Below are 129,981 nucleotides of genomic sequence, written 5' to 3'. Positions count from 1 at the left end.
GGTAAATTATATTAAGTCCATATTATGGAGCCAGTAAAAACTCGGGTTGGTTTTTTTTTTCTTTTTGAGGAATAAGCAAGTCTGAGGCCGTTGAGTATATCCTCCCGTCAGTATTCTCCTTGCTCTAAACTTTTCTGAGAATTTGAATACAGTTTTCCCATTTAGTCGTCTTTATCAAAAATGATCCAATTATCCTAATTTTTACCATTAAACTCTTGGCTGTGATTTTATAAATTTTATAAATTTTGCTGCTCTGTGTTGGAAAACATATGAAAAGACCCAAAATTGAATATCCTGATTCCACTAGGAAGTGTTTATTGTATGTCTACTGTGTGCCTAGAACTATGCCAGATATGGTGGGAAAACACATTTGCTTGCAGCCAATTGAAAAAACTGCTGTATATGTTTTAAAACCTAACTATGGTCTGTTTATTTGCATTTTTAAAATATTTTCAAGGTCAAAGGGTATGGGCCTTTTAGAATTAAAAATAAATCTCTTACAGAGCCAAGTCAGCTGGAACTCTAAGTAAGTAAACTATTCTGTGGAGGCTAAGCTTTTAATCTGGCATGAAAGGAGTTAAAGTGAAGGACTTCTAAGTGCCACAGAAGCCATCCAGTGAAAAATATTACCAGGAGTCACCCAAAGAGGACATACACATGGTTTACCTTTATATCTAACTTTCTTCCCACATAAATGAAACTATACGAAGATGCAAACCATTTCTCTTGATCTCAGTTGATGTACACATGGTAGGGACTCAGTGTTGGCAAAATGAGCAATATGATTGTATTTGAAAAAGTGAGACTTAATTATAATTATTAAAATTACAATTTTATCAAATATTTGCATATGGACAAGGATTCAGAGGAAATGTCTAAAAAAGTTTGATTCATTTATTGGTTTTCTGAATTTTTGTGACATTTTAAATGTTTTCATTATTGTTGCTACAATATAGAGTATAATTTTTTTTAAATTAAATACCATTCAGATATATCAGAGAAGCACAGTAGGACAAAGCTCTGTCTACAACTGGGATTCAAACATGTTTTGACATATCTAGCAAATTGGTGAGTTTAGGCAGCCAAGAGGTTATTTACATAAGGGTTTTAGGAGAAAGATTGTCAAGAAGTGTGGGTACCACTGACAAGGAAGTTTCGCTAGGCTACTTTTACTCCATTTGCACTGCTACAGTGCACTAGGCCAGTGTCCCAATTGGTCAATGCCCATGTCATCCTATATCTTGGATGTCACTCTTGGATTAAGGGGACAATGTCTTACCTATCAAGAAGATTCATTCTCTGGGATCCCTGAGTGGCTCAGCGATATAGCGCCTGCCTTTGGCCCAGGGCATCCCATGTCAGGCTCCCTGCATGGAGCCTGCTTCTCCCTCTGCCTGTGTCTCTACTTTTCTCTCTCTCTCTCTCTCTCTCTGTCTCTCATGAATAAATAAATAAAATATTTTAAAAAAACAAATGAGATTCATTCTCTAGTGAAGCTTCATGGACTCTTCTTAGAAAGCACCATAAGCAGAAATAGGAGTGCATTGAAATCTTTATTATGTCACAAAATATAATCAATAGGTGAATGATTAGGACTTGTTTCCACTTCTGCAGGAAATTTGACATAATTTTGCAGTCTTGGAGTCTCCAGAAGACACAGAAGCATTTTAATTTGTTGAGGGCCACAATGGAGATCATGAAAATATCCAGTAGAAAGTGGTGGTGACCTGGTTTTATGGGGCTGACTCAACAATTAGTACTAGAAGTTCTCAGAGATAACAGAAATTTCAGCAACAGACATCCATGTGGCCACAGATAAGTCTTATTCTTGAACCCATGTAAAACACTGTCTTGGGGCTCTTAGAAATTATGAGCAGAGGTTTCTGTAAGGAGCTTGAGGTCCTGCATCAGCAGGCAACAGCAGGGGCCAAGGAAATACGAATTATAAAACCATTAGTAATAAGTTAATAATTATGGGTTTTAGTTCATAAAGAATATGAGATGTGAGAAGTGAATCTGCTATTCCTTCACTCAGTGGTCCTCATTCCTACATGCTTATTGTATGAACATTTCAGGGAACTGAGGGTACTGATAGTTCTTAAAAATATAGGGCATATTATTTGTATAACTTGACCCATAAATGGAAATTAAATACAATTCTTCATCTGGTGTTCAAGAAAAGAAACAGTGAGATGTTCCAATCCTAGGAGAAAAATAGCTGGGCTGAATTTATTGATATTTAAGGTCTTTTAAAGGGTAACTTTGGATATATGTGATTTGCACCTAAAATACTGTTCTTAGAATCTAAACCTTGTCAAAGTGGCAACTCCAGGGTTTCACTTTTCATACAGTGCTTAATAGGTTATAAAGAACATTATAGTCTTCCTCGGTGCTGCCTGCGGAGGTGGCAGCCATCTATTGCTGGGCATCATGGCTGCCCTCAGACCCCTGGTGAAGCCCAAGATCATTAAAAAGAGAACCAAGAAGTTCATCAGGTACCAGTCAGACCGATATGTCAAAATTAAACGCAACTGGCGGAAACTCAGAGGCATTGACCATAGGTTACGCAGAAGATTCAAGGGCCAGATTCTTGATGCCTAACATTGGTTATGGGAGCAACAAGAAAACAAAGCACATGCTGCCCAGTGGCTTCCAGAAGTTCCTAGTTCACAACATCAAGGAGCTTGAAGTGCAGCTGATGTGCAACAAATCTTACTGTGCAGAGATTGCTCACAATGTATCCTCCCAAGAACTGCAAAGCCATTGTGGAAAGAGCAACCCAGCTGGCCATCAGAGTCACCAATCCCAATGCCAGGCTGCATAACAAAGAAAATGAATAGACAACTTATGTGCATGTCATATTTGTGTTAATAAAACCATAAAACTACAAAAAAATTAAGAACAGTATAGAATACTATAATGAATATGTAACAAAAAAAATATGTAACAAAAAAAAAGTGGATAACTAATTCTACTCCCACTTCACAGAGTGAAAAATGGAGGCAAAGAGAACTATAATTAGTTTTTCTGGCCCAACTTTACCACATTGATCAATGATTGTTCATTGAGCATAGATATATGACATCCATTATGCTCTCAGAATAACATTTTTTTAAAAAAAGATATGAAGATATGCTCTGAACAGGCAAGAGAAGTCTCTTATGAAATGAGGGTAGTTTATAAGGTGACATCGTACTTTAAAAAAAAAATCATGGTTCTCTTTCTCATCAGTCTATTTTATTTTTTTTAAGATTTTATTTATTTACTCATGAGACATACAGAGAGAGGCAGAGACATAGGCAGAGGGAGAAGCAGTGGGATTCGATCTGAGGATTCAATCTGAGGATCCCAGGATCACAAACTGAGTCAAAGGCAGAAGCTCAAACACTGAGCCACCCAGGCACCCCTGCTCATCAGCCTATTTCTTTATGTGTTGTAGTGACTGGTTTAATAATTGCATAAAAATCAATAGATGCCTTGGAAACCAATACACTCAGAGTATAGAACAATTTTAGGGCATCTGATATATGAAATGGAGATTTTTAAAAGGAAAGATGTACATACAGAGTCCACCAGATTTGAAATATGGTTACAACTAGAATTTAATTAGTGAACAAACACTGAGCATCTATTATGTGCAAAGTATTGTTCTTAATGAAACTGAATCGAAAAACAATATAAGACATGATCACCACCCTTTATAATTTTTAATCTGTCTAGAAAGGCTTAAGATATAGACTCGGTATATTGAAGGTCCTCAACAGATATTTGTTTAATGAATGATTGCATGGATGACTATGAGATTACTATTGGTCCAAGGTAGCATATGATACATACCAAGAAAATAAGGGAATGTGTATGTGAGTGTATTAAAAAAAAAACCTGCAGAATGATATATCTTTAAGAAGTTATTAGAGTCCTCTATATGTAGAGTCATGAAGGTGAGGTCAGGTTGCAAAGCAATTTTGAAAAGATAAAATAATTAAGCAAAGGAAATCAGGGATTAAAGGTAGATAAGAGTATACTAAGAAGATAAGGGCATACTGTTATCTTAGAGGCAAAACTGTCCTGACTCTCATAGTATCTTGAAGGAGCAACCTGAGCATGATGATCACTCAGGAAGCTAAAAGCTGGCACAGGACAAGTATTCCTCTATCTAAGTTAAGATTCATGTTACTTGCTAATACAATGGAAAATTGAGTACTAGTTTGTAATTTCCCTGATGAAGAAAGTACAGATTGAGATAATTCACACTGAGATTTTGTACATTTGCAGAGACAGTGGTAATCAATAGGATTATGGCAAAGATACACTAAAATTTATCTCCAAAGTGAATGGGTCAAAACTTGCAAATTTTTGACTGAAATCTCATAAAGCAATATAATAGATTTTTTTTTTATTCCTCTGGAAAGTGGCCCAGAACCCAGTGTATTTGGGGACAAAACTTCAGTGCTCTTGCCAGGTGGACATTTAGAGGACCAGTCCCTTGCCTTGAACTTTACTGTTGAGGCTATTACCTATTGGCATCCAGATGACAACTCATGAAAGAGACCTCATCGTGCTCCCTAAAGAAACAACTTGTTCCCTGCCAAAATTAGGATTACCTTGCTTTAGGAAGAGGATGCATACTATTCTGGCAGCCAAATGATGAGTTGCCAAAAATATCATTCCATCATGAACGGAAAAGTAGACTCATATAACCCAGAAGAGAGAGGGTATTATAGATGGCCTTCCGGACAGTTGATGAGGGACCTGCTGAAGGCTGTGCCAAAGGCAACAGTAGTAACTAGGCATTACACTAACTTAATGACCTGGCAAATTAGAAACCACATTGATAAAGATAAGTCCTTGGGTGAGGTTTTTAAGCCCTACGTGTTAAGGCCTAAGGATAGGCATAGCAAAGATGAGTACCTGTGACACCATTTATTCCATTTCTATACCCATGGCCAACATGGATAATAGATAACTCCGTCTCAGGGTCCTTCTCAACTAACACAGCACTTTAAGTAGGCCCACTTATCAATGGGAATTGTCAGGTCATTTAAAACCTATTTCCTTGCTGATGGATTGCGCCAATGTGACAGATGCCTACTCCATCTTCAGATGAGAAGATAATAGTCCTGAAAAGCACTTGGCTGTGGAAGGAGCTCTCATCTCCCAAGAAGTTGGGGAGCATAACTGAGTCAATGTACACTCAAGGAGGATGTCTAGGAAGTCAGGGATCCCGTCTACCATTCAGCTGACCCCAGGAGGTGGACTTCCATGCATCACTGCTCATGGCCTACTGCCCAAGAGTACCTCTGAGTAGCCAGCAGGTGAGGGAACCTTTCCATAATGAAATCCTAATACAGCCAGGTTGCCTAAAAGAGTCTGGTTAGTTGCTATTTGGGCCTTGGCTTAGGACTGTTTCTGTTGTTAGAAAATACTTGGGTTTTGTGGGGATGAAATGAGATAGCACCTGTGAAAACTGTTTGGAAATTTTAAAGGCCTTGAACTCATGCAGGGGTATAGGTGAGGATGATTACTGAAGATAAGCCCTGCATTTTTCCTCAGGCTTACAATTTTTTACTTAATTGGCTCTTTTCAATAAAACCAGAAAGGAATCTTTTCCTTTGTGGGAGGCAAAAATAATGAGATATTTATCTTGACTTAGCTATTATTATGTAATTATGTATGTGTGACATCCCTAAATCCACTCCAGTGCACCCTCACACTAGTCAGAATTATCTTTTTTTTTTTTTTTTGGTCAGAATGATCTAACTTTCATCACTTCACCTAGCTTCTCAGGAACCAAAATTGATTCCCCTGCCTGTTGTAGAAAATTCAAGCTCTTAAGTCATGCATTCAAAGTCCTCTTTCAACTACCCATCCCTGCCACTCACCCACCAGTTGCCACCACCTTTCCAATCTCACCTCTTCATGCTTCACATTGTAGAAGCAGGTACCATTGGAGCTGGCAGTCATCAAAAAGATGATGCTCATCTAATCCTCGAATTTCTTGGTTGGGAAAACTTCAGTCCAGAGAGGTGAGGTGATATTTCCAAGGCCACACATAGCTCTCCCACTATGGCCAAGATAACATGTTTTCCATTCCCCACACAACTTGTTCCTTTGGTCCTAAGCACCAGGACAGGATGAGTAGAACTGGTACCCAGGGAACAGTGCGGTATGGGATAAATGATGCATGAAGCAATAATGAGAATTTAAAACTTAGTTCTCTTGCGACATACTGTGTTTGCAGCAAATGACCTTTATGTCGAATTTGCCACCCTCCTAATAGGGAATTCATTAAAGTTGGGAATTAATCTGTAAATTTTTGTTTTGCTGACTTTGGAAGGGATATTTGTGACAATTCTCTTCTACCTAAATAGAATAAATGATTCAGGGCTAGAAATGATTAATATCATTTTTAGGCATGTCAGGATTTCCCTGGGGAATGGCCCTTGGGTTATTATTGTTTGCCAAGATTTTCATCTGAATTGAAGCTAACAAGGTCATTCCAAGGGTAACTGTACTGGGGAACATTAGTACAATGACCCTGTTACAACTTGCCCAACTAGAATCTAGGAAACCACACCTTCTTTAGAAGGTTTATATGGTAGAAAATGGGAGGTAGTTAGTGATTTAAAACCTTACTGATTATCACAAATGGCAGGAAGAAGAAAAAAGTGAAGGAAAAGCCTTGATTATAAGAATATTGTTAAAGAAAATGAAAGGAAGTTTTGTAAAAGTTCAAATACATCATGCAATTCAAAATGAGACTGATCAGCTTTCTACATCTGCTTCGATTAGTAGATAAGAATACTTAAAATTTGTGTAGTAAGTCTCTGAATATAAATTACTCCTTATAAACTGTTTGAGGGTATTTTTTATAAGTTTTCTTTAGTATTTAAATAATCACCATGAACTTATAAATATCATTTTTATATATACACACACTATAGTACTTTTTCAGATTATTAAAAATTTCAACAAATGGAACCTGAATTAATGAAGTTGTTTTTTTTTTTAGAGATTTTATTTACTTATTCATGAGAGACACACAGAGAGAGGCAGAGACATAGGCAGAGAGAGAAGCAGGCTCTCCATAGGAAGCCCAATGTGGGACTTGATCCTAGGTCCCCAGGATCATGCCCCAAGCTGAAGGCAGATGCTCAACCACTGAGCCACCCAGATGTCCTAATGAAGTTTTAATATGCCTACAAGTAAGTATATTAGTCTAAATATCCATGTTAAGCTTTAGTACCTTTCAGACCTTAGCACTTAAAAACATATCCCTATTGCACTAGGACTTGCCTATAACAAAATTCAAAGGAGCAAGCTTTGTCCTCTACTCCATAAAATTGGAAATAGTTGTTTGTTTTAATGCAAATATTCACTTTACACCCCCGGCTTCCTAAATCCTTAAGTAATTGACTCTTCAGGAAGATGTTTCAGTTCATCCATGGTTTCCCTTTTTCCTGGCTCATGGCACAGTGCACCCAGAGTTCATTAACATCATTAATTCAGGCTCCATTTATTTGAAATTGTTAATAATCTGAATGAGTACTATAGTCTCCATGTGTAAAAATGATGAGAGATTTTCTATTTTTTTAATTCCATGGTGATGATTTAAATACTAAAGAAAACATAAAAAACAGCCTCCAGGAGGGTGTGCTTGATCTATATTTAGGAAAGACTTTATTTTATTTTATTTTTTTTTTAATTTATGATAGTCACAGAGAGAGAGAGAGAGAGGCAGAGACACAGGCTGAGGAAGAAGCAGGCTCCATGCACCGGAAGCCTGATGTGGGATTCGATCCCGGGTCTCCAGGATCGCGCCCTGGGCCAAAGGCAGGCGCCAAACCGTTGCGCTACCCAGGGATCCCTAGGAAAGACTTTAGAGGTCATGTCATCCAATCTGAGTGGGGAAAAGCAACTGCAGTTTGCATAAGCAAAAACTCCATGAATGTTAAACTGAACTTGTTGACTATTGAAATCATAACGAACTGAATAAGTCTATACAAATATAATAATGCATTTTTAATATAAAGATCAATGTTAGGCATTCAATCTGTTTGCTATGTAATTCTTTTAAGCCCAAGACTCAGGAAAAGGAAAAGAGGAAGCCTCCCCTTCCTCTCAGGTGGCCGTCAGTTTCTTCTGTTTTCTCTAACCTCTGCAGTGAATATACCACTCTTACTTGAGATCAAAGTAACTCTGCCTCCTTTCAGTTCTTTGTTAACATTTACACAAATTCTCAAAGAGCAAGGGGGTGAGAGAACTATCCCTTCCTGCTTTTTGCTTCTTCCTCTAAAAAGATTAAAAATCCTTTTGCTTGTCTTGACCTTTTGGGTGTGACATGATACATTCTTGGGTTTGTCTTGCTGCACATGCTAGATGTAGAACCATGTAGTGTTCTCTCACTTCTCCTAGGCTAAATGCACATCAGACTGGCCTCAGATCCTCTCTCTTTATCATGTCTCCAGCCTTTCACAGATGGAGCCCCACATAAGCTTCACCTGCAGGCCCTAGCCTGTCTGAGCCCCTGAGTCAGTTCTCCCTAGGGCTAGAGGAGTATCCGCAGTCTCAGCCCCATCAGTCTGAAATTACGTTTGCTGCCTATAGAGTGCCGGCAGTGGAGAACTGGGGCCTGCGAGGCTGTGGAGTAACGGCATCTCCAATCTGTGCTGGCCTCAGCCGTGTAACCAGGAGGCAGCAGGGCGCAGTGGAAAGAGCAATAGCTAAGGAGCCACACAGACCCGGAAGGTTGTTAGTCTCCCCATTCTGATGTCAGCTGTATTACCTTGGACAAGTCACTGAACTTTTCCAGACTCCTGCTTCTTTACCTGCAATGCAAAGGAAGGTTGTCTCTACTGCCTGTCACCTACAGGAGTTCTTGCTGGTAGCCATATTCAGTCTTGCTATTACACTATTTTCCAATTCAGTACAAATAGAGACTTCTTTCTTATTATACCTCAAATTAATTTTGCCTGATAGGATGGTGGAAACTTTACCAGATATAAAATCAATCATCTGCCTTCTTTTGTAATTTCTATTTTTTCATACCCTTAAACAATACATTTAAACCAAAATTCTATTAGAGGGGAAGAATGTCTAATCATAATCATAATAATTGCTAATTTATAGTGAGGGTTAACTCTACGATAGGTACTGACCTCAGTGCTTGACATGGATTGTTGTACTTAATTCTTGCAGCACTCTTTGAAGAAAGGGTTTTCAGTTAAAACCAATAGGTTATTCTTTTCCCTACTTCAAGCAGTGGTCATGTCTAATTCACTCCTGATAATGAGTGCATTTATTGCCTGGTGCCATATTCATTTACTTGTTGAATATCTTCTGGGTGCAAAGGAAGATTAGGAGATTTGCATCTTGAAGCATTATAAAAGATGAAAGGTATGGTCCCTGCCCTCAAGAAAACCAAAAGCTAGTAGGGAAGCAGATTGAGAAATAGTGAACTTCAAAATAAGTAAAATAAAGTAAATGCTTTAACAGTGCTACCAGCTAAATGCCACTGGGCCCAGAAAGGGAACAACATATTTCAATGCTTTCCAGAAAGCTTGATTTCAAGGTTTATCTCTAAGTGAAGCCTTGATGAATAAGGAGGATTTTGAGAGGCAGAGAAGTGAGAGAAAGACATTGCAGGCATAGGAATCACATGGGTAAATACTCACACTGAGTCACTATTGACTCAAAACCTCAGTGCAGGGCTTGTTCCTGGAATAGCAAGGAGTTTGAGGTTTTTAAACCTTAAAGAATTTGCAAGGAAGTCCTAATTTGGTAGATGATAGTAGAAAGGAAGAATCATAAAATCTTAGGGTTAAAGAGTACCTTAAGGTCATCTAATCCAATAGCCCATCCTATACCTAAATCTCTTCTAAAACCTTCCTGCCACATGGTCATCAAAGCTAGGCTCACATATTCCTAGCAACAGATACCATATTATCTTCTAGGGTAGCTGATCTCATCATTTTCTGAAATTATTTATTTATTCAATTACTGTCTCTATCAGACTAGACCTCAAGTTCCATGAGGGCAGGGACTATTTTGTTTGCCATGTATCCTCTGTGCCTAGCACAGAGTAGGCATACGATATTCATTGAAATTAATGCATTTCATCTCAGGATAACTCCATTTATAAAATTCTTTTTAAAAAAGATTTTATTTATTTATTCATGAGAGACACGGTAAGAGAGACATAGGCAAAGGGAGAAGCAGGCTCCCTGTAGGGAGCCTGATGTGGGATTTGATACCAGGACCCCAGGATCACAACCTGAGCTGAAGGCAGATGCTCAACCACTGAGCCACTCAGTTGTGCCATTTATAAAATTCCTAAGTGATTTCCACAAAATAGTCTTTTACATACATGAAGACATCTATAAAATCCCTTGTGTATTTTCTCCAAGTTACATATCTCCAGTTGGTCACCTTCCATGCTGTTCTCCAGTTGGTCCATGCTTCCATGCTGTTTAACAGAAGGCAGCATTCCAACTTCGTAGCATCCTTCAACTAGGCAGGTCTGATCATCTCTCTTGTTCTAGGTCTTTTTTTTTTTAAAGACTTTATTTATTCATGAGAGACACAGGCGGAGGGAGAAGCAGGCTCCATGCAGGGAGCCCGACATGGGACTCGATCCCAGGACCCCAGGATCAATGCCCTGGGCTGAAGGCAGCACTAAACCGCTGAGCCACCCGGGCTGCCCATCTTGTTCTAGGTCTTACACTGTGACCCAAGATGGCATTTTTTGAAGCCTACTTCACATTAGTGCCTCCTGTGTCTCTAATTGTTAGATAACCACCCTCCTTCCCACTCTCTATACCCCCTGCTATGTTCTACTTACTACTTGTAACATCTCTTCTGTCTCGACTTGTACAGAGTTTGAAAATCAAGCCCATGCCTCACATTTAGGGGGCTATTAAAATGACCCAGGACAAAAGATACAAGGTACTGAACTAGCACAGTGTGGCCGGAAAGGAAGAAACAGAGAAATACACTCAAGGCATGATCAATAGAACTTGCAATTCACTGATTTAATGACTGATAGCTTACTTTCTTAGTGGATGCCTCTCTTCCCAGACTGCTTATGAGTTAGGAGTCAATTCCCAGCTTCTCCCAAGCAAGCATACAACATAGTCTTTTTAGTCTATGTATTTTTCCTAGTTACAATTTAAGCACATACTGGAAAAAGTCAAAGGTAGCAAGATTTCTAGCCTGGATGATTGAGAGAATGGTAGTCCTATTAACAGAGTTAGGAAATCCAGGGATAGAGTTTAAGGTGATGATGAAGCATTTGTTTTGGGACATGTTAAATTTGTAAGCTTGAAAATATCTAGAAGCAGTTAGACAACTTTTTTTAGTACTATGGATTTGGAGCACAAAGCTGAAATATGGACTTGTGAGTCATCAATGGAGATACTCGCAGATTTCCCAGACAATGAGAATGTTGAAGATCATCTGGACTGAAAAAAGACATGACTAAGAACAAAACCTTTACTATTGGCCTCCTATAATGGTAGGAGGAAGAATCTCCCAGAAAGAGAGAGGTGTGCTCCAAGGGTATGAGGAAAACTTGATGAATTTAATGTTGGGTCAACCAAAGCTGGACATGATTGCAGAAGGAAGATAAAATCAGTCACATCAAACACAGCAGAAAGCTCCTGGAGAACAAAAATTCTTAAGATGTTACTGAGTTTGTCAGTGAAGAGGTAGTCTGATAACGTTGAGGAGAATAAGTCCAGTGAAGTTGGAGCCCGGCTGCAAGTTGTTAAGAAATAAATTGAGTAAATTGTAACAATGAAGTCAAAGCAGTAAATGTAGACTGCTATTTTGAGAATCTGTGATACAGTACATGTAAAATAAAAGAAACAAATCCTTATGAGATTCATATGATCCACATATTCTAAAATATAATATGAAGTTAACTACCGTTTTACTGTAATTTCCAACTGCCTCAGAATTAGGCACTTTATGGGCCTTTTGACTGTACCAGGTATTCAGATCTCACAATATTAAAAAAATGGAAATAGAGGTATATATAGACTAAATTGAATTTAAATGGGGTTACATGTATTTTCTTGTTTTTCACCCCCACCCTGGATCCCTCTTAGGTGTTCAATTCTTAGATGTCCAATAATTTTCTTTAAGTTCAGTTTTCACCTAATGCTGCCCAGGCTGGATGGCAGGTCAAACTCTTTAGACTTTAATGCAACATAGATTCTGTTGGAAATACTACTATGTCTAATGAATTTCTGGATCCCTTCTATATTGTCTTCTAATGCCACGGGATACTAACCTCCAGGAAGTTCACTCCAGCCCTGGTCTCCACCACACATAGATTCATAGGATGTCAACTCTGGAAGTGGCTTTATAATTCTCCTTGTTCATCTTCCTTTATTTCATAAGTGAATGAACTGAGCTCACAAGTGGGAAAATGACTTGTTCAAGTAAGCATTGGCACAGAGTGACTGCACTGTGGTCTTTAGAGTTAGGACTGAATCCTGGATTCATAACTACCTAATTTTATGACATTAGTCTAGGCTTCCTGCACCCCAGTTTTCTCATCTGAAAATGGTGCCAATGACCACTTGCTTCATAAAGTTGCTGTGTGACTGAATAACATGTGAAGCATCTAGTCAGTACCTGGCACATGGTAGAAATGCATAAAATGTTGATTCCCTCCCCTTTGTGCAAGTTTCCATTGAAACAAAACCCAAGTAAGTTCAGGTCTTCTAAATTCCAGGCCAGCACCCTTTTCATACATAGGGATCTACAAATTGGGGTACCTCAGGAGGTATGCATAGATTTTCCAAGGGATGTACAGGGGCATGGACAGTTTCAAGAGAGCTGATTTCCAGATCCTCAAGTTCTGTACGAACTATTCCCTAAATTTGGTCTGACTATGCATCTGCAGTTGAGAGTTTCATTTTCCTCCTCATATTTCACAATGATTTTTCTACTTTGTAAAAGACAGACATGTCAAACCTAAGTTGCACATCACCATGAAGTGGTGTATCTCCAAAACAACAAAGGGACTTTGGGCAAGTCCTTTGCTCAGGATACCATACACTGCATCTCAGTTCCAGGGGATCCCTGGGTGGTGCAGTGGTTTAGCGCCTGCCTTTGGCCCAGAGCACGATCCTGGAGACCCGAGATCAAGTCCCACGTCAGGCTCCCGGTGCATGGAGCCTGCTTCTCCCTCTGCCTATGTCTCTGCCTCTCTCTCTCTCTCTCTGTGTGACTATCATAAATAAATAAAAAAAAATTAGAGGTACAGTTCCAATAAATTTTTACTTTTTGGATTTAGTAAGATTATTAAAATTTGTGATAATGTAGTCTGCTCAATTGTGCAATTCCAATAATTTCTCAGTGTAAAAGAAACTTTTCAACACTTAGAACTTTATGGTCACAAGATTTTTTTTAACTTTTAGTTCACACACATATATATTTTTGTTAAGGAACGATAGAGTGACTGATAAAAGACTTCTGAATATAGAAATATGTCACATCAGATAATAATCTGTGGAGGAAGTAGGATAAAAATACAAGTTCCAGGAGAGAAAAATCATATAAAATATTCAGCAGTCACAAAAGAGCTTGTTGTAAACTTTTAAATTGGATGAGGTGGGTAGTATTTATTATACACTGCAAATTATGGCTTTTACTTCTATTTTTATGAAAATATTTAAATGTCAACTTAAAAATGGATTAGAAAGAAGATATTTTTTCAAAATTCTTTTAGTGAGTACTACCTAGATTACCCTGGAGAGGTCCATAGCCCCATAGCCATTTCAGAGTTTTACCCTTATTCTAATCTGTGACTGAGGGAGATCTTTCCCTTTTTGATTTTTGAAAAGATACACACACAAAAGCAACAAATCTCCAGGGCTCTAGGTCTTCTTCCTTTGACCCTACATTCTCTCCTTGCCATTTAGGGATGTCTTTTGCTCCCAACCCTGTGAGTTTACACCTTACCCTTGTCAGCCCCAATGCTTCTTCTCTCGCCAAACTCCATACACACACTTGCCCATTTTCTTCTGAAGTTGTTCCAGCCATTAGGAAATTTTCAGATCCTTCTTTCATTTGTTGTTCCAACACGAATTCTGAACTTTCAGTATGCATCAGAATCACCTAGAGGGCTTGTTAAAACACAGATTACTGGGTCCCACTGCTAGAGTTTCAGATCCAGTATTTTCGGAATAAGGCCATAAAATTTGCATTTTTAACATGTTACCAGGTGTTGCTGATGCTGCTGGTTTGGAGATCTCACTTTAAGAAACCACTGCTCTGTGCTAATGTCTGGTCAGTTCCCCAGAGATCATGTGGTCTAAATGGCAGGTATCATCATGTCTAAAGCTAAGAGTGACACCAAAAGAGATTACACTAGACAAAAGCGTATGAAGCTTCTCAAGCTGATTTCTCAATCTAAATTATTTTTAATATTGTATTTATTTATTTATTTATTTATTTATTTATTTATTTATTTATGTATTTATGAGAGACAAACAGAGAGAGCAGAGACACAGGGAGAGGGAGATGCAGGCTCCTCGCAGGGAGCCTGATGTGGGATGCGATCCCAGAACTCTGGGATCACACCCTGAGCCAAAGGCAGATGCTCAACAGCTGAGCCACCCAGGAGGAGTCCCATACAATCTAAAATTTATTCAGAATTGGATTGATTTAGAGCAGAATTCAGAGCAAATGCCACAAAGAGGAAATATTGACAAAGTTTCATAGCAGCTACTAAAAAAAGGAAAAAATAGAGGAACTTACATTCATGGTGGGTGTTCTATATACCAGGCATTTTTCTAGGCAGATTCTCAAATGTTATCTCTTTTAATCCTCATACCATTTTTGTGATCTGAGTTTTGTTTTTTATTATTAAATATATACTATTTATATACTCTATGTTATACATAAATAACACTTATTATTTATTCTCTTTACCCATAAGAAAACTGAAGAACTGAAAGAGTAAATCCACCGGAAATTGTCCTTTAAACTATTCACTAATTTCAGGTGACCATATAGAAGAATGAAAAAATCATCAGTTTGTCAATCTGCTACTATAAGCAAATAAATACCTCAAGAAAATTATATGAAATCACTTAAAGAATCAATACAAGGAACAAGCAGATTTTATTAAAGGATAAACAGTGGCTCCTACCCTGGTCATTCATCAGTCAACAGAGAACAGAAGAGACTCTAGCATCTCTTCCCACCCACTACCCTTTATTGATTTAAAAAAGAGGCATTGGATTCCATCAACCATAACTCAGTTCTTTCAACACTATTGGAAAAAAGAAACCACCAATAATAGTGTATTATTTTAAAACTCAACATACATAAATCACAAAAGAGCATTAGGTAATAGAATATTCTAGTATCCTAGAGAATGGGTTAATAAAGACTAATAATAGAGTATGTTTCCCATTGCATGGAGAATTTGCATAGTGGTGTGTGTGTGTGTGTGTATGTTTGTGTAGTGTGTTCTCATATCATTATTATTCTCAATTTCCAGAATCCAATACAAAATTACCAGACAAGCAAAAAGGCAGGGTATCTTAACCCCTAAATAAGTAAATAAAGCCCCTTTTATTTATCAAAACATAAATACATCAAAATCAACCCAGAACTGATATAGACTTTATAATTATTGGATAGAGATATTAAAATGGCATTCCATAGGTTCAAAAATTTAGGTAGTGACATGGAAGTTATATATTTAAAATGATCAAGTCAAACTTTTATTTTTTTATTATTTTAAAAAGATGTTATTTATTTATTTGAGAGAGAGAGAGCACAAGTTGGGGGAGAAGGGCAGAGAGAGAGAGGAAGAAGCAACTCTTTGCTGAGCAGGGAGCCCCACATGGGAGGTCCTCAGGATCCCAGGATCATAACCTGAGTCCAAGGCAGACACTTAACCAACTGAACCACCCAGGTTCCCCTAAATCAAATCACTTTTAAAGATCAAAAGTATAATGTGTGAGATGAAAAATACAATGGGTGTGATTAACAGCTGATTAGATATTGCCAAAAAAAAGATTAGTGAATTTGAAGACATAGCAATAGCAGCCACCCAAAAGTAAACAAAGAGAGAAAAGAGAACTAAAAAAATTATGATGGAGCATCAGTGAGCTGTGGGTCAATTTAACAGTAATTGGAACTTCCTGAAGGAGAAGTGGGATGAACAGAAAGATATTTTAAGAAATAATGGCCGAAATTGCTCTAAATTTGACCAAATTTATCCAAAAGGCTTGGAAAATCCTAAGCACAAGACACATAAAGACACATAATAAATTGTTCAAAACCAATGATTAAGAGAAAAACTTAAAATACATCAGACATGTTATAGAGAAACAAAGGTAAGGATTCTAAATTTCTCGTTGGAAACAATACAAGTGGAAGGGAGTGTAACAACATCTTTAAGGTACTGAAAGGGAAAAAATAACTATTAACCTAGACTTCTGTATTGGCAAAATATCTTTCAAAAACAAAGGTGGACTTATACTGCTGGTGGGAATGCAAACTGGTATAGCCACTCTGGAAAACAGTAGGGAGGGTCCTCAAAAAGTTAAAAATAGAGCTACCCTACAATCCAGCAATTGCACTATTTACCCAAAAGATAGAAAAGTAACGATTCGAAGGGATGTATGCACCCTGATATTTACAGCAGCATTATCAACAACAGCTAAATTATGGAAAGAGCCCAAATGTCCATTGACTGATGAACGGATAAAGATGTGGTATATATGTACAATGGAATATTACTCAGCCATCAGAAAGAATGAAATCTTGTTATTTGCAATGACATGGATGGGGCTAGAAAGTATTATGCTAAACGAAGTAAGTCAGTCAGAGAAAGACAAACACCACATGATTTCACTCAGATGTGGAATTTAAGAAACAAACCAAATGAACATATGGGGGAAAAAGAGAGAGAGGCAAACCAGGAAACAGACTCTTAACTATAAAGAACAAACTGAGGGTGCTAGAGGCTAGGTGGGAGGTGAGGGAGGATGGGTTAAATGGGTGATGGGTTAAGGAGAGCACTTATTGTGATGAGCACTAGATGTTGTATGTAAGTGGTGAATCACTAAATTCTACATCTGAAACTAATAGTATACTATATATTAACTAACTAGAATTTAAATAAAAACTTGGCCACAAAAACGAAGGTGGAATAAAGAAGTTTTCAGACATAGGAAAGCAGGAGTTGAAGAATTCATCATTGGCACACCCTCACTATAAGAAATAAGATTTCTGTTTCCACCTTTCTAATTCAGAAACCTTTTATTTCTATTTCTTGTTTTATTGCACTGAGTAGAAGCTCCAGTAGAATATTGAATACAGAACATTCTTGTCTTGTTCCTGATCTTGGTAGATAATCCTTTCATCAGACTCTCTTTAGCCATCCATTTTGAATGTACTGTTTCCTATAAAGATTACACTAATTTCTTCCCTAGGTAGAAGGCAAATAAGAATCTGAGGATGAAATTGCAGAAGACAGAACATGACTTGTCTGTCATTAAAGAACTAAACAAAAACAAAAACAAAAAGATACTTTCTAATGAAAACCATTAAGAAATGGAAATGGTTGAAATGGAGAAAGTACCTTTCTACAAGTTCCAAAGGACCACATGCTATGAGAGAGTGGTGGTGATTCTCAACCTACATGGGAAAAGAAACTAGTTGCCTCTGCCATTTCTGGTGTTTCCTTATGGTTGTGATGATCTTGTGATAATCTGAGGTCATGTGATGTCTCAAAAGAAGGGAAATTATAAACAAACTATGCGTTTCAATGCTTATGTACATTAAGTACAGTGTTACATATAAATAATCCAATATACCGCTATTTTATTTGAGCTTTTCTATAGTTTATTAAAGCCAAAACATTTTTGTAGCTTTGTCCCTCAACTTATTAACTAGATTCATCTTTCTTTTAAAATATTTTATTTTTTATAGAACAGTTTAGGTTTATAGTAAAATTGAGAGGAAGATCTAGAAAATATCCATATACTTCCTCCCCTGCACATACATAGCCCTCTGGATTACCAACACCCCACCAGAGGGGGACATTTGTTATAACTGATGAACCTACACTGACACATCATACTCATCCAAAGTCTATAGTTTACACTAGGGTGTACTCTTGATGTTGTACAATCTATGCATTTAGATATAACTACTAAATTTTACAAAAATACTTTCATATTGTGTTTAAAATGTCCTCTTGAAATCTTTTTCAGGAGGCTTTAGCAGCCAATTTATTGTAAATTCTCAATGCTTCACTGCTCAATAAAGAAGTTCCATTGCACACAAGTGTTGTACCTGCTAGGATTCATGAAGCTTGCTAGAAGAAAATCTGGTTGCCAAAACAAATCTCTAAGAATTCAGAACAAATTCTGATAAGAAAAGATGGTGCTGAGTGTTCTGATGGTATTGGGCTCTGGAGTGTGTTTATTTATTTCCTCTGGTGGGTGTCTCTCTGACCTGTTTAGGTCAGTGGGAAAAGAACAAAGGCCTTTCCTCTTCCTGATTACACCACCAGGAAGCCCCAGGTAGCTGAAATGAGAATGCTTCAAGATACAGGAATAGATACATTCCCATAGAGAAAATAGGACAAACAACCAATTAAGCACTGACACCGGAGGAAAGACCAACATAACAGCCCTGGAAACCAACACACTGAAGTGAATGAGGCCTTCAAGGTTTGTAGTGAATGTCAAACTTTAATCTGGATTGACATCCCAGATAACTTGGTAATAATGGGTGAAATTTAGGTATACTGGGATTCCATTTGTACATAATTGTTTGTATTTTATTACTTAAGAATTAATACATGCAGGGGTGTATAGTTAAAGGTAAATCTACCCTTTTACCTAATCACTATAACCTTAAACAAGTCTGGTACCCAGAGGCAACTACCATCAGCAGTTTCTGATGTCTCCATTCAGAGATTATCTATGAATATACAGGATGGGGGAGAGGGGAGGGCATAACTGCAATACAGTGGACATACTGTTTTGTACCTCACATTTATCTTTTAACAATGTATCTCTGAGAAATGTCCTATTTGTACATAGAGTTCTGCTCCATTTTTTTTGAAACAGTAGCATAGTTTTCCATTGTGTGGAAATACAATTATTTATTGACCAGTCTGAAAATGATGGATATTTAGATCATTTCTAGCCTGTTGCTAGCATTTTTCTGCTTTTTAAAAAAAGTATGCGTTTTAATGATGCCTTTTAATGAATGTGTTCAATAAAATGGATCAGCTAGGAAATAATACTTCATATCTATCAAAATAGCTAAAAATAGAAGATTAAAATACTTTATTAAAGGGGCTATGGAAAAACAGGCACATTGATTGGTTCTAAGAATATATACATATTTGTTGAAGTAGCATTGCAGTTATTCTCAAACATTGCCATTTACCAGAATTTCTTTAGAGTTTTCTCTTAAAGCACAGATGCTAAGGGTTTCTTTCCAGAAATCCTGATTTAGAAAGACTGAGTTAAGTTCTCTATATCTAGAAGCAGGGTTGAAAGAATCACTCTACCATCCTAACCCTAGGCTCAGATGTGCACATATTGGCAGCTACCAACACTCTAAAATTAGTTCTTAGAAAAAAAAATGGCCTTTATAGACCTTGCCTCATGAGTTCAGCTTTATTAAGGGATGATATACCTCACTTTCCTATTATTACACATTAAAAGCATTTTTTATGGAAAAAAAAACACAGAGTTGATTGTATTAACACAGCTATTTACATAAATCTCAATTGTTAGTATCTTTGCTGAAATATAATGCATAATTTAATGCCAATGTATACATTAGCTTGGTTCTTTTTCCACTTAGCTTTATTTCGGATGCACATTTACATATACAAATAGATCACAAAGTTATTAGTTAATAGTTCTGTGCTTACATTGTTTTATCTTATATTTTATAAAATCAGTCTTTGTGTCAGATCATTTGGGTTGTGCCTAGTTTTTCCCTAATGTGTAAGTGGTAGATATAAATATCATTCGCAAACTTTTTTGGTTTTAAATTATTTCCTCATTCATTACTAAAAGAAGCAGTTGTGCATAAAAGGTATAAATGGTTTCAATACTTTTGCCTGCAGAGACTGCTGTACAGAAAGATTCTAAGTTGCTGTGAATGGGCCAGTATGCCTGCTTTCCCATAAGCCCCTCCAACAAGGGTTCTTATTCCTTCATTTTAATCCAATAAATATTGTTTTGTTTCATACCTAAAGAATTTATTAAACATACTTATCAAAATGGTTTATTTATTATAACATATTTTATTCAAATTAATTAATTAATTAATTTATTTATTTATTTCTTATGGTTTAAGTTGATTCTGGCACCAGACTGCCTGGGTTCAAATTCTTGCTCTGACATATGGCTTTCTTTGTGCCACAGTCCTCTATGTTTAGAATGGCAACAATGATGGCACCTACCTCAAATCCATTTTGTGAAGATTAGGTAAGCTAACTGGTTGGAACTGTTCTGGTATTTGGTAAGCACCACTTAACAGCAGACCATTATGAGTGTCCATGAACTCCAGGAACAGCGCTAGACTTCCAAGATACACCTGTAAAAACCCAAACACAGCAACAGTTTTTATGCTCACAAACCTCACAGACTTTTGGGGACACACACAATTCCAATATGTATGACAGGTATGTGACAAGGGAACACGGAAAATTCTTCTAACTTGAATATTTGATTTTTGCATTAGAGAAGCTATGCAAATATTCTGAAATGTTGGTTGAGGTTATATCCTTTCTGATGTGAGCTGTTTAGTCACTGCCATAGTCTATTGCTCATGAAGCCTAAGTATTTATTATGGATGTGTTTTCAATATTTTTCAATTTATAAAAGCAATGCCTATCTTGCTCTAGACACACTAGTATGCTCCATCCTCAGAGAAGCTGATTTGCTGTCCTCCCAGGATCCACATGATTTGTTCCCTCTCCTTTTTCAAGTTTGCTCAAATGCCACCTTCTGTGGCAGATCTTCCCTATTACCCTGCTTAAAATTGCAAACTTCATCTCCCAGGACTCTATTCTCCTTCCCTGATTTTTTTTATCCTTTGTGTATTTCACATCTGTACTAGAAAACTTATTTAATTTTCAGTCTCCACTATTAGAACAGAAGACTCACAGAGTTAGTAGTTTTGTCTATTTTATTCTTCACTAGATCCCCAATATTTGAAATAGTGTCCAGCAGTTAGTAGGTGCTCAATAAATATTTTTTGAATAGACAAATTGTCATTTACACAAATGACATTAGTATTATAATATATGTATCATTCTGAAACTTATGTTCTTTTGAATAGTACATCTTAGGTATCTTTTCATGTTAGTACCTATAAATCTTCCTCATTCTTTTTAATGACTATCTAATTGTCAGAGTATTTGGCTTTTCATTAATAGACATTTGAATCATTTCCATTTGTTGCTATCACAGACATCGCTGTAATAAATAACATATCATTATACAACTGTGGTTTTCTTGTAGGAGTTGAATATTGAGCTTTTTTCCATTACATTTATTGTAAATATTTTTCTATTTCTTACATTTTTATGTTCCCCATGTGGTAAAAACTTCAAACTGAAAATGAAAATAAATCTCCCACCCCATTCTCCTTGTTTTTCACATATCTCGGAGATAGTGCATGTAACAAGTTATGTAATTAAAGCAAAAGTTTCATGAAATATGTTTCTCCCTTCTATATTCAGTATACTTTGATACTTTCTATTCTGTTCTATTCATTTCATTAGAAAAATGCTTATAGAGACCCTTTAAATTGATTTTAAATCACTAGTTCATTGAGAACCACAGTATGAAAAGCTCTGCTCTCTTCTCCCCTACCCTGCATTGAACTAGTCTATGGAAGCCGTCACCTATTTAAGCTTCCCTGCTTGGCAAGTTGGTACCTTATCAGAACTGGAGACCTCCCTTGAGCCCTAGCCCAATTAAGTAAAGTCTAGCTTACTTTTCCCAAGAGTTGAGACCCAGCCACCGTACCTGCCAAAAATGAACAGATGGTCTCAAACTAAGCCACTGCTACAGATGGCAACTACCTGACTTTGAATGTCACTGTCTGCTGCCATGCCTTGTCCACCAGATTGATATGAGCTACACTCATACCCCATCTGCCATGATAAACAGGGATATCATTTTAAGACTGTTGGCTCACTTTCATGTTGATACTTAAGGGAGTTCACTCTGTAGGATGGGAACTGTTTCCAGGTATTGCTAATATTTAGTCAGGAAGGGACAGAATTATAACTTTCAAAGTTCTGCTTATTCAAATCCCTGCCCAACCTGAGTTTGGAGGTACAGGGGGGAAATGGAAAAGTGCTGCTAGGATCCAAATAGAGTTGGTTGGGGCTCTTAGTGAAATGGACTAGATTCAGGACAGAACACTCAGCAAGCAGGATGAGGTCAACTACAGCTGGGTAAACACTGCATGTTGGAGTATGCAGTAGTGTAGTGGACGCTTGGGTTGCTGATGCCCACCTGAGACTCACAACAAATTACAAGACTGTGTTTAGGCCCCACCAGGTGGTGAGGCTAGTCTCTTGTCTTGGTCAAGATTAGCTCAAGGACAAGGTGACTCTAAATTTGTAGATTAGGGACATCCATACTTACAGCTGAGAGAGCGAGGGCATGCAGGGATTTGTAAGAAATAAGCAAGAAGAAAGACTCCTCAACTCCTACATTAAATCCAGCTGAGAACACAACTGCTTTCCTTGGCATTTGACTCAGGATGGGGGAGGAGATCATGTTGGGCAAATAATTTAAATGCAAATTGATATGACCTGGACTTGAGCAGACCAGATCAGACAAGCAGATTTTTCTCCATTATGAAAAGGAGGTCCGCAAAAAAAAAAAAAAAAAGGAAAAGGAGGAAACACTTTTATTTGACAGAGAGAGAGCACAAGTAGGGGGAGTGGCAGGCAGAGGGAGAGGGAGAAGTAGGCTCCTTGCTGAGCAGGGGGCCGGATGCAGGGCTGATCTTAGGACCCTGGGATCCTGACCTGAACGGAAAGGTAGACGCTTAACCGACTGAGCCACCCAGGCTCCCCAGAGGAAACACTTTTAAAAAGAAAAATGTTCTATTCCTGGAAAGGGTTTCCTTAAGGTTGGGTTTATTCACTCACTCCCCCAAACATTCATTTGTGTATTAGGTAGGATCTGTTTACTCACAGATGCCTGTCTTCACTCACTCCTGCACCATCAGCTATGCGCATCCCCAGATTTTCTCTGACTCTTTGGCTGTCACAGGCGGAGGTGGGCAGGTTTAAGGTACTCGTACAATGAAATATGCAACTTCTTAGGCAAAACTGTTTGACTTTAGTGTCAGTGGGGCCCTGATGACTAATGAAAAGTGTTTAAGAAGTCAGTTCTACATGAGAAGTTTGTTGATCATGCTCTTCTCTTTGGGCAAGTGACATTCTCTATGGCAGCATAACACAGATATAATGACAGGCTCTTGAAAAAGTAGATTTTAGGAAATGAAAATATTCAGTATCTAAACCCAAATGCCAGCAAAGGTGACTGTCCTTCTAGATTTAAGAAACATCTGGCCCTGTGCCCCACTCCCTGCCTACGTTCTGTGGAAGCAGCTCTGCCTTCTGGCACCCTGGGTTACAGGGACAGGAAGCCTATATTGTCAGGGTCCCCTGGCTCCAGTCTGATTTCTATTTGTCTTATTTTAATCTCATCTTGGGAAGCTCTTCCTTCCCTGTGTTCTGTCCCACCCAAAGTGGAGCTCAGTTCTCTCTCTCGTGCTATCTTTCTTCTTTCCCCCACATCCCCAAATCTCACATGAGACATTGGAGTATGCAGTAGAATCCATTGAAGATTTGGGATGAAATGGAAGCTTCTACAGACACTACATATTGCATATCCTATTCCCTTCTCTCCCTTTGGCTCCTAAACCCAAGCTCAAAGACCCTCAGCCTGGGGGTTAGGGGAGATGTTGGTGCTTATTCAGGCTCATTAAAGCTGCCTAAAGGATAAGCAAAGGGTCCCTTTCTGCAGTTAGCCGTACCCAATAACTGATGTTCTGACCATTCAATCTTTTTTTTTATCCTTCCTTTATAAATTGGAACAATTCATGCCACCCTGTAAAAGGGGGAAAAAAATGGTCAGTTGGGTTTAAGATATTATTTTTAAAATCATGCTAATATAGATAAACCCTATTTAGCTGCTAATGGATTACATATGGTCATAGTTATTACACTTAAAAAACATAATTTTTTAGTGTAGAGGAAAATAAAAATTGGCTCATAATTTTCCCAGATTGTCTCTGTTGATATAATACCCAGATTTTGATGATTTTTTTTCCTGCTACTTTCCTTTTCCAGGCTTTCCAGAATTATAGAGTATTCATTGGTACAAAGAGAAATGGTATGTTGACACAATTCTTGGCACCAGATTCAGGGACCATGGATCCTGAGATGGATCGGCAGTGGGACCCAAAACACCAAATCACAAGTCAGGAGCTGGCTAAAGTAAGGCCATGGAGCAATTAAAGGTGGAAATTCTGTGAGAAAATGGTGGAATTAAAGGTGGTCCTGGGACACCTGGGTGGTTCCGTTGGTCAAGTATCTGCCTTTTAATTTCGGCTCAGGTCACGATCTCAGGGTTGGGATATAGAGCCCTGTGTTGGGTTCTGTGCTGGGCATGGAGCCTGCTTAAGATTCTTTCCGTCTCCCTCTGCCCTTCTACCCCCTGGCTAAAAATATGGTGGTCAAGGGTCAGAATTTAAGACAATCATAGAAGTTGTCAGGGCCAAGAAAGGACAAGCCATGGGAATCAAGATCTGAGAGATACTCTTAGATCTAAGCAGGAAGGGTAGCAAAGACACCAGGGAGGAGAACCAGAATGGGTGTCATAGGACCAGATGGCATAGTCCAAGACGGGTTTGCTCAGCCTCCTGAGGGTGGATGTCTGTTGGTGCAGAAAGGCTAGGGCTCTGCAGGCAACTGCTGGTACCACACTCAATCAAGTGGTGGTCACTGTGGTTAGTGGAATCCAGGACCCCCTGACTCTATAAAATGATATTGGTAGACTCATAGTAGACAAGCCAGGATCCTTGAGGATGGCCAGGAGTATTCTTTAGTCTCCGAGGGCTAGGTAAGGTTAAAGTTCAGGATGCCAAGAATAGCAGCTATGTTATAAATAATTTGAGTTGAGTTTCCTGTTATTTGTATCCAAAGCACTCAAACTAACTGTGGGTGTGTGCACGGGTATGTATTTTAATGTATATAGTTGTGTAAAACAAATTCTAAATGGCTATTGAAGCAATGTTAAAGGTTATCATAAAGGAAATTATAAGCAATTTCACTTTTTTGCTTTGTCTATATTTTCTTTTCTTTTTTTTTTATTAAAGATTTTATTTATTTATTCATGACAGAGAGAGAGAGAGAGAGAGACAGGCAGAGGGAGAAGCAGGCTCCATGCAGGGAGCCCAACGTGGGACTCAATCCTGGGTCTCCAGGATCACACACCAGACCGAAAGTGGCCCTAAACCGCTGGGCCACTGGGGCTGCCCTTTCTTTTCTTTTTTAATTTAAACAATGGACTTGTCATATCAGCCAAATTCTTGCAAGCTTGAAACTAACCAGGGCTGATTTAGGTGGAAGAGGAACTTATTGAGAAGATATTTGGAATTCACAAAACCATTTGGTAATCTATATAACCAAATTTGGAAGGAAGGCGTTACCAGGGAGCCCCAAACTTCACCAAGAACCATTCTGGTAAGGACACTACTATTTCATTAACCCCTAGCCACGACAACCTACAGTGTTGTCCAGCTTTAATTGCCAGATACCACTGCTGCTGACCTGGAAGCTCTTCTGCCTTCACCTGTCTCCAAAATGGGTACCTGACTCTTTTTGACTATAGCCCTTCCTTCAAAGTCCAGGGGGTTCACACCTTTTTGACCAAGGTTAGGATACTTTCCCATGCGCAAGGACAAAGGGGCTAGAAAGTAAGAATCTTAACTTCCAGCTTCTAAAGTGAAAGGCAAATTATGCTCCCACTAAGATTCATAGGTAGGGAGTTTTCCAAATATAGAAAGGCAAAGTAAAAATAAAAAATTTCCTTTACTTCTGCAAAATTTTGGAAAAGGTGATAATGTAAAACAAAAGAGCTTGATGCATACCAAACCAAACCAAAACAAAAGTTTAACATAAATGTAAGTTCTTTAATAAAGGTCACTTATTTTTTAAATAGGAAAAATGGATGCACACTTATTAGACACATCTTAGGAAAAAAATTTTATGAGGCCAACTGAATTTAGTCCTTTCATATTTGGAACACATTTAACCTCATATTTTATGGTTTTCTAGCCAAAAGTTTGATTCAGAATACCCGTCATTTTTTTTCAAACTCTTTGATGAGTTTGATGTTACCAGAAGCTATTTATTCTTCTACCTACCAATAGATAGATTAGATGTAGTAAATTACATATAGTCTAATAGTCTGGTAAGTTAGATAAATAGTCTGATGTTTTAAGCAGCTGAGCTTCCAATAAGGGTGTTTGATGGAATAACAGAGTGCTCCATCACTCATGTATTTTTTGCAATCAAATACAGATTTTTTTAGATTGTCAAGAATAATGTGTACTCAATGATACCTGTATTTCAACAAGCAATTTAAAGCAAGATTCAGAGAAATCCAAAGACTTAGGTACAATTAAATATATTTGTCTCTATCTCCTTCAGATTTTCTCCCCTATATTTTCTGAATACAAGCACCAGAACAATTTTCTTTAAAATACCTATTTCATCATATTATTCACATCCACAAAGTATTTCAATATTTCTCTGCATCTTCAGCAAAAATCCAGACTCTTGAGCTGGCATTAAGATTTCTCTTCAATGTGGCAGCCTCAAATCTTTCCAGTTGCATCTACTACTGTTTCCCTACATGAACCTGTAGTTAAAGCCAAATGAGTCACTGAGTAAGCCTTGTACTTTCTTGCCTCTGTGCCTATGTTTATACCATCTTCCCCACATGAAAGACTTTCACCAACTCCTCTTACCCATAATCAATTTTACTTATGTCTAATAACGAATTCTCATGTGTTCTGTGTGAAAAGCCTGCTTTCATAGCCTCGTTGAGTCAATTCTTTGAATTACTATAGAAAAACGATCCAACTTCCTAGTTCTTAAAGGAGATGTCAGGTTGTGAGGGGTGTCACCATTTGTTACCACTAATCATTAAAGCAGGAGATCATAAATTTTAAAATAACTAATTAGAGGAAGCAATTTTAAGATTCTCTCCTACATTAACACCACTACCCATCACTTGAGTCTTGATAGGCTTTCGGGATAGGGAGCTACTTCTATAGCACTGGTGATTACACACAACCAAGGGTCTGCCTAGAAGTGAGAGTGTGTCCACTTGTATGATTCTAAGTGCAGAACCTCATCATTCGCTCAGGTTGTCCTTTAGCCCCATACTTATGGATCATGTTGGAGAGCCAGTATCTTGTAAGACATTGAGAGGCTCAGGCAGGGATGAAGGCTCCAGGAGGACCTTTGAGAGGACTCTAAATCTCTAACAAGCCTAGTAAGGCCCTATGGGGTGGAGATGTTGGGGAATTAATTACAGTTTGGGTGTAGAGACATGTAGGAGGAGAACACAAAGCTTCCAGAACAAGGAGGAGTGGAGGGATGGTAGAGATACTTTGTAACTAAAAAAACCTTGTTTGGGAAAACGCAAGAGATCCTCCTCATCTCCATTCCTGCTTAGTTTTAGGGACTCCCAGAAATAGTTGGGTGGAATTTGAGAGTGGTCAGATTTCCCAAAATTGAAGGTGACAGCAGAGCCAGAGAAATGCCATTTTTACCATGACTAACTTTTATTTTAGACAGGTGTGGCCTGGGACAACATGAGTAATATTCAGATGTGTTTATTTGTCATCTTAAGGCACACAAAAATGATAGATAAAAATAGTTGGATTTAGGTGAAGGGCTTATGGGTAATTTTTGTGGTAATAGTTTAATAACAAATATTATTATTAAACTGTTACCACAAAATTAATAAATATTAAAAATATGAAAGTGTTATTAAATTGTTATCATAAAATTTATGTATAATATATATTCATCTATATATCTCTCTATATATGTATAATTAAAGATACATATAAGCTCATATTGGTCTAGGAACCGGTTTCTAACTGGTCACTTCATGGGTCAATGACAGTTTCCACATTAGGGACTGTTGGTACCCATCAGATTCTGTTAGGAAAAGCCAATGTGGTTGGAGACAGAGGAGGAAAGGGGTCCATTAGGACCTGAGCAGGGAGGCAAAGAGTCATTCCCTACACACCAAAGAAAAGATAAACAAGAAACTAAGTGATACAAGCTTTCTAGAGACCGAGGTCAACACTTGATAAGATCGAGCTGTAGATGGAATAGTCTTCAGTTCCAATCCCATCCCATGTTTTCCTCCTTTGACCTCATTTTCTTCCATTTCTACTTTTATGGACTCAGTTCCTATCATCCCTGAGAACATGCTCTGTTTTGACCCATAATTCATCTCACCTTAGGAAGGCCTGGGAACAGTGTCCTGCACCAAATACAGAAGGCAGAGTGTGATTGAAGTCAGGGCAAGGCCATCCTCCCTGGATCTACTGCACTGTGGAGGATTTCTGGCATTTACCATAATTTGGTCAGGGGCCTCTTCAAACTTCATGAGTATGAAACACGCCCAATCAATATCACATGACTCCCTCACTCCCACCAAAGTGGTTTGCTAATTCTCACACTTTGCTGCAGTTACTAAGAAAACTTCAACTGGACTGTAGTGGTTCTTTGGAGCCTATGAGATACCCTTCATGTTGTCTTTATCTGGTCTATACACTACCCCAGGTGACCACAGGTATCATGACATAGTTTCTGTTATGGAATCTTCTGAGACCCTGACAAAGACCTCAGTCTGGGCTCCAGGATTCCATCATTTGGGATGTTTAACTCTCAATATCTTAAAGAAGTGTCCGGGTTGTTTAATGCCCCAACACTGCCAAATAATGGACTTTCTGTTAAATAATTGAGGTGGGCAGAATTTGACTGATCCCACCATGATCCTGACTTTTGGGGACAAGATAGAGCACTCCAGAGTTTACAAAGATACCACACTCCCATGAAATACTGTGGCCTCGAGATATGTTATAGATCAGTCTTCTCATATTAATGTGCATATGAATCACCTGGGGATTTTGTAAAAATGTAGACTGATTCAGCAGATCTGGGTGGAGTCTGAGATTCTGCATTTCTAGCAAGTTCCCAGGTAATGCTCATACTACTGGTCCCAGGACTACCCTTTAGTTGCATGACTTTGAAGGAAGCAGAGCAGATGAAAAACATTCTAGGATGTAATTCAAAATTATGTTCTTCTGTGCATATATGTTTCTTGCAGCTGGAAAGGAAGTCACCTCTAAGACAAATGAAAATAGCCTTAATCTACCTGGCCTTTGTAATCTCCTCCCAGACATGTGACATTTCTTCATGAGCAAGCAGGGATAAAGGAACTGGTTAGTGTCCAAGAGGAATCCAGACATATGTTAGTATTTGTACCCCGCTGCATATATAAATCCTCACCTACACACACTCATTCCTCACCCACCTACCTAGTGATGCCGACTGATTCAGCTCTTCAGGTCCTAGGACAGGGTAGAAGAGATGATGTGAGATTGCTCAGTGACTGGATAATGGTTAGTTCTGGACAGCTGGGACTTACAGAGAAGGTAACAGGGTTCTTTTCTCTTTAATATCTACCTGCTGTCCAGGTGGTAGTTGGCAGCTTGCTGGGCTGGCACTGTGGGAATCAGAAATAAATACATAAGACTTTATCCCTGCTCTCTAGACACTTGCTGTCTAGTGAGGAAGATACCTGTGAGCAAATAGCAATGGAATGATGTATTAACTCTTTAGTAGTCGTACAACAAATATGGTTTGAACATATATGGTAAGAGGATGGGATTAAAGTTTGGGAAAAAACGTAGGAAAGACTTCACAGAAGAGTGGCATGGGAGGGAGCTAGGACTTTTCCAACTGAAAGAGAGGGGCAGAGACACAGACAGAGGGAAAAGCAGGCTCCTAGCAGGGAGCCCGATGAGGGACTCAATCCCAGGACTCCAGGATCATGCCCTGAGCCAAAGGCAGGCGCCAAACCGCCGAGCCAGCCAGGGATCCCCTATTTTCCTTAACATAATACCCTCAAGGTCCATCCACATTGTTGCAAATGGTAAGATTTCATTCTTTTTTTATGGCTAAGGAGTATTCCTTATGAGTATGGAGTATGGCTAAGGAGTGTGTGTGTGTGTGTGTGTGTGTGTGCATTACAATATGTATATTCATCCATCCATCAATGGGTGAATGAATAAAAGAAGATAAACAAGATTCTTTATCCATTGATCCATCGATGGACACAGGTTGTTTCTGTATCTCGGCTATTGTAAATAATGCTGAAATGACCATAGGGGGTGCATAAATCTTTTTAAATTAGTGTTTTCATTTTCTTCGGATAAGTGCTCAGTAATGGAATTGCTGGATCATATGGTAGCTCAATTTTTAAATTTTTGAGGAAACTTCATACTGTCTTCCATAGTGGCCACACTGAGTTAGATGCCACTAACAGTGCACAAGGGTTCCCTTTTCTCCACAACCTTGCCAATACTTGTTATTTCTCATCTTTTTTATTCTAGCCATTCTGATAGGTGTGACGTGGTATCTCACTGTGGTTTTCATTTGCATTTCCCTGATGATGAGGGATGTTGAGCATCTTTACATGTGCCTGTAGGCCATCTATATATTTTCTTCAGAAAAATGTCTATTGAGATATTCTGTCCTTTTTCCTCTTTCCTTTTTTTTTTTTTTTTAAAGATTTATTTATTTATTTGAGAGTGAGCGCAAGAGAGCATGGGAGCAGGGGGTGGGGAAGAGCAGAGGGAGAGAAAGTCTTAAGCAGACTGTGCTGAGCATGGAGCGCAACATGGGTCTTGATGTGGAGCTTTATCCCAGGACCCTGAGATCATGAACTGAGCTGAAACCAAGAGTCGGATGCTTAACTGACTGTGCCACCCAGGTGTCCTTCCTCTGTCCTTTAAAAAATTGGATTATTGGGGTTTTGGGGGCTATTGTTATTGAGTCATATGAGCCCATTATATATCTTGGATATAAAAACCTTATCAGATGTCCAATTTGTTGATTTTTTAAAGATGTTATTTATTTATTCATGAGAGACACACAGAGAGAGGCAGAGACACAGAGGCAGAGGGAGAAGCAGGCTCCCTGTGGGGAGCCCGATGTGGGACTCGATCCTGGGACCCCAGGCTCACAACCTGAGCCGAAGGCAGATGCTCAACCACTGAGCCACCCAGGCGTCCCCAGATATCCAATTTGAAAATATCTTCTCCTGTTAAGTAAGTTGTCTTTTTGTTTTGTTGATGGTTTCCTTTACTGTGCAGCTTTTTAGTCTGATGTAGTCTCATTTTGTTTATTTTTGCTTTTGTTTTCTTTGTCTTTGGAACCAGAGCCAAAAAACATTGCTCTGACAGATGTCAAGAAGCTTACTGCCTGTGTTTTCTCCTAGGTGTTCATAGTCCCTTCAGGTAAGGAACCCGCCTGGCCTCTACAAGCCATTTAGTATAACCTCTTCTGCCCTCTTCCGCCCTCTTCTGAAGGCCCTGGCTCCATTTGCTTCCTGGAGAATATGTGCCCAATGATAAAAATGTCAAATGGGCAGAATTACACAAAAAATTAACTCATACAAAAGTGTAAAGAACTACTCAGAAAATGTCAGTGACTGCTGCTGCTCTCATGTCCAATCTGGTAGAGGAGAGGGACTGATGGGGGAGTGGGGGACAGCAGGAAGGGCTGGGGTGGGGGTCGGGGAGCCGGCTGCCCTTGAGAGACAAGAAACAAATACAGGAAGAGGTGGCCGGGCAGCAGCTGCCTTTGAGTTTACTTGTTTACCTTCTCCTGGGAAGGAGCAAATAGAAGCCGCTCAAGATATTATTTTTAGAGCTGTTTTCAGCATGGCCAGAAAGGGCTGCGGTACTATTTGGCTATAAAGAGTGCTTAGCATGCCTCACTTTCTTATAGAAGGGCTTTGTTTCTGGGAGCACCCACATGTTAAATTAAATTCTCTCAAGAAAGAGCATTTCGGGTATCAGTGCCCCGTGAATGATGTGGGGGCTCTCTGGCACCAGGAGGGGTCGGCATGGCTCTCTTCTGCTGCCGGTCCCCACCCCCCCCCCACCGGCCTCCACTTCTCTGCGGTTCCTTACTGTTCGCCAAATTCTTACATTTGACAGAGGGCTTCTGAGAGCCTAGGGCTCCTCAAGGCCGTGAAGAGGTATTTTCAGATGAGGAGGCTGATGTGAAGCGAGTCAGAGCCATTACAGAGCAGGTGAGAGGGAGGATTAGAACGAGTCCACGGTGGGGGTGGGCAGGGAGGAAGGGGCAGGAAACAGGATTTTGTGATTGGACAGGCCTTGTTCTCATCCTGGCTTTTTCTGAGCTGTGGGACGATTTAGGAAGTTGGCTCTGGCCTCAGTTTCCTTTTTTTTTTTTTATAAAGTGGAGATAAAACAGTTAATGTTATTGTGAAGATTTTTAAAGGCGATAAAGAATGTAAAGCACCTCTGGGTGCCATTTCCTTTGAATGTCTACCCTGAATCTCCTCTCTAATCACCCCATTTCCTTCACTGTGCCTCCAGACCTTCCATTTCCTTCACTTTGCCTCCGTCTCCAATGTTGCTCAAAGGTTACCTCTTTCAGAAGGAGGAGTTCCCATTTGGTGTGGGACAAAACCCGAATGAGGGCACGTTAGGGATGAAGCTTTTTGAGGCCTGTAGGTGATTGGCATTCTTTCAGAACGCCTGGCCTTCTCTTTGGAATCACCACTTCCCTCACATGCTCAGGGGTTGTAAGGGGCCCGTTACCAAAAGTCCAGGGTGGGTGGCTCAGGCTGGTGCTGCTCTGAGTCTGAGCAAGAGACAGTCAGATGCTCTTCTCCTGGGTGCTAATTCTTTGCTGTCCCTTTACAAAAGGGCTCTATTTACCTCTGAGTATTAAAACCTCAAAGGTCTAGGTTAAGCATCTAGGCCTGAGGGAAATTGTCCAGGGAGACCTTCAGCTGCTTTTGGCTTGGGCTGGGATTTGGGAAAGGTACCAGACTCTCTCTCTTTTTTTAATTTGATAAAATATAAATAACACAAAATCTACCATTTTAACCATTTTTACGTATAAAATTCCATGGCAGTAAATGCATTCATATTGTTGTGTGACCATCACCACCATCCATTTCCAGAATTTTCTTATTATCTCCTACTGAAATTCCATACCCTTTAAATAATAACTCCCTAATTCCCTTTATCCTCAGCCCTTGACAACACTATTCTACTTTCTGTCTCTATGAATTTGACTATTCTATGCACCTCATGTCAGGAACCATACAATATCTGTCTTTTTGTGTCTGGACAGGCCTCTTTTAAAGGAAAAAAATTATATAGTACAGATTTTCTCTACCACCTATTCTGATCTTGCTTATGCACACACACACACACATGAAAATGTAGGAATCCTACACTCACAGCTTTATTTGCAGCTTACACAATTAGCAAACCAAATTATCAAACTAAACCTAAAAATCCACGAAATCCTGTATGATTAAATTTAATGTGAGAGACAATGTTTTGCTGAAACAAAACCCCCAAATTGATTAATAATCAAAAGACTTTTGGTTTTGGCTGTATATTTAATTTTTTCTGCATTTTGACTTCAAATGTTTTAATGCAGAGAATAACTGCATAAGTATGTTATAGAAAATGTCACTAGTAACATCAAAGCTTGGTTTGATAGTGCAAGATAATCAGACCACACACTTACCCATAAGATGCCAGCAAGCAATTCTTGAAGACCAATTTTAATGAGGTGTTACTAGATAATAATGTAAAATTTTCTTTTCTTGGAAATAAGATTAGCATTGTGATGTTATTAAAATCTGAATTACAGGGGGCATCTAATCTAATTCTTATTAGAGTTGGGAATGGAAAAATCCTTTATTGCAATTATCTACTTCTTGCTGCTAATGAACTGCTGCAAGTTGGTAAACACGAAGATAACCTCTAAGCAGTAGAATCTGATTATGGAATCACCTACTTTGGCCAAGTCCTCTTGAAAACAGCATGCTTATTAAACTGTTTCAATTATTTATTGCTATGAAACAAGTAATCCCAAATTTGTGGCATAAAACAACACTTGTATTGCTCAGAAATCTATGATTTGGGGAGAGAGTGGTAAGGATGGTTCATCTCTGCTTCACTAGGACTTACCTGAGGTGGCTTGAAGATTGGGAGCTAGAATTGTCTAATACAGAGACCAGTAAAATTTTTCTGTAAAAAAAAAAAAAAAAAAAACCAACAATATATTATTTTCACCCTTGAGGACCATATAATTTGTTGTAACCACTAAACTCTGTCATTGTAACACAAAAGAAGTCATAGACAAATATATGGGCATGGTAGTGTTCCAATAAAACTATTTATAAGATGGCCGATGGGTCAGACTTGGCCATTTCAGAACCTGCCCTGATATAAAGCTTGCTTGCTGACATGCCTGGCAATCAATGCTGGGTGCTCACTGGGACCTTATCTGGATCTTTCAGCCAAAATACCTAGGTGTGGTCTATTCATGGGTCCTGAGCTTCATTTGCAACTTAGAGCTATGTTCCAAGTACAATGGTTCAGATAGAAAGGGCCAGAAAAAGCGCTCTTCTTTATGACTTAGCCTGGGAGGTCATGCAGCATTATTTCTACCACATTCTATTTGTTGAAGCAGTCACAAAAGCCCATGGAGATCAAAGGGGAGAAAATACAGGCTTTGCCTCTTGATGAGATAGTGACAAGGTTCTGAAGATGCATGTAGGACGAGGAATATTGCTGAGCCCATCTGTGGAGAACATAATCTTCCACATTTATCATTTGCCATGTGATGACTTGTTCTCCCACTACTTTGTTTATAGTCAAACCATTTCAGTATCCTTACTATACAGCAGGCCTTGACACCATTTAAACTTGGCTTGTGAAAACCTTCACAAAGCACAACCTTAGGTACTGAAATTTCACGGAGCATTCTAAAGCATCCAGATGATTGAGAACAAGCTAAGAATTATTTTTAATAGCATCATTAAAATAAAAAGCCTAATTAAAAAAAAATCTTAGCGAGACTTTAATGATTCTCTGCAAACATCTTCTTCATTTCATTTGAGAAACACTAATGTAGGATTTTGGCTAGAGTGGAAAACAAATTCCTCCCAGCTCTTACATGGTCTAGTCCAACTTCCTGGAGTGAAGATTACAATCATAAGCTGTGTGCATTTGCTGCAAGAGTTCTCTCCCCAGAGCTCCCTTGGGAAGCTGTAGTTCAAGGATTTGGTCTTGGCCATCTCTGGTCTTTCCCTCAGAGGCACTGTTGACAACTCCGATTTAATGGTTTTTAACTGTTTTCAGCTGCACTGTGGCTCTTCTGTAGCCTCTTCACAGCAGTATGAGGAAAAGATTCTCTTCTTTATTTGGTATTTGAAATTCTGGTTGACCTGTCTTAGCTTTGTGGATCCTCTTCCAAAAGTCTTCCTTAGAGTTTTGTTTGGTGTCCAACCTGGAGGACTGATACCTGCTGCAGGCTGCCAGTTGATAGAAAAGAAAGCATGGGAACTCTTTCTTGCTTAACCATTTGATTTCTCTTTCTAGATTTTCTGAATAGATCTTAAGAATGCTGTCCACTCTGATAAAGCCTTGCTGAGTGAGATCTTCATTCAAAGCTTTTAGTGATGAAAGAAGACATGGGAAGCATGTCCTTAGGTAAGGAATACCCACATTCAGAGAATCTTTGGTGGCTAGATTGAATGACCCTATCTGATCTGTAGGGAACAATACAGACACACAAGAGGTCTCAATGAATCAATGATTGTGAGGCAGGATGGTGGTAAGAGCTCATACCTCTCACACCCACCATGTCTTCTTTCTGGGTTGTTGGATGTTGAGATTTTCACAGCTGGTCCAGGGACTGAGGGCAAGGGCCCAGTTGGTATGGGGCTTTGGAGACCTTTTTACTGAGACCTTTTTGAGACCTTTTACTGTTGAAAGGGAAATAGCATATTTCCAAGATGGGAAGACACTCGGTTAAAGCTATTTTGCTCTTTCTGCCATATTTGTAACTGAGAGGCTGAGCTATGGGCCCTTCTTTTCTCCTGTATATTCTGATAAGGGATCTCTATCTTTTTTTTTTTTTTTTTTTTTTTTTTTTTTTTAGGGATCTCTATCTTAAGATGTTTTCCCTCTTTCCTGCTGTTCACTCCCCCACTGAGAGTCAGACTTTCTCTCAGTGACTCATGTAGTTGCTGTAGAGATAATTCTGATGTCAAAGGCTGAGGCCATTGATTTGAGAGGAGAGAAAGCAAGTCTCCTCTCATCATGCAAATATCCCTAATTAAGAAATCCAGAGACAGATTCTGTGTCATGGAAACATAATTTCCTTTTGACTCAGAGAGTTTCAGGAATTGCTGCAGGCTATCAACCTATTTTGATTTCCTGGGTTAAATGGCTTCTTCACCCTTTGCCCTGAGTCTTCTTGAACAAAAGTGAATTCAATCTAACATTTGTGAAATATCTTCTATGTGCCAGGCATGATCTTAGTGACTTGAGAAATAGGTATCAACAGAGTTCCTGCCCCCAAAGAGATTAAAACTGACTGAAATAATCTTGAAGTGGTAAACCCCAATGGCATGTAGATCCTAATGGAAAGGTGAAAACTTTGTGGACACTGTCATGAGCTGAATTGTGTTCCTTCAAAATTCGTATGGTCAAGTCCTAACACCCAGTACTTCAAGTGTGACATTTTTTGGAGACAGAATTTTTTACAAAGGGAATTACGTTATGAAGTAAGGTCATTAGGATGCATATTAGAGGGATCTGGAACAGATCCCTGAAAGCCTGTTGAAGGAATCAATCCTGCTGACATTCTGCATTTGGACTTAGAACTTCTCGGTTGTGAGACAAAAACGTTCTGTCGTTTAATCTACCCAGTTCTTGGTACTTTGTTGTACCAGCCTTAGCAAAATAGTGTGAGCACCCAGTGGTTTTACAATCTGGTAGGAAACCCTGGGTGGATATAAATTAAATGTTTGTGGAATTTGAATTTACTAGACATTTGATAAATTCATTTTTGTATTCATTCCCCCTATCTTTGGTTTATTTCTTATTATAATTTATATGGGAAATTATTTCATCTTTTATTTGTTTACTGTTTACCTGCGTTATGATAGATGTGTAATACATCTCTCCACTCAATATTCAGGTACCTTTTATGTCCATTCCATGTTCATACCTGTCTGAACAAAAAGAAGTTCAAAGAATGGCTATTGTCTCTGAGGAGCTTGTGATTTCAGGAGACAAAGAATGCCCATGTGAGGGGCTGCATTCCAGTGCCACATGATGAGTAAGTATGTGCTGGACAGATGTTGGATCATAACTGTTGCAGAGGGAAGGTGTAGTGGGCCAAAGTGTACTCATGGAGGACGGGGGATCTATGCTTGAGATGAAAGAAGAGCCCAGGAGAGAGTATAGGAGAGTACAGAATATTCAGAGCCCATCTGCTTTCCTTAACACCTGGGAGCTGTGCGATTGCTCCAGACCAGGGGCTGGAGATGATGGATGGAAGCAGGACCTTCACTGTGGCATCCCAGGAGGCCAGAACCAAAGCCCAATGGTTCTCAATTCTGGCTGTATATGAAAATCAACTTGTGAAGTTAAAAAATATATATATGTTGGGACGCCTGGGTGACTCAGTGGTTGAGCACCTGCCTTTGGCTCAGGTCATGATCCCGGGGTCCTGGGATCGAGTCCCAAATTAGGCTCCCCACAAGGAGCCTGCTTCTCCTTCTGCCTATGTCTCTGCCTCTCTCTTTGTGTTTCTCATGAATAAATAAAATCTTTAAAAAAAACATATGTTAATATAAAGATCCTATCTTCTTTTTTTAAGATTTTGTTTGTTTGTTTGTTTGTTTATTTATTTATTTATTTATTTATCAGAGAGAGAGAGAGAGAGAGAGAGAGCGTGCGCACAAACAGGGGGAGTGACAGGCAGAGGGAGAAGCAGGTTCCCCGGTGAGCAAGGAGCCTGATGCAGGGCTTGATTCCAGGACCCTGAGCTGAAGGCAGACACTCAACTGACTGAGCCACCTAGGCATCCCTAAAGATCCTACCTTGATCTGGGATGTCCTGGAAACTGCAGGCAGGGCTTCTGAGAGTAGAAATCCCTTTAGGATGTGGATTGACAGCAATGGATTTTAGTGCAAGACCCAAGCTACTCAGCCCAGTCATGAGATTCTTGTAGTTCTGGAATAATAGGGATAACTGCTAGAAAGAAGACATCTGGCTGCATTCCACTGGTATGGCCTTCTTTTCCTGAGTGTAAAAGTGCCTCCTTGTGACATTAGAATTATGTTTGACAGATCTGTATCCTGTTTCCATTTCTGTGCTATATTTTATGGTGGGAGCAATAGCAACAGCAGCTGAAATAACCTGGTCTCCCTCTTTTCAGGACCATTACGCTTCCTGAAGGTATTCATAGGAACCATCTAGAGAAGTGGTTTTTGTGTTGCTGGTTTTTATGTTTGTTTTGAGGCTGTTGGGGAAATTAGGTCCAGAGTTTAAGGGATCTCCCAACTTGGGTCCTGTCGGCTTGATTTTGTCCAGCATTATCTGTGAGGCCCTATCATAATGCTTGGCACATAGTGGACTTTCACTAATGAGACAGCAGGGATCCTCTGAAACGCTAACCTCCAGATTCAGTATGAAAGAAAGATACTGCTGGGTTTCTTTTCATTTGCTCGAGATCCTCTTGAGCAAACAGAAAGGCAGGAGCAGAAAGAGGGTTGATCAGTATTTAAAAACCTAGAAATGTTTGGGATCTACAAAGCACCAGGCGGCGGGCAAGATACTGTGGACATGAACTAGTGAACATAAATTAGACGTTGCTCTTGCCTTCTAATCCCTGATAATTTAGTTGGAGGGGCAAGAAATGAACATGTGAAAATTTAACAACAAAGGATTTATGTAACAGCTCCAAACAATAGAAATGTCCGGGGCATCACAGGAGTATATAATTCATCACCAAATGCATTTTGAAGCCAGTTGGAATTGGCCAGGAAGGAAGCGATGTCACTTCAGGCCAGGGCAGTTAGAATGAGGGAGAGATGGGTTGGTGTGAACAAAAGTTAGGGCCCGAGGCAGTGCTGGCATGCTTTGGTAATAGAAACCCATGTGGCAGAAGCAGGTAGGAGAGTTTTAGGTGAGTTGAGAATGGGGGGGGGGGGGGGCGGGGACAGAACTCCATAATGGAGGGTCTTGAACCCCAAATCAAGATTTCCTCTTGAGGAAGTGGGAGCAATGAAAGTTTTTCAGCAAAGTGGATTTGAGTTGAAGGGATTCTATGGCCCTCCTTGAGTCTCAGCAGATCTGTGGTCTGCCTTGTTCCTAGTTGTCATAGGGCCTTCTAGAACTCTTGTCCCTCTTCATCTTTTTGTACCACTTAAAGGGCACGATGTTTGAGAAGAAACTTCGACCTTGGAGGATTGGCCATAACTTTGTTAAACAAGAGGGGTACTTGCTTTCAGTATCAAGTGTATTTGGCATTGAACTTCTCTAAGGGGGTGGGAGTGACCAGGTAGCTTTAGAGAGCTGCCTTCCAGCCTCCACGACACTGTTCAATGACTCAGCAATGGAGGTTTTGCAATCGGCTTATAGAACTAGACCAACTTGCTTTTCCTAAGGAAACCTTGGTGTCCTAAGAAAACCTCAGCCTGGGTCCCTGCCCTGCCGGATTGAAATTCCTTCTGTCTTCTGGTAGCACGCCTGTAGCACATGCTCTGGAACTTGTGTCAGGGAAAGCCAAAATGGCTTTGGAATCAAGTCAGATTTCAGTTCAAACTCTGGCTCTGCTTCTAACCAGTTGTGTGACTTTGGGTTAGTTACCTGGCCTCTCCCAGTTACAGTTTCCTCATCTGTAAAACAGAAACAATAACCACTTTGTGGGGTGGTTACAAGTCTTAAATGAGACAAGTATTAAGCGACACATGGTAGGTATTTTTCTATACAAAGTACATAATATTTCTATAAAGGAAATTAGTTGTGTCTTTTGGCTCCACCCAAAACAAAATCAGATTTCTTGACTTTCCAACTATACCTTTTCTTCTAGGCCTGCCCTAATATTTGAGTCCTACAGGTGGCTGTGTTCCCCAAACTGTGCCTGACCTAGAAGGGGTTCAAGGAGAGACTTCTGTTGCCCAAGAAGTGGGCTGAACCAAAGGGTTACTCTTACTTTGCCAGATCTATTTAGAAGACCCTTCCCTCAGGAATAAATTGAACACAAAGAAGGGGGATTTCTATATAAAACCAGAAAAACAGGATTTCTAATCTTAAATCTGTGTTTCCCAAACAATTTTCTAAGACACATGCTTATATAATTTTTACTCTGTGCCAGGCACAGTTTAACCACTTTACAAGTATTAATTCATTGAACCCTCATAACAACTGTATGAGGTAGGTGTTATTATCCCAGTTTACAGTTGGGGGAACTGAGCCACAAAGAAGTTATGCAACTTGCTAAAAGCCACACAGACACATGGGTGACTTTAAGCCCTGGCATCGCAGTGGGGAAAACTATTGTACAAAAATTAGTAGAGAAGAGAGTTCCATTTAAAATGCTTTCTTTTGACACAGCTTTCGGGTATAGTAACAGGGATTTAAACTTAGGTGAATCAACAACACTGTCATCCATGATGAGATACCTGAGCCTGGCTTCCCAGGTGACCTCAGCCCCTGTGAGTGGCCTCACTGGCATCCCCCTTAAGACAGTTCTGGCTCAGCCGCTCTTCTTTTCTTGATTTATTTCTTTTGACAAACATCTGTTGAGCATCAACCATGCACTGGGCATAGTGCTAGGTGCTGGGGACACCAAGATAATTATAAACAAGTTGTAGGCTCGAGAAGGTCATGGTCTCATGGGCAAAGTTGAGAAATGAACCAATGGTCACATACATACTGAAGAAGGGGCTATCCCTGCCTTTCTTCACAAGTGAGCCTCACCTTCTCTGAGAACTGGAGCCAGCACATTCATTTACAAGGGAGGCAATTGCCACAGTCTGTCCACACTGACCAAGCTAAGCAGAATGCCTTTTGTTCTCTGCCCTCCTCCCTCCTTCCTTTACCACACCTCCCTATCCCTCACTGTTTTTTTTTTTAAAGATTTTATTTATTTATTTATTCATGAGAGAGAGAGAGAGAGAGAGAAGCAGGCTCCACGCAGGGACCCCGACAAGGGACTCAATCCTGGGTCTCCAGGATTAGGCCCTGGACTGAAGGCGGCGCTAAACCGCTGAGCCACCTAGGCTGCCCCTCTCACTGTTCTTTGAACTTGTCCTCCTTCCCTTCTTTTTTCCTGTCCTTTTGCTTTTCTCTTAGTTACCTGCAGACCCTTCCAGGGCCTCTCCCAAGCACTTATTCTCTGAGAACTACCTGTCTTTTTAGTATATTTAGACATCCAAGGGTAAGTCAAAGAATGAGAAGGGTTAAGAAACACTGACCCAGATCTTGTCAAGCTCACAACTGGTTATTTTGCCTCGTTACACTGACATTTCCTGCCTCTTTGTGACCTCAATAGTGAGTTGAACATCCCAAGACACTCCCTTGTGCGAATGCTCCCTGGGACTGCTAAGGTAAAGAACATTTCAGGGAGAAAGAGACCAGAGTAGGTACCAGAGGTGAGGAAAAGCCAAATCTGAGTACCTCTCCCACTTTCAGCCCCCAAATGCCATCTCTGCCTAGACCTCCCTTAACACAGCCCAGATGGTGTTACTGGGAAAAGTGTAGCAGCCAGAGGGTACAGAGAAAGTGCTTTGTTTGGGGCTTTGAGAAAGGGGACGGAGGAAGCTGATGGTGAAAAAAATGAACAGATTGTCCTATTAATGCTGCTTATCACTCAGTAACAAGCCTGTGAAGAAGGCATCTTTAAGAGAAGACCTTAATCTCAGTAACTTTCTTGTTTCTCTTCCATTAACTCTATCATTCTAGCCCCCTTCTCCCTAAGAGACTTAAAAGTGTCATTTTCAGAATTCAGTTCTTTCTGGGTCTTTTTAAAAAAGATTTTATTTATTTGAGGGAGAGAGAGAAAGCATGAGCAGAGGGAGGGGCAGAGGGAGAGTGAGACGCAGACTCCCTGCAGCGCAGGGAGCCTTACACGGGGCTCAATCCCAGGACCCTGGGATCATGACCTGAGCTGAGGGCAGATGCTTAACTGACTGAGCCACCGAGGCGCCCCCATTTCTGGGTCTTTCCGTGATATTGTTTCTTGCTTTTAATTTATTGGAAGACAGTGAAACCAGATGGCTCTGCCTCCCTTTCTGCTGCTTTGCTGGCCCCAGAACTGGTTCTCTGCCTTCCTTTGTTTCATCCACTTATCTGTTCAGAAACCCATCCATCAAACATTTATTGTGCTTATACTTTGTGCAAAGTTCTCTGATGGCTACTCTGGAGGACTCAAAGATGCAGAAGATGCATTCAGTGCTTTTAGGAACTTGCAATCTCTGCAGGAGATACATCTAAATATGATAAAAATAAATACAGATACAGAAGAGATTTTGTGGAACTTGCATTGACTTTTCTTTTTACCATTTTAGAAGTGATATGGTTCTTTAAAAACAAGCCTCCTACATTCTGATGCTTTTTTCTCTGCTGTGAGCTCCAGGAAGGCCATGTTGATCCTTTAAGGAAAGAGAGTTTGTCACAAGCTGATAGAAAGGAATAGACTTTGGGATCAGGATGGACACCTTCAACCCCAAGATTTTAATCAGCAGGACAAGATATGCTTGAGTCAGAATCGGGTCTGGCTCCATGCCAGACCTTAAAACCAAGAGACCAAAACCATGACCCAGAACGCAGTAGTAGATGCAGTGTTTCCTTCTCTGGGATTCATTTGCAGAAGTTCTTGCCCTTCCTCCAAGGGCATAATAGTCAAAAGCATCCACAAGTCATGACACACTCATCCCTTTAAGAATTTCATCACTGGATTAGCTGGTTTTGGGTAAAAGACCTAGGAAAGGAACTAGTGAGGAGTGGGGGTGGGTACAGAGTAAACAATAGATTTGGAGACAGTAGTTGAGGCAGGCAATCATATTTGACACATAGTTGTGTGTGTATGTGTGTGTTTTAAGATTTATTTATTTGAGAGAAAGAGAGAGAACTCAAGCAAGTGGGATGGGGAAGGGGCAGAGGAAGGAGAGAATCTTCAAGCAGACTCCCTGCTGAGCATGAGCCCAACACAGGGCTCAATCCGATGACACACGACACCATGATCTGAGCTGAAATCTAGAGTTAGATGTTTAACCAACTGAGCCACCCACATGCCCCTTGGCACATAGTTTTTGAACCAGATGATAAACAAGGACAATTCAGGGTAGATTCTCCATCTCCTCAATCAAATCTATCAAAAGTTACAAAGTCACTGAATTCAAAATGTGGACCCCAAAATATCCTTCTTTAACTAGGGGATCAGTCCATTGTATTTGGGGGCATTCAAGACTCTTGAGTCTTGAAGGACAAATAACTTACAAGGTGTGCAAAGTGGAGAAAGAAATTCTAGACGAAGAGGGATGGAGATGTGTAAGTGCTGAGATGGTGGGACCAAGGGTATAGTTGCAGAGTAAGAAGGCGAGAAGGATTGCCAGGCGTAGAGCCTGCAGTCCACGTTAATGACTGGGAGGCCACAAGGGGTGACATACTAGGAAGAAAGAAGCTGAAGGGAGTGAAGCCCAACCACAGGAGCCCCTGCCACGGGAAGAGTCGAGGTTCTCCATAGTTTCCTCTAACCCCTGGGGCAGGTGTTTCTGGGATAGGAAGCCACACAGGGAGACCATAGAAGAATCTGTTACAAACGCAAGTTTGGTAGAAGATATAGTTGGAACCTGTTGTGAGCCAGGGGCAACTCTGACCGCTGCTCCATGTCCACTCCCTTGGTGGTTCACTCTTCCTTGTTTCTCTCCTCTACGGCATGAGACGACACTTTCTGAAGAGACTTGCTTGGGGAGCCATTTCTCGTTTATTAAGGTATCACTTGGACAGCATACAAACAGCACAAGTAGAAACTACAAACCCACACACAGAATAAATTATGACATTTGTATTTAAAAGTAAACGATAGAGGAATCCGTGTTACCAGAAGGGCTTCCCAGTCCAGTGTCTGGAGATTCCTGAAGTGTCGGCAGCCCTGAGAGTTCAGGATAAATCTTCTGTGAGACATTTGGAGCCAAACACCCCCTTCCGTGCATATCTAATGAGGCCCAAACTCCACACAAACATGTATATGCAAAGACAAACACACAGTGAGTGGGGGCAGGGGACAGCCTGTAAACAACAGTTGCTTAAAGCAAAGTGGACCCAGTTGCATTTTCCCTGTGGCACTGGTGGCGCTTAAGTTCCTGGCACTCACTCTCCACCAACTCCCTCGCTCCCTTAAGAGTGAGTGTGGGCCCCTGGGGCAGCGAGGCAGTGGACGGCTGCTGCCTGAGGCCAGGAACCCAGTTCTGTCTTCTGAAACTGCAGGGTGAGCACCTCATGGCCTTCCTACACTACGCTTGCTCCGCTGTCTGGCCTGCCAAGCCCTGCTGGCCACTCCCAGGAGAATGAGTGAAGTGACGTGCCCTCAGGGAAATCTGCCAACTTGGGAGTCCCGCAAGTCCCCTGGGGGCCATTCTCTAGCAGTGTGATGTCTGGGGACGTTACCTCAGTTCTCTAAGCCTCAAATTCCTCATATTTCCCATCTGTGAAATGGGAACAAGAGTACCTACTTCACAGGGTTATCATAAGGAATTACTGAAATTTTATATCAAGTACCATGCTAGACGCAAGTTAAATGCTCAAAACCTATTTTCTTTCCTGCCTTCTCCCCCATTTCTTCATGTTTCCCCATTTTCTATTTCCAGGTTTACGTAGCTTTTGTTGGTCATGTAATCCCAACAGCACCAAAACAGGGGCTCTTGATAAACAGAGCCTAGAGCCTCTCCTACATACCCCATCAGAAATTGCCAGTGTATGCTTCTCCCACCCCTTGCCCCTGTCCAGTACAAAACTGTACTGCTGGAAGAGTCAGAGGGATGGGCCACAGGGACCAGGAGGTGGTCTAGGCCCCTGGTGTCATCTGAGCTCAGGAGCAGGACCTGGGCAGCCTATGCACACATGGAGACCTGACAGGCTCAGGGATGATGGGTGAGATGCCATCATGGCAGAAAGACTTGCACCTCAAATAGTGGTGTAAAGGGGACTCTGAGTCTGGCCAGAAGCTGGCAATGAGGGGTGGTATTGTTCACAAACTTCAGCAGAAATAAAACCATCCCCTGTCAAGAGTGGGGTACCCAAAAATATGAGACTTCCTTCCTAGCAAGTCCATCCATCAGAAGGCCAGTTTGATGGGTCACAGTCTACAACTCTGGTTCTGCAGAAACTTTCATCTCTCCATCCGTATGTCTACACAGTTTTCCACCCGGTATATATGAAGTGTTTTATAGAATACAGACTGACCAGGACGGAAGACTGTCTGTGCTCATTTAGCACCTTTTATCTAAAAGTTATTTTTTTATCGTCACTCAACCAGAGTCTTTTATAGGAATGCTGTGAGGTAGTAACAAGACAGGCAATACCCCTCTTTTGATAAACGGAGAAGTGCTCAGGGTAGCACGGTGCTCAAGGGAGCAGAGCTGAGACGTGGTAAAGACTCGATCAATTCAGGGCGCGGTGTGTTCCCCAAAGGCCAGAGCTGGCCTTCCACCTGCGGGCCTTGGTGGGGCTTGTCCTGAACCCACCTCTAGATCCGGACCCACTCCGCATGCTTTTCACACCAGTGTGGGTTTCAAGTCATCTTTGAAGTTCACGATAGGCTTTGAGCGGGCCCACAGTTTTTCCCAGGAAGCCAGCCCTCCGGCGGGGTCAGGGTCGCTGTCGGACGAGCCACTGCCACTGGAGTCAGAGGAGCTCTGGAAGCAGATTTCACAGTAGGGCCGGTGGCAGCGGCAGAAGAGCTCGTCCGAACTGCTGGATTCCGTGTCCAGGTAGGGGCCAGGCGCGGAGCCCAGGGCCAGCAGCTGCCGCCGCTCAGAAACCCCTGGTGCGGCCCTGGACAGGTGTGGGGCCGCGGGATACTGCCCCTGGTCAGGGCCAGGAGGCCGGTAAGGACAGGCTGCCTGGCCCGCGCTGGGCCCCCGGGGCTCTGTCCCGCTTTGTTTGCCACCCTGCGGGGGCCCCTGCTTGCCCTGGTGATCTGCGGGTAGGGAAGTCTTCCCAGAAGAGGGTCTGGGGGCTCTGGGCTCAGCACTTTGCGGGGCCAGGCCGGCGCTGCCCCTCTTCTGCACGGTTAGCCGCCCGCTGCGCACCCCAGACACAGTCCGATTTGCATGATGCCCCACGTAGGAAGGTACAGAGCCCGGAAAGGGGGGGCGAGCCCGCAGTGCCGCCCGCCGGCTCCTCACCACGTGCGGGCTGCAGCCCAGCTCCCTGGAGGGGGGCACCTGCTGGGGGCCGTGGGTGGCACTGCTTGGCCAGGGCTGCAGGGGACAGGGCAGGGGCGAGGGGAGGGGGGCCTCGGGGCCCCGGCCCAGATCCCGTAGGACTTCCTGAAGCTTCTCCCTGATGACTGAATTGACCCTTGACAGCCGCTTGTGGGGCTCCTCTGAGTCCTCCAGCTGCCCCTGTCTCCGGGGCCCGGGGCCTTCCTCACCAGGTATGAGGCTCTGGTGGGGGGCCATGGGTACTTGGGCTCTTCCTTCTTCACCTTGGCTTTGCTCGGGCCGTTGCTTCTGGCTGCAGCCCAAATTTAAATGATCAGAAAAGTCTTCCAAATTAGAGGTTTTCTCCTTGTGCCCCGTAGAGGAGCTGGTGTCCTTGACCTCCCCTTCCAGGCTTTGTCCATTTGAGGAGGACACTGAGGTGCTCCAGGAGCCCCGGGGGTCCACACTAGTATCGTCCTGAGGGTCAGAGGGGCCTTCCGAAGGCCCCCGAGCTGCCAGGCTGTGGGCAGAGGCTGCAAGCGGGCGGCTCCTGCTGCGGGAAGAGTGGGGAGAGGCCGTGCGCTCTGGGGGGTCCAAGGTGCACTCAGCGGACATCAGCCTCACTAGCTTCTCTTTGGCGTTGTTTACTTGTTCCTGCAGGCTTTCAATCATAGCATTTTTCTGCGAAACAAAAGCGAAACCATCAATAAAGGATGCCTCCGAGGCTTTTTACATTGTTTCCCAAGCTGGAGAAAGAGTGGCTCCACAACCTCGGTCTGAATCCTAGTCCCTCCACGTCCTGGCTGGTGATCTCAGCCTCTGAGGATGGAAGTGAAGTGCTTAGCGCAATACCGGTGCTCACAAAAGGTTAGCCAGGGCTTACCGTTGGGTGATCTTACCCCCGCCCCCATCCCCAGACTGCGTGGCACTATGAGAAGGGAAGTCAGAGGCAGCACAGGAGCTGTTTGCTGGCTGCTGCAATGCCCTCTCCCCTTTACTCAGACTTAGAGGGTCAGATCGCTCTGTGGGACACATTCTGGATAATGTTTGAGATGGCCCAACTCGGGGGTTTATCACAGTTTTGCAAAATACAGATAAATTTCAGGAATATCTCAAGGGGATGGATGTATGAGAAAATATGTATTTTGCCTCTTGCTAAACAGCCTAGGAAATTTGGGAGGAACACAGAGAAGAGTGGAGATTCTTGCACCAAAGAGACAAGACTGGAGCTAGGGGTCGGAGGGGTGCAACAGGATTCTCAGGTTGGTGTGATCACCTCCCCCGGTTGGACCTCAGGGGTGGGCGCCAAAGCTACCATGTGGCACCGTTAGCTGTTGGTATCTGCTAAAGAAGAGCTGGCACCAGAATTACTGGAGAAACTTTTTTTCTTTGTAATGGAATAGTTGGGACTAAATCTCTGATAGCTTGATTTAGTAGATCTAGCATGGAGCCTCCATGAATGAGCCTGGGGCAGTTCTGTGGAGCAGCCTACCTGCTGCACGGCTGTCAGCTGATAAACAGGCTGCACCGGGAGGGCTGGCAGGTGAGAGCTGCTGTGGTGTGCCTGTCCTAACTGCAAGATCAGGGGGCTGGAAGTAGGAGGAAGGGGCGCTGGTGGGTGTGCTCTGAGCAGCCTCTGCTGGTACAGCCGGTGATCAGCTAGCTCAGAACTCCTGTCCACCTTCTGAGGTTTCTGATGTTCAAAAGTAGTGGAGCACAGAGGAGAATGGATAGTCTTAGGGAAGACAATTCAGGGTACAGAGTTTGGGGGTAATAATACAACACTGAATTCCAGGAAGTGCAAGTCCAAATACCCAATGCTACCTCCTTGTTGTCATCCTCTCTAGAAGCTGAGGGGGAGCATCTGGACCTGCATTTATTATACCCTAGAAATAAAAGAAGGTTTCCCTTCTTTAGGCTACCTGAAACAAGTCATCTGTGGACTGAACCTATTTTTTTTCAAGTTGATATGGGAATGTTGCCCAGAAATGACCCTTTAAGAGAGCAGTAACTTAAGTAAACTAGTCCAGGACAGTCCTCTGGCAGCAACTCTAAGCAGGTCTCCCATTCTCTATTATGAGCAGGAGGATGATTTTCCAAATATTGGTACTCCAGTGTCCTCCTGGCTTAGTCTCCTTCTTTTATCATCAGAAGACAGTCCAGGACCAGTGAGTAACTGGTGAATAAGCGGAAGGGACTCGCAGCTGAGCACCTGCCTCTTCCTGCCGCCTCCATCCTCCCCTTGCTCACCTGCAGAGTGGTAAGGCCGGGGGAAGTAGATGACTCAGGGACTCACCAGGAGTAGAGCAGATGAGTAAGACCACACCATTCACTCGGGCTCTTCATGATATCTGGGCGGTGCCAGCTATCTTTCTGAGGATCTCATGGGCACGACTGAGCTGGCTGCCCAGGAGGGACCCCAACCCTCTTCCTCCTCACCAGCCCCTCCCCCTGAAGCCCACCCTGCACACTCTCATACTGGTTTCAGGAGGTCGCCACTGCCCCACCGAGTTAGGAGGAAGCCATTAGCTGACGACAACCACCCCAGCGAGTGAACTCCTAGCGCTGAGTTTTTGTGCCACAAATTCCTCTGAGTGTAGAAAAATAGGGTAAACACTGAGTTGGGAAGAATACTTTTCTCCCAACAAACCAAACATCTGAAGCTGACTGGTGACGGATTTAGAAACGTCAACCTAAACAGTAAATTTCCCTTGTTCCAGAAAAGGAAGTGGGACTCTGGTCTTCACCGAGGCTGCCTACTAATTAAAGGCGTGGTGTGAGGCATTGCCATTGCCACCAAAATCGGACCTACCATGGCAGCTACATTTAAATGAGCTTATTAATTATTACTTTTGGCACACCTGGGGAAGCAAAACATCCACAGGTGTGTTTCACAAGATGCAGGCCATATGGAGAAATGGAGTCACCCTCTTGTCTCTATGGTTCAAGGAAGAAAACGAGGCAGTGAACTTCCTCTGCTGGAGTGTAGAAGGGAGGTTCTTCAACCTCTGGCAAGGTTCTCTCTGCTGGCCTTCCTGCAGCCTGGCAAGTCAGTGACGCGTGCTGCCCACGCAGCCTCTGGGTGACCTCTGGCCACAGGGTCGGGGTGGGGGGTAAGAGTGAGAAGATGGACTGCCCGCATCATGGGACAGTGAAGAGGACACACGGAGACAGAGGGGGCTGTGGAGCAGGCTGCATAGAAGGGATGTGCAGCCGAGGAGCTGGAGGCAGGGTCTGTTCACATCCAGAAACAGGAGGGATCCTTGTGTTTACCCACCAGGCAGTGCTGGAACTGGAGACTCAGAGGCTGCAAGCTCTCTAGGCCTGCAAAGTGGCCCTAGGACAGGCTGCCTGTTCTCAGGCCTGTTCTGGGAAAGACGTTCCAGGTGTAGGGCGTCAGGAGGAGGCGGCCAGGATTTTACTGCCTGTGCATCTGCTCCCTATTAGAGCCCTTCCTCTGCAGCCTCAAAGCATCTTTTTGGATGGAGCAGATTCAGTTACTGCGTGGGAAACAGGGTAGCATGGCAGAGATACAAAAAGCACGTCACAAATTACCATAAGGCTAAAGAGTCAGGCCACTTGGCTGTTCCAACATTAGCTGATTGTGAATAAAAACCATCCTGGCTGTTCTCGCCAAGTTTCCAGCCTTCTGTTTCGCTGGAGAAAAAAATGCTTCTTTGAAGACTTCACAGAGTATCAAAGGCAACGCTACTCACTCCCTTGCCAGGTAGCAAGAAATCTGGCTTTGAAATAAGGTCCCGGATGCTTCATAAATAGCAAAGAAGTGGAGAAGTATTACTCTGATGGATTAAAAGGCTCCAAACTGAGGGTGTGGTGTGAGGGAGTAGAGGAGCCCAGGCGGTGGGTGCGTGGGGAGGCCAGCCCCTTCCCTGGCTGTGTTTCTTAGGTCCCCATCACACCGTCCTCTCACACAGGGACAACTGATACCCAGGGGTCAGGCCAGTTACAAACAAGTGTAGTTTCCCACATAGCACCTATGCAGGTATGTTCTATGCTGAAAAAATATGAAATATAATTTAGTTAGCGTGAAAAACGAATTCCTCTGGGTCCTGCGCCTCCTTTCTGAGGCAGTGCAGCTTCAAGCTTTTCCAGGTGCTTTCTTCAGGCCCACATCACACTGCCCAGTTCTGGGAGAGGTGCCAACTCTGGCCCAAGAACAAAGGAAAAAGGGGCTTGGGTTTGGCCCAGTCCTCCCCTGTTGCTATTATGATATTCAGAGGCCCTATTAAGCCCTCCACCTCATCTTTGGACACGTCTGGACTTTCTGGGTTGGTAGGATGGATTGAAATCTCTAGTTCGAACCTGGGAAGGACAGTAATGGGCCCCATAAGATCTTGGAAATGAGGGCACTACTCTAAGTAAAGAGAATGTACCATATGGAAGAAGCCGGGACCCACTACTACTCAGGGCCTTTACAACACTGTTCCCCCTGTGTGGAACGCTTTTCCCTGCACCTGGCCAATTTGTACTTAACTTTCAGCTCTCAGCTCAGAGAGTCTTTTCAACCATTCTAAATTAGGTTTCTTTGCCTTGGCCCATTATTCTGGTTTCCCATTCTGGTTTCTTCCTTCATAATTCTTCTCACAGTTTATATGTTTACATGGTCAACATCTATCTCCTCCAGTAGACTTTAACCCCCGTGAGGATAAGGTAAGGACTCTGTTTTGTTCATAAGCACTTTGCACGATGCCTGGCATATATCTGGCCAGTGAATGAATGCAGTGGGTGAGGGTCAGTGATGGGAGGGTCCCTGGGGAAACGCTGAGCTTTTTTTTTTTTGCTTTTTTTCTTTTTTTGGTCTGGGACTGAGAGAAGCAGAAGTGGCTAGGAAGTGGGTGAATAGAAAAATAAGAAAGAATGCTAGCAATGAGACATCTGAGATCTACCATGGCATGCTGGGAGTTCATCCTGATAGAGAATCCAGCAGCCAGGGCTCTAGCTTACTTCTGTGAGGAGTCTGTCCATAGAGTTTCTCTCTCCTCTAGCGTGGTAATTCTGCTCCTCACCATACTGGGCATGGAAGCTTTTGCTGGGAGAGCTGAAATATTTGGCCATGCGTCTGATTGTTTGGTCTTCCTCTTCAAATGCCTTCCACTGCTTCAGCTGTTAGATATAAGAACACATGTTATTTATTTAATTACATTCCCCAGAAACACATTCTCTTGCTCTGTTTCGAAAATACCAAGGAATGACAGTGTCACAGATACACACATACATTCAAATTATTCTCTCCTCAAAAGGTACTTCACTCTGGAAAATTCCTAAATGGTAATAACAGAAGGTATGGAGAAGGTTAAGGTCATTATTAAAGAATGCCAAAGGAAAAGAATAATAAAAAAATTTTTTTTAATGCCAAAGGAAGATGACAGGTAGATCAAATAGAATCATCTTACTTGACCCATCCACCTACCCATTGCTGGACTGCTCAAGGCAAACCAGAGTTGAAGGATACTTCTAGAGCCGTACTCTCAAGCCAGAGTTTATCACAGGGTTAAGCAATCTAAACACTGTATGTTTCAAATGAAACTGCTTTTAGTTGTAAGAAACTGTTCTTAATTATTCTCATTTGTGGAGTAATGGTGTGCTTACTGCTACTGAAAGCCCACTCCCTGCCGGAGGACTTCTAACCCAAATCAATAATCAAGTCTCAGACAGATAGAAAACCACAAATGTCAATAAAAATCAAGAGAAATGATAGAACATTCGGTCTGAGATCTCACTGTCCTTTTTACTTGACAAATGAGGAAAGACTCAGAAGGAGTATGACCTTTCAAGGCTCAGCAGCTAGTTAGCAGCACGGCCCCGGCTGTAACCATGACACAGTGCTACACCGCACATCCTCACACAGCCAATGAAGACGAAGACTGTGAATTGTGGGGGTCCTAAGGAAGGGTTTTTAAGAGAAACTGGCTTTGAGAAACAATCTGTGGAAGCTTGGGTTGGCTTAATTTTGTAAGGACGGAAGTGAATATAGAACCTTCACAAACAGGGGCATGCTCCTGGGCCTTTGGGGTGTTTGTCTCTGTGTGGCAAATGCCAGTAATGTGAAGGCCAGGAGGTGGTGGGGAGCAACCGCCTGCTGGACCCTTCTTTTCTCCCCTGAGGAATTCTCATCATTAAGAGTCCTAGTCATGTACGCTGGGCACTCTGGCACCTGGGCTCTAGACATGATGCTAAGAGGTCTGTGGGGAGCCTCACAGGGATCCTGGAATTTATTGCTTACTCATCAAACATTTATTAAGCTTTGACTATGGAGTGTAACCCAAATTTGGTAAATCTGACAAGATTCTAAATTCCCACCATCGACTGTAATACATTGTCACCCAAGTCCTCTTGGGTCCTCTGTTGACTCAGCATGAGTCTGTCATGGTATAGGGAGTCTGGGTGGTCTGGTCTGTGCTGGGTCAGCCTAGGACCCTCCCCTCTAGATGCCCTTCTTGAAGTCCCCCTCCCCAGGGGACCATCAGCTCGGGTGGCTATTCTGGAGTCACTGGAGGCTGATACCTCAGGCTCACTCTGTGGTCTTCAGTGGGTACAGCAGCCTCCCAGTGTTCTTCTCCTGGCACTCACCCTAGAGTGCTGCGGTGTCTCAGTTTCCTCATAGGGCCTCTTGTTTCCTTAGCAGTAGAGCTTTTCCTTTCTCTCCCCCAGCACCCCCAGTCTGAGCCCTGTCTGCAGGGCTGCTGCTGGAAAAACTGCTCAACATTGGTGTAAGGGCACCACCAGGGCTTCGGGGCTGTCTCACCCTAAGCTAGAGGGTGGAGCCAGGGGTGCCTTGACTAAATCCTCTTCCTCCCCTTTCTGGATCCTGGCCCTTAAGACCTGACCCTTCTGGCTTTCTGGACTATGGCCATAAATGACTCTCAGGTCACAATTTCAGGACCTCTCTGTGGCACTTCCTCAGAAGGACAAGCATTTTCTTGTTTTCTCAGCATCTGGGCTATGTGGGTGTGGTAGGCTGAATAATGTTTCCCCCACGATATTCTTCCCTCCTCATCTCTGGAACTTGTGAATACGTTACTGCGCATGGTGAAAGCAAGCTTGTAAATGTGACTGACTTAAGGATTTTGAGGAGGGGAGACTATTTTAGATTACCTGGGCCAGGCCAAGGTAACCACAGGAGTCCTTATAAGAGGAAGGGAGGAGAGTCAGAAGAAGAGATGTGACTATGGAAGCAGGAGTCAGAAAGAGAGAGATGTGAAGATACCACACTGCTGGCACTGAAAATGCAGGAAGAAGCCAGGAGTCAATGACAGCAGCTTCTAGAAGCTGGAAAAGGTGCCGAAACACATTCTCCCCTAGGCCTTCCAGAAAGAACACACACCTACTGACACCTTGATTTTCATCAAATAAGGCCCATTTCAGATTTCTGACCTCCAGAGCTACAAAATAATAAATATGCATTGTTTTAAGCTACTCAATAGTGGCAACAGGACACTAAACAGTGGGACTGACTCTCAATCTCTACCAGGTAAACCAGGGCCTCTGTAAGCTCACCCGATGGGCCCCTCTTATCTGATGCCACTCTCCCCTCATTTCAGTTTGTGCTTCAAAAAGTGCAAAGTGCACTTAACGCATGTATTATAATTCCTCTCACATCTGCTCCCCACTAGACTGGGAGGTGGGGCCGTGTGCTGAACTACGGGTTTCCTGCAGTTAATGTGGGATGTACAGATACATGAACACATGAAGAAAGCTTTCCTTTAGAAAGCTAGGGGGGCGCTGGGATGTATACAGACGACTCCAAGGCAGAGTAGACACCTTCATGGAGGAGCAGATGACACACTTTGGGGATTCAGGGGGAAAAAGACCATGTCCCATCTCAGAACCCACCTGCCTCTCAGAGAGAAAGGGATGGAGGGGGGTGGGGAGCTTGTCTAGGGATGGGGTCGCGTTCAGGTCACAAAAGCAGAGGCTGGCTCATTGCTGGTGATGACCTCAGTGTGTGGCATAAACACTTAGGCATTTCCTGAGGGCCGGTGTAGGGTGCTCCTGGGCCCACTTGCCTCTTCAGTTAGGTCACCCATTTCACTTAGCTCTCCAGCGCCACCTAGCTGCCCCGGAGGCATCCGCACCTTTGCTTTCATGAGCCCCTCCCATCAGTCCAGTCTGAAGGCTTAGTAGCTACAAGAAGGCAGTCCACCTCCTGCTGCCTCCCTTCCCATACAGCTCTCCTCACAAACCTTTCCAAATTTGTTCAGCTGTCCTATTTTCCTGGAAGACACAGTACAGGTCTCACAGGGAGAATCTTTCTTCTACCAAAGGCCACTGAGCCAGAGGGGAAAGTCAATTCAGAGGCATACAAAAACCCGACAAGCCTCAGTTACTTTTATATTTTGAGAAAGAATTTACCCCCTAAACCTAAACTACAATAAGCTAGAAAATCTATTTTTTGGTTTTAGATCATGGTCAGTTCAAGAGGAGAAAAAGCATGAGACAGAAAATAGAAGAGGAAAGACAGTGAGAGAATGGAAGCTAAAGACCACTAGGAGGAAAAGGCAGAGTGAGTCGGAGAGAAGGAAAGAGAAAGGCCCACGCTGTCTGTCCATCCAGTTCCTGTATCCCCTAATATTTCCATTTCTACTCCCACTTTAACAGACCAAGTACTTGTTGCTTAGGTCAAGCCTGGAAGTTAGATTCGACACTGAACTTTGTCCTGCATGTTTATGTCTGTGTATAGATGAGAGTGTCCCTAAATATCACCATTGAGGAGTCAAACACCAAGGAGAGTGGAGGTCTTACATCTGAGGCTCAGGACGCAAAAGGGACAGAGGTGGGTGTGGAGGGGGAAGACACAGTAGGGCCACGTCATGGAGGTTGTAGATTGACTCAATTTTCAGATAGAGTCTTGTTTAGGTCAGGAGGGCTTTCCTCTAATAATTCTTTGGTGATTATTTCTGCCCCAAATTATCTTGTTGTCTTTCAGTGACTATTATCAGCTCTAAATTGTATCCTAGATCTGTTCTCCATATTTTCTTTTTTTTATAAAAAGGATGTTATTTATTTATTCATGAGAGACACACAGAGAGAGGCAGAGACACAGGCAGAGGGAGAAGCAGGCTCCTTTCAGGGAGCCCGATGCGGGACTCGATCCCAGGACTCCAGGATCACGACCTGAGCTGAAGGCAGACGCTCAACTGCTGAGCAACCCAGGTGTCCCTGTTCTCCATATTTTCTTAACTAATCTCTCATTTTTTATGTCTCCTTGTTTTCTGTTTCCTTAAATTAATTCACTAATTCAGTATATTGCCATGTCCAATTGCCTCGTCAATGCTTTTATGGGGGTTGTAAGTTTAACACAATAGTTTTCACCCTTATTCAGTATTTCATGATCTAAGATTATGTCCTTTTCATGATGGTTCTCTTTAGTTGAAAAGAGGCAATATCCTTTGAATCGTATTGACAAGACAAATCAGATCTCTTCTAAGAACTATCTTACTTCAGAGGATGTTTGCTCTCCAAATCTTCAGAAGTTTGGGGTCCTCTTCTTGTGAACTTCAGAATGTCTTCATAGGTCCTTTCCTCCTGAATTTATAGTCTTACATGAGAAAAGCTATAGTTTCCTAGTACAGTAAATATAATTTGCTTTGCTTTTCACTCGTGGTCACAAGATGGCTGCCATAGCTCCAGGCATCACAAACATTCAAGGTAGGAAGAAGGTAAAATAGGTGATGGTGCTTTATAGGAAAGCAAAAGTTTTCTCATAAGCCTTCCAGGAAAACTTTAGTATTCAAAATGATATCACATGGGCACCACTAGCCATAGGGAGGTTGGCAAAGCAACCTGAGCTCTTTCAAAGCAAGTGTTGAGCTCTTTCAGCTTGTGTAGTAGAGATGAGCAAGAAAGAAAGGGGTTAGCAATGGATGGATGGGTTACCAATCCACAACAATGGCCACAGAACCTAAGGGGTGGGTCACACAAAAGGCCCCTGCCCACATCCCTTTCCCCATCTCTCAGAGGGGAACAGCCCTTTCCTGCTATGCCCCAGACAATTAAGCCTCAGCTCTCATGGTTTCTTCCCATCTAGTTCTTATAACGTAGAGATTCAGCAAAAATTCCTCTAGTTTCTAACACAGATGCAATTCCCATCCTTGGTGTTTAGGGTTGCTGCTACAGATTTTTCCGTATTTGTTTATTCTGTAGAATATTTCAGTGAAGATTTATGAAAGGGAAGAAGAGTAAAGGCCTATATCTGTGTCACACCATCGTGCCCCAGAGTGCAGTCATGACCCTCCCTCGGCCAACACTTTAATTATCAGTTAGCTCCCTCATGAAGTCATTCACAGTCAACTTCAAGCTGCAAAGGGAATCAAGATGGAGTCTAGAGGGAGCAGTGGGATGAAGGAGGCCTCGGGGGAAGAAAAAGAGATCTAGAAGGGAAACAGGACAGGTGCCTAATGCCAAGTTCATTAACTCAGATATATGTGGCTCAGTGGTACCCTAGGGCATAACATGAATAATTTAACATCACTTTCAGAGCCCACGGATTCCTTCTCCTTTTTCTCTGACTCTTTCTTTCTCTTTGCTGTCTGGATATTTCTGCTTCTATCTTCCTCCCTCATTTGATTTTTTTCCCCTTAATTCTCATATTATACATATTATACATTTTAATTCAGTTTTTATTTCTCCTTATGGTAAAAAATGTTCTATATTTTCTTCTAATAAAAAGAAAGAAAAAGCATTTTAAATTGCGTACATTTCTGAATGAATTTTTCTCTGTGAATGTGCCATCTCAAATAGGAAAGAAAGAAAGGTTCCTCACTTCCAGGCTAGTGAAAGAAATGACATTATCAAAGAGAAGAGGGAACTGGGGATGAGTGAAGTCAACTAGAGGGTGGGTGGAAAGGCAGGTCTGTGAGGTCACCCGCCAGGGGTGGACACAAGCTGCCACAGCTGCTCAGCCACTCGGGCCTGCTCTCCTTGCTGAGTGACAGCAGAGTTGTCCTCGCCAGGAGAGCGAGGAGGGAAGAACAGAGAGAGCTGGCTCATGAGGAACTTGCCTTTCTTTTGACTCTCCAAGAAATGGTACCCAAAAATCTTGGTAGAAAAGAAAGCAAGCAGTTCATCACGTCCAGGGAAGCCTCTGGAATGACAGAGGACTAGCCTGCCAAATTCTCCCCCTAGACTATACCTGGGGAATGAAGATGAAGCAGTTGATTGTGGTTGTGCAAACGAAGATACCTCCAGATGTGAGTCCAAAGACCAAGTTGGGCCAGGAGTGCAAGTATCTGGTGACCACGAAGAGAAGCCCAGCGGTCACTACTACGAGGTTGACCCCAACCATGATGGTTAAAGACTGATTCACAGGAGGAGAACTGACGTGGTCAGTCAGGCCAGCCAGGTAGGCGCCGTATAGCAGCAGCAGGCCCTGGAGATGGAGAAGAAAACCAGGGGCTGAGAGACCTGTAACAACAGGCCCAGTGTCAAGGAGCAGTAGGGTTGGGACCAATTTCCTCACCTTTAAAATAGGGATAATAATACTTACCTTAAAGGGCTGTTAGCAAGATTTACTAAGATAGCACATGAGAAGACCCTAAGGGCTGCCCCTTACATCTAATAGGTGCGAAATTAATGTTATTTTCCTTTCTTTCACTGGGAATTAGTTTATTATTGGAGGTCAGCAAGTCAGCCATCCGACAGGACTCTGCTGGGACAAGGCACAGGATAGGATGGTGTAGGTGGGTGGGAGGTCTACAGGACGGGCTGCTGGGCCCCAGGAGGGCAGTGGGCACATGGTGCTGTTGGTGGTAAGGATGACCACACCCGTTGTGTGGTTTTGCACTACATGGAGCTGAGAGGCACTGAGAGGCTGAAACAGCCCGTGGTCTGCTTGTCAAGCCATGTGCCGCACCAGGGGCAGAGCCCGAGGAATGGGCTTTTTTTTTTTTCTTATGTTCCCAAAGGCACCATCTGCTTGCCAAGCCCTGCACCTGCAAGATTGCATCTGTCTAGAAGGGATGCCTTTTTCTAATTTACACAAAGGATCTCTATAGGCTAGCAGCGGCTCTGTGCCAGTGGGTGTTTATGGGAGATAGAAAAAGAGAACAAAGGCAGGCTGGGACCTAAGCAAGACGATAGAGCAAGCACAGGCAATAAAGGCTTTATCCATACCCTTCATCCTGTGTGTGACACTCCCTGCCCCCACCACCAGGAACCCAGGGCCCTATTCTTTTTTCTTTCCCCTGAATTTAAAACTGCCTTCAGATTTTTCACTTGTACTACAGAGAAAATTACAGCACTTTAAAGTGTTTCCTCTCTTAGAGGGAGCTGCATTTAAACAGAAATCAAAGCTGTAATCAATAATACAGAATGTATAGCTTCAACATATGTTCGTCTGACTACGTACAAAGTATGATGTTAGGTGCCGATAGGCAAAGGTGTTACAAAGAATAAGTCATGCTCTTGGCTTTCAAGAAGCTCAGTCCGGTAGGGAGATTTAAGGCAAGCACACAAATGTCCATGTTTTGTCAGAGAGGGTGTGACAAAGCCAGAGGACTGAGGTGGGGGTGGGAAGCATAATAATGAAAGCAAAGTCAGGTATCAGCAGGGTACCTGCCAGTGACCCTAAAATCACATGATTTGACCAACTCTACCTGCAAGGACGGCCCTACAGATAATTTTTTGGAGGACTGGCTGAAGGAGTCAACATGGCAGGGATGCATTCTGGGTGTCCCTAATGCCCAGTGTCCCAGGAGGAGCCTGATGGCCAAAGGTGACCATCCTGAGATCTTCAGTGACTAGAATACACACAAGTCAGGCCAGTAGGGCCTGAGTTTTGGGTAACTGACACCTTCAGGTGACATGTGGCAGATTGGATCATTAATAATTTAATCAAAATTAATTCTATGATTTTGAAATGTTCACATCTCATTCTTCTAAAATGTTTTAACTCCATTAAAACACTTGCCAAAACAGAACTTGGTATAAATAAAGCCTCTCTACATCCATGACTTGTGTTTGAGTAAATCATGTCCAATACTTGTATGTCATTGGCATTCATGGCTGAGAAGTGTGGGGTTGTGGTAGTTGTCAGGCTCGATGGAGGGTCCTGGACCTTAATGTGAAGATTTAAGTCATCCTCAGGAACTGCTCTTTGACCAGGAAGCCCAGGGAGGGCTGGCTCAGTCAGTTTTCTGATGCTTAGCACTCTTTTCCCCCTTTTCTTTCTTTGTCCTTCAGAAAGATATTACAGTGAAATAAAATGGAAATGGGGTTATATAAAAGGCAATGGAGAAAATAAATAAACTTGAATCACGAAGTGAACTGCTATAGGGTAAGTGCTGAGTTTCTGTCCTGGGGAGGACATATTTTTTTCTTGAGCTCAAGAAATTGAGAGAGGCACTGTGTTTTCAGAACAGTCTATGGGGCAGTGGAGGATTAATAATAATAATATCTAACATTTATTGAGCTCTTCCCATAGACCAGGAAAGGATGAAAACTATTAACGTGCACTTAGTCTTTTGAAATTCAAAACAGTTCTGAGAGGATGTTTGTCATCATCCACGTTTTAGGAATGAGGGAACCCAGGTTTAGAGAGGTGAAATGAGGTTTAGGGTCAGCTAGGAAGGGGCTGAATCGGAATTCAAACCCTCTCCTGTCATATTCTGAAGTTCATTTTCTTAACTGTTAAGAAGAAACTAGAGACCAAGAGCTGTTTACTTCCCAGTGTTCTCTTTTAAAAACACTTCTATCAAAGTAATATATGCACATAGTAAAAAGAGCAACATTTCCCTATCCCAGTCCTATTTCTCCGAAGCAGCCGCTTGAACACTTTCCTAGTGGTAAAGTGAGTAAAATTTACTTTTAAAGACAACACATTTCTACAAAAATTCCTTCTCTGCCAGCAATCGGTCAACCGGGCCTCTCTGTCCTGAGAATCAACAGGTAGCCTCTTGCCACTCAGGACTTGCCCTATTCGTTGAAATAGACCTGTCCTAGACCCCTCACAGCCAGATTTTCTGTTTTTCCTTTGCTTAAAATCAGCTAATAGGATAGTTGGTTTTAAGAACCTCCTTTAGTGCCCTGTATAGGCATCCTGTACCTGCTAGAAATAATATCCTACTTTTGCTGTCTCACAGAGACAAATGAGGTTAATTGTGGGAGATTCAGGGCAGCATGGGGACATTTTGAGGCAGCTGGAACAACTCAAAGGACACCATGGATGTTGCCATCTGTCTGAGGGCCAGCCCTGCTTCCAATCAGAGTGAGAAAGGTCAGTGGAAAGCAGCAGGATACTTTGACCCAAATCTTGAAGAAAAACACAAGGAGGGTAATCAGGGCACTCAAGAGAACGAATAAAGCTGGATAATATGTCTCCTCATAATCTCCCTTGCAGGGAGTTGGGGAGAAAACTGGTATTACCAAATCAATTTTAAAAAAAATCAGATGAAGAAATGGGAAAAACAGTGGGTGAATTTCACATGATTTAGGGGAAAATTGAATCAGGGAGTCCAAAGAGTTGGAAAAATGACCCCCATAGCAAGTAAAAAATAGAGAAATAATAAGGGTCACGACTTTGAGATTTATGCATCATAGAAGTTTACTCTGATTTCAAGATTCTTTGCAGAATCACCTCATTAATTCCTATAATTCCCTTTTCGTGGCTATTTTGTTGATGACAGATAGATTATAAACTAAGGAGATGTGGTTACCAACCTTGCATACCAAAACAAGAGCAATCCAGACATCAGAGTACCGGGAAGCACAAAAGTGTGAGCTGGTCAGAGAGCAGGACACGTCTCTCCCTGTCACCTAGGAAGTACACAGAGTCAGGACTGAGAGAACCCACAATTACCAGCAACACACAGGAAATCTTAGTGGACATCTGGAGTGCGAACTCTCCCTCGCATGTGATTTTCCCCTTAAAATGTAAAAACTAGGGGATCCCTGGGTGGCTCAGCGGTTTAGCGCCTGCCTTTGGCTCAGGGCATGATCCTGGAGACCCAGGATCAAGTCCCACGTGGGGCTTCCTGCATGGAGCCTGCTTCTCCTTCTGCCTGTGAATCTGCCTCTCTCTTTCTCTCTCTCATTAATAAATAAAATCTTTAAAAAATGTAAAAACTATAACATTTAGGTGACTCTATTAGAATCTAAATGAAAGTGAAAGGACAAGATAATAAAGTCTGGCTGACATGTGGATGCTTAGTAGTGGTGGGGTTTAATCCTCATGTGTGTTGCTACCACAGTGACTCATTTTAGCGCATCAGCAAAATTTCAAATTATTTTCATATCATGCTTCTGCTGTTGGTTAACAGTCTGCAATATCAAGGTTCCACTGTATTCTTCAGCTTCTTGTGACGCTGGAAACTTATAACACTTTCCATTAATTGAACACTATGTACTGGGTACAGCTGAGCCCTTTCCTTGCATTGTTTCACTTCATCTTCACCACAGCTCTAGGAAGGGGAAGCACTATCATCGCTACTTTACCTATGAGGAAACAGAGCCTTTGAGAGGCTTAAATGACTTTGTCAGGAACATATGGCTGGTAAATGGGACTGGAATGAGGGCTGATTGACTCCAAAGACCACCTCAAAATACTACTACTTTTACTTCTCAATAACTAAGGGAAGTCATCTTCCTGTAGCTGAAAGTTCTCATTATTGGTCATGTGAGAGCAGAGATAACTGCCCGGCAGTGCCAGGGCACTGACATCCCAGTGGAGGCTGTTGGAAGACACGTGGAGCCGAACCGTGGGAGTGGTCCGCAGGGCCTGCAGACAAGCGGCAAGGCATCCACCGCAGCCACAGCTCCTGACTTCCCCTCATTCTTGGGTCATTTATCTTCTTGATGGGATGACCACAGAATGAGTGCTGCTGGGAGAATGACCCCCGTGTACCCACAGAAGCCAGTTCTCCCAGTTTGGGCAGTAGTTTCTCCAGGGATAGGGCCCCTCACCGTCATACTGACGCCAAGAATCTGGAGGCACTGGATGGGATCAGTCAGCACCCACGTCACAAGCAGGATCACATCAGCTACCACCAGGGCTGCAACCAACCCCAGTAGCTGCAGGTCTTTGATTATCTGCAAAAGAGTCAAGGTTGTAACTTTCTTTTGCTTGTGGCTCTACGACACAGGAGCTGCAGTTCACTATGGGCTCTGAGCTAAATGTTCCAGGGTCAGCTCTCCCAGGGGGCTTCACACTCAGCCATCAAAGATGAAACACACACACCAAAGATATGCAATGGTGTCTATGTCCATATCATCACCTTCACCATCAAACGTTTTCATTTGTTTATCTTTTCCATATCCTGCCTTTCCTCACAAAGGATTAAGAGGCCTTATAAAATGAACACTATTATTTCTAGATATGTTTATATGAGCATATAGAGAGATATGGAGGTTTTCACAGAAAACTGTTAACAACCATTAACTTGGAGGGTGGGATTGAAAGATGAGAGTGGTGGAAGAGAGATTACTAGCATTTTCTTTATACATACACAAATCATTTGACTTAATACAAAGAGGATGTGTTACTTCTGTAACTACAAAAATAAAATTAATAAAAATATATACTATGAAAGGATGAAAAATATCAAGGAAAAGAGAAAATCGGGTGAAAGGTTGATGAAAGGTCAAGTGAGGAGAGTACATAGCCTTCATGATTTGGGGCAGAAATGTGGATCTGAGTTTTTGATGACCAATGAAAAAAAGGAAGCACAACCAGTTAGTTACATGATTCATGGTGTTTGTAAGATAAAAACACATCAGTCATCGGTTGCTTCATCAAACTGCTCAAAACCAGTGATAATAAGAAAATCAAATCAATGAGCAAAAAGGCACATTATGTATAGAGGAACAAAGACAAGGATGACATCAGATTTCTTATCAGATACAAGACCAAGTGAGAAGACAGTAGAATGAAAAGTTCAAGACACTGAAAGTAGAAAAGAGAGCTTCAACCTGTAATTCTACATCCAGCAAAAGTAGCTTGTAGAAGCAAAGGGGAAATAAAGACTTTTTCAGATAAACAAAAGCTAAAAGAATTCAGCATTAGAACACCTGTATGAGAATGTTAATATCCTTAAACGAAAAGGAGAATTATAGCAGGTGAAAATATGAATCTATTCAAGGAAATATTACTTTCATGGAAAAAATATATGTTGATTTTAATTATCTAAATATCTTTAAAAGATAACCGTTCAAACAAAAATGAGTAACAATTGTGTGGGGCTTATAACATATGTAGAAGTGAAAACAACACAAAGATCTGGAGAGGGAGAAATGGAAGCATACTATTGTGAGATATTTATACCATATGGGAATGCCAATTATAGCATTATACGCAAACTCTTCCAGAAACTGAAGAGGAGGGAGTGCTTCCTATTCATTCTATAAGGCTGGCATTATACTATATGAAAACCAGAAAAAGATTTTATAAGAAAAGAAAGCTATAGAACAACATCCTTTAAGAACATGAGTTTAGGGACGCCTGGGTGGCTCAGCAGTTGAGCATCTGCCTTTGGCTCAGGGCATGATCCCAGGGTCCGGGATCGAGTCCCACATCGGGCTGCCTTCATGGAGCCTGCTTCTCTCTCTGCCCCTTCCTGGCTCATGCACATGCATGCTCTCTCTCTCTCAAATAAATAAATAAATCTTCTTAAAAAAAAGTACATACTGTGTGTTGCCATTTATACAAGATTCTGGAAGATGCAAACTAATCTATAATGACAGAAGGTAGAACAATGGTTGCCTGGGAATAGGGATGGATGTTAGGATTGGACAAGAGGGGAAGATGATAAAGATTTATGAAGAAACTTTTACAGATTATACACATTTCATGGGTGTATACATATGTCAAAACTCATCAAATCATACACTTTAAATATGTGCAGTTCAAGCCATTTTTTTAAACAAAAGAATCTGTGTTCTAAAAGGATAGATGGGTTTCTTGTCCTTTAGTCAATTTTTTTCACAGTATGGTTACTCATAGCTGAGCTTTTCATAAATATTCACTGACTAATGACTGAATAATGTTTGCAAAAAAAATCATTCCAGAGAAGTAAATTTCAATTGAGTGATATATTGGTTCTTGGTAGGGCCTATAGCCAAAGAATTTGATGATCAGACTTTGAGGTTTGGGCAGGGAACCTGATAAATGGGGAAATGTGGTCAGAATGACATCTGATGTCAGGGTAATGTAGGTGACCTGGCTGCTACAAAGCTTCTAGGGTTGATTCTATCTGCTGAACGGGTATTTTCTTCCTTGCTCACTGCTCTGGGCTCATTCTTCTTAGTGCCAAGAATGGCCTTCCACATGGAAAAGAACCCGGCTCTGGTAAAGGCAATAACCGCTTACTTGCTACAGCTTCTCTGTAATCACTGTCCCTCACTCCACTTTCAGCTCACACTTGTGCCAGGCGACAGTCTCTCAGCATCTTGTTCTCCCTCATGCTGCTTTCAGATGTTGGCCAACTTACACAGTACCGGTGGTACCAAGTCCTGGATTGCATATGAAGCAGAACTATGTTCAAAGAGCTATCTCCCAAGAGCACTGATACATAGCTTTCCATGTGTGGGGACTTAGGAGGCCACACCACTCAAAGATATGAAATGAGGAGTAGGAATTTCAGATTGCCCTAAAAGGGCCTACCCAGCAATTGGACACAAACTTCTCTAGCTCTAATCAATAATAAAGCTGCTGTTTGCAATCAAGCAGTATGTACTTGCTAACTACTCACCACTCTCTTGTCCGGGACCCTCTGGGTAAACACCTTGTAGAGTCGCCAGCTCTTCCCCAGAATGGGGCCAAACACAAGGGAGGTCCCAATGCACAGCATGGATAGTCTTATCTACAGGGGGGAAAGGACAGAAGCAAGAGGCATGAGAGGGACCTTTGTCGTTCTCATCTGCAAAGCCTTGGTCCACATAGGACTGGGGCAGGATGTCTCCCAGAATTCCAGTGATCATCTCTGAGAGGGCCCATTCCAAGGATAAAGATAACCACCACCTACAAGGATGCTGATTCAAAAGATGTCAAAAGTTGGACATTTTGTTCGAAACAAAGACTTGAGATTTAACCTACCTGAATGAGAGTTTCCATTGAGCCTCCTCCTAACGCATCTCGATCTTGAATTCCAAAGAGGTAAACACTACTGTAAGTCAGACAACTGCCAAGTAAGGTCACAATGTTCAGATTGGGACTGGACATCTTCACAATCCTAAAGTGAATCAGGAAGAAAGACACTTACAGTCATGATCCTTTGCCGTGGGAGTGAACAGAGCTTTCCCGCCAGTATAAACTCTAATACAACCTCAGAGTGAGGGGCCACTGGGAAGAAACTACTTATAACCTTGTAAAAAATTGTTATGATTAATTTAAATTTATTTTCAAAAAGAACTAAATTCTGGCATTTCTTGCTTATATAACTCCAAGCCTTTTTTTTTTTTTTTTAAAGGGCCAACTTCTAAAATACAGGTGGTATCAGACAAGAGTTAGGATTTTTCCATGAAATTTATGGTTGCTAAGAGACTGCTATATGCAGCCTAGTGAATAAATAACTAGCAGGTAGATACCTAAAGAGATACAGTTTGGAACCTTTAGAAATGAGCTGTAAGGTAAACTACTATTTGGAAAAGCTTTGTGATTTTTTTCACTATTTATTTGATATGTAAAATTGTTCTTTTCTCTGCTTGACCAAAAGAGAACAGGGAAGCAGGATTGAAAGCAGGAAATTTCGGAAGGGTTTTTTTTTGGGGTCAAATAGTCTTAAATGAGTTTACAGAATAATTCAAAGATTAGAGGGAGGTGTGGACAGTCAGGGTGTCAGACAGACCCTGGGTACCAACACAGGCTCAGGACAAGGTAAAATGTGTGAATCGGTTATCTTAAGGGCAAAACCAGCTTACTTTGGACAGTGATTGATAACGATTAAGAAGGAATATAATTGTATTTAAGAGTTTTAGTCTAAAAAATAAAGAGTTTTAGTCTAAATAGTGAATTCTACATAAATTCAATATTTATATTAATAGTCACTTGATAATTATACTTAGTTATACTTTTATTTTAAAATAATAACTAAGGAGGAAAGCATTCCTGTCTATGTACCTGGATTACCTGGCTGACCACTTTAAAGTCCTGAGCCAAGGCAAAACCAGCTATTTAAGGCAGCCTACTTCAATGACGGATGAAGTACTCAGAGGCATTCATTAAACAGTTTGGCAGTGCTAGACTTGCAAACATCATAACCAACAATGGCCCAGCTTGATTACTTCGTGGCTGGGAGCATAATTACATCCCCCCACACAAAAACACCAAACCATTGCCCTGGGACTCAGGTCCCAAGTACAGACAACATAGGCCAGTAAGTCCAGTTGAGCTTTACCTTGTCTTGGAGCAAACACCTTGATTTTTTTTTTCTTCCTCTAAAAATGAGAACAAGTTTCACGTATTCCCCCTCTAAAATGGGGATAACAGTAATACATCCCTCTCCCTCCACCAAAGAGTTGTAAGGATTCAATGAGGTAATACAGTATAGTGTGTGGTAGAGTGTGTGGCACAGAGTAAGCATGTAGCCAACATTAGCTAATGATATTATTAATCCCATCATCTTCAGACTTTACAAACCTGCAAATCACATTTTCCTATCCGCTTTCTTTTCTTTTCTTTTTAAAAGATCAATTTATTTGTTTGAGAGAGAGAGAGAGAGAGTGTGTGTGAGCGAGTGGGGGGAAGGGCATAGGGAGAGAATCCTCAAACAGAATCCCCACCAAGTGGGGAGCCCGACTTGGGGGTTGATCCCATGACCCATGAGATCATGACCTGAGTCGAAACCAAGAGTCAGTGTTCAACCAACTATCTGCACCACCCAGGCACCCTACCTTTCCTGCTTAATCCATTGCCAGTTTCTTTCACTTGTTATTTCAAAATATCTCTGAGTTGTCTCTTACTCTCCGTTCCTGCATGCACGATACAATCATGTTAGGAGCAATGGAAGTAGGATCAGATGTGACAGATGGGAATCCTGGCTCTGCCAATCACAGGTGTGTGACTTTGGGCAAGTCACTTAACTACTCCAGCTTCTTGTCTCATCTGTGTAGATACTATCTTTCATATCCACCCCACAAATTATTGCAAAGATCAAATGAGGTGTGTGGCAAAACTCTTTGCAAGGCGATGCAAAAGTATTAATTTTTAGATTTTTGGTGTAACCTTTAGCTCTCTGTAACACCAGTTTTTTCCTTGTCCTAATACATTTATATATTACTTTCAGACTTAATTTCTTAAAATACTATCCTCATCACTTAGGAAGAGAGCTGCATGTGTACAGATCAATTTTACCTTAAGTCTCCTGTATCCAAATTTAAAACCTAGCCCTATTCTCTCTACCCATTCATCTCCTCTGTCAATAGGTCTTCAAATTGTAGACTCATGGGGAATAATCGTTACTACTTTGTCTCTTCCCACAAGAAGGGAAATTATGGGGTGAATACTGGCTGCCAAAGCAAGACCAGTGTTAACCAGCAGCTTCACAATGCATTTGTTAAGTAACACCGTAGACAGACCAGTGCTGACACTACTTTAGAAACGGGGTCACTGCTCCCCTGGGACTGGCTCCTCAGTGCAGTCAGAAGCTTGCACATTGGCACAACCACTGGGTGGACTCTTGCAGGACAAATAACTGAGGCTGTTCTTCCCCATGGCTACCCCCAGCATGAGCCATGAATATCGGATGATGATCTCCTTGCCAACCAGCTGCCTGAGTTTCACAGCCACATGTTTGTGTTGTTCAGATCACTGAAGGGTAGGTTTCTTTCTTTATTCTTCTCTTGGGTCCATTTTATTTGGACACCACTTCATAATACGATCTTCTTCGTGTTATTCAGTACTGCATGCAACCCTGATTTGGAATTTCTCCCCCTCCTGATTTAGTTAGGAGGAACTCAGTTTAGTTGTTTTTGACAAAATATACATTACATAGTCTTCACAACTCAGAAGTTGATGCAAATTCATTTTCTCAATGGACATGTTGTATACTTATATATGTATATTTTTATATTTTTCATAAAAATTTTTATTTAAAACTTGCATCGGAGAAAAAATGAATGGAAGATGATTTACCTATTTTGTTTGACACCTGTGAAGTCACTGAAAGGTGAATCATCTCCTATTCAGCAGATGAATTATGTATGCTTGGGAAATGTCTTTGCTACTTTAATAGGAATTCAACCACCAATGTCACTTATATTTTTCTGTTGAACTAAAAGATGAAATCTATACATGTTGAATATTTTAACCAACTACAAACATATAATTTCCACAAGCAAGAAGATTTCAATATTATAAACTAAATTATAAATATCCAGTTCCATGGAGATTACCTAGGTTGCATTTATAGAGTTAAAAGCTTGGACTCAGTTACTAGCACTCAGAAACAAAGTGATTTTTTTTTAAAAGATTATATAGCTATCTCATCTTTTTCTCTTCATTTAGTAATTGGCAATGTAAGATAAAAGCTTTCTTGATTTTCTATTCTCAAGTAAGTCTTAATACAAATAGATAAATATCCATCTATATCTACAGAACCTGTATAAACCTGGATTATCATTTCAATAGTCTTTAATGAATTCTGATGATTATATAACATCTATCAGCTCACAGGTATGATTTTTTTTTAACAATTTACCTTTTTTTTAAAAAAAGATTTTACTTATTTATCTATGACAGAGAGAAAGAACACATGTAGGGAGAAGGAGCACAAGGAGAGGGAGAAGCAGACTCTCCGCTGAGCAGGGAGCCCAATGTGGGGCTCAATCCCAGGACCCTGGAATTATGACCTGAGCTGAAGGCAGATGCTCAACTGACTGAGCCACCCAGGTGCCCCCAGGTATGATGTTTTAAAAGTCTCTATCAAAAAAAAAAGTTTCTATCAAATATCGGTTTCTGAACTTAGAGGTTTATTATACCTGCTTTAGAGGACTGACTTGTCATCCTTATTGTTTCTTCTTAATTCTGGTTAAGAACTGAATTTGGAAACATGACTTGCAAATAGGGTTGAGGGTACTTTTTGTGGCTATTGGAAATTTTCCTAAAATGTCACAGGCCCAGGGTTTCTAAAATGCTATATGGTGTCATTAAGCTTTAAACATATCTAAAACCCAAGTATGAATGTCTTTCCAAAAATGTTTTTAATAAAGCAGTTAAGATTAAATTGTGCAAGTTAACTGAATTTCTTTTTCAATCCACTGTTTTTGATCCATGCTACAGTGGGATTATATAAATCTACCTCATCTGGAGATATTCCTTTTTTTTTTTTTAAGATTTTTTCTGTTTATTTGATACAGAATGACAGAGCACAAGCAGGGGGAAAGGCAGAGGGAGAGGGAGAAGCAGGCTCCTCGCTGAGCAGGGAGCCCAACGTGGGGTTTGATTCCGGAACCCTGGGATCACAACCCAAGCTGAAGGCAGATGCCTAACTGTCGGAGCCACCCAGGCATCCCCTGGATATGTACAGCTTTATTGTAATATGTTCTTGTGTGTTTCAGCAAATGTGATTATTTTACTACTTTGCTTATTTCTAATGTTTTAGATTCAAAATCTAAACCCAATTCAAATTCTGCACACCTCAAAGCAATGTTTGTGTGACTTCTAACTATCTCTGTATCCTAATGGTGATAGCAGCTCGACCCTGTTCCTTCCTCACCTGGCTGGGCCACCATCCTAGACCATCCTAGGAGATTTCATTAGCTTTTCAATCTCCAAAGTTCTAATTCTTTTGTCAAAATGACTTCACTTTATTTCACTTTTAGATACCCAACTCCAAGGTCACACCTTGGATGTTACTGTGATTCAGAAGGATTCCACTTCAGAAATTTTGAAAAGCAGTATCCCCCTCTCTGATCTCAATGCATTCAAAATTGAACTCTTAGTTTTCTCCCTGGACTTGTTCTTCTCACATTCTTCCCCAGTTCAAACAATGGCAATTCTTTCTTTCTATTTGGTTGAACCAAAAATCTTGAAGTCATCCTTGACTCTTGCTCACCATCCACATCCAATCTGTCATGAAGTCCTATTGGCTCTAACCTTGAAATACATCCAGAATCCAACTACTGACCACCCTTGCTGCCACCACCCTGATCAAAGTCTGACTTTTCTCATTTGGATTATTACCATAACCTCCTAACTGGTCTCCCTGCTTCTACTCTGGAGACTTGCAAAGTCTATTTTCAAGACAGCAGTCATAGCAATCCATTAAAGGTAAATCAGATCATGTCACTTCTCTGTTCAGAAGCCTGCAGTGCCTTTCCATTTCACTCAGAGGCAAACTCTGTCTTTACCAGAGTGTACAAGGCTTATATATTTGGTCCTCATTATCTATCTCATATCCTACTTCTTCCCCCTGCCCACTCCACTCCACACAGGCCTCCTTGCTATTCCTTGAAAATATCAAGCACTTGTGCACTTCAAGGCTTTGAAGTGTCGGTTCTCCCTATCTAGAATATTCTAATTCATATATTTGAATGGCTCATTCCCTCTATCCTTTTATGTCCTTGTTCAAATGTTACCCTCTCAATCAGGGCTACAACCCCATTTAAAATCAGACTCTTTCTCAGTATTCTAAATCCTTCTTATCCTGTTTTAGTCTATCTCCATCCTACCACAACACTTCTTACTTTCTAAGCTATTACATAATCTATGTATTTATTATTGTTTATTGTCTTCTCCTCCCAATTAGAATTGTTCACTATGTATTCCCATCACTAGAACACTACCTAGCATATTGAAAACACTCAGTAAAGGGGTGCCTGGGTAGTTCAATTGGTTAAGTGTCTGACTTCAGCTTAGGTGATGATCTCAGAGTCTTAAGATCAAGTTCTGCATTGGGCTCTGTGCTCAGCAGGGAGTCTGCTTCTCCCTCTCCCTCTGGTGCCTCTGCCACTCATGCTCTCTCTCTCTCAAATAAAATAAACAAAATCTTTAAAAAAAAAGCACTCAGTAAATACTTGATGAATGAATGGATAAGCCCCCTACCCTCCAGCCCTCTCATCTGCTCACTTCTAACACACTTGCTCGCTGACAGCCTGCAGACCTCCAGTTCCCCGGCTCTTCAGTTTTCTCACAGTCCATTAGTTCCTCTTCCTTTTTGTACCCAGTGTGAAACCTCTGGTTGGTCACCTGAACTTTTCTCTCTCAGCAACAACTACTTCCTTTTCCAAATAAGCTCCTTTGCTGCATCTGCCTGACAAAACTCCCACCAACATTTCAATCCATTGCCTGCCTTTCTATCCAAGCACCTGTGTGTTGGGGGAGAAGATTTTATAACCTTGCAGACTTGCCACCAAAATCAATGACCTCTAACATTACTTAGCAGGGCTCACTGTACCATTCATTCCATAAGGTATGCTTAACATTTTCTTTGTGAGTGACCCAACTCATTGGATTCACGGAAATAAGAGCATACATATCTGTCTGGATGATACCCTTGGTCTAGGTTTGGTGCCCTCCTCTAAGGCTTTATAACACCCCAGGGTATATGTGCATCAGTACAGTTGTCATATTATCAGCTTTTTATGTTTGTCTCCCTAGACAGTTTCTAAAAAGCCAAGCTGTTTTTTATTCATCTGTATCTCAGCTGCTAGTACAGTCTTTGCAAAATGGCAAGTTTTCCATAACCATTTGTTGAATGAATGAGTTCTTTAATAGATATGAAAGGCCCATTACTTCTTCCTTTCTTTATCCTCTTTCCTAATCTCATTTTTCCTTGGCAATGCTCTCCTCTGTTAGGCAGAAGGATGAGGCTCTCATCCTTCCAAAAGGGTGCCAAATGGCTCAACAGTAGCAGAGATATCTGATAGAGCAAAGTCCAGAGTTGGTTCAATGTCTGTGCGTTAAGACAAAAGGGGGTACATTCTGGGTTATGGTAGGAGTTTCAGGAAGCCGCTCTTGGAATGGCTAATATCTTCCTGGCATTATTAAAAACGAAAGGGCCGAGATATTTTGGGTGCCATGGACTTCCACAGACACTGGGTTTTGACAAATCTCTGCACCCCAAACTGTCACTGAAAAGCCTTGTCATTTAGGTGATCCACTTCTTTGCTTCCCGACTCAGCATGGTGCTGAGGGAGTCTAAAAATAAATGAAAGAAAGAATCCAAACAGGATGCTTGTGAAGATTTTTGCTCACCCATTCTCTTTGTTTCTAGGAAAGTGCAGCATCTTGGGGATGTGTATATTCATATATGCACACACACATATGTGTTTACTTGTCTCCAATGAAATCAGACCACTTGAAAGATTCCTTTCCATTGGCTGAATCCCTCCTGGAGAATTCCCCCAGGAAATGCTTTTGTCCAATATGTCTCTTACATCATGTGTCGAGGGCTATGGAGGCCCAGTGATATGATGACAGCCCTTGTCAAGCAGCTGATGGATGAGACCTCATCTTCACGACCACACAGACTACAGTCTCAGCTGACATCTGCTCAGAGGTTAACAACATGCATCCCATTCCCTGAATTCAGAAAATCTGCTGATCTTGGATTGATTTGCTGCTTGTAGTGAGGCTAGGACACATGCCTTCTTTTTACATCCTTGCAGCCACTATATTCTGTAGCAAGCTAAAACACTCGGGCCTGCCTCTCGTCCAGGGTGGGCCTGGCCTCTAAATCTGCCTGCTTTCCTGTAGTTATAAGTGCTTGCACAGCTTTGTTTTACACGGAGAGAGCGAGCTCCTACCTCTCTCCTGTCAGTTCAGGCCTGCAGCTGCTGAAGCTAGAGATGAACTGGAAGAACAAAGACATTGTCCCTGCAGGACAGCTAAGTGATTAACAGAGGCTGGACTTGATGACATCTACTTTCCTTTCCAGCTCTCCCCTTCTCAACTTATTATGGAGGCAAGTTTTTTCCATGACTGTTAGCTTATTAATAAGCCGAACTTTGTATCCCTGCCTCTCTACCTTAAGCAGGACGACAGGCTGACCTGGTTATGAGAGATGCTTTAGAATTTACATCTCGATCAATCCATCAATCAGTGGATCCATCAATCACCAAAACGTGTAGCTACTGAGTGTGAAAGAAAACCTGTTAATGATGCCGCCCCCAAGCTCCTCTTTAGCAGGGGTGACCTCAGTGTTTCCATGTTTTATTAGTTATTATCTTTTTGATGATCTTTCTGTGTCAAACACATGTTAATTCAACGATTCCTAAATATCTGTTTGTTAAAGTATGAAGAACTGGAGCTAGGAAGGCAAATGAGGTACAATTTCTGTCCTCAGCTCATTCGGACACCACATCCCTGGTTTCTGACTTTCACTGCAAAGACAATTTGCTTACTCTGTCTTTTCTCCTTTAGAATAGAATGGCATTTTAATTTAATATTAGCAGTTGTTGGGACCCCTGGGTGGCTCAGTGGTTTAGTGCCGCCTTCAGCCCAGGGTGTGATCCTGGGGTCCCGGGATCGAGTCCCATGCTGGGCTCCCTGCATGGAGCCTGCTTCTCCCTCTACCTTTCTCTCTCTCGTGAATAAATAAATAAATAAAATCTTTAAAAAATATATTAGCAGTTGTTTTCTCAGTATCCAGTGGGCCATTTAATAAAACCTATATATATGAATGTATGCTCATTATAAATATGTGTATGTGACTATGCATATAAATTTCCAGAGAACAAATTTCAGAATACATAGCTCTCCTAGACTATATAAATAGGCAAAGGATCACTTAAACAAATGCATCCTTACAAATATTTATAACCTGAAATATGGAAATTTAGATATAAGGGTAAATAAATACCTATTACTTCATTTTTACCAGCTCACATTTAGGACAGGAATGAAAAGGCATACAGATAGATTAAAGACAAGCTTGTGATTGGGGGGCGGGGGGAACAGCCTGAAAGAGACCTTTACTAGAAAGGAGATTGTATGGCTTTAATTAGCAGTACTATGGCCACATTCCACCACGATTTAAAAAAAGATTAGTTTCTAAATATATTTTTGCCATGGCTCGCACAATTGTAGTATATTTTAAATGTGTTTTAAAATGCCAAGGGGGAAAGCGCTAGAAATACAAAAATCCTCTTCTCTCATATAACCTCAGACCCTAGAGTGTAGGCATGTATTGTAATTTTATGAAGCAGTGATTTCAACTTCCTTTCTCCCCTTCGCTGTGGGGGAAGGCCTTGAGCAGTTCCTAGCCAGAGACTTGTAGCCCTTCCCAAGGGCACAGCAGATGCCCTGATTTTAAGTAGAGCATAAAGCATAAGCACAATTGGCCCCACGAAACATCCAATCACAGAGAGTCTCCTGTAAACCAAAATATTATCTATTGTCTACCAGGTGACATGTAAATTGATGTCTTTGAGGCACAAAAGATTTGCCAGCCATGCTGGGAAGGTTTCCTTTCTCTCCTTTTGCTTCTTTCAGGTCCTCAGGATTGTGGCAGGAGAACTTGGGGCCTTGGTGAGTCTGAGAGGAAACGTGGGCAGGTATGGCTGCTGGAATCACTCCCTGTTGGGCTAGAATCTGGGAATTCTTGACGCTGGGACTGGGTTGTAATTACCTAGCTTTCTCCATTAGTACCTGATGTAGGACCCTAAGCCTAGTGGAAACTTACTGTTTGTTATCTTGGATAAATCATTAGAATTAGAAGGCTCTTAGAGGTCTAGTACTTAAAAGAGCTAAAAAGGAAGACTGCTAGCAAGGTGCAACTTGCTTTTTCCCTACCACTCTGCCCCCAGGAATTGCCTAGGATAGGCTTTGAGTCTGAGGGTCATGAGGAATACCACTTAACCCAGTGATTGGGCCCGACTTTCTCATTTTACAAGGAAGGGACCTGCATGGCAGTTTTACAGCCAGATAGGGACTACAATGGGACAGCTAATGCAGATGTCTTGACTCCTGGTTCCCTCCAGTATTCTTTTACTTCCCCCCTAGGTTACCCTGGCCACCCGGGACCCTGTGTCCATCCTACTGATAATGAATTTTGCCAGGGGCCTTCTTGACCCTGGCTTCTAATGTCCAGCAGTAGCATGTGTGGTAGGCCAAGGGTTTTTTACCTGCCTCCTCAACAAGCCCCTTCGAAGGCTCCATTGGCTGGCATTTATCGTCAAGAAGATAGGAAATCCTGAGTACTCTGCAGTGCCTTCTGCTGGGCTTTGCCTGCCCTTTCTAGTTCTGAGTGCTAGCCTGAACCTTGGACATTGGCAGGGCTCCCTTCATGGCTCCTGACTTTACCTTCTGGCTGGAACCCCAGACAACAGGCTGGGGGAGGTGTTACAATAGGTTTTGGGCTCTTGGTTTCCATCATTGCCTAGAGTCTCCAAGTTTCCATCCCAGCAGGACCTGGAAGTGCCTGCCCTAGGCTGTGATAGGAGTTGTGTGTTCTGTCCTGTAATCTGATGTGAAAGGAACAACTGTTAGAGAATCTGTGTGTGTTTAAGCAGCTTTTGTGGATTAATGCTGAGGTCATCATGATGTAGTGGGAAAAGCATGGGGTTTGAAATCAGACTGACTAGATTGACTAGCTGTGTCTGGTGGGTGATTTGTCTAACCATGCTGAGGTGGTTTCCTTATCTGAAAATGGGAAAAATAATATTTATCCTCTCCAGTGCTATAAAGGTCAGAGATAACATATCTAAAATAAAAAGTACATAAGAGGCCTGTAACACCTTTATGAGTTTGAAATACTGAAGGATCCTGAAGTACCTCTGAATCATCAAAAATCACATTGTAGTTAGAATCATTTGAATGTATGTTTTTTCTATATCTTAGAATATTGACAATGATATGGAATAATATTAAAAAGAGTAGCCGATATTGATTATATATTTAATATTTGCTAGGCAGTTGCTAAGGGCTCTACACACACTATCTAATGCAATCTTCACAGAATTCTGAGATACACAGCATCATTACCCCTACTTTTACATAGAGAGATGGGATTCAGTTCAGCAAAGTTCAATAAGGCGATCAAGTCACATGCCTAGTAAGAGACAGGGCTGGGATCTGAAGTAGAGTTTGATTCCAGAGCCTGTCTTCTTTCACCGTTGACACATTTAACGTTTTGTAAACATTGTGAAGGAGCAATCCTTATACTCCTTTGTCTGCTTTCCCACTGAGGCCTTTTGAGGAAAGGTTTCCCTTCCTCTCTCCCCATGTGGGAAGCTGCTGAGGAGGAAGCTTTCACCTACCTCTTCACCCCAGAACCCACACTCCCCCAGGTGAGGAGGGGTGAACACCCAAACTGCAGAGAGGCTAACAGGCCTGGGACAAGTTCTTCTACCAACTGGTCTCCTAAGTAGAAATCTCCACTCCTCTCTTCTCCTTCCCCACCTCTCCCAGGCAATGAGCTCTCCTCCACCTCCCAACCCCCATTTCACATCATGTCAAGGAGGGCTTTCTAATTAGGCTTTCACCACAATCCCTGTGCTTTCTTTTCCTCAAAAAACTTTTAATTTTGAAATTATCTGAGACTAATAAGAAGTTGCAAAACAGCTTGACCCTTAACCCAGCTTCCTCCAAAGACAACATCTTACATAACTAGATTACATTATCAAAACCAGGAAATTGACAGTGGTGCAATGCTCTGAGCTAAAGTATAGACTCTTTTTGAATTTCACCAGTTTTTACATGTGTTCTGTGTGTGTGTGTGTGTGTGTATATGAGCGTAGTTCTATGAAATTTATCATATATACAGATTAATGCAACTACCACCATAATCAGAATACTGAACTGTTTCATGTGCAAACAAAACTACCATCAAACTATCCCTTTATAGTCATACCCTTCCCCCAGCTATAACCTCTGGCAACCTATCATCTGTTCTTTATCACTACAAATTCATCTCTTGAGCATATAATATAAATAGAATCATACAGTGTGTAACCTCCTGAGATTGACTTCTTTTATTGAGCATAATACCTTTGAGATTCATCCAAGTTGTAGCAATGTATTAATAGCTTGATCCCTCTTATTGTTGGGTAGTGTTCCATTGTATGGATGCACCACAGTTTATCCATTCACCCATTAAAGGATGTTTGGGTTGTTTCTATTTTTTGATTATTAAAAATAAAACTACTGTAAACATTTGTTTTTGTGTTTTCACTTTTCTAGGAGTAAACAGGAGTATTATTTCTGAATTACACAGTGAGCACATGTCTGATTTTATACAAATCTGCCAAACTGTTTTCCAAAGAACAGTACCATTTACTAGGTAAATACCTAGTAGTGCAGTTGCTGGGTCATAGGTTAGCTTTATTTTTTAGTTTCTTGAGGAACTCCATGCTGTTTTCCAGAGTGGCTGTACCAGCTTGCATTCCCATGAACCGTGTAAGAGGGTTTCCTTTTCTCCATATCCTTGCGAACATTTGTTGTTTCCTGACTTGTTAATTTTAGTCATTCTGACTGGTGTGAGGTGGTATCTCATTATGGTTTTGATTTGTATTTTCTTGATGCCAACTGATGTTGTAGTCTCTGAATTCTTATCAAGCATCTCCTATGTGCCAGACACTATAGCAGGTGATAGGAAATACACAAAACATTGTATTTGACTTGGAGGACTCAATTTGTAGCAGAGGAAATGTAGAACTGTATGGGTAAATATGATTATGAAGCAATGCAGTAAGTAATATAGGTATATATTAAGTGCTATGGGCATTGATAAAGGAACTGCCTTAGAACAGTGATTCTTAGATTTCAAATTGGTTAAGAATCACCTGAAGAGTTTGTTAAAATACAAATCTGGCCATCATCCCCTAGGGTTTCAGATTCACTAGGGTCTAGGGTAGGGCCCCAAGAATTTGTATTTTTAACAAGTTCCCAGAGATACTGATGCTCCAGGACCCACAGTTTGATGGATAAGAGTTTGTCTTAAAGGATAAATATAAGTTTGTGAGGTGAAAAATGAGAAGAGTCATGAAACAAGGAAGAGCATAAACAAAGGCATGGTGATAAAAGTAGTGGTGTTCTCAAGAAACAGTTACTATCTTGTATAATGAAAGCACAACTTACTTTAAAGGGAATAAGCAGAAATTGTAGATTAGGTTGGTGGGAATGTGAACTGGTGCAGCCACTTTGGAAAACTGTGTGGAGGTTCCTCAAAGAGTTAAAAATAGACCTGCCCTACGACCCAGCAATTGCACTGTTGGGGATTTACCCCAAAGATTCAGATGCAATGAAACGTCGGGACACCTGCACCCCGATGTTTCTATCAGCAATGGCCACAATAGCCAAACTGTGGAAGGAGCCTCGGTGTCCATCGAAAGATGAATGGATAAAGAAGATGTGGTTTATGTATACAATGGAATATTACTCAGCAATTAGAAACGACAAATACCCACCATTTGCTTCGACGTGGATGGAACTGGAGGGTATTATGCTGAGTGAAATAAGTCAATCGGAGAAGGACAAACAGTGTATGTTCTCATTCATTTGGGGAATATAAATAATAGTGAAAGGGAATATAAAGGAAGGGAAAAGAAATGTTGGGAAATATCAGGAAGGGAGACAGAACATAAAGACTCCTAACTCAGGGAAACGAACTAGGGGTCGTGGAAGGGGAGGAGGGCGGGTGTTGGAGGGGAATGGGTGACGGGCACTGAGGTCGACACTTGACGGGATGAGCACTGGGTGTTTTTCTGTATGTTGGTAAATTGAACACCAATAAAAATTAATTAAAAAAAAAAGAAATTGTAGATTAGGGCCAGACTACAAAAGATCATAAATGCTTATCTAAGGAGTTGTATATGCAGTAGAAGTCTATGTTTGAAAACAGGTCTATGTTTGTGGAAAAAATGCTGGCAAGAAAGCAGTAGCTCAATTGGAAATGGACTAGATCAGCGGGGGGGGTGGGGGGGGGCTACCTCAATAACCCAGATGGAAAGTAGATCAGGGCTACACTTGGGCATTGGAGATGGGCAACAGAAGACAAACAGATATTTGAGAAGTTAATATCTAAGAATTGGTGACTAACTGAATGTATGGGAGACCAAGGAAGCTAGAATGAGGAGTGGATGGATGGTAATGTTCTTAACTGAGATAGGAACTACACAGTGGTAGAGCAAGATTAATGGTAAAGTTTGAGTCTGGTTTTTGGTCACTGAATTTGAATTGACTAAGGAACATCCATCTGAAAATAACAACTGTAAAGTTAGCAAATGGGATTTGAAAGAGGCAGGGTTTGGGTATATATTGCAAGACGGATTAAGGCCAGGGGAGGGATATAGCTTAAAAGTGAATGAAGACTGGAACTCAGGGTGATAGCAATATTAAACGCGTAGATGGAGTGCAGGAGCCAGTGGAAGCAGCTAAGGAGGAAGCAGAGGGTAACTCAGGACATTCGTGTATGGTAAAGTTAAGGAAAGAAGCTTTCAGAAAGGAGGAACAGAAGAGATGGTTAAGTGTTATATGGCTTGAAACTTACTAGGATGACGTCTAAAAAGAGATCAGTTAGTTTAATGACCTCAGCAAGGGTCATTTCAGTAAAATCAAGGCAATGAATGGGAGGTGAGAAAGTGGAGGTGGCTAGTTAAAGGCCACTCTTTTTTTTTTTTTTTTTTTTAAGGCCACTCTTTTAAGAGGCTTGGTGGTAAGAGGAAGGAGAGGCATGACCAAGGGAAAACTTTCTTCTAGAGGACTTCAAAAATCTCAAGAGGAACATCAACAGTTTCCAGCAAGTAGTCAGTATTCATTTGTTGACCTAACTTGAAATATGCAAAACACAGAGAACTATTTGAGCAACTTCTGATCCATTTACTGGGAACAATTTCAGTGTGGTAATCACTCTAGTATCTTTCTCAATAAATTCAGGGGCACATAATTAGTTTAGTCTTATTGTCTTTTGGTCTCTGACCACTCCCTGTGGCCTATATTAGCAGCAAAAGATTCCACTGTTATTCTAGCTTCTTCTTTTTAATCCATTTAAATAATCCTCTTATGTATTTTGGACTCTCTTCAAAGGTGCTTCTCAAAGTCCTTTTTCCTATTTCATACCTAACCTGACAAACTCTGTGGGCTCCCTGCTTTCCTCTGGGGAGCTTTCTACATTCTTTGAGAGATGTCATTTTCCCTCCACTGTGACTGTCACATTTTTAAGTGCTTGGATTTTTTTTTTCTTTTTTCTTTTCAGTTACTCTTTCCCTATACTTCCAATAAAGTCTCTTAAAATAGGCTTCAATCTCCTTCTGACTTTCAAAAGCCTAAATTTCAATTTTCTCCTAGTTAATACTTACATTTTGTCATAGTTTCCTTTTGAACATTGAATAGTTGAGATAAATCTTCTGGGCTTATGGATTTAATTGTGTTATGATTAGTCACATTTATTGGCTTACCAATGGTTATCTCATAAGATCTACTTCCAGACAGTAGGCAAGAACCACAGCCAGGACATTTTTGGTGTCCTTGGTTTAAAACTTCCTATTATAGGAAAAATCCTATTTTAAAAAATCCTTATTAAAAAGTTCACCTCTGCCTCTTGACCTGATTAGGCTTTTTACAATTCACATTTAGTTCAATTTCTAAAAACTGACATAATTTCTAAGCCTTTAACATTTCTATATTGGTATCATCAAGTTGGTTATCTAGTCTATAACACTGATTGCCAAACATTAGAATCACCTAGAAAGAATTTTTTTTTTAAACACTGGTATTCCACCCACAGATATTTTGATTTAACTGATCTAGAGTGAAACATGGGCATTAGGATTTTTAAAAGCTCCTGAGGAGATTCTAATGTGAGCCAACTTTGAGAAATCACTGGTTTAAGTATATTCCTAAGATAAATAATCTAAGTTTAAAAATTGTCAAAGGATTTGAATAAATATTTCTCCAAAGAAGATATTCAAATGGCCAATAAGTAATGAAAAGATGCTCAACATTATTAGTCATCAGGGAAATGCAAACCAAAACCACAAGGATCTGAGTAAAATCAAAACCATAAAACCCCTTTATATCCATTAGGATGGTGATAATGAAAAAGACAGATAATATTAAGTGTTGGCAATGATGTGGAGAGATTGAAACCCTCATACATCGTTGGTGACACTGTAAAAAGAACAATCACTTTGGAAAACAGCTCAGCACTTATGTAAATATATTATAACCCAACAATTCCACCTCTAGGTATAAAGGATAACATGTACACACAAAAACTGGTACATTAATTTTCATAGTAGCATACTATTCATAATGACCAAAAAGTGGAAACAACCAAATATCTATGAAATCATGAATGAAAAAAACAAAATATGGAATATCCATTTAACAGAATGTTATTCAGCCATAAAAATGAATGAAGTACTGTCTCTATGGATGAACCTTGTCTTGTAATCATTATGCTAAGATGATGCTAAGCGACAGAAGCCAGGCACCAAGGGCCACATGTTGTATAATTCCAATTATATGTATTGTTGAGATTAGACAAATCTATAAAGGCAGAAAATAGAGCAGTAGTTGCCAGAGGCTTGCAGGGAAGAAGGAAAGGGGGGAGAGACTGCTAATGGGTATGAGGTTTCTTTTTTGGAATAAGAATGGTCTGGAATTAGTGCTGATGATTGCCCAACCTTGTAAATATACTAAAAACTACTGAATTATATACTTTAAAAATGTGAACCTCATGGTATGTGAACTATATCTCAAAAGAAAAAGAGAACAAGTATATTCCTATTATTACCTAATAATAATTCTTACCCATAGAGATTTGAGTAAGATTCCCTTTGTCATAACATTTCTACTGTACTATTGTTTGTTGTAAGTCTTACACAAAACTAGGCCACCTCCTACCCTTTCTTCTGAGAATCTGAAGTTCAGGGTAAAGTCTCATATTGTACCATAATAAATTATCTGGCTTTGGTCATATGAGGAATGTAAATAAATTCTAGAGAAGGAAAGCTGGAATGGCAGTCTTTACTGAATGAAAACAGACCATTCTGCAGCCCGCAAAGGGGAAGGTCAATGGGGATGTGAACAAAACCTACTAAATCAGAGATCCGAGGTAAGATAGAATGAAATCTCAGGCTACTTGAAAGAGAGGATATCAAAGATTCAGATATGTAAATCTGGGACATGAAAAATAAAAGCAACAAATCACAAAACAGGCAGTGACTTAAGAATGATCATTATCCTCTAAGAGATGGTGTAAGCAATACAAAATGTTTTTTTTTTAAAGTTTTATTTATTTATTCATGAGAGACACCGAGAGAGAGGCAGAGAAAGAAGCAGAGAGAGGAAGCAGACTCCATGCAGGGAGCCCGATGTGGGACTCAATCCTGGGACTCCAGGCCGTCCCTACAAAATGGTTTTAAAGAAATAGCTCTATAATAGATTATTTGCCTAAAATGAGTTATTACTAATAGGTGTTTTTGTTCTTTTCCTTTAAAATAAAAAAATGTTAATTGTGGTAAAATACAAATTTCATATAATAACATAAAAATTATCATCTTAACCATTTTTGAGTATACAGTTCATTAGTATTAAGTATATTCACATTGTTATGCAATCTCCAGAACTTTTTCATTTTGCAAAAGAGAAACTCTATACTCATTAAACCATAATTAACTGAACTTTAACTGAAACTCTGTACCCAATAAAAAAAAATAATTCCCCATTTCTCCCTTTCTCTAGCCCCTGGCAACCACCATTCTATTTTCTGTTTCTTTGAGTTTGACTATGCTAGATACCTAATATAAGTGGATTCGTGCAGTATTTGTCTTTTGTGATTGGCTTATTTCACTTAGTATAATGTCCTCAAGGTTCATCCAAGTTGCAGCATGTGTTGGAATTTCCTTCCTTTTAAAGGCTGAATAATATTCCATTGTATGTATACAGCACATTTATCCACTCAACTGTTGACAAACACTTGGTTTACTCATTTCTCTTTTTCTGAGAGGTGGGCCCAATCATTAAGACTGACATCTAAAGGATCAACCTGTCTTAATAAAGCATTTAGTATCACTGTCAGAAACAGAAAGACCACCAGAAATGGGGCTCAAATGGTGGCTGAAAAGATTATGCCAGACAAGTCTGAATTCAGGAGTCTAGGCAGACTTATAAGATTAAGACACATAAATTAGATGCTAAGAGCATCAACGTAAAGTACTAGTAATTTAGGGACTGAATATGCAAGGATGTCTAAAACCTGGAATCATTCTGAGGAAGAGTCAACAACGGAGTAAATTGTGAGAGAGAATCCAGCAGGGTCAGAGAGTGCAGAAAATAAGCAGAAGTCCCAGGAGTGAGGGGTTGGTATCAGAAAGGCTAAGGTACATGTCTGAGGTGGAGGTTTCAGATTCTGGCAGGTAGTGGGCCCACCAAAAAAGGAACAGACTGCCAATGGGCACTGGCTGCTTCTCCTAAACCTCTCACCAGGAGCATGCAGACCCGACCAGGTACAGAGAAGAGGGTAAAATGAAAATAGATACACCAGGGCCTGGAAATTTATACTGGATTTTAGAGGTAATTCCCAGTGTCCAAAAGGCTGCGGCTACTTTGATTTCCATCCCAGCTAGTGTCAATATAGTCAGGGGTTAGATTTGGTGAGGCTGCAGGGATATCTATGTACTGGGGATGCTTGGGGTCTAGAGAGTGTTAATTAATTATGTTCTGAAGGTTGTAGTGGAGCCTGCTATAAAATGAATTTAGTACTAATTTAGAACACTTATTTTCATGTGCCTGGAGTCAAAGTATGCCCAGATTCTGGGAGTGGTACTAAACTAATAGTTGGGAGTTAAGGGAGAGTCCTGGTTGCAAAAAGAAGAGGATAGAGGTTAGAAGATAGTTCTTTGCAATTGTAGGATACTAGTCTGATGTGAAATTTCTCACGATGGGAAATAATTGATCAGTTGTTACATAAACAATATTACCAGTTTGTTTCTTTTTCTCTTTTTCTTCTTCTTTTAAAGAGTTCAGAGTATATAGGCACAGATGTGTAGGAAAAAAGATGTTTCTAGAAAACTATATTCACAGATAAGCTTCTCTAATTTGCCAGTTCTTCTGTGCTGAGGCATGTTTGCTAGCAAACAAATACACTAATAAATCTATCAGGGGCAGAAAGGCAGTGGGGGACAGCTGCAGCCACAGCATCCAGGAGTGACAGTGATTAATTCCTACATCTGCTTAGTCGGATAGAAACAAAGGTCAGTGTGCATAGATTAGCATCCTGAGTACTACCTCCTCCCAACACCCAACACAGAAACACTAAAGAATAGCATCTTTCACCACCGAAATGGCAAAATTCAAAATGCCTGAGAGATGTTTGCCATCTGACACCCCCTTTCCAAAAAGCAAGCTTTTTAGTGGGATGGAGATGGACTAGGCATAGAATAGGATAAAAAAGTGATTAATGTCATATAACTGTCTAATCTTGTTAGCATCCAAATTATGCAAAATTTCAATGCTCAGCTACATTTACAAAAGCAAAAGAAAACAGAAAACTTAAAAACAAATCTTGATGCAGTAATACAAAGTAAGAAAGGCTATCACAGTGAAGCAGTTGAAGACATGTGGACATTTGATTTTACATAAATAAGGTATTTGGAAGTTGATTCTGTCCTCATGTTCAAAGTCCCCTGAAGACATTACCACTTCCTATCCATGATTCTTTCAATTACAGAACCCTGACAGGCTGAGGGTTTTTGCTTTTGGGCTATGATGAATGCTGCTGTACAAGTTTTTGTGTGGACATACATTTTAATTTTCTTGAGCATATACTCAAACATCTAATTACTGGATAATATGGTAACTCTGCATTTAACATTTGGAGGAACTGCTAAATTATTTTCCACAGCAGCTATATCATTTTACATTCCCACCAGCAGTATATGAGGTTCCAATTTCTCCACATCCTTGCAAACACTCGTTTTTCTCTGTCTTTTTAAATTCTAGACATGTTAGGGGGGTATAAAGTGGTATCTTAATTTTGTTTTCATTTGTATTTCTCTCATGGCTAATGATGTCATACATCTTTTCATGTGCCTATTGACCCTTTACAGATCTTCTCTGGAGAAATGATTATTCAGATTCTTTGCTCATTTTAAAATTGAGTTGTCTTTTTTATTATTGAGTTGTAAGCGTTCTTTATGTATTCTAGATATAAGTCCCTTGTCAGATATATGATTTGAAAATATTTTCTCCCATTTTGTGAGTTCCTTTAATTTTCTCAATTGATGTTTTGAAGCACAAATTTTGTGTTGGGTTTCACCAAAAAAGGAAAAAAGTTGGCTCTGTATTGCAGTTACATTGAATCCATATATCAATGTGGGGAGAAATGATATATATCTTTACAATATTAAGTCTTCTAATCTATAAACATAATGTATCTTTTATTTATTTGGAACCTCTTTAACTTCTCTCAAAAATGTTTTATGATTTCCTATGTAGAGATACTGCATATTTTTTCCTAGTATTAGTAGGGTTCAGTCAGAGAACAGAACCAGTTGGAGATACAGGGATTTGTCACAGGCAATTAATTGGCTTACACCATTTTGAGGGCTGGTTAAGTTGTCTTCAATTCCACTTTTAGCCATTTGTGTTCTAGAATTAAGGCACCCAAGGAACATGACTTTATCTAAGGAATGCTATAGGTACTTCTTTCAAATGTTAAAGATCTCTTCTCAAAGTAGCCAGTTTTCCTCTTAAATGTAAGTCAGGTCATGTCATTCATCAATCAGTTCCAAACCCTACAGTGGCTCCCCATAATACTTGGAGTACTGCCATGGTCATTACATTGACCTATAAGGCCTTACATGATCTTCCCTCTTTCCCCTTAACTCTCTGTCCTCATCTTTTTCTACTTTCTGCCTCATTTACTCAGTTCCAGCCCCATTAGTCCTCATTCCTCCCTCATGGACCTTGAGTATTCTGTTCTTTCTGCCATTCTGGAATGCCATTCCAAAAAATCATTCTGGAATGGTTTTCATTTCATGACTTGTTTGTTTCTTTTTTTTTTTTTTTTAAGATTTTATTTATTTATTTATGAGAGACACAGAGAGAGAGGCAGAGACATAGGCAGAGGGAGAAGTAGGCTCCCCATGGGGAACCTGCTGTGGGACTTGATCCCAGGACCCTGGGATCACGCCCTGAGAGGAAGGCAGATGCTCAGCTACTGAGCCACTCAGGTGTCCCCATGACTTGTTTTTTATGCCTTTTGATATTACCTTCTCAGTGAGTTCTTCCCTGACCAAACTCCAAAATAGCAGCCAGCACTCTGATATTCCCATTCACTTTCCCTGTTTTACTTTTCTTTCCTGCAAATATATTCCATATATTTGACAGTTGATTTTGTTTATTGCCTGGTCACCTCTGTAGGAAAGCAAGGTCCACAAGGGAAGAGATTTTCTGGCTACTTTGCTCTTTGATGCAATCTCAACACCAAGAACAGTACCCGACAGATTGTTGACTAATTCAATAAATATTTGTTAAAATAAGAGGCACATTTTTAAGAACTTAATTATGAGAAGGCCTTCTAAAAATACATCACTCTCTGGCCAATAGAGTATCAAAAGCAAACAGATTTTAATGGTATGATAAGACTGAAAGGATAATTTAGAGTAAAAGGCCACAGACAGGAGTAATGGGAAACTGAGGCTCTGGATGTCATTTCTTGGGCTCCTGCAGAGAACAACCACTATGAGGGAGAGAAAAGAACAATGGAAAGCAATTGCTTACCTATGGCACAATTTTATATAAAATTGCTACCATATTAAAGTTAAAGGATGAAAACATCCATCTTCTAAGAAATTACCTTTATTGTCATAGTCTATATTCTAGTTCACTTAATTTGTTTATTCAGGAAACATGGAGTATAGTCTAGGCACAATGGAGATACAGAGATTAATAAGACGTGGTCCTAAACTCAAGGAGCTCATTATCTGCTAAGGGAGACAGTGCTTTCTTCTTTCCAATCCAGTGAGCTGTGATGGGTCAGTGACATGCTTAACTGTAACAGTGGATATGCAAAGGGGTATGTATCAATTTCATCTAGCGGTCATAGTGATTTAGGCCTGACTATAGGATGGACAAACAGCATCAGAGGGCTGTGTAAAAAACAGTCCTATCCGTTAAGACTGATGCTGCCTCATTAACTTCTTGCTGAGGACCCCTATTCCATCTCCCAGCCAGTACCCAAGAAAACCGCATCTGGGTTCCTAATCCTAGATCTATCTTGTCACCTTATTTCTGCTTCTCACCTCTTTTCCAGCACCATTCCTGAATGCCAGTGGCTTCTGGCCTCATGATATACCACTTTTGGCTCTATGCTCAATCCTTTGATGATGGATAGGAGGTTGTTTTTTTTTTTTTTTTTTTCCCCCGACTATAAACCTTAGCTTTCTTTTTGGGTAAGTTCTTGAAAGATCTGCTTCTGTCACTGCCTCAATTCAGTCCCAGGCTCTGCAACCCTATCCCTAAATCAGCTATACGAGTGGTTTTTATACTGACTGGATCTTTTTTCTTGGCCAATAGCCATCAAACTAAAGATTACAGAGAAGATACCAAAAATCTTTGTAGAGCACAATATGAGTGCAAACTTCCTCATATCCAAAAAGATGCCAACTGCTGTCCTTTCTTCCCCATCACCTTTCTTTCAGCTCCAATTACTCAAACCACAAAAAGGAGAGACCTGAAACAATCAATACGGAAAGAGCATAGCTATCCCAGCATCAAGTCATTATTTTTTGAAAAGCTATTTTTAAAAAACAGAATGTATTTTTTTGATTTGCTCATATTTTTCCACCCGGGCGATGCATCTGAAGCTCCCAGGAATACTTAAATTACATTTTACACAAAATCCTGAGCACAGTAGGTGTGCAGCTCAGCAAATATTTACTGAGGTAACCTCTCTCCCCAGACAAAGATCAGGCTTGTTATGACTCACTGTAAAAATAGAGAATTCCTCAGGTTCAGGTTCCTCTCCTTTAATGACAGCTCCCTATGTATTCATGCCTCCATTAAGGGCCCTGCATCGTCCTCATGGGACTTGGGGGCATAGAACCAGCACAAATGCAACATGAAGCTCTGACTACTGCTTTTGCCATGAATAATAAAGTATTTTGTCACAAAGCCTGAGTCTCACGTCTTTTGCTAGCATCTACAAGACAGTAATGGGTTAACTTGTTAACCTGCAAGTACAGCAAAATCTCATCCCTGCACATTTCTTATTACTCAAAATTTCTTGATTTCCCAGTCAGTAAAATCCAAGATACTGGGGGTTATTGTGCAAATGCCACTTTCAATTCTGAGAAATAACAATATGTATATAAAAACTAATATCTATATTCATTATCACAAAGGACAGTGAGATAAGCTCTTGGAATAAAAGTCTAATTGAACAAGTTTAGTTTCATATAGAACTTATGACATTGCCCTTATTTTATAAATTACATAAGAAGTACTAGGAGAGCCTTTGGGCCTGAAATATCTACTTCCTCCAAGCTAAGTGATTATTAAACTGTAAGGGGAATCTAGAAAAAAAAAATGCATTCTCCCATAATTGTCATTAATATCTAGTACAGTTATCAGATAGATTTTAGGTCACTTAGCAGGGCCCTTTGAAGAAGGACACGAGATATAGTATACTTTTTTTTCCTTCATGAGAACCTTCTCAGAAAAATAAGAATGTTTGTAGACTACATTTTGAAATAGCTTTATTGAATATAACTGCCACACAATAAACTGTGCATAATTAATGTACATGATTTGGTAAGTTTTGATATATGTAAATATCTATGAAACACCACAATCAAGGTAATGAACATATCCATCACCTCCAAAAGTTTCCACACGTCCCTTTGTAATCCCTCCTTCCTGCCACTCCCCCACCTTCAGGCAACCATTTATTTGATTTCTGTCACTACAGATTAGTTAATAACAGATTAGTTTAATTTTCTAGAATTTTGTATAATTGGAATTCTATGCTATGCAACTTTTTCTGCCTGGCTTCTTTTACTCAGCATAATTACTTTGAGATTCACCCATGATGTACCAAGTATCAATAATTCATTCTTTTTCATGCTGAGTAGTATTTTATTATATGGATATACCTAATTTGTTTATCCATTCACCTGTTGATGGATATTTCTTCCATTTCCAATCTTTGGCTATTAAAATAAAGCTGATATGAACATTGATGTACAAATCCTTGTACAGACACATAGTTTTATTTTTTCTTGAGTAAAAGCCAAAGGGCAGAATGGTTGGATCATAGGGTAGGGGTGTGTGTTGAACTTTTAAAGAAACTGCCAGACTGTTTTCTAAAGTGGTTGTACCATATTGCAGTCCCACCAGCAATGTATACCAATACTTGGCTTAGTCAGTTTTTAAAAACTGTAGCCATTGTAATAGTGTATAGTGGCATTTAATTGTAGTTTACATTTGCATCTCTTAGGGGTGCCTGGGTAGCTCAGTCTGTTAAGCACCTGCCTTCGGCTCAGGTTATGATCTTGGGGTTCTGGGATTGAGCCCCATGTCCATCCAGCTCTCTGCTCTGCAGGGAGTCTGCTTCTCCCTCTCCCTCTGCCCCACTCCTCTGCTCATGTTCTTTCTCTCTGTCAAATAAATAAATAAAATCTTTAAAATAATTTGCATTTCCCTAATGACTAATGGTGTTGAACCTCTTTTCATATGCTCATTTGCCATCCATATGTATGTATTCTGTTGAAGTGTCTCTTCAAATCTTTCTCTTTTTAAAAATTGGATAGTTTTATTACTGAATTCTCAATATTCTTTATGTATTCTGGATATAAGTTCTTTATCAGATACATAATTTGCAAATATTTTCTTCTAGTCTCTCTCTTCATTTTCTCGATATTTTCTTTTTTTTAAAGATTTATTTTTATTTATTTATGATAGACATGGAGAGAGAGAGAGAGAGAGGCAGAGACACAGGCAGAGGGAGAAGCAGGCTCCATGCTGGGAGCCCGACGTGGGACTCGATCCCGGGACTCCAGGATTGTGCCCTGGGCCAAAGGCAGGCGCGAAACCACCAAGCCACCCAGGGATCCCCATTTTCTCAATATTTTCTTTAGAAGAGGTTTTAAATTTTTATTAAGTCCAATTTATCACTCTTTTCTTTTATGGTTTGTGCTCTTAGTGTTATGTCTAAGATATCTTATTCCAAGGTCACAACATTTTCCTTATAGATTCTTTGAGAAATTTTAGTTTTAGCTTTCTCAGATCTATGATCCATTTTGAGTTAATTTCTGAAAGTGGTGTAAGATGTAGATCAAAGTTCATATTTGCATGTGGATATCCAATTGTGCCACACTATTTGTTTAAATTTTTTTAAATTTTTATTTATGATAGTCACACAGAGAGAGAGAGAGGCAGAGACACAGGCAGAGGGAGAAGCAGGCTCCATGCACCGGAAGCCCGATGTGGGATTCAATCCCGGATCTCCAGGATCGCGCCCTGGGCCAAAGGCAAGCGCTAAACTGCTGCGCCACTCAGGGATCCCCATACTATTTGTTTAAAAGATTGTCTGTCCCTTCTCCACTGACCTCCTTTTGCACATTTGTTGAAAAGCAGCTTCCCTTATACAAGTAGGTTTATTTATTATTTATAAAGATTTTATTTATTTATTTATTCATGAGAGACACAAAGAGAGAGGCAGAGACATAGGCAAAGGGAGAAGCAGGCTCCCTGCGAGGAAGCTGATGCAGGACTTGATCCCAGGACCCTGGGATCATGACCTCAGCTAAAGGCAGACACTCAACCACTGAGCCACCCAGGCACCACAGGTAGGTTTATTTCTGAATGCTATTCTGTTCTGTTGATATATATGTCTATTTCCTTTTTTTAAAAAAAAAAAAGATTTATTTTAGAGAGAGTGTGTGTGTGCAAGTGGGGGAGGAGCAAAGAGAAGAGAGAAGTAGACTCCCCACTAAGCACAGAGCCCAATATGGGGCTCGATCTCACCACCATGAGATCAGGACCTGAGCTGAAATGAAGAGTTGGATCTTAACTGACTGAGCCACCCAGATGCCCTATGTGTATTTGTATCTAATACCAAACCACTTTCATTACTATAGATTTAAAATAAGTCTTAAAATCAGGTGGTCCTAATCCTCCAACTTTAGTATTCTTTTTTAGAGTTGTTTTGGCTATTCTAGGTCCTTCATATTTCTGTATGAATTTTAGAACTAGCTTGCCAATTTATATAAAAAAAAAGCTGGGGTGCCTGGGTGGCTCAGTTGGTTAAGCATCTGCCTTCAGCTCAGGTCAGGATCTCAAGGTCTTGGGATCAAGCTTCATGTGGGGCTCCCTGCTCAGTGGGGAGTCTGGTTCTCCCTCTCCCTTTGCTGCTCCCCTGCTTTTTCTACTCTCTTTCTCTCAAATAAATAAATCTTTTAAAAAATGCCAGCTAGGATTGTGATGGTAATTGGGCTTAGTCTGCAGATCAATTAAGAGAGAATTAGCAATATTGACTCTTCCAACCCATGAACACAGTAATTCTCCATTTATTTAGTATTTATTTATTTATTTATTTTTAGGATTTAACTTCTCTCAGCAGTTTTATAGTTTTAAACATATAAGTATTTCACAGTATTTTTTAGATTAGCAACATTTTGTAGTCTTTAGTGTATAAGTATTTTGCATTATTATATTTATCCCTAAATATTCATATTTTTGATGCTATGGTAAATGGCACTGCATTTAATTTCACTTTTCAATTGTCTGTTTTTAGTATTTAGAAATACAGCTAGGTTTTGTTCCTTGATCTTGTATACTCCAACCTTTCTAAACTCATTTATTAGTTCTAGTAGTTCTTTAAAAAATAGATTCTACTGAATTTTCTACATACACAATAAGGTTAATAGAGGGTAAAGCCATTTTAATTCTTCCTTTCTAAACCAGGTGCCTTCTATTTCTTTTTCTTATCTTATTGCACTGGCTAAAATCTCCACTGTTCAATAAAAGTGGTGAGAATGGACACCTTATCTTGTTTCTGATCTTAATGGGAAAGCAGTCAGTCTTTTACCATTAAAAAAATGATGTTAGCTATAGTTTTTTTCATAGATGTACTTTCTGGGTTGAAGAAGTTCTCTTTTATTTCTAGTCTGTTGAGACCTTATCAGGAATGGATGTTGAATCTTGTCAAAATCTTTCTCTCTCTAGAAAGATGATCATTGTTTTAAGTTGGTAAATATGATGAATTATATGACTGATATTTGGATATCAATTCAATCTTTCATTCCTGGGATAAAACTCACTTTGTCATGATGTATTATCCTTTTGGTATTTGGATGGACTCAACTGGTTGAAATCTTGTTTAGAATTTTAGACCTATGATCATGAGGGGTATTATGTCTAATGTCTTTATTAGGTTTTGATATCAGGGTAATGCTGTCCTCATAGAATGAATTAGGGAATGCTCCATTATTTTCAGTGTTTCAGAAGATGTTCTGTAAAACTGGTAACATTTCTTCAACAATATGGGCACAGATTAGCTGGGTGCCTCTAGCTCAGGATCTCACACAAGGATGCAGTCAAGGGGCCATCCATTGCTGCGATTTTCCAAAGCTCAATTGGAGTAAAATCTGCTTCCATGCTCATTGCTGTTAGCAGCCTCAGAAGACCTGTTTTCAGGTTCATTGATATGCCTGTTAGTAAGCCTTAGTTCTTGAGGGATGTAGACTAGAAATCAGTTGCTTGCTATGTGGGCCTCTCCACAGGGTAGCTCACAACAAGGAGGTGGCCTCCCTCAGAGTGAGCAAGTTAAAGAGTGAGAGAGATCCAAGAAGGAAGACACAGTCTTTTTTGCAACCTTATCCAGAAAGTGATATCACATAAGCAAGTCAGTAAGTCCAGCCCATATTCAAAGAGAGGGGATTTCACAAGAGTGTGACTATCAGGAGGTTGGAATTAATGCAGAAATGTTAGAGACTGCCTGCCACAGTTGTTCTTAACATTACCTTAGTATCTTTCTAGTATCTGTGGAATCTTGGGTAATGTCACCTCTCCTTTGTTATTTAGGTAATTATATATTCTCTTCCCCTCCTAATCATTTGAAGTAGAGGTTGGTCAATTTTATTGATCTTCATAAAAAGCTTTGGTTTCATGTTTTTTTCCTGATGTTGTTGTTGTTGTTGTTCTATTTCAACAGTTTCCACTTTCATCTTTATTATTTCCTTTCTTCTGCTTATTTTTGGGACTCACTTGCTCTTTTTTGTTGTTTCATAAAGTAGATCTTTCTCCTTTTCTAATATGGAGTTTAGTGCCATCATTTCCCCATAAGTACTGCTTTAATGGCATCCAACAAATTTTGACATGTTATATTTTCATTTTCATTCATTTGAAAATACTTTCTAGTTTCTCTTTTGACTTTTTCTTTGACCATGAGTTATTTTAAAGTGTTCTATTTCGTTGCCAAATATTTTCAAAATTTTCCAGAGTTCTGTTATGGATTTCTAATTTAATTCTATTGTAGTCAGGGAACATACTCTGTATGAATTGAATGCTTTTAAATTTAATAAGACTTTTTCTATGACCCAGAATATGATCTATCTTGGTAAATGTTCCATGTGTACTTGAAGAGAATGTGTATTCTGTTGGTGTTGGGTGTAGGATTATATAAATGTCAATTAGGTCAAGTTGGTTGACAGTGCTGTTCAAGTCTTCTATATCTTTACTAATTTTCTCTTGTAGACTACATTAAAAGTTTTTATTTTAATATTTTTAAAATTTATTAATGAGAGACATACAGAGAGAGGCAAGGCACAGGCAGAAGGAGAAGCAGGCTCCCTGTGAGGAGCCCAATGCGGGGCTTGATCCCAGGACCTGGGATCACAACTTGAGCCGAAGGCAGACACTCAACCACTGAACCACCCAGGCACCCTACATCTAAAATTTTTATCAAAAATGTAGTATCTACAACTGAACTGGAACATTACTATAATATTTATGTCTTATTAAAGTATTTTTCTTCCTCTGGCACTACACACACACACACACACACACACACACTCACTCACACTCACAAATTGAGAGACCAAAGAACTGAATGAAATGAAGCAACTGTGTTGCTGCACCTTTGAACAAATCTTATTATTTAGGAAAGCATTTTGAAACTGGGCTATTTTATCTTTCCTTGTCTGAACTTGTAAGCTACTTAATTGCAAAATGTGTTTTTATTCACAGTGCCTCTTATTTTATTCTTTATGCCAAGTCATGCTCCCACTGCAAGCAAGACAGGCATCAAAATCTTCAATGGAATGAAAAAAATATAGGTGTTTCTACTATAACACTGTTTACAAGTGTTCCTACTTTAACAGGATATATAAATGCTTTAAAAACCGTGCATTCTACAAAATTGTGTATAAAAATAATGGGTTATGGGGAAATAGTATGGGGCCATAACAGTTGAAACATATTTAACTTTGTAACCAAAATACTAATAAAAATAATGATTATCCAATCAAAATACTAGCACTCAGCAAATGTCAATTACCACCATTTGTATGCAGATCACAATTGATTTTTGCAACCTTTAATCTACAAGGCATAGGTACTTGAGGACATTCAACAATCAATTGTTTTTAAACACACGGGAAATATCTTCTCTACTTCTCCATCTACTCCTACAGCTCATCACACAGCTTCATAACATAGGAAGTATACCTGTTCTTTTTTTTTTTAATTTTTATTTATTTATTTATTTTATTTATGATAGTCACACAGAGAGAGAGAGAGGCAGAGACACAGGCAGAGGGAGAAGCAGGCTCCATGCACCGGGAGCCCGACGTGGGACTCAATCCCGGGTCTCTAGGATCGCGCCCTGGGCCAAAGGCAGGCGCCAAACCGCTGCGCCACCCAGGGATCCCTATACCTGTTCTTAAAGCCATTAAACCAACTACTATTTATGCAGTTATTGGTAATACAATATTCTTAGCTTAAGCATTCCTTCTTTAATTGTAGGAAGGCTTGCCCCTGAATGCTTTAAACTACTGATCTGCTGGGGGAAAATTACATACGAACCAATGATGTTATTTTCTTACTTGCCAATTGGGTATTAATATGTACTATAGTAATAGAGAAATGTGTTATAGCTGAAAAGACTGTACTCCATAGTTCTCTAACTTTGAAATGCATGATTTTCCCAGTCATTCTCTTAGCAGTAGCTATCATCCTTCCTCCCAGGGTCACTGAAAATATATTTATTGAGCACCTACTATGTTCCAGAGTTTGTTTTAAATGTTGGAGACAGTGATGAACATGACAAAGTCCTGTGTTCACAGGCTATACATGTTGAAGGGATATATAGACAATAAACAGTCAAATCAATAAATATGATAATATCAGAGAGTTAAACTTGGTATGAAGAAAATAAAACAGGGTGATAATATATAGGAATGAGATACTGGGGCTGAATGGCCATTCTGTAGACAAGCTACCTCTGGATACAGTGATAAGGGAAGGTTTCTCTAAAGAGGTGATATTTGAGCCAAGATCTAGAAGATGAGAAGGAACCAGTTACAGGGAGATCTGGAGAAGACTGTTGGGCATTGAGAACATAAGGGCCTTGAGATGGGAGTAGGCTTAGTGAATCTGAGGAGCAGAATGGAAAGTGGCTGGGGCAGCCATCAGAGGAATACTAAGGTCTGAGTGCCATGCGTCATGGCCATGCTGAGGTTGACACAGCAGATCCAGTTACTGCTATTTAACAATGCCATGTATTCCATGACTCAAATGGCCAGTGGTGCCCCAAAATGCCTGCTAGAGAAATTCAACTAACTGACCCTCATCTGAGTGCCAAACCCAGGCAATGGAACACAGGTGATCATCACAAAGTATAAGGCTGAAGTGGGGCTAGACAAGTTTGACCTCTCTGAGAGGTTGAAATCTGATGTGGGCTCCATCCAGAATTTAGCTGTGAGCCACAAAGAGAGAGCTGGAGCAGGGCTTCCCAGGTTGCAGCCTGGGACAGTAGGGGCAGGATGATGGTAAAGAGTGTTGGTGTGGGAGAGGTAGGGTGGGCCCTGAAGGAAGAATCCAAGTACAGTGAAGACGGAATTTTGCAACTCCCTTCAGAAAAAGTATTCATTTAGTTTCTTTTGCCAGCCCTGGGAGCCATGGATACTTACCCTGATGAGCCAGTGACCTTCTAACCAGCCAGAACTTATCTAACAGAATAGCCAAGTAGTAGGGCTTCACTATTTTTCAGAAACCTTAGCCCACCTAGTCTGGTTCCAATCATATTTACCACAGACTCTAATGTTGCTTTGGAATATTTCTCTACATGCTCTCTGTTTTTAATACAAATACCTCATTTTCTATGATGAAAACAGAGATAGAAGCAGGAAAACCATAAGAGACTCATAAATCTAGGAAACAAACTGAGGGTTCCTGGAGGGGAGTGGGGAGGAGGTATGGGGTAACTGGGTGATGGGCATTAGGAGGGCACTTGTGATGAGCACTGGGTGTTACATGCAACTGATGAATCATTAAAGTCTATCCTTAAACTGATTAAACAAACAACAAACTCCAGATATGTAATTTTCTCAGAAGGATCATACTTTCTTTTATGAGGAGAGACTCTTCATTCTCCTATTTGGATATTCTTGTAGTAGTTGCCACAATACTGGGTTAGATTTTTTTTCCTGAAGAGGAAACTGTACTGCAAGGCCAGGATGATTTCAGGGGAACTTCTCACATAGTTAGTGCCACAGTAGGAGAAAAGCTTTACTGATACTACCTACTAGCTCATGATGTCAAAATGATACTAACACTTTGGGATTCATGATTCAGGCCAATGAGGATGAGAAACTAGGTATGGGGCTGCTTACCTGTTATTCCTGCAGCGAATGGTGAAGCCAAGAAAGAAGACTATTAGAAGAAGTCCACAGCTGAGAAAGGTCCAAACAATACCCAAGAGGACAGGAGATAATGAAGAAATGGTCTTACCGCTGTAGTGGGAAGAGGTCTGAGAATAAAATAAAGAGAAGCTATTAGGAATGAGACTCTTTTATAGATCAAACATGAACTGCCCCATCATCCCCAAAGCTGGGAAATATATGTCCTGCATGAACATTTCCTTCTCCTCTTCCTCCTTCCCCTCCTCCCCCTCTTCCTCCTCTTCATTTCCTCCTTCTCCCCCTCCATCACCACTACCACTGTACCACCACCACTAATAGTAACAACAATAAGAACAACATGTATATCTGAGAGCCCTGACATTCTATGACTATTCACTCACAATTGTCCTGCAGAGATTATGAAGAGGACTCCGATCCAGCTCCTGGCCAGGAAAACTGTCACACAATTCGGAACAGTTTATTTCAGGCTCCATGTCATCACGTGCCCCTTTTGGTGTGCACTTATTCAGTCTTGGTTACCTGCTAGTTGTTAACCAGCAGATCTTAGACTAAAGCACAAGAACAATTCAAATCTTTTCTTTATAGGCACCATTTTGGATCTGGCTCTTGGCTCAGATTCTGGGATGAACAACTTGTTCAGGTGGAAGCGAAGGGTTATTTCACTAGTCTCCTTCATCAGACACCCTCCATGCTCCTCTTGTGCCTTGCTGGCAGTGCATACCATGTGAGTCAAGAGTGGGCATCTTAGTAACCATTAGATTACACAAAGTGATGATTCTGGCTTGCCACCAGATGGCAGTCACCGCTCCAAGTACTCTCACACAGGTCCAGAAGGAAAGGAAGGCAATTAAACCTGTTAACAAACAAATTATGTCTGTGTGTGTGTGTGTATATATATATATACACACACACACACATACACGCACACACATATATATACACACATTAATATATAAAACATATATAATACAAAGTAATATATTATATATTAACATATAAATGGTTTATTGCAGAGGTTTAATATTATTTTATATGTTTTAATTATACAGTTATATTTTTATTTTATATATGTACTTTATTATATATAACAATGGCTTAACATATATTTAAATCAATATATTTTTAAGCCTCTATAATAAAAACATTTTAAAAACAAAGACAAAGCTCATCTAACCATTTATAAAGTTCAACAGTTTCTTTCCAGATCTTTCCAGATCCTTTTTTTGACCTAGCCCTATAAGAACTGTAGTTTAAACATGTGAGGTCCATCTTCTTTTTTTCCCTACTGCAAAATCCCCTGTCCTTCCAAGATCTTTCCATGCAACTCATGGCTTAAGCTGTGTCTACTCCTGAGTGGCTGTGGCCTTGGATGCCCCATGCTGTCTGCATGAAATCTCTTTCAGTCATTGGAGTTCTTGCTCACTCAGTGAGTGGAGAAACCTTCTATGTCCAGGCAGCAGGGGTCTAGAATGATACACAAGCCCTTTGCCAAGAGGTTTTGTTTGTTTTCACATTTGTAGACTATTAGAAGTGGGAGAATTTACTCAGGTAATAGGGAGGGAAATTGCGAAGCTCTAGGAATTTTCTAGAGTGAGTGGGTGGCCAGAGGACAGTGTTATTCTCTTAGAAGATACTTACAATATAAATACTGTGATCTAAAAAGAATTTCTATTTACAGAAAAAAAGTAGAAATGCAGAATGGCTCAGATTAGCCTCAGCAGAAAAGGTAGACCTGTTCCTGATTCTTTAAAGCAATCTACCCCTCGATAGAGAAAATAGATTGCAAATTTTACCAATAGGAACTTAAAGGAGGGTGCCACTTCTGTTTTATGTTTCTGAAACAGCTTAGCAAAGTTTTTTTTTTATTTTGGAGGAAAATTGAAATAGGAAAAATATCAATTATTATTATTTCAATAGCCACTGAACATAGAACTTGTGTTTAAGCCAGAACAATAGTGACAGGTATAGAATGCCATCTTTGGATTCTGCATGCTTAGGCATGAACAATATAGCACCAGGTGTTGCCCATTCATTGGCCTCTCATATGTTCCTGAATTATTTACCAGGTTCATTACAATGAAATCCCAAGAGAACTAAAAGCCACTATCTCCCTTCAAGACATTTAAATTCTTGTACAGACTGTCCAATCACTGAATGCAAAATTAAGAACTAAATATACAAACATGGCTATTTGCATCCTAATTTGGTTGAAATTTTATTGCTGCTAAGACTACTTTTTTTCCTTTTCCTCTTTTTAAACTTAGACATCCCCTATGGAATTTTCTAGCAGACAATGATAATTATAAGCCAAAGAGAGGTTATGCATGATAGGCTGAAATATTTATTTTTCCTATATTGCCCTTTTAATCATACTGGAAAATAAATATACCTATATTTGAACCATTGTTAAGTTCATACTAGTTTATCCTTACATCATATAGAAGTATACATCAGAGTGTGTGTGTGTGTGTGTGTGTGTGTGTGTATAAAATCTTATCCTTAATACAACAATGTCATGTAAGGTAAACAACACCATTCCTCATCTTTATTTTTTAAATATTTTATTTATTTATTCATGAGAGACGCAGAGAGAGGCAGAGACACAGACAGAGGGAGAAGCAGTCTCCTCACAGAGAGCCCAATGTGGGACTCACTCCCCAGACCAGTATCACACCCTGAGCCAAAAGCAGATGCTGAGCTACCCAGGCTTCCCCCATTCCTCCTTTTCAAATAAGGAAATTGAAGAGCAAAGAGGTAGAGAACCTGGATTCACATTTGCAGAGGCAGCACTTGAACATAGGAGTTTACGTTCCAAGGTCCATGTCCATCCAGTGTCTACCATAGATGGGAAAACTCTCAAAACTGACCTCTTCTAAGAGGACACCAAATGGCCTGATGGGTTTCTTCATGTTAAGTTCCCTGAGCTTAACTTCTATGAGTTCCCTGGAGTATGGCACATAATAATGTCTCTATACCAGTATTTTTCAAGGGAAACAATTTTGCAGAGAATATTTGGCAATGTCTGGATATTATGATTATCAAAACTGAGACAGGGTGCTACTGACATCAGTAGATAGAGGCCAGAGATGCTGCTAAACATCCCACAATTTATAGGATAGTCCAAACAACATAGAGTTATCCAGCTTCAAATGCCAATAATGCTAAAGTTGAGAAACCTTAGTTGACACTGGATCCTAGAAGTGCTAACAATCTTAAGCTCAAATTATCTTTGGGAGATTCTATGAACATGATGGGGTAGTCTATATGAACACAAATTTCCTGCGGGATAAATTCCAATGGTTCCCTTGGACAGACTGAAATCGCTGTCATGGAACTTTGAGAGCTAGGTCCCCATTCAGTCCATAGATATCTAGTGTAGGAACTCATATACCACGATACTGCCATAGAGCTGGCATTCAACTCCAACATTAGCACACATTTAGAGATTCAGAAACGAGGATCTGGTGAAACAGTGAATGGCTTAGTCACTGAGAGGAGAGTTGAATGATTTCAAAAAGTGTTGAGTGACTGGGAAATTGAGTGGGGAATAGTGTGCCAAATAGGATAATGGTGAGGGATTTGACAACAAGATAGATACAGGACGTAAGGCACAAAAAGAAAGATTTGCTAGATTCCTCCAAGAGCAATCCTTGCCCTTGCCCCCATACATAAAATCTCCAGAAGTAAACTGTCTAGGCCAGACCCAAGACCACACATGGGTGGGGCTTACAATTTATTTGGCAGATTACAGTCCTGTCCAGTTATTACGATCAGGAAAGCAGACGTTGCATTAGCTACATCTCGAGTGCAAGATAGTCTTTTACAGATTCATGACTTTGAGAGGTCCCCCATGTCTTTCTATAAAATCCCTTCTATTCTTCTATACATTATTTCTGGCCATTGAAAAACTAGTTCTACAACTACTGTCTTTTAAAAAGTTGTGCAGTTGATGGGACTTCTGCTTCATGAAGAGTTAACTGCTAGAGGAATTGCCTTCTTACTGTAAACTATTTGAAACTAGACAAAATATATGAAACTGCCCTTTTCAGACACTGGATAGCAGATATAGAACTTGGAAAACAATGAGGTGGACCCTACAACTGGCTGACATACATACAGTGAAATATAAAAAAAATATAAAAAATATTCTTTCAATGATTATAATTGACCTAAAGTTATTGCCTGGAGGCAGTTTCTAGGCTACATCCCAGGAAGGAAACCCAAACATAGCCTAAGTCTTGCTGAAGTAATGAGAACAGATTGGAGTTTGGGGAGGTCAAAGCAGATAGAATTTGTGAGGCGGAGAAATGAAGAAGAAAGAAATACAAAGAGAGAGAGGCCTTTGGAAATCTGCAGGGTAGCTTCTCAGTCTTTTGCTGAGTACTGAACTAGGCATGAATGAGAGGCAACTACTTGAAATGGAAGACAGCCACTGCTAGGCAGTTGCTGAACAATTCCTGGAGCTCACACAGGGCTGGAAATACTTTGTGTTCTCATCAGCCAGAGTGGAGAAACTTCATATTATATAAGACATTGGATAGAATCCTCAGTACTATCATATCTTAGTAGTGGAACTAAACCCTAGAAGCTAATCTAGTCTAGGTACTACTGGACTCTAGTCTTTTGGGAGGATATGCCCTAATAAGGCTTAAAAGAAAGCCTCAAAAGGATCACACACACACACACACAAAAACAAAAACAAAAAACTGGACTGATCCATAAAAAATTGAACTGTTTTCCAGGACACAACCCAATGCCATTTAAAAAGGAATACAGGATGCAGCACTCAAAAACATAAAATTAAAAATGTCCATTATCCAATAAAAAATTACTGGGCATGTTCTTTGCAAAGAATAAAAAATATGATCTACAACCATACATTAAAAAAATCAATTGGGGCTGAATGGCTCAGTTGATTAAGGATCTAACTCTTGATTTCAGCTCAGGTCTTGATCTCAGGGTTGTGAGACTGAGCTCCATCCTGGGCTCTATGTTCAGTGAAAAGTCTGCTTAAGATTCTCTCTGTCCCTCTCCCACTGCTCCTCCATCCTCCCACTCTCTCTCTCTAAAATAAATAAATATTTAAAAAAATAAAAAATCTATAAAAACAAATACAGAAATGATATAATTAGCACACAAGGATCTTAAAACAACTATTATAAGTATGATCAAAGAAATGAAGCAGAACATGAGCAAAATTAGGGGAGAAGTGAATATAAAAAAGACCCAAATAGAATTCTAGTGATAAAAATTAATCCTGAAAGTAAAAATACAAAATTAATCCTGAAAGTAAAAATACAACAGATTAGACACTACAAAAATAAAATACTGGTTAAAGGCAAAGCATTAGAAATTATCCAAAATGAAGCAGAGAGAGAAAAACAATTGATAAAAATGGACATAGCCTCAGCGACTTATAGAATAGCAAGTGGTCTAATATACATGTAATTGGATCCCAGGGAATAAAGGTGGGAGAGGGGGGAAATAGAAAAAAGTATTTGAAAGAAATGACAAAAAATGTTTGTATTTGATTAAAAAGTATATACCTATAGATCCAAGAAGCTCAACCAAACCTGAGCAGAATAAATGTTAAAATACGCATACATACACTAATGCACATTCTAAGGAAATTAGTGAAAACTCAAAGATAAAATCTTAGCTGCAGCTAGATTATGTACAGAGGAATAACAGTAAGACAACATAATTTGAAATTATGTAAACCATAAGAGAACTGAAAGATATCTTAAAGTAATGAAAGAAAAATAAAGTCAACCCAGAATATAATACCCAGTGAAAATGTGTTTCAGTGAAAAGTTTTTTTTTTTTTTTAAAAAAGACATTTTGAGACAAAGAAAAACTGAGAGACATGTACTATAAGAAATATTAGAGGAAGTTCCTCAGGCAGCAGAAAAAATGTTATGTATCCAGATGCAAATCTGGATCTGTATAAAGGAATGAAAGGTGCTGGAAACGGTAAATGTACTGGTTAATGTAAAAAAGTGTTTTGTTATTGTTTTTAAGATTTTATTTATTTATTCATGAAAATACACAGAGAGGAGAGAGAGAGAGAGAGGCAGAGACACAGGCAGAGGGAGAAGCAGGCTCCATGCAGGAGCCTCACACAGGACTCAATCCTGGGTCTCCTGGATCAGGCCCTAGGCTGACGGCAGCGCTAAACTGTTGAGCCACCTGGGATGCCCTGTTTTGTTATTTTTTAAAGCTATGCTTATAAGCATGTACCTACTGCAAAAATACACATATACCAAATTCTCCTTTACACTCATATCCTCTCTACCCTCTCGTTTTTCAAACACAACTGCCTTGGTTCATATTCTCATTGCTAGTTGACTTGGTGACTTCATTATCAACAATAAGCTGAATCCTAAAAGGCTTTCAGGGCCATGAAGCAATGAGATGAATGTGAAAAGGAAAGTGGCATATACATTAATGCCGAACTCTATGTTTACACATCCCCTTTCCCCCAAAACTCTGTTGCTAATATTCATTCAGTTAATCTTTTTTGAACACTAACAATGTGACAGGTACTGTTATAGGCATCTGAAATACACTGGTGCACAAAAGAAATATGCCTATCTTTAGAGAATTCATATTATAATGGGGGATATCAAAACAATAATCAGTGTTAATAATTAGCTAATAGTATTAATTAATTAGCCAATAAATAAATTAGCTATTGAAGATGTTAAAGACAATGCAGGAAAAGGTAGATCAGGGCAAGAGTATTTGGAAATGTCACAGGTGTAATGAAGCAATTTTAAATGAGGTTGCCATGTTGGCCACATAAATAAAAATATCAAAGGTTAATTCCACAGTGAAAATTATGACAGTTCTCTATAGTAATCTCTCTCCTGTTCTTGAAGAGAATATCCAGAGTCATCTGACAATGATCAGTTAAGAAAACAAAGTTTTGGGAGGGTTTGCTTCTTCCCTTTTCATCAGCAATTTCTCACATGTTAGGTAACCCTCATAGAGTGTTTAGAGCTCTCTGTTTAGGCCCAGCTCCACCATCTACAGAATCTTCTCATGAACATCCTCCCTGAACTTTCCCTCTTTGATCTAATTCTATTAGATATTCATATTTCAGTGATTCCTGAAAGTTTTCCTTTGCTGTTCTAGTGTGCAGCTGCATTTAAAATTTCTTTTAAATTCATATATATTTATGAAACTCAGAAAAGTACAAGGAAGAAAATATCAAACACCCAGAATGTTTTTAAAGGTTTTATTTATTTGAGATAGATAGATAGATGATAGATAGATAGATAGATAGATAGATAGATAGATAGATAGATAGAACACACACAGAGGGAGATGGAGAAGCAGACTCCCTGCTGAGCAGGGAGCTCAATGCAGGGCTTGATCACAGAGGACCCTGAGATCATGACCCAAGCCAAAGAAAGACGCTCAACCAACTGAGCCACCCAGGCACCCTGAACACCCAGAATTAAATACTAACACCTTGGCATATTCTTTCCATATCATTCTTCCCACCCACCAGTACCCTCACCTCCTGAGAAAAAGCATACTATTGCTTTTGTATAATATTTAGTTTTTTAAAATGAGGAATATCTCCATTTTTGAAAAAGAATGAGAAGCTATCTATATACTGCTGATTTCCAGGACAGATTCTTTTTTTTTTTTTTTTAAAGCAAGATGCAACACAACATATATGGTGTGTTACCTTTTGTATAATAGAGATGAAATCCCACATAGGTCATTAGATTATTTTCAAAAAGAAACAATGAAAAATAAAAGCATTATATATAAGAGGAGGAAAAGAACAAGGGGGAGGGGACAGGGGGGCAAAATAGACCTCGCAATATTTATAGTTATCATGAAGTCCAACCTCTTCACTTTATGGGTGAGGAAGTAGCCCTCAGAGGTTGAGAGGCTCAGGATCACCTAGTGTACAAAGAAAATCTAGGTCTCTCAAGTTCAATACTTCTCTATACTGCTTTAAAAACCTTCAAAGGAAGTTGTGGTCGGCCTTTCCCATATTTAGGACAGCTGGGCAAGGCCTGGACTTGGGGAAGCAGGCAGGATCATAGGGGTAAGAACTCTAGGGCTGTCGTTAGAAACCTGTGGAGGAGGTCCAAGAGAGAAAAGGAACACATCAGAAGAAGAAAGAATATTCTCTTGGGAGATTATAAATTTTGGAAGAACTTATATGTTTTTTTCCCCAGCAGTGTAAAGATTGAATTAATCTGCTTCTCAGAACCTCAGATTTGCCTTATAAAAAAGGGAGAGATGGAAAGTTTCTTTTTGAAGTCTTTGAAGTTCCTCCAATTAAGTTTTCCACATACTTGGTTTCTGAATGATCATCCCAAAAGGACCCTGGGGCAGGGCTTATGTAGGGAGTCTTGATTCACTGGAGGAAAGGTCAGGGGAGAGATGGCTGGTGCAAACACATCCCTCTCAGGGGATTTTAAAAGCAGAATGGAATCACTGGGTGTCCCTTGGCAGGGTTGGGAGATAGGCAGGGAGTGAGGAGGGGGAGTGGACTTGATTCACTCCCTTAGTCTGGTGTGGATTTCAGAGAAAGCAGAGCTTTGGAATCCTTGGGATTTGTATACATTCTTGAACTATACCACCGTTCTTTCCTAATTCCTGTGTCCCAAAGCCTCTTTCCTCCTGTGCTTCCCAGCCCACATTTAGTGATCTTTCTGAAATCTGGAGGACATTTTTACTCAACATTATAGAAGATACTACTGAATCTTTAGTTTCATATTACTTACAACTTTTCCTCTACTAAAACCTGATTTCTCCCTTTACTATTAACTGGCTACTTGATAGAATTATATTGAATCAGGCTGGCTATTGGATTGGGTCCCCCACAGGATATAGGTGTTGTAAGTAGTAAGTTTACTATAAACGTAGGTCAACTGAATACTGGGCACATCCCAGGGCCTCTGGGCAAATTCAACTCCCCATCCCAGTACTTGGGAATTTGGTTTCACTTCACATATCCTTGGACCATTGGCAGTAATAAGTAGCACTGGAATGGACAAAACTGAGGCTGAATTTAAGTCTCAGAAACATCATTTTCTATTTGTGGTGCCTTAGGCTAGTCACTTCTCCAATTCTTAGCTGCCTCCTCAATGAAAGGAAGATAATACTATCTACACCTCATAGGTTTTGCTGATGATTAAATCATATGATGTATAGGATGTATGCAAATATAACTAATACATACTAGATCATCAATAAATAGTGGCTTATTTCCATGATACAAAAGGGTTATTTATAAGGAAGACTTGAGGATGCATAACTGAGGTTACTTATCTTGTTTCTCTAAATATCCTAACAGAATTCCAAGTCCTGAATCATTAATATATCTTCTAAGTAACGACCTTTATACCATATTTACAATCAGATTCTGTAAGAATAATGAATTATATATCCCCAGTGGTAGAAGACATGTTCATTAATTCAACAAATACAGATCGATCAACTATTATGCAATAGTCACTGTGCTAAGAGCTAAGGATGCAGCAGGGAACAACATGTCCTTGCTCTGGCACCTAGCACAATGTCTGGTACATAGTAGGTGACAATACACATTTGTTGAAATGGACCCAGAGATATTTACAAACATCACAGAGTTTAGAAGTCCTAGATTTCTAGGAACAATCCTCAGGATCATATAGATATTCCTATAACTCAGAAGAAGCAGGAGGTTTGATTCAAGGAAGGCTAGAACACCTTCTCACTACAGTGGGAGCATCTCCTGCTTTTAGACCCCTGTCCTGATGTGTTTTGCTGACTCTGCTCTCAGGACAGACACAACCACATAAACTGAGCAGTGAGTCATTACCGCCTTATAGACAGGTCCTAGAGACCCCTTACAGACGAATCCTAGAGATCTGTTAATATTCCAACACTATTGCCAGGGGCTGGAGCTGGGAATTACACCAAAAAAAAAAAATCAAAAAACAACATACTAAAACCATTACTAACTTCTCAGAGTTGCATTGTTACCTAAAACACTTAGGTACTATTATGCAAATTATACACGCATGATTTCCATAAAAACCAGTCACAAATGTCAATTGGTGCTCATTAATATGCAATAAAATTCTCATTTGAAAACTACTAAGAGCCAAGAATGAATTCCACTTGGCTGCCCTCCTTTAATGAGAACTGCTGTGAAGTGCTCTATGCCATTATTCATCAACAAAACAGTAAGGTGTCACAACAAATCAAGCTTCAGAAGGTAACAAAGACCTGAGAATGGTCATCTGACATTTCAGAGGCTAGATTTAGGCAGCTCAAGTTTTATGCTGCTATAGCTAAGACCTCTCCGTTTGGGTACTCAGAACATAAGGCTGAGTGAACTCTTTAACTTACTTTGCAAACAGAGCCAATGGTGTGATACTGAACACTCCTTTAAAGGACATTTGTGAGGGTGCCACACAATTAGAAAAGGGTAAACAAAACTTTGTTCCTGAGGTTCAGTCAGTTTGGGAGACTGAATATTCTCCTCCTCAAAAGAAGTGGAGTTCCAAGGCTGTTGCATTTACTGAGACTTTTCTCTGAAAAGCCTCCAGGTCAGAATTTTTATGAGTGAACTTTCATGCTGTGTCTTTAAATTTCTTCAGTTAGACACTGATTTTCTCTAAACTGTTGTTCAGTGTTGCTGCACAACCCGATATACTCATGTGAGAACAATTTTGGCTCTGGGAGGATAAAGAGATGGAAAACATAAGCCATCAAACTAGACTGTCCCTTCTGCAGCCACTTCTGCTTAACAAACTGTCCTGAACTTGGCCTGGAAGCAGGTGGTAGAGAATGGGGTTTTCTAGGTATAGTTTAATACAATGGGTATCAAACTTCAGTGTGTATCAGAGTAACTTAGAGAGCTCCTTTAAAAACACTGATTGCTGGCCCCTACCTCCTCCAAATCAGAGTTTCCTGATTTGGTAGGGCCTGAGAATTTGCATTTCTAGTAAATTCGCAGGTGATGCTGCAGCTACTGGTGTGGGAACCATATCATGAGAATCACAATCTAACTAAAGGAAATACAGGGCTTTCATCAAAGTTTAAACAACACAAACCCTTGGAATAACCTGTAATTTGTTACTCTAAGCTGCTGTGATGAGGCTCATGTACACATTTACAGATCAAGTCATTTGACTTGTTTGCTAGAATTTAATTTCAGAGAAATACTATTAAGAAATTAGACACTTAGAACAGCACTCAGTTTTTTCATTCTTCAAATCAAGATTCTTATTTTTTTTAGACATGAGATACTGACAAAAACTATAGACCTTCTCCTGAGAAATATACAAATGTGTAGTATTTTACATGTAAAATCACAGGCCATCCATCAACCATCCCCATAAACCTTAATCAACCCATGTGAAGCGGTTAATTTCAAACTACAACTCAGCTCAAGCCAGGATAAAAGAAATCTTTTGTTTGTTTTTATTTTAGTATAGTTGACGTACAGTGTTACATTAGTTTCAGGCATACAACATAGTGATTCCACAACTCTATCCTCCACGCTCACCACAAATGTAGTTATCATACAACATTATTACAATACCATGGACTATATACTCTCTATGCAGTACCTTTCATTCCCATGGTTTCCATAACTGAAAACCTGCACCTCCCACTCCCCTTCACCCATTTTGCTTGTCTTCCTACCCACCTCCTCTCTGGCAACCATGTTTGTTCTCTTTGTGGGTCTGTTTCTTCTTTTTTTATTTGTTCGTTTTGTTTTTTAGATTCTACACATAAGTGAAATCATATGGTATTTGTCTTTCTCTAACTTATTTCACTTAGCATAATGCCCTCTAGCTCCGACCATATTATCACAAATGGCAAGATTCCATTCTTTTTATGGCTGAGTAATATTCCATTGTATAAATGTGTAACTATATATATATATATATATATATATATATATATATATCTTTTTAATAGATAATCTATCTAATCTATTTATCTATTGATGGACACTTAGATTGCTTCCATAACTTGGCTATTGTAATAATTCTGCAATAAAACAGGGGTGCATATATCTTTCCATGAGCGTTTTCATTTTCTTTGGTAAGTACCCAGTAAAAGAATTACTAGATTGTATGGTATGTCTATTTTTAATTTTTTGAGGAAACCCTATGCTATTTTTCACAGTGGTTCCACCAATTTACATTCTCACCAGGAGTGCATGAGGGTTCCTTTTTCTCCATGTCCTCACCAATACATGTTATTTCTTGTCTTTTTGATACTAGCCATTTTGACTGGTGTGAGGTGATACCTAATTGTAGTTTCTATTTGCAGTTCCCTGATGATGAGTGATGCTGAGAATATTTTCATGTGCCTGTTGGCTCTCTATATGTTTTTTTTTTGGAAAAATATCTAAGAAGGTCCTCTGCCCATTTTTAACCTGGATTTTTTTTTTCTTTTAGTGTTGAGAAAAAAGTTTTTAATTGTTTTTCTTTATACTGTTCTCATAAATCAAATATTTCTTTGTGGCTACCCATAAAGTGTGGTAAAATAAGATGATAAAGGCTATGATAAACACTGTCAGCAATTAAGATATTTTAATAATCACTTTAATGTTTATTCTTTAATACAATAATTTTATTTAATTAAAATAGTATTTTTATTCTTAAGATAATTACTGACATAAGTGAATTAAATATCTAATATACTATTTGTTTTGTTTTTTTCCAGCTTGTTCTTTTTTTTAAATTGTATTTATTTACTCTCATTTTCCTGTCCATAAGTTTTTTTTAGAAAGCAGCTCTATTGAGGTACAAATTCTATATAATAAACTGCCAATATTTAAAAGTGTCAATTTGATAAATCCTGACTTGTAAAACCATTCTTTTTTTCTTTTTTAAAGATTTTATTTATTTATTCATGAGAGACAGAGAGAGGCAAAGACACAGGCAGAGGGAGAAACAGGCTCCATGCAGGGAGCCAGACGTGGGACTCGATCCCCACTTTCCATGATCACGCCCTGGGCTGAAGGCGGCGCTAAACTGCCAAGCCACCTGGGCTGCCCATGTAAAAGCATTCTTGCATTCAAAATAATGAACAGGTAGTAATAGTCCCAATTTTGTTCCTTAAAAAAAAGTTGCTTTGACTATCCTAAATACTGTACATTTTCATATGAATTTTAGAATGCAGTTATCAATTTCTATAAGAGTATCTGGGATTTTGGGGATCCCTGGATGGCTCAGCAGTTTAGCCCCTGCCTTTGGCCCAGGGCGCGATCCTGGAGTCCCGGGATCGAGTCCCACGTTGGGCTCCCGGCATGGAGCCTGCTTCTCCCTCCTCCTGTGTCTCTGCCCCCCTCTCTCTCTCTCTCTCTCTCTCTCTCTATCATAAATAAATAAATAAATCTTAAAAAAAAAAGAGTATCTGGGATTTTGATTAGGATTGCATTACATCTATAGATGAATTAGAGGAAAATCAACATTTTAACAATATTGAGCCTTCTAATCCATTATCTTGGATTGACTGGTACAACAAAATACCATAGACTGGCTGGCTAATAAACAGCAGAAATTTATTTCTCATGATCTTGGAAGTCGAAGATCATGATACAAGTACGCTGAATTCTGGTGAGAGCCCTCTTCCAGTTTACAGATGGTGGACTTGTATCCTCACATGATGGAAAGAGAATTACCTAGATCTCTGGCCTCTTCTTTTAAGGGCACTAATCCCATTTATATGGGCTCCATCCTCATGACTGAATTACTTCCCAAAGGCCCTGCCTCCAATAACCATCACAGTGAGGACTAGATTTCAACAAATGAACTTGAGGAGGATACAAACATTCAATTCATACCATCCATGAATAGGGTCTATCTCTCCATTTATTCAGGTCTTTTTTCTCTCAGAAAGGTTTTGTAGTTTTCAGTGTATAGCTCTTACATAATTTTTATCAGATATATCCCTAAGTATTTCATATTTTTATGCTATTATAATTTTTTACTTTGAATTGTCCTTGTTTAACATTATATATCTCCACAATTGATGTTTGTATATTGATACTATATTCTTGCAATCATGCTAAATTTATGTAATAGTTCTAGTAGCTCTTTTGTAGATTCCATTGAATTTTCTATATAGAATATCAGGTTACATGCAAATAAAGGGGGTTTTAACTCTTTGTTTCCAAACTGGATGCTTCTCATTTATTACTTTTTTTTTTTTTTTTTTTTTTTTTTTTTACTACATTGTACTGGCTAGGACCTCCAAGATAATGTTGAAAGAATGAGTAAGAGTAGTCATCTTTGTGTTGTTCCTGAACTTAAGGAGAAAGTATTTGGTCTTTTATCAGTAAATATAGTATTAGATGCAGGTTTTTCATAGATTCCCTTTATCATGTTAAGGAAGTTCTTTATTTACTTATGGAGATAGAAGTTCATTGAATACACTGCAAGACATCAGAGGCAGGATAGCAAAGGAGACTGTCTGCTATAAGGCAGTGGTAATGGAGGGGTATAATTAAGGGGGAGACTGAGGAGGTATAGGAATGTATGGAATCTTCTTGTGCCTAGTTGTAAGTAGCCCATTGGTCAGCTAGGTCTTATGGATATTTTGAGGTGGGTTGCCTAGTGAACCCATTTGCATTCAGCTCTGTGAATTCGCTGGGGGCCTTTTTTTTTTTTTTTAATCTTTTTAAAATCTTTCTCAGGTTTCCATTGCTCAAACCTGTTGCCTAAAAGTGGCCCTGCGTTCTCCCTTGACAGATCAACAACAAATCTTTGGCATTTGGGCAAAGGTCTCATCTTCTGCAGTTGTTTCATGCTGGATGGGGCGGGGGTGAGCTGTCCCTACCTAAACTTGTCAGTCCATCAGGGGTTCTGCGTAGTTATTAACATGCTGACTGGCAATGTGAGTGAAATTCACTGGTGGCCAGGTCCATGGGATTTAGGGGGTGGGGAATCCTCTGATGGCATAGGCTGGAATCCTTGTTGAATCATAATTTGTATATGGAATTGTTAGATTCACTCAGACAAGTAGGAATCTATTTTGCCTACAGATCAAGATGGTGGCTGGATCTGCAAAAACAAAGGAAAAACCAGGTGGCAGGTGGTGGTGCAGATGGCTGAAAGAAGCAAGGTGGTTGAGAGTGAGCCAGTGTCAGGAAAGGGTCCCAACTAGTCCACAATGTGTGCAGATTCCTGGAGGAGCTTCTACTGCCAACTGCTGAGTACGTTGGGAATGGAGACCTCGGGAATGGAGTGGGAGAGGCCAGGAAAGGGGTCCTCTGCCTCGTCAGGCATGGGCAGTCTGACCTGTTCACCTCAGACCTCCATACCATACGGGGAGCTGCCTTGGCTAGAGATCTTCAGTTGTCTGAGGAGTAGTAGGGTTAGACCTCTGAAGGGCTGAGAAGAGAAAAGAGACAGAGGGAAGGATTCCTCCAAAGTGCAAGAGGGGAAGTCCCTTACTCTTTCCGGGCAAGGGCAGTCCCACTGGTTCCCCCTGGGGCTGTAACCTCACTGAGGAGTAATGTCTCCCGGAGGTGGTTAGTTCTCCAAGGAGTACTAGAGTTGGTCCACTGAGGGGAAGTCTCAAGAAATTCCCAGAGAATCTAAGGAAAGTCCTAAGCTGGCAGAGGGTCCCCTGTATGGGCTCCACCAAATGTGGGGGGGGGGAGGCGATGGAGTGGAGGCTGGTGTGTGGGTGGTGAATTCATCCAAGGGCAGAACAAAGGAGACAGAAGTGTATTGAAAATACAGCAAAGAAGCAGTGGGCAGGACAGCACAAGGAGAGACTGCAGGGAGTTCTATTCCTTGTTTGCTGAGAGTTTTTTTTTTTTAAGATTTTATTTATTCATTCATGAGAGACACAGGGAGAGGGGCAGAGACAGGCAGAGGGAGAAGCATGCTCCCTGTGGGGAGCCCGATGCAGGACTCAATCCTAGGACTCTGGGATCACGACCTGAGCCAAAAGCAGATGCTCAATCACTGAGCCACCCAGGCGTCCCTGCTGAGATTTAAAAAAAAAATAGATGTGGGCTTTTATATTCTCTAATATTTCTTTCTTTTTTTTCTTTTTTTTCTCTAATATTTCTTGAATGAACTTTGGTAGTTTTTTTCTTTCAAGGAATCTGTTCATTTTACCTAAGTTGATAGAATTATTAGAACAGAGTTTCTATAATATCTATAGAATTTATAGTGATGTCACCTCTTCAATTCATAACATTAGTAAATTGTGTCTGCTCTCTTTTTATCCTATCAATCTGGCTAGAGGCTTATTGATTTTATTGATAGTCACAATCAATCAGCATCTGCTTTCATTGATCTCTACTGGGTTTTTAAAATCTATTTTACTGATTTCTGCTGATATTCATTACTTTCTTTGCTTACTTTGGGTCTCATTTCCTCTTTTTGTTTTGTTTCTTAGGATGGAAGCTGAGAATATTAATTTGAGACTTTTCTTCTTACAAACCCTCAAGCACTATAAATTTTCACCTAAGTACTGCTTTTGATACATTTCTTTTCATTTTCCTTCAGTCCAAAATAATTTCTAACTTCTCTTTTGATTTCTTCTTTGACTCATGAGCTATTTTGAAGTGTATTATATAATTTCCCAAATATTTGATGATTTCTGTTATCAGTTTCTTAACTAATTCTATTGTGGTCAAGGACATACTCTGTATGACTTTTACTCTGAATCCTTTTAAATGTACTGAGAATTGTTCTATGGCCTAAAATATGGTCTACTGAAATGTTCCATGTGCACTTGAAAGGAATGAATATTTTGCTGTTGATAGGTAAAGATCAATGAGGTCAAGATGATTCTGTAGGCTTCTTCTTCCATATCTTTAATTATTTTCTATCTTGTTATATCTATTACTGAGAAGAAGCCAATGAAATTTTGGACTACAGGGGTGCCTTGAGTGGCTTAGTCAGTTGAACAACCAACTCTTGATTTTGGCTAAGGTCATGACCTCAGAGTGGTGAGACGAAACCCCCAGGGGATCTCTGAGCATGGAGCCTGCTGGAGATTCTCCTCATCCTTTCCCTCTGCCCCTTCCCAGCTCACACTCTCAATCAATCAATCATCAATCAATCAAATCTCTTTTAGGGATCCCTGGGTGGCGCAGCGGTTTAGCACCTGCCTTTGGCCTGATCCTGGAGACCCGGGATCAAATTGCACGTCGGGCTCCAGGTGCATGGAGCCTGCTTCTTCCTCTGCCTGTGTCTCTGTCTCTCTCTCTCTCTCTCTGTGACTATCATAAATAAATAAAAATTAAAAAATAAAAAAATAAAAATAAAATCTCTTTTAAAAAAGAAATGTAGTACTATTATGAATTCATCAATTTTTCTTTGAAGTCATAGCATTTCTACTTCACATATTTTGAAGCTGTTAGGTGTATAAATGTTTAATACTGGTATATCTTCTTGATGAATTGACTATTTTTTTTTAAGATTTTATTTTTTTATTCATGAGAGACACAAAGAGAGAGGCAGAGACACAGGCAGAGGGAGAAGCAGGCTCCATGCAGGGGGCCCAATGTGGGACTCGATCCTGGGACCGCAGGATCACGCCCTGGGCCGAAGGCAGGAGCTCAACCGCTAAGCCACCCAGGCGTCCCTATTTTATCATTATGAAATGCTTTTATTTATTTATAGTAATATTTTTTGCTCTGCAGTCTATATTTTGATTAGTGTGTTAGCATGGTAAACTTTTCAATCCTTTATTTGTGTCATAATATATAAAGTGTGTTTCTTGTACATAGTATATTGCTAACACTGTTTTTTAAAAAAATCCTCTCTGGCAGTTTCTGCTCATTAGTTGAAGTGTTGAGATCATTTATATCTAAAGTAGTTATTGGTATATTTAAGTTTAAATGCGTTATGTTGCTATTATTTTTTATTTATCCCTCTTCTTCCTTTTTTTCCTCCTTTTCTGACATCTCATAGGCAAGTTGAGTATTTTCATGTTTCCATTTTATCTCTGTTGGCTTATTAGCTATGCTTCTTTGTTTTATTTTGTGATTGTTTTTGTATTTACGGGTACACCTTAATTTGTCACAGTCTATCTTCAGATGATACCGTATCAGTTCACATGTAGTATAACAATATGCTTCCATATCTCCTTCTTAGCCTTTGTACTTATTTTCATACATTTCCTTTTACATACATTATAAACCCCATATTGTTTATTTTTCTTTAAGCTGTCAATTGTATTTTAAAAGAGGTTTAAATCATAAGACAAATAATTTGTAGTTACCATGTCTGGTGTTTTCCTTTTTTTTGGTATAGATTCATATTTCCTACTGATATCATTTCCTTCTGCTAGAAGAACTTCCTTTACCATTTCTTGTAGTGCACATCTGTCGGTGATGAATTGTTTCAGCTTTTATATATCTGACAAAGTCTTTATTTTGCCTTTGTTTTGAAAGATACTTTCACTGAGCATAGGATTCTAGGTTGAAAGGTTTTGGGGTATTTTTTTTCCAGTACTTTAAAGATGTTGTTTCACTGCCTTTTCATTTGCATCATTTTTTTTTTAATTTTTATTTATTTATGATAGTCACACACACACACACACAGAGAGAGGCAGAGACACAGGCAGAGGGAGAAGCAGGCTTCATGCACCGGGAGCCCGACGTGGGATTCGATCCTGGGTCTCCAGGATCGTGCCCTGGGCCAAAGGCAGGCGCTAAACCGCTGCACCACCCAGCGATCCCCATTTGCATCATTTCTGATGAGAAATCACTGCTATCCTTGTATTTTTTGAAGATGTTTCACTCATTATCTCTTCAAATATTTTTCTGTGTCCTCTAGGGCCATTCCAGTTACACATAATATTAGATTCATATCCTCTAAATATTCTTGAACATTGTTCTGGCATGCAGTTAAATTAATTGGGAATAGTTTGGTCCCTTTGGGTCTCCTTTTAAGATGTTAGGCAAGATCAGAGCAGTGCTCAGTGTAGGGCTAATTATTCCCCACTGTGAAGGCATCATCTCTCAGAGCACACTACCCAATACCCTCTGAGTTATTAGCTTTTCTAGTATGGTCAGTGGGACAGCCCTGGATGGGCAGCAAGTATTTTTTCCTCTAATCCTTTTGAATGGTTCTTTTTCCATCTCTAGGTAGTTTCCTTACAGGCATGTGTTGACCAGTACTCCATTTCATGCTTTGTGTACTGTGTAGGGATCTCTGGAATTCTCTGTGTACTCTTCCCTTTGATACTCTGTCCTGTAAACTCCAGCTGCCTTGGTCTCCCTGGACTTGAAACTGTTTTCTCAACTCAAGCAGTCTGCATTCTCTCTTTCTGCACCATATTCCAGAAACTGTATTTTTAGGATGCCTGCTTTTGTCTCACCAAATATCAGAAACCATTTAATGAAAATATAGTAGTTCTGGGTCATTTTTTTCTCCAATGAATATGTTATTTACGTTTTCTAGAGTGCTAGAATAAAAACAGATAATTTTAATCCAATCTGATTTTGACCTGATTAGGAATTATATTTCAATTTCAATAAGACCAGGTCTATTTCTGGGCTAACTCCTAGACATAGCTCTTTAGAAGTCCCAACTGAAAGCTTAGGATGTTTGTATTAGTTAGGGTCCTCCAGAGAAACAAAACCAACATTTTATGTATCAATAGAAGAGATTTATTATAAAGTTCTGGCTCATGGAAATAAGGAGGTTGAGAAACTCTATGATCAGCTGTCTACAAGCTGGAGCCCCAGGAAAGCTGGCAGCATAGTTTGAAGGCCTATGGATCAGAACGCTGATGGTATATATGTCAGTCCAAGTGCAAAAGCCTGAGAACCAAGAGCACCAAGGACAGGAGAAAAATCAATGTCCATCTCAAACTGTCAGGGAGAAAACTTTTAACCTTTCTCTGCCACTTTGTTCTATACAGACCCTCAATGAATTGGATGATCCTCACCTACGTCCGGGAAGACCTACTGCTTTATTCAGTTCACCAATTCAAATGCCAATCTCTTTCAGAAATCTCAGAGATATACCCCCAAATAATGTTTAACCAGATATCTGGGCATCCTGTGACTCATTAGAACAGATATGAAAGTAACCATTACAGTGTCTTTCAGGCTCTTCCACCTTGGTGAACCCCACACTCCAATTTTTATCTCCCCAGCACAGTAAGACTGTAAGTACCTATGATTAGCTTCTTGGCTTTTTTAGCATCTGCTTTCTGTTTGGCTTGTTTACCTCCTCTTCATCTGTGCTACTTATAAACTGGCGAACAACTTGGAAGGAAAATTGCTCCGATTATTGGGCTAATTCTGTCTCTCATCAGACGGTAGAATGTTCTGCTCAGCTTTTCTCTTAGCCTTTTGCTTGGAAATCTTAGCTCCTCCTCACCTGTTACTCAGTAAATAGTAAATGTCTCAAGGAAAAAGCAATCTAGTATGTGGGGCACTTTATATGGGTTAGCTCTTAAGTTCTGGCTGCCTTAGGTCTTTTATGAACTCAACTAAATTTTTAAAATCTATCTTTTGGGGCACCTGGATGGCTGACTCAGTTAAGCATCCAATTCTTCATTTTGGCTCAGGTCATGAGCTCAGGGTTGTGAGACTGAGCCTCACGTAGGGCTCCACACTCAGCATGGAGTTTGCTTGTGCCTCTCCCTCTGCTTCTCCCCCTACTTGCACACTCATTCTTTCTCTCAAATAAATAAATAATCCTTAAAAAATATTTTAAAAAATAAAATAAAACCTAGCTTTTTCTGGAAGTCCTCAACAGGAGCAGCACACTGCTACCAGGTAGTCCATTATAGCCAGACGCAGATGCTTAATGTCTTGTAATATGTTTAACCTTAAAATTTTTTTACTGACAAGACCAAGCTGTTTAAAGATCATCTTTACAGACACAAATGACAGTGCAAACAGTATAAGATATAACTAACCTTACTATTAACTATGAGACCAATTAGGATACATTACAGAATTCCTAAGTTATAAAAGACAAACCTATTATAGGGACTGGTTTTACTATCATTATTACTGGTCAGTGTGTATTTGAAAATTAAAAGTTTCTATAAAAGCATGTGTTAACACAAAGCCTAATGCTCATTCTACAGGTTTATACATGTTCAAACTAAAGTTAAGATTTCTCCTTAGAAATTCATTGCAATAACTTCTATTCTGGTTTTCTTTTCTTCCTTTAGTTTTCAGTCTAGGGCACAGAAATCCATTTCAAAGCTACTGAGTAGTTGGAGTATGTGTTATGGGTGCCAACAGCAAAATGTCTGCCACAGAACATCATTTCTTTCCCTCTATTTAGCTAATGTTTGCATTCTGAACACAGACTCACAATTGGGTTTCTAATAAGAATTAGAGATCACAAATTTCTATAAAGTGTCTATGAGCTCATAGGTCCCTGGTCACACAGCAGCCTTTATCTGAGGATTATAAAATCTCATTTACTTCTATTTTGTTAGTTTGCATTTTGTAATTCACTTGTTTGTACTCACCAGCTTCCCTTCAGGCTTCTCTACTATTTTCTCCAGCCCTGGTGTGATGGGAATCCCACTCCTCTCTGGTCTGGTGGGCCAGACTACAGTTTCACATCCAAACAACAGTAAAACTAAAACCAAAAGCCAACTAGTGCTGGGAAGTTCGCTCCTAATACCAGGTTTGTTAAAATCATTTGTTTAAAAATGTTCACATCTGTTGCTTGGCACTGATCCTTAAGCTCCAACACCCCTACCTTCTTAACTAATTATCCTCATGTCAAATAATCAGTTGTAGTTGATTGACTACATACTCATAAAATTCCCCAAATCCCAAATCCCTCAAAATAGAGGGAAACAATTGGGATAGAATCGAATAACTTTTCTCAATTCTACCATTAAAGAAAAGACATAAAAAGGAACATAGCAGATATGGTGTTGTGAGAAAGTATTGTAACAGCCTATTTTCTCTGAAAGCCCTCCCCCCCCAAAACTGATCACACTGCTCCTGCCACAGATGAAGACCATGTATAATTCCACAGCACGGAATAAATGAGCAAGGGGAACTGTAAACAGTCTGGCCAACCAGAAGCAATAGACACACAATGCAACCAAGACACTGCAGACCCCGTTTCCCACTGAGCTAATATAATCCTTACACTTGGCAAGTAGGAGTTCTCACTGCAGGGCTCTCCTGCCTAAAGACACAGGCTCCTCTGGAGAAAGGCTGTGGGAGAGGGGAGAAGAAGACAAAAGAAGAGGGGGAAACAATTGCTGTAAGGGAAACCCACAAGAGAAGTAAAATTGTGTGTAGTATTCCCTTTGGCCCAGAAATGCCAGTTTGGGGAATCTACCTATGGAAATGGAAACCATAGTGTAAGGATACATGTAAGATGTTTACTGTGGCATAATTTGTTGTGTAAAAAAAATGGAGGGAAACCGGAATATCTATCAATATAGAGATCATGGGAAAAATTATGTAACTTCTACAAAGAAATATTAAGTAACTATTAAAAATAAGAAATTTGATCAATTTATATATGTAGAATAATGTACATAATATAACAAAATGAAACAAGTAACAGAATAAATGGTATTATATGATCTCATTTACATATGAAATAAAAAATAACTACATATTTGAACATAGAAAAGGAGTGAAGGAATTCACATTTAACTTTTAAAGTGGTTTTGTCAGGTAAATAGAGGGAAGAAGAGGGGGAGATTAATATCTTCTCTATAGACTAATATCTTACAAGACTGGTTACAATGAGTGTGTATTACTTTTAGAATTTAAAAATGTAATAAATTTAAAATATAAAAAGGATTTATTGACTATAATTACAAGTAATGCCAGACCCCAGAGTTCAGTGGGGTTTGTTTTAAATTTGCTCTGGCATTTACTTTAAATCGATCCTGGTGGGGAGAGGTAAATAGTAACTACTGTTCTCAGAGAGAGGCCTCACCTTGTGTCCCTAAACAACAGCCAATTAAAGCACATACTTGACAGTGTTCCTGGAGAAGGCCAGTGGCTGTGAAATGAAAACTATAGGTACCTCTCCAAAGCCTCAGCCACAGAGCTTCCCAAGGGGCTGCCTGAGCCAGTAAGCAGCCAACAGAAGCATGGATGAGAATAGAACAGGCTTTTGTCTGGAGAAATCCCACTACTCCAACTCCTGACAGCCTTTGTTGGCTTCTGTTCCATACTTCAGAGATGAGAGCCATAATCCTGGCCCAGCCTCTGCAGGGATAAATATTAAACTCTGTGGGAAAGATGCTGCTGCCCAGCTTTGAAGTGTTCTGTGTTAGCGCTTTGGTGGAAGATTCCTTGAGGACCACTGGAAGTTAGTTGTGGGCCTTCCAATTCTTACCCACAGGACAGAATTAAAGCCCTGGAGGAGTGACACTTGGCTCAGTATTTGTATTTGGTTTCATGCTGATAGAAGCTTCCAGACCTTCTGAGGGGTAATAGATATATGATATTCAATAATAAAATAATGTGCAGAAGCTAGCAGCCTGTGAAGAACTTTTTTTAAAAAAGATTTTATTTATTTATTCATGAGAGAGACACACACAAACAGAGGCAGAGACCCAGGAAGAGGAGAAGCAGGCTAGACACAAGGAGCCGAATGCGGGACTTGATCCTGGACCCTGGGATCACACCCTGAACCAAAGGCAGATGTCTGTTCAACTGCTGAGCCACCCAGGCATTCCAAGAACTAACTTTCTGACCACTCATTCATCTTTCAACATCTTTTTTCTCTTCTTGAACAATCCTACTGTCCTATACCCATGCCTCTTCTACCTCTCTACTTACCTTCTTTAATAGATTTTTTTATTCAATGTTTCCTGATTATCATAGAAATGCTACAGCGTTCATGGAAAATATGGTTACATTTTTTAAAAAAAGTAATCATTTATAATCCTGCCACTGATAATATTTCAGAATAGTTTCTTTTTGCCATTATACTTACTTTTTCTTTTTAATTCTTTATTTAAATTCAACTTAGTTAACATATACTGTATTACTAGTTTCAGGGCAGAATTTAGTGATTCATCAGTAGCATATAATACCCAGTGCTCATTCCATCAAGTGCCCTCCTTACAGCCCATCACCTAGTTTCCCCATCCTCCCACCCACCACCCCTCCAGCAACCCTCAGTTTGTTTCCAAGAGTTCAATTTCTCCTTTTCACCTTATTTTATTTTTCCTCCCTTTTTAGAGCAGGTCTGCATTGTGTAGCTTCACAAGTGTAGATGAATGTCTTACATATATTACCTAATATTACAAATAAATATGAGAGAATATGAAGAATATGTGAATATGCTGTCCAAACCCCTTTTGGACAGCATGTTACTGTTGTCATTCTGCACAGCTGTGGTGTGGCTATGTGTTCTGTGAGTCAAGCTGGTATTCATATTCCTCAGACTAACTGTGACAGGAGCCTTCGTGTCTCAGGCCTGCTTTTCTCCTCATGGCTGCGTTGGAAATCAGCAACATTTGCATGTAAAGATCCCCTTGGGTAGTTATTTGATCTTCTTTCATTCCCACTTTTCACTTGCAGGTAATTGGGTACCTAGGATCCCAGCAGGCCACTATTCCTCTTCCCTTCCCTGTCTCCTGATATTACTTTTTCTGTTCCCTCTTTATTGGATCTTCTGGGTTTATCCTAACAGCATAAAAAAGCAGACAGTCATCACCAGCCTGGGGACAATCAGAGAATCATCAAAATTTGGAAAAGACACTCAATTAAGCATGCATTCTGTTCACATGTTCAGAGTAAATACTCCAGCTGATATGGCCTTTGGAAGACTCCACTTCATGCAGAAAACCATAAATATATCAGATTAGAGGCAAGAAGAACCTTGTTGGTCTGGAGTCTTGCTCGACCATTACTTTAGACCCTTACCACACTGCCAGTCCAGACCACATCTTCAGGCCCTTACCATTCCCTAGTTAAGACATCCACTTCTGTCTTTTCTCTCAAGGTCTCCCCAGTTACCCTTGGAGACTCAGGATGGATAGCTGGCAGCGCCAAGACAGTGTGACACTGCAGCATAGACACATGGCAGTGGGAAAGCCCAGAGCACTCTTTCCTGGGTATTCCCATTGTCACTCTGGAACAGGTATCCATGGCAGTAAGAGAGCAATTTCAGCCAACAAAGCTCTGGACAGAATCTTGAAGTTTCTCTAAGAGGCCCTCCTGTGCTATTCCTTGTCCTCATACCAAGAAATCACTCCTTTCTATCAGAACTCCAGAACTTTCTGCTAATCTGTATTTATGCAAAGCTACCCATTGCAGCACTGAAAACTGAATTCCTCAGAGCCATTATTTCTACAATGATCTCTTCCTTATTACAAACATAATAAAGAACAGATGCTGATAGGCTTAACACCCTTCACTATCTCCCTCCCTATTTTCATTATGAGCTAAAAAGTAAACATCTTGGGGAAACTTTTGAATAGAAACTTAAAATATGAAGGGAGAACACAGGTGAAGGGGGCCAGGCAGCTCTACCTATAGGTTATCAATCTGCATGACTTCCACCTTCTATTGCCACTCGCCTCTCTGGTCACTGCCTGATAGCCTGGTCAAAGCAGGCTTGCATTCTGCAGCGATGGTCTGAGAGCCTCACTGCTTCATCCTCTGTTGCCTGGCAACCCACATCTGAAGTACACTGACCCAGATTTGGGTTCAGGTATTAAAGGGATACTTAGACCCTTTCAATTCTCCCTAAGAGGCAAAGTGGCCATGGAGAAGAGCAGAGGATAAGCATACATACAGCCTATGAATTCAGTTTGACTTGGCACATTCTGAGTATGTTATATGGGGAAAGAAGGTAGCTAGTGAGACCTATTTCTGGTCAATCCTAGGAGTATATTGAATGAATCTTCCCTCCCTCTCATTTGCTTCCTCTAGATTAGACTGCACAGTCTCTAGACTGGACTGGACACAGGAAAATAATCTGGAAGCGCCCTGGACATAAACAGACCTCAAAGTCTTGCCTGGGTTGGATGCATCTCCCAGGAATTGCTCAAATTTTGACCCAGTCTCTGGTCAAAAGTTACATGGTTCCCTACAACAAACAGATTAAAGTCCATACTCTCATGTTCTTGACAAGCTGGCCTATAGTTCTCCTGCTTTATCTCTTACTGAAAACCTGCCCTGACCTGACCCTCTCCACCTCTTCACCTCACTCAAACTGCACCAGCACTTTGGCCCGGACTCGAATACCGAATACTGGCTCGAGTTACTGTCTTTCAGGGAATGTTCTTCCAACAACAGCTGCCAGTCAAACCACCACACCTCCTCCAGAACTCTACTCAAAAGACACTTCTTCCTTGGAGGAAAATAACAATCCCTCCTGAAATAGCTAGTTCTTTGCTCTCCACCTGGAAACCCTGGCTAGCCTCCATACCTTCCCCATAGTTTCATAAGTTGTGATAATTATAGCATTCAGAATAGTTGTCATATATGAGCCTTGTCTACATCAGTGTCAAACAGACTATGTCTTTTACAGGCTGGTTCCTTCATGCTTCTATCTGGAATGAATGCATCTCACCTTCACTAATTCTTCCTCATTCTAACAGGTTCTTTACCACAATCACCTCTGGATTCACATCTTTAGCAGTGCTATATTAGCAGGCCCTTCTTTTTTCAATCCATTTTCAACAACACATACTGTCTTTCTCTTGATCCAGACATCACTAATGTCCATTTTTTTTTCTGTGTGCTCATCCTCCCCCACCTCTGCAAAGCAGGGTATGCTGCAAGGTGGGGTTCAATAACCAGCTATTCTCTGGCTATATAATCTATCTCTGTCTGAATATCTCATGATTATGACAAGTGCCTCAGAAAAACACCTTGAGAAGTCTAGATGGAAACCAATGCCCCATGGAAACACATAAATATTTTATCAGGCTCTGAATAAGACTCTTGCTCATAAATATTTAAACTCCCTGATAGCATAATGTTGAGTGGCTGATTAGAGTCAACTTGTACGGGGGTAGGGAGCTGAGAGGAGGAAGGGAACATAAGAGCAATGGCAGCAGGCATTTTATAGAGTCCCATATAAGGATTGAAAAACACTGAAAATGTTCCTGAGGTCTCCCCAATTTGCATGGACATTCATTTTCCAAATGTTCTCTCTCTGGAGTGGGAGGTAAGCCAGTGCCCAGTGGAGCTGTCTAGAGAAGGCACTCACTGCAACATCAGTCACAGCCCCAGTAAGCTTGCCACACTTCTCTCAGCACAGGTGGCACAAAAATTTTCAAATAAAGTACACAGGACTCAAGATGAAGCAGATCCTGTAAGAATATTTATGGCAGCTTTATTTTAAAATGTCCCAAATTGGAAACACCTCAAGCGCCCATCAGCAAGAGAATAGATAAGCATATGGTAGGTAGATAGTCATGATGAAATATTATCTTGAAATAAAAAGAAATGAACAACCAATATATTCAACAACACAGATGAATCTCAGATATCACGTTGAGCAAAAAGAAGCCAAATGCAAAAGTACATCAGTGTGAATGTACTTCCATGGGTGTTCAAGAATGCAAAACAGATCTATGATAACATGGATCATAACAAAATTTGCTTCTGGATGGTGTGGATGACCAGAGAAGGGCATGAGGGAAATTTCTGGGATTGAAATTTTTTGTCCCTTGTTCAGAATGTGAGTTTGTCAAAACTGGCTGAGCTTCTAGCAAGGATTCAGCTTAGAAGCACTGTGAGGATACAAGAGGCCACTGATCTCCAGGATCATCATTTACCTATAAAATATTGATGGACTCAAATTACCTAAAAGGAACTTCTAGTATTTTACCAAGAATTCTACAACCTTTATGGGAGTTAATGCCTTGTTTGTGTCATTTAATTGCCTAATTAATTCAACAATTATGTATTAATTGCTTATAATATGCCAAACAGGAACATAGCCATGAAGACAACAAAAAAATTTCTGGTCCTTATGGAGCTAACATTTGAGTGGGGGGATATTGGGCAATTAACAAAGAAACAGCTATACTATAAAATGCCAGGTAATGATAAAGCAATGAAGAAATAAGGCAAGGTCAGAGGACAGGGACTGACAAAGGCCTGTTTTGGATCAGGTGGTCAGGGAAGCCCTGATTAAGGAGGTCACATCTGAAAAGAGACCTGAATGAGTTGAGGACAGAAACAGTGCAAGTATCTGAAGGAAGAGTGCTCAGGGAGAAGGAAGAACAAGAGAGGGGAAGAGTGACAAAATATGAGGTCAAACAGGTCAGATTGCATCAGGCTTTGGTAAACCGTGGAAGAGAGTTGGATTTTATTCAAAACGTGAATGGAACCATTAGAGAGTGTAAGCAGAGGAGTAACACAATCTAACTGATGTTTTAATAATGGGTAAAAGGAGGAAAGTAAGGGAGCTGCCCTATTCTTAGGGAAAAGTCAGAATAAGATCCAGATTTAGTGCCCTTCAAAATCTTAACATCCTTCACACATCTATTTCTTTCTTTTTAAAAAGATTCTAATTATTTATTTTAGAGAGAGAGCACAAGCAGGGAGGGGCAGAGAGACAGGGAGAGAGAATCTCAAGCAGATTCCCTGCTGAGCAGGGGAGCCCAACGTGGGCTCAATCTCACAACCCTGAGATCATGACCTGAGCCGAAACCAAGAGTGGGACACTTAACCAGCTGTGCCATCCAAGTGCCCCCACACATTTCTTTCTTTTTTTTTTAAGATTTTATTTATTTATTTATTTATTTATTTATTTATTTATTTATTTATTTATTTATGAGAGAGAGAGAGGTGGGCAGAGACATGAGCAGCAGGAGAGGCAGGCTCCATGCCAGGAACCCGACGTGGGACTTGATCCCAGAACCCCAGGATCATGACCTAAGCCGAAGGCAGACTCTCAACCGCTGAACCACCCGGGTGTCCCTACACATCTGTTTCTTAACTGCCTTCTGATTCCAGCTCTGGGGCCAGATCACATGTTTCTGGATTTCAGACTCTGATTTTTCACTAACAAGTATATGTATCAAGATGGTTATAAATTCATAAAAAGTAAGGCAGGTAACTCTTCTTGTGTCGGAAATTTTTTCATAATAAATCGTTGGAGATAAAAAGAAAAGAGAGGGATTTGTGTCCTTTATTGGGCAAAATTAATCAGCAATTAAATATGAATGTTATAATCCTCAACACTTCTCTACCAAATAAAGATTCTGATTTTTAACTAAATGTGGAACATTCCAACTTTCAGATCCAACTTCTCTGCCCCAGCCAGCCCATGTTCCATTGTCTCTCTGGCAAGTCTTGGGGCTTCTTTCTTCTCTCTCCCCCTGCCCCCAATTAATTACTCTCTGGAAACCTACAAGGGAGTGCAGTAAAATGTGCATTTGTGCGGTGGGAGGGCACACTCCCTCAACCCCATCTGGAAATGCCCTTGTGTTCAAACAACAAAAAAAGGGAATATTAAAATCCTCAGCAGGAAACAAGTTGTAAGCACCTACTGTCCTCCCCCAGAGAATCTCCTTCCCTCAATCCTTATTTTCCCACTCTTTGGAGAGCCTTCTAGGCTGAAAGTCTGTGGCTTCATCCCGTTCACCCCTCAGATCCCCCTAGGCCACAATTCTGCTTTCACTGGCCTTGATGCTGTCTATCCCCAGGCTACCATAACTCTGCCTCTGACCAGGCTCAACTCTAGACTTAATTGAGCAAGAGGGAGAAGCTAAAAGCTGGCGGTAGAAGAGAAAGGGAAATGCAAGGAGCACTCCAGAGACAATGGTGGCCCGAAAGTGGAATTAGGCTGCTAAAACGGAGACCAGAGAGCACCCTCCACCACCACCAGCACCCCCCCACCCATGCCCACAGATCCCTAACTCAAGTAAAGCCTGCCCAATGCATTTTATTCTCCAGGCTCAAACTGACTTGCTACCTACCACTACCTCGCCTGCAGGGAGGCCTTCTGTGCGGAATGCCCCCATTGAGGGAGAACCATTAATTTTCCTTTGCAGGCCTTGCTGCCTAAGACAACTCCTCAACAGTCTTTCCAGCTTTTAACCCGTACCGAAAAAAAAAAAATCTTTTCGCTTTTATCTAGGGGATGCAATAATTCAATGTTATCCCCTAGATCCTGGTTTAAAGGACTGTATATCAAGAAAGACGTTTCATAATTGAACTCCAATAAAAAAATTTCAAAAAAAATAAAGAGGTAAAAGATTTAAAAAGTAAAATAAAAAGAAAGACGTTTCACGAAAGGCTAGGATGCAATCTGCCTGCTGTTCACGCAAGCTCGTTCCTAGACAGCCGACAAAGGGGACAGTCAGCACCTGCTGGTTTCTCTTCTGAAACGCGAACAGAACTCAGGTCTCACCTCAAAACGAGGCGCTTCATCTGCGGGGGCCCCGGGAGGCTCAGGTCGGCCCCCGGGCAAATGTTTGCCCGGGTCCTAACACGCGGCCTCCAGGTGAGTTAGAGACGGGCGCTCGCAGGGGTGCTGCAGGGCCTCTGCTCGGAGCAGGGCCGGCTGCCAGGGGCGACACTTGGGGGCGCGCCCTCCCGCCCCCCGCGCCCGGGGTCGACGCGCTCCTGCGGGGCCGGTGACGAGGCTGCGGAGGGAGACCCCGGCTGTGGGCTCCCGGCCGTCCGCAGGCTGCCGCTCACCGGGCACCTCCGCCGCGGCCGCAGCCCCCGCCCCCTCCCCTCAGGAGGCCGCCGCCCGGCGCGCGCGGGGAGCCTCCCGGGGCTCGCCTCAGGTGCCGGAGAGTCGCCCGCCCGCCCGCCCGCGGTCCGGAGGGGACCGTGCCCTTCCCTGTCAGCGTCTGACGTTCCGCGGCTACGTCGCGTCCTCCGAGGGCTCCCGCCGAATCCCGCGCTCGGGATCCTCGAGGGCGCGCTGCTCACCTCACCGCGTCTCCGCCCGCGCCGCGCGGGGCTCTCTCGGGTCCGCGGGGCCTGGGGGTGGGGGCGCGCCCATGGCCGCGCGGGGGGCCGGGCGTGGAGGCGGCGGGGCGGCGGCGCCGGCCTCTGCGGTCCGCGCGGGGCGCTCGCCGCCCTCCGGCCCGGGGCGCTGCCGGGGCCGCGCCTCCCGCCCCTCCCCTGGCGCCGCCCCGCGTGGCGCGCCGGCCCCCGCGCTGGCGGCGAGGTCGGGCCCGGGGCGAAGGCGCGCGGGCCCCGCGGACCCCACGCGCCGCCGCCCCCGAGCCCCGGGCCTGGCGCCGCCTCAGCCCCGCCTCGGCCGCCGCGTCGGAGGAGACCCTTGGCCGCCCCGGGCCGGCGCGCGGGGAGCGGGGCTCAGACGGTTCCACGCAGGGTTCTCTTCAGCTCCCGCCGCGCGGCCTCCAAGTAGTGTTCTTGTTTTATGCTCTCTAGGTTTCCCAAATTCTTTACTGCGGCTAAGTACTAATTTTTTTTTAATTTGTTTTTTAGATTTTATTTATTTATTCATGAGAGACACAGACAGAGACAGAGACACAGGCAGAGGGAGAAGCAGGCTCCATGCAGGGAGCCCGATGCGGGACTCGATCCCGGGGCCCAGGCTCATGCCCTGGGCCAAAGTCAGCGCTCAACCACCGACCCCCCCGGGCTGCCCTAATTTTTTAAAAGATTTTATCTATTTATTCATGAGAGACACACACCGACGGGGGGTGGGCAGAGACAGGCAGAGGGAGAAGCAGGGAGCCCGACGCGGGACTCGATCCCAGGTCTCCAAGCTCACGCCCTGGGCTGAAGGCTGCGCTAAACCAATGAGCCACCCGGGTGCCCTAATTTTTTTTTTTTTTTAAGATTTTATCTATTTATTCCTGAGAGACACAGAGAGAGGGGCAGAGGGAGAAGCGGGCTCCCTGTGGGGAGCCCAATGTGGGACTCGATCCCAGGACCCCAGGATCACGACCTGAGCCGAAGGCAGACGCTCAAGCACTGAGCCACCCAGGCGCCCTGGGTTCCTACTTATTTAATAATCAGAAAGAGGAGGGCGCTACTTTCCCCAGGAATGCCAGAAGGAAACCACAAACCAGATGTCCATTCATTCAAAGATGAGCCTCTGCGTCTAAGACACCCTGAGGGAGTCATAGGGTGGGAGATCTGGAAAGGGTCTCTGGAGTCTGTTTAGACTTTTCATATTTCCATTTATTCTGTTTTGGAATCTCAGACGTGTTTATGCTGGTTGGGAAATGCCACCTGTTTAGGAGTGCCTTGAGGATACCCTTGGCTGGCCAGGGGGGAAGGGAGGAAAGCCAGCTGGGGCCGCTCCCTCCCCAGCAGGACCCTAGTGACATTCTTAGATGTCTCATACACGAAGTTACTCAGAAGAATTCTTTTCACGGGGAGGGTTCTACCGAGGGAAAATAAGAGGAAAACTGGAGAGCTAAGGGTTATCTAAAAGCAGTTAAGCAAAAAGCCGGATTGCCCAAGAGCAAGAATTATGTCTGAGATTGTTTTGCAGGACTTACCGGAGCGCTCATTCTGTACCTCCGATGCTTTCATTTGGAACACGAAGAACCTGAGGAGGACCCATCTGATCCTCCACTTTGGGTGTCACTCTAGTTAAGGCTTTGGGGTTCATCTTTTCCTTAGGACAGCCAACTTGAGAAAGCAGACCTAGATCTTTGGCTCTGTAGTTCTGTGTTGAGGATTTGTCTTTCTGATCTCTGTGCAGCTTTTATTTTACCTCAG

At 40.8% G+C, this 129,981-nt stretch overlaps 1 protein-coding gene, 1 long non-coding RNA gene and 1 pseudogene across 4 annotated transcripts; 2 read left to right on the top strand and 1 right to left on the bottom strand.

Moving 5' to 3' along the window:
- The first annotated feature begins 2,430 nt into the window (after nucleotides 1–2,430).
- LOC121499154 lies at nucleotides 2,431–3,411 on the top strand (annotated as a pseudogene).
- Nucleotides 3,412–35,514: 32,103 nt separating this feature from the next.
- LOC121473738 lies at nucleotides 35,515–37,902 on the top strand. The gene is made up of 3 exons (XR_005983219.1): nucleotides 35,515–35,615; nucleotides 35,791–35,901; nucleotides 37,397–37,902. It is a non-coding gene; the product is annotated as an uncharacterized LOC121473738 (long non-coding RNA).
- Nucleotides 37,903–44,158: 6,256 nt separating this feature from the next.
- On the bottom strand, nucleotides 44,159–128,259 carry GPR156 (G protein-coupled receptor 156). Of its 3 annotated transcripts, none has more exons than XM_041774020.1 (10): nucleotides 128,209–128,259; nucleotides 97,772–98,244; nucleotides 97,362–97,498; nucleotides 65,680–65,815; nucleotides 65,336–65,446; nucleotides 62,553–62,678; nucleotides 61,311–61,406; nucleotides 57,787–58,023; nucleotides 51,600–51,758; nucleotides 44,159–47,315 (listed from the first exon to the last, which is right to left on the bottom strand). In XM_041774020.1, the coding sequence occupies exons 2-10, from the start codon at nucleotides 97,862–97,864 to the stop codon at nucleotides 45,984–45,986; spliced, it is 2,427 nt and encodes an 808-aa protein (XP_041629954.1). In that variant the 5' UTR covers nucleotides 97,865–98,244; nucleotides 128,209–128,259; the 3' UTR covers nucleotides 44,159–45,983. The 3 variants fall into 3 exon arrangements, with proteins under 3 accessions (XP_041629954.1, XP_041629948.1, XP_041629964.1); XM_041774014.1 differs by lacking the exon at nucleotides 128,209–128,259 and adding an exon at nucleotides 112,209–112,286; XM_041774030.1 differs by lacking the exon at nucleotides 128,209–128,259 and having other exon boundaries at nucleotides 97,362–97,370; nucleotides 97,480–97,498; nucleotides 97,772–97,843.
- Between the last annotated feature and the right edge of the window lie 1,722 nt (nucleotides 128,260–129,981).

This window comes from Vulpes lagopus, chromosome 1 (genome assembly GCF_018345385.1).
Source record: "Vulpes lagopus strain Blue_001 chromosome 1, ASM1834538v1, whole genome shotgun sequence".
Taxonomy (NCBI): Eukaryota; Metazoa; Chordata; class Mammalia; order Carnivora; family Canidae; genus Vulpes; species Vulpes lagopus.
The sequence above is the reverse complement of the archived record's forward strand: the minus strand, read 5'-3'. Positions and strand labels throughout refer to the sequence as shown.

What these genes read in the sequence shown, in the direction of transcription:
- GPR156 (XM_041774020.1), bottom strand. Translation starts at nt 97,864, where the DNA reads ATGGAGCCTGAAATAAACTGTTCCGAATTGTGTGACAGTTTTCCTGGC. An exon ending in CAATGGAAACTCTCATTCAG is followed by an intron (nt 65,447 to 65,679) that starts GTAGGTTAAATC and finishes TCCCCCCTGTAG; the next exon opens with ATAAGACTATCCATGCTGTG. An exon ending in TTCTTGGCGTCAGTATGACG is followed by an intron (nt 61,407 to 62,552) that starts GTGAGGGGCCCT and finishes TGTACTTCCTAG; the next exon opens with GTGACAGGGAGAGACGTGTC.